Source organism: Manihot esculenta, chromosome 8, assembly GCF_001659605.2.
Source record: "Manihot esculenta cultivar AM560-2 chromosome 8, M.esculenta_v8, whole genome shotgun sequence".
NCBI classification, from domain to species: domain Eukaryota; kingdom Viridiplantae; phylum Streptophyta; class Magnoliopsida; order Malpighiales; family Euphorbiaceae; genus Manihot; species Manihot esculenta.
This window is the reverse complement of record NC_035168.2, coordinates 34,702,228-34,838,454: the sequence shown is the minus strand read 5'-3', so window position 1 is coordinate 34,838,454 and position 136,227 is coordinate 34,702,228. Positions and strand designations below refer to the sequence as shown.

Genomic DNA, 136,227 nt, shown 5'->3' with positions numbered 1-136,227 from the left:
TATACAAAACAGTATGACGAATCCTATTAATATAGGAAACTCGATCTGTCGCTTTATATTAGCTCTTTTGCTGCAGAAAATTTAAGACCTTGCCTTCTATTTTCTATTTACCCACAAAATCTTCCTCTTGCATACCGTAGAACCCCACCGACGATGGCAAAAGAAAACCCAAGATCACACATAAAACATTCAAAAGAAAAAGCCACCCCCTGCCCCAGGGCAGAGGGGGCAACAACACCTCTAAAACAAACTACAAAGCACCAAAGGATTGACCAAAATCACAAGGGATTGCACAAATTCGAACACAGAAGCTCATTTTCTCGCTGGTTCTCTTGGCAAATCTTTTGGCAAATTTCTTCTTCCTTTCAAACAAACAAACAAACTATACTAATCCCATCAAATCTTTTGGCAGTATCTTGCGATCTTAATTGAAAGGAAGGAGAAATTTGAGGGAACTTATTGCTTTATGATACCCAGTCACAGGGCAGTATCTGTCACAAACGATTGAAATGGACTAAATTTCAGCATCCCATTCACATATTACACGAAAGAATGCACTTTTTTTCACACCAAAGAAATCTCTCCACCCACTTGTAGAGAGGTTGGCGATTGAAGTTGACAACTTGAATGTCGTCAATAAATGTAGAGATATTAACAAGCCCATCCTAGCCCAATCAGTTAATCACTATGCTCAACATTTCTGAAATCAACAGCCCATGCGTCCACGAAATTATCGTCTGTCTTCATTCCTCTATTGTGTAGTAGATTTTTTCTAAAACAAATTAAGTCAGCTACCATGATTCCCTTTAGAAAGGACGCGGAAGAGGAAGGTAGCAGTGCCAGATGCCATGACAAACAAGATAGAGAAGGAAAAGTTACTTCTTTGACATATATAAAAAAAGTTGCTTCTTTCACTTTTTTTTGGGGTCAAATTTAGTTCACTGCTGGAAGAAGCCCCAGTTCTAGTACAAGAACATAAAAGTCCAAAAAACATTACACACCAAGGATTAAAAAGAGGGCTTAAAAGCTGCTCTAATCCATCTAAAAGGCTTTAAGCCCATAAAAAAAGAAAAACTTTTGCCGATTGCGTTGAACCAAGTCTATCCGAAGGAAGACGGAAACTCGCCAAAGAGTTTTAAAAAAAAAGGCAGTATTTTAATTTGTGTTGGATAGCAATGAGAATATCATATTAACCACTAGTTGTTAATGGAAGAATATGTAAGCTTAGCCAACTTGCCCCTGCTTCTGTCTCTGCATTTATGATGAGAATATTTATTCAAGCAGCTTGTGGGCATAAATCCAAAATTCAATTAACAAAATGCACACCATTATCGATCTGTGCTTATCTTACACAAAAGTAATCATACTTAAGATGATAATTAATCAAGTTCTTAGCAGTTAAGCAAAAACTAGCATTAACAGATAACAGCCAGCCTCAGACATTACTCTGAAAATGGGGTAAAAAAATCACCCACATACACCTCAAAAGCAACAGCAATGTGGGCTGGAAACAGAGAACTTTGCTTTGCTTCACTGTTTGTTCACTTAGTTTGCAGCGTGAGCAGCATTATTGCCATAGGAATTTGCAGGCAGCTGCAATTCAACGTCACCTTTCTCTCCCTTCCATGCTTCTATTTCTTCAAAAACCTTCACTTTCGTCTCCTTGTCTTTCCCCCACAGAACAGCATAAAGCCCAGCAACAATCAGCACAGATCCTACAGCACTGAATCAATCCCATAAAAAATTTTAGAATCTAAAGTGAAATTGTTTGATTTTTAAAGCTAAGACTAATGGTAGACACATTGTTTGCTTACGTTCCAACGTATAGTTTCTCACGCAGCAGTGCCCAGCTCAGAACAGCGACGATAACCAGTAACAGTGGGCTGAAAACTGAGACGTACAGTGCTCCTTTCTTCTGGATACTCCATGAAGTGAGGGAAAAAGCTAGAGCAGAACACACAACTCCCTGGAATTACATTACGATTTGTTTGTTAGCAAGTGAAAATCTTTCAAGAACTCGCAAATCAAAATGGTCTGTGAAACTGAAACATACTGCATAAAGAGCAGCAACGAGCCTGCCTGGAGATCGCAATGACCATTGGGACAATTCATGATTGGCACCAAGAGCAATGACCACGCATTCAATGCTGCCCATGAAGCACATCAAAAAGGTGCTTGTGTATGGAGCTGGAAACTTGTCGCTGACCTTCACTTGGAGTGTAAACCAGATTGCCCAGCAAATTGCACTTGCCATTATAAACAAAGAACCTAAAATGAAGTTTGATTTTGAAGCAGAACTGCTGCTTCCCATGTCATCTGCATATTTCCAGTGAATGCTGGATTCGCCTATGTTGATGATTGGCCCATGGTAAAACGACAACAACATAGCACCTGCTACGCATATTATTGTCCCGAACATCTTAGCTTGCCCTGATATCTTCCTGATTCCAACAGATTCTTGTCTGAAAAAAAAACATTACAGTTAAGAATCAAATTGCAACAAATAGCCAAAGGAACAGAGAAAAAAATTGAATCAAATTCACTACCTGAGGAGGACTGCCAGAATAAAAGTGACAGCAGGGAGAATATTAGTGAGTGCACATCCAATTGTTGGGGTAGAATTTTCTAGCCCAACAAAATAAAAAACTTGATTTCCAGTTACCCTGTATTTTTTTACATATATTAATTTGATTAAAACAATGATAATAAACTAACTTAATTAATTAATTAAGATAAAGTAAAGAGTAGGAATTAGTTACCCAGTAAGGGAACATAAAAAAATCTGCAACAGAAGAGTCTTAGTAATCTTGGGTCTTGTTTTCCTACACGAAGAGAAATTATTGAGAAAAGAGAGAGAGATAATCCATGAAAAAGGAATCGTTCCTTTTTGACTAGGTATAGCTGAGTTAGGGAGCTCTAGGTTACGTTCTCTAAAGTAATTAAAAGCAACAGCAGGTTGCACGCTACAAGCATTAACTTAGAGCAGAAAGGAATGGCCAACCGGCAGCCATGCATGGCTTCTTTGTATTATCTGTTTAAATGCCCCTTTCAAAAAAAATAATTTATGACCAAACATGGACTCTCCATCAGCTAGCACTTCAAAAAAAAAAAAAATCAGCTGGCAGACAACTGTACGAGGCACCGGATTTAAAGAAGTAATTTAATAATATAACAGTATGATTATGATATATTAAAAAATAATATAAACTTTATTACTTTTGTTTTAATAATTACATTACTTTTTAGATGGAATGATTAATTTTTTTAAAATAATATAATCCACTTAACATCCCAAAAAACTCCAAATTCATTACAGAAGTTTCATATAATTAATTTTGTCTCCTTTCATTTTGAGACACATGATAATTAATTAATTGATGCGGCTTCTTTTTTTTTTTCTTTTCTTTTCTTTTCTTTTCCTTATGTAAAATCACAAACTTAACTTTGAACAAAGAAAATAAAGAAGGGAACAAAAGATAAAAAATATAAGATTTTCTTTTTGATCAATTATATCGCACGCACTCAAAGGAAAATGACAAAGGATGAAGAAAGAAAAAAAAAAGGCAATCGCCATCTTTTTCTTTCTTCTTTTTTTTAGAAAGATTACGTGCATTTGTTTTCTTGTTTATTCAATAAACACTCCAACAAAACTGTTTGAAAAAAAGTTTAAATCAAAAAGTCTTCGAGACTGAGAGATATCGACTTTGAACCTCAATCGGGTGCTTATTATTCTGTGATAGCATGCAGCAGTGTGCATCAAGTATGTACAAAATATGGTGCATGCAAAACCTTTGTATGAAATCAAACAAGACAAGAACTCTTAAGACTGAGAATTGAAGAACTCATGACTTAAGCTGCCAGTTTTTTTCAAGGTATATGTATAAGTTTCCATGACTTACCACTCGAAGAAATAGGCAAAGGGAACCATCGCAATGGTGGCAAAGATTTGCCGGTAAGAGACAAGAACGAGTGGTTTCATGCCGGAGTCCATTGCAAGTTTTGACGTGATATTCATACCTGCAAAGCCAAACTGCACAATAACCATAGCTAAGAATGGCAAAAGATCACCAACCACATCCATTATTGCTCGCTCAATCTAAGTTTTTTGAAAGAAAAGAAGGGTTACTGAGAGAGAAAGATATGTGATTTTCGAGTTGTAAGGAAAAGGAGATGGAGTTGATGAGAAATCAAGAAGTGGAAAGCACATATATAGATACAGAAAGTGAAGGAAAATGAGAGCATTAAAAAAAAAAGAAAGAAACCGTTCAAGCATTGTAGTAAACACTTGTGCTTTTGCATGGACCAATTGGTTGCCATTTCAGCAGTATATGTATAAAGCTACTTTGAGTTTTGTCTCGCAAGTTCTTGCTACGAGTCACTGAGCTGCATTCTCGACACTGCATCTTGACATAAGCAAACCATTTTTTAAAAACAATGGTTGAATGTTAATCATTCACTATGGTGGATTTATATAATATTAACTATAATATCATTGGTCACATAGTCTTTTTTTTTTTAAATAATTACATATATTTCAATTCAACATTGACCAAATATTTTTTTTTTAATTCGATTTTACTATCGTCAAATCGGTTAAAATATTTTTAAAATTAAATTTAAATTTTAATAAAAAAAATATCAAATCATTTATCATAGTAGCTATGCTTTTCGTTTAGAATCAGCAATTTGATTCGATTATAAATTGAATCTAAATTATTCTAATTTGATTCAATTTTGATTTTTCTACAATTTCAGTATGGTTTTACAGTTATTATGGTTATATTTTTTTTATATTTTTTGTTCTAATTAAATTAAAATTTTAAATCGTTTTTAATTTTAAAAAATTTAAAAGTAAAATAATTAAGTAAAATGTGAAGAAAACAATGTAAATACTAAATATTATTGAATTGATAACTGAACGAATAAGTAAATTGAACAAAATGTATCTATTTACATAATATAAAAACAAAATAATATTATATTTAAATAGAAATAATATTTTTTATAAGTAAAAAATATTAAATTTAATTATTTAATAATTTAATTTATTTATATATAATTTTAGATAATATAATTTTATAAAATAATTTATTTTAAAAATTTAAAATCAAACTGAAATCAGATTAAATTGTCAGTTTCGATACCAATTTAATTTTAATTCTAATTTAGAAACATGTAAATAGCTTCTACTTTATAATTTAGTATAATTAAAGAATTGAAATTAATTAATTAATTTTTATTTTAAATTTAATCCGGTTCAATTTCGATTCGAACTGTAGATAAATTAATTGATTGAATCTAATACAAATATATAGAAGAGAGTTTAATATATAAAAACTTCAATAAATACATAAATTTAACAGAATAATAAAATCAAATAATTTATTTTAATTGTGATTTTAAAATTGAATAATATTATCTGTAATATTTAATTTTCTTTTAAAATGAGAACCCATTTCATAGAAGTTAATTAATTTAAGTTATTTATTTTGTTGGGAGGCTAGCTAATTTTAAGTTGAAGGTAATTTTGGGGGGGAAGGAATTGAGATTCGAATACGAAAGTGGAAGTCCTTGGGAGGAATGGGCAAAGCTATCAAGTAGTAAGGTAGACGTAATTGGGAAGCTAGGCTTTGGTGCTAACTGCTAAGTGGCCAATGAGACATTGCCCATTTCTTTCTTCTCTTTTGGAGCCTTCATTTAGTGGGGATGCCTTCTTTTTCCCCCTTGCACTAAAGTAGAGTGCGCTTCCAATGTGTGAAGTTTCCTGCTTCTGGAAAAAGCTACATCTCCATTTTAGTTTTCTCATTATTCATTTCCTTCATTTGAAAATACCCACATTTTTCACTTAACCTTCTATCACTAAAATACGAAATATTAAAACATTTCCTAAAAGTATACTCACTGTTTAAAAGCTATATCTTATTATAATTATCACGAAACTGGTGCAACTCGCTTTATAAATTATTCATAATTTAATTTTATCTAAATTTGATTTATGGGTTGGTCCACATTCTGATTCTTTTCATCGTTAACTTTTAATATTTAAGTTTTATAAAAATATAATTATTTAATCATACAAACACTTTAAATTTTAAGGAGTTAAATAATTATATTTTATAAAATTTAAGAATTAAGTAGTTATATTTTATAAAATTTTGAGAGATTTATTATTTAGTTTCTAAATATTATTATTATTAACAAATCAGTTCCTATATTTTCAGAAATCTATTAAAACGTTCTTACTTTTTATTTTCATCAATAAAATAATTTTTCTGTTCTCTTTTCTGTTAAAAATAGAAAATTTTTAAAACTCAATTTTACCTTCAAATAAAACCCCTTATTTAGTTTCTAGGTATTGTCATTATTAACGAGTCAGTCTCTACATTTTTAAAAATTTATTAAAACGTTCTTATGTTTTCTCAGATCTATTAAAATGTCCTTATTGTTTCTCCCCGTCAACAAAATAGTCCCTCCTCCTCCTCCTCAAAAAGGAAGAAGAAAAGAAAAAAGAAGAAGATGATGATGAAGAAAAAAAAAAGAAGAAGAAGAATCGTCTCCTTCTCCTTCTCCTCCTCCTTAAAGAAGAAAAAGAAAAACCGAAGAAGAATCGAAGAAGGAGGAGGAGGAGGAGAAGAGGGAGGATAATTTGGTCTTTTATTATATTTTATAAAATTTTGAGAGATTTATTATTTAATTCTTAAATATTATTATTCTTAACAAATCAGTCCCTATATTTTTAGAAATCTATTAAAACGTTCTTATTTTTTATTTTCGTCAATAAAATAATCTTTCCGTTCTCTTTTCCATTAAAAATAAAAAAATTTTAAAACTCAATTTTACTCTCAAGTAAAACCCCTTATTTAGTTTCTGGGTATTGTCATTATTAACGAGTCAATCTCTACATTTTCAAAATCTTATTAAAACGTTCTTATCTTTTCTCAGATCTATTGAAATGTTCTTATCGTTTCTTTCCGTCAACGAAATAGTCCATCCTCCTCCTCAAAAAAGAAGAAGAAAAAAAAAAGAAGAAGATGATGATAAAAAGAAAAAAAGAAGAAGATGATGATGAAGAAAAAAAAAGAAGAAAAAGGAGAAGAAGATGATGATAATGAAAAAGAAGAAGAAGAATCGTCTCCTTCTCCTCCTCCTTCTTCTCCTCCTCCTCCTCCTCCTTAAAGAAGAAAAAGAAAAACCGAAGAAGAATCGAAGAAGGAGGAGGAGAAGGAGAAGAGGGAGGATAATTTGGTCTTCTATTATATTTTCAACAGTCGAAACAAACGGAATAACTATTTTATTGACGAAAAGAAAAGATAAAAATATTTTAATAGATTTCTGAAAATATAATGACTAACATATTAATTATAGCAATATTAAGAGAATCTCTGTAAAATTTATATGTTAAATATATATTATACTTTTATAAAATTTAGATATTAAAAGTACACGATGAAAAAGTTAATTTTTTTATAAAATACGAACACTAAATAATATAATATATTGAATCTAATTTTCATGTGAATTTGATATTTTTTTGTTTTCCATCATTTGGTGTTGATAACTTTTTCTTTAAAAAAATGATTTTTCAAAAGACTACAATAATGTTGAGTGTATAATTGAAATTGAATTGAAAGAAATAATTGAGAAAACGGGCTTGATAAAAAAAGAAAAGAAAAGAAAAAAGAAAGTATGGGGGTATTAGAAGAGTCGGGCTATTGGGCAGGGCAAAAGGTGATGGCCAAAGAGCAAGAGTTACAAACAGTAACGACGACCAGTCCACTAAATGTTGCATGGATTAGTGGATGATGATGAAACCACCAAAAAAAAAAAATAAAACAAAAGTGAAAACGACATGCACGTAAGGACATTAAAGTTTAACCAATGATTTACTTTTAGTTAATTAAAAAATAAGTGCCTAAGAGGTTACTAAACCCAATAATTAAAACACCAACACTTTCTTTCCACGATTTTATTTATTAAATATTATAATTAGTGCATCAATAATAATTTTTTTTTTAAAAAAAATGACACGTTTTAAATCCACTTTCTTTTGGTCAAAGACATACGATTCTCCAAAAAAAACAAAGACAGACTATCACGTAGCCTGGGCTTTGCTCTTTTGTGTTGACGGCCAAGGCCCACAGCCCATATAAGACAGTCCAGCTATTCTTTTTGACGGTCGGTGCCAACTTTTCTTAACGTAATAATTTTAAATAAAACTAATGACTAATCCGAATTCACACCTTGTTAGAGAAAAGTTATTGAGAATTATTCATGGTATATGTATTATAGTTAGGTGTCTGAATTTTAATTTGGACAAGTGATAATAATTTTATTGTATAGTTGTGATTTAAGAAAGAGGAATTATGAGGATTGAGTGTGTTGCCCACCCAACAATGGTTTGTAAAATGGGTTCCTTTCTTGGACATACTTTTGCAAAGACGCTAAGAGGTTGGTACTTTCTACAAAGGGCATATTCAGTGATTGACTTCCCTTTTGAATCACCTTTCTCTCAAGCATTTGGCAACTGTTTTATGTCGGATAAATCTATTAATTTAGTAAAATATTTTTTTTTATTTTAAAATTATTTTATGTTAAGTGAAAATTTAAAATATTAATTAAGAAATAATAAATTTTTATCATTTCATTTTATATTTTTATAATAATTTAATTTTTTTATTATATATAACTCAAAACATAAAAAATTATGTTCTTTTCGTTATATAATTTTTACTAGAAATTCAAGCCGGAGATGTAAAAATTTTAAATTCAAAAGGGAAAATTACTTTTTAGTTTCTAAGGTTTAACGTAATTAACACTTCTGTCTCTCTATTTTGGCGGCCCAATACTTAAGTCCTTCACTTTTTCTTCCGTCCAAATTTGTAGTATTTCAAAATCATAAAACCCAAACCCAATGCACCTTAATCCTCATGTTTGTTATGTTAAATGAATATTGAAATAATAAAACAGGTGCAAACCTTAGAAGCAGTTTTGAGAATCAATCACAGGAAAGAAAAATAAGAAGCGGCGACTGTTGGAATCCAGAACATTGAGGAGGTCATAAAGCTACTCAAAGGAAATCAGTTGCAACAACAACAATAGTATTATCTTGGATTATTATCTTCTTCGGTCGTTAATAATCCTTCGGCAACGGATAATATTATGGCCGTTATAGATGCAACTGTTAACAATTTCAAAAATGTTATTTTTTTGCTGGGCCGCACCACAAGAACCAGCCATGCCGTAGAGCCCCCGTGTCTCCTGCTTCTGCTACTCAAGAACGGCCGCAACAACCATAACCATAACCGCAGTAGCAGCAGCAACAACAAGTTCAAGATCCAGGACCTACTGTTTGACCTATTAGTTCTCAGACAATAGAGCAAGGCTCTGCCTTTAGAGTTTACTAATCGACCCCAGTTCATCGGCTTCCTCCCTTGCCCCAAAAGACTCCTCTTTTAGTTGTAAAGAATGGGTTTTCAAAAAGGAATGAGATTCAACCTTCTATCAATTGCTTCATGCCTACTGAGCCAAAGTTTCATGCCCGACCTTGGATTTTGCAAACAGTAGGTAGACCAATTGAAGCAAGGACTAGTGAAGCAAAGACTAGCAGCGGATCTAGATCTGGAGCATCGGATATTTTTCACTCTGACTATGTAACCTGAATTGTGCCTATGAACTCATCCTGAGCTAAGGCAAAAGCGGATTCTCCGACTATGAGATTTATAACGGATTAAACCAGTGAATTGGAACAAATAAACTCGATTGATCGAGAAAAATAAATTCCAGAGACATCTTCCATTCATATCGATTTGGGTTTTTCCGCACCATATTTTGATTTGCCTCTTCTTCGATCCGGAATTCCTAAATCCTTGACTCTTCAAATACAATGGGATTTCATACTTGGCGAATCCTTTACCTCCTCTCATTAAGACTATAGAATGTTCCTACAAATTATGATATTTTTCTGGAATGTGAGCAAATATATCATGCTAAAAGAAAATAGTGAAGATATAATGGAGAAAAAAGATGGAAAAGAGAAAGAAAAAAAAATCAACAATTGGCAAAAGGAAATAGAGAGGATATAAAAGAGAAGAAAGATGGAGGAATTTTAGGTTTTGGGGGGTTTTAACAAGTTCATTAAGGGTATTTTTGGAAAAAATTCTCACCTCTCACTTTTGACTCTTTGACCAAACGACTATTTTTTACGGAAGGACTACGAATTTGGACAGAAGAGAAAGTGAGGGGTTTAAGTGTTGGGTCACCAAAATAGAGGGATAGAAGTGTTAATTACGTTAAACTTAAGGACTAAAAAGTAATTTTCTCAATTCAAAATCCACACAGTTGAGATCTCTTGAAGTAAGAAGGTGAGATGCAGCTAATTGGTGAAGTCCAAGTTTGCCAAAGATAGCGGTGAAGAGTACAGTGAGTGACAGCCCAGATGAAATAAATTATTTATCAAATATTAAATTATTTATAAAAATATAACTTTTTTACTTTAAATAAGTTGACAATAAAATAAAATAAAAATTAAAAACTTTAATTCAATAATTAAAGTTTAAAAAACTATATAGTCATAATCAATCATGAATAGTTTATTAAAAATAATAAAAAAATGTAACTTGAATTTGATGGAAGCACATATTGGGATTAAGTAATTAAAATTTTAAAATTAATGGACCAATTCATTATTAGTTTGAGGAAACTTGAACTTGATGGAAGCACAAATAGGGGATTAAGTAATTAAATTTTTAAAATTAATGGACCAATTCGTTATTAGCCGTAAATTTAAGATTGAAATTATCATATAAATTTATGAAACTAAAATTGTTTTATTATAATCAATTTCATAAAATTAAATACTCGTAACTAAATTTTAATATTTTAATTTTTTTTATTAAAATTAATCTCACGAAAATGGTTTACAAAAATTTGAGAATAGAATTTATCAAAAAAAAAAATTGAGAATTGAAATTCAGCCGTGTTGACCAAATAGCTGATACCTTTCGCCGGTATATTTCCCGCGCATTCCTTGTTAATTACGGGTCACTTTTGGCAGTCGGATATCTAATAAACTACAGAAAAAACGATAAACCATCAAAATCTCTAAATTTGGTGTTTTCATTGTAGTAAAGTCCTGTGCTTTTTCACCAATGCGGTTTCGGTTTATCTCACGTAGAACCTACCGCGCAACTTCATCTGCTTCATCCTCCAATTCCCAGATTTCCCATTTCGCACGTATTGGCCAAATTCGTAGAGCTCGAAGAATATTTGATGAATTGCCCCACAAAAACATTGTTTCTTGGAATGCTATCATAGCCGGATACTTTCAGAACAGGCAGCCACGCGAAGCCCAGAATTTGTTTGATATAATGTCTGAGAGAAATACGGTTTCTTGGAATGGATTGATTTCTGGGTACATTAAAAATGGGATGGTTGTTGATGCGAGAAAAGTGTTTGATAAAATGCCAGAAAGAAATGTTGTTTCGTGGACAGCTATGGTCAGGGGTTATGTGCAGGAGGGAATGACAAAAGAGGCTGAGTCACTGTTTTGGGAAATGCCTGAGAAGAATGTGGTTTCTTGGACTGTGATGTTGGGTGGTTTGATTGAAGATGGACGTGTTGATGAAGCTAGAAAGCTTTTTGATATGATGCCAATGAAGGATGTTGTTGCTAGGACTAATATGATTGGAGGGTTGTGCATGGAGGGAAGATTAAGTGAAGCAAGAGAAATTTTTGATGAGATGCCAAAAAGAAATGTCGTTGCTTGGACTGCTATGATTAGTGGGTATTCCATGAATAACAAGGTAGATGTGGCTAGGAAGTTGTTTGAAGTAATGCCGGGTAAGAATGAGGTGACGTGGACGGCAATGTTGATGGGATATACTCGGAGCGCTAGGATTAAGGAAGCTGCTGAACTTTTTGAGGTAATGCCAGTGAAGCCAGTTGCTGCATGTAATGAGATGATTATTGGATTTGGACAGAATGGGGAGGTAGGGAAAGCAAAGTGGGTATTTGATCAAACGAGGGAGAAGGATGACGGGACATGGAGTGCCATGATCAAGGTTTATGAGAGAAAAGGGTTTGAATTGGAAGCCCTCCATTTGTTTAGTTTGATGCAAAGGGAAGGAATTAGGCCAAATTTCCCATCTATGATAAGCATTCTTTCTGTCTGCGGTAGCCTGGCAAGTCTGGATCATGGTAGACAGGTCCATGCACAATTAGTGAGATCCCAGTTTGATTCTGATGTGTATATTTCCTCCGTTTTGATTACCATGTATATTAAGTGTGGTGACCTTTTAAAGGCAAGGAGCGTATTTGACAGGTTTTCTACAAAGGATACTATTATGTGGAATTCCATTATTACAGGTTACGCACAGCATGGTTTAGGAAATGAATCTATTCAAGTTTTTAATGAGATGATCTCTTCAGGCATTGCACCAGATGAAATTACCTTTATTGGAGTACTGACAGCATGTAGTTACAGTGGGAAGGTTAAAGAAGGGCTTGATATATTTGAGTCTATGAAATCTAGATATCTAGTAGATCCAAGAATTGAGCATTATGCTTGCGTGGTTGATCTGCTTGGCAGAGCAGGAAGGCTAAATGACGCGATGAGTTTAATTGGAAATATGCCTGTGAAAGCTGATGCTGTTGTTTGGGGTGCTTTATTAGGTGCATGTAGAACCCACAAGAAGTTGGATCTAGCTGAAGTTGCAGCAAGGAAACTTTCAGAGCTTGAGCCTGAAAATTCTGGGCCTCGCATTTTGCTGTCAAATATCTATGCATCACAAGGTAGATGGGAAAATGTAGCTGAATTGAGAAAATCCATGAGAGACAGAAATGCAAGCAAACCACCCGGTTGTAGTTGGATTGAAGTAGAGAAGAAAGTGCATATGTTCACTGGGGGGAATACCACAGGACATCCTGAAAATGCAGCAATATTGGAAATGTTGGAAAAACTAGGTGGGTTATTAAGAGAAATTGGCTATTGTCCTGATGGTAGCTTTGTGCTGCATGATGTGGACGAGGAAGAGAAGTTTCATAACCTACGTTATCACAGTGAGAAACTGGCTGTGGCATATGGGCTTTTGAAGGTGCCAGAAGGAATGCCCATTCGAGTCATGAAAAACCTTCGGGTTTGTGGTGACTGCCACTCTGCAATTAAATTAATAGCTAAAGTAACAAGAAGGGAGATTATTCTGAGGGATGCTAATAGATTCCATCATTTTAAGGATGGATTGTGTTCTTGTGGCGACTACTGGTGATTGCAAACTGCCCTATTAGCAGCCTAAGTCCTAAACCAAAGATTATAGATAGGTTTTGGTGCCAAAGAATGATGAGGCAAGGCAACACAATCATGAAGGCAGATGATCAGACTTGTATGTGATAATATGCATAATTATGCAACTTTAATATTACAAAATATCTAGATAATGAGTTTGATTTTATTTAAAACAGATTGATTTATTTAAATTTCATTATCTTGGTAGGATTGAAGGATAACAAGAAAAATTCAATTTGGAATCCACATTCTGAGATAAAAGGTGGTCACAATCAAATTCATAAAAGAATATTCTAGACGGGCACAAACATACTTGACAAAGCCAGCCTTAAATCTGAGAACCAAATAGATAACTCTTATCTGCCAAACTGTACTCAATTTTGATTTTAGATACTTGTATTTGGGTTAGAACTCTTAGCACTATAAAAAGAGGCATTGTGATATATCCGATATATCGTTTTATCTTTCATCTCTTATTTTTAGCCATGAATATGTGTGGCTAAATTCCTTCTTTTCAGTTAGAGAATAATTAAAGTTCCAGTTAAACGGGTTGTGAGATTGATGTAATTTTATAGTGTTCTCAATTATTGATATTTATATTATTCCTGTGTTTATTGCTTAATATCATTCTGTGGGTTGTTACATTAAGGTGCCATTGCTCAATTGATAGAATGGTAGACTGCTATTTAGGTTAGTTAAATCCGTAATTGTTTAACTAAATTGAAATAGGTAGTGAATTAGGTTGCGTAAGGCCTTCCTAATAAATAGTATAATCTAACTTAAATGAACCGAGCGTCTCGCGTTTGTTAGTTAGAATCAGGTCTTTTTAATTCTTAATGCAATAATTAGATTAAATTCTAGTAGCGTCTCCTACGGTTGTCCGAGAGTTAGAGCTCGTCCTACGGTTGTCCGAGAGTTAGAGCTCGTCCTACGGTTGTCCGAGAGTTAGAGCTCGTCCTACGGTTGTCCGAGAGTTAGAGCACGTCCTACGGTTGTCCGAGAGTTAGAGCACGTCCTACGGTTGTCCGAGAGTTAGAGCTAGTTAACGAGCGTCTCTTAATTAAATTGAGATTATTTTGTATATGTGATCAACCCATAAAAACTGGAACCAAAATTATTCTTTTAACTGAATGGGTCTCATCTTGATTCTCTCTTTTAAATTTAAATTGATTCTTCTTTTAAATTGATTTTATTTATTTCTCTATATTCAAAATCTCCATTTTATTTTATTTTATTTTAAAATTTTGCTTACCATTATTATAAATTTATTTCTCTGTGGAATCGATTCTGCATACCATTATTACAAATTTTATTTTAAAGCAGAAATTTATTTTTGGCAGTTTCGACGCCATCAGTATGCATCCAATGAATGATGAAGAAATAGCATTGGGCAGGGCCACATTTTGATTTTTGGTTGCTGCAATCTGTGGAGTGTGAAGGCTTGTCCCTACTTGGTTGTTTGCAGACTGTATTGGCATCTCAACTGGCATAGCGTTTCAGCTGGGATTTTGGAATAAGCGAAAGTTCTGCAATGAATTTATTTGGAGGATGTCTTTGCTCTTGGCTGCTCACAGTGCAGGGCTGAATATGGGGAAATGGGACCATTTACCGTTTGTTAAGAGGTGGAAAAAAATAAAGCTAAGGAAGAGGAAAAACAAAGATTAGATCGTTAGAGCTGCCAGTTGGAGTTTCAGTTGAACTTAAGTAAAAGAATATATATTCAATTGAACTGTGAAATATTTGATTGAATCAATGATATCAGTTAATTGCTATCAATTTTTAGTTATTTGTCTTTTCTTTTGGGTTAGTGAATCGATTTAATATTAATAAATTCATGCCTATATTTTTTAAAATTCACTAAAACCTCTGTAAAAAATTTTGATTTCATTAAATGTTTTTATATACTCATATATTTAGTTATTAATATATTTGAAGACATTTAATTAGAAAAATATTTTTTATTTTTTATGATATTTAAAAAAAATTTAGTCAATAAAAAAACATTTTTTCAATTAAAAAAAATCATTTTGAAAAAAATTACTTTCTCTTTTTCAACGAGAATCATTTTCCACTTTAAAATTTTGGCATTTATTTTCAACATGCAAATTGCAAAAGAAGTGGACATAATTACAAAGAAAGATTTAAATCTAATCCATTGTCTCCTTTTTCACCTTCTTTCTTCTGCTTTTCTTCTTCATCTTCTCCCACCTTGGAAGGACCAGCAGCTGCCTGATTGTCCTTGACAATGTCTTGTTCAAAATCTTCTGGTTGAAATGATGGATTCCAAGCAGCAGCTGCTTCAGTTTTCTTCTCCTGTTTCTCTTTGGAGTCACTGGAGCCCTTTCTCATAAGATCTATTGAGCTTTTTATCAGAGAAAAGAACTTCTCCATCTTCTCTTCATCATCTTCTTCCAACTCTCGCTCTTCTTTTCTTTTTGTTTGTTCTTCAACATTGTCGATCTTCCTCTTCCTTGTATCACTCTCCATGCCAACTTTTCTTCAAACAGAAACGAAGGAATTAAAGATTTAAAACACATAAACAAAAGTAGACTATGAGTGTAAAGTCTTTTCTTATTCACTGATACCTAACGAATCACAATCCATGCACAAGCTTACATGTAGTAGAGTACAAGCTCAGCAATGGCAAGCGACTCACCAACTGCAAAATCGTGTTACTTGCTCTATATAGAGCCATCACAGTGAGGTCGAATCACAATAAACAAATGAGAAATGAATTTACAGAAATGTCCATCAAGGGGGATATTGCAGAGGATGTACACATTAATTTCATACTGTTAGTAATGGGATCAGTCAATGGTGGGCATTTTGGAAAATTAGATGTGGGGAGTGGGTGGAGAGAATAATTGCCAGCGTCACACTGGGCCTGAAACGTAATTTATATGAAGTATGAGATAATAGAAGTGACGCACCACCCATGACATGGTGGTATGTGGCGGTTAGCGGAGGAGTTGCTTCACATGACGCCTGTCTGGGCCTACTCCTAACAATAGTCTTCTTCCTTCGTTTTATTTATTCTTCTTTCTTCACTTGGTGGATAGCAAATATCTTTCACAGTAGCCGTACATAATTTATACCCTTTTTGAGTTTTTTTTCTTCTTTTTATTGAATTTTCTTTGCAGAAGAAGAAGAAGCAAAATTGAACTCCCAACTCATTTAGGAGTCTCAGATCTTATTTAAGAAACCCACCTGTCTAATTTGATTGTCACTCAACTTCACAAACACAGTAATTAGCAAAAAGTCACAGCTTTACTCTATGTATTGTCCACTTACCGGAAAGCTACGGCTGCAAGCAAAGAATGTAGAACAAAATGGGATCGGCCTAATTACTGAAGAATCCGAGAAGGGCAGCGATAAGAATGAAGTAGACATCGACATCGATATCGTTTCAGCAGCTCAGCTATTAAACAGTGAAAGAGAGGGGTTCGAGGAGCGGAAGCTCGGAAGACGTGAGTGGGTCGCAATTTCACAAAATCTAAGTTGAATTAAAACTTATATTTTTACACTTTTTTCTTATTTTACTAATGATCTCTTGGACTATATAAAAAAATTTTATATAGAGAGAGTCAGACTAATACAAATTACAGAAAAATCAAACTAAATTAAATAAAATTAAATAAAATTAAAAAATTAAAAATTAAAAGATAATCGGATAACATTAAAATCATCTAAATATCATTTAATTATTATTCAATAATTAAATAGATATTTATCCATCACAAAATCAATAATAGAATCACAAAATTAATAATAGAATCAAAAAAACGATCATCATCATAAAATTATTATCCAATAATTAAATACATATCCATCCATCACAAAATCAATAATAGAACTCACAAATAAACATGATAACAATCATAAAAAAAGCAAAAAATAACATGCTTTACAAATAACACTCAGTCCTTTGATTTAATTCTACAAAAATGATGATAATCATAAAAGACAGTACATGTAAACGCAATCGATTTAAAAAATAATACTCGCGCTTTGATTATCCTAATAAAAAGAGACGCAGCAAAGTTGGTATCTAGCGTCCTAATAGAAAGAGGCACAGCAGAACTAGTATTTAGCAGCTAACAGAAATATAATTATCAAATGTAGCCGTCTCATCCTAATCATACAGTGCCGATCAATAATTCTTTTCGAAAGTCATTGTTGAACCTGAAAAAAAAGGAGTAAGAAAAAAAAGAGAACTAACAATCTCTATCTACAGTAAGAGGAAATTGAGGGTAGATGACTCAAACAAAAAAAAGCACCAAAGAAAAAATTCAGACAAAAAGGCAACACCAAGATTACAATTGAAACTCCTATCAAAGCTGCTCACATGCCTCACACGCGGATGATGCAAACAATCGACAAAACCATTCTCATGTCCTTAGTCTTCTTCTCGCGCACTCCTTTACTCTCGTTCTCAATAAGTTTTATTAGAGTTTTATATTATAATAATTTTATATTTTTACATAAAGTATCAAATAAGGATAATTTATTTTAATCAATTAAACTATATACTTTAAATAAACTCTCATATAATATAATATTATTTTTAATAATTTAAAATATTAAAAAATTAATATTTTATTATTAAAAAATTATATTATATAAAGATTTATTTGAATTTTGAATAAAAGTATAAAATTTAATTGGTTAAAAAAAAACAAATCATCCTTATTTAGTCTTTTTTAAGTAAAAGTAATGTGTTTAATTAAATTTATTTTCAAAATATATAAAATTACTTAAATTAAAAAATTAGTTTCATCAAAAAAATATACAAAGCAATATTCTTACACAGTTTCTTAAAATGTGTTAAATAAAACAAGAAAAGCTCTCTATTTTCCTCTTCCAGTAGATCTTCCAATCTAATTTCATCTCCCATTTTTATTCCTTTCCTCTTCCCTTCTTGCATCTTTTATAAATTCACACTTCACTCCATAATTTTCAGATTTAATTTGAAAGTCAAATGATTTTCATTGAGTACTTACAATAGACCCTTAACTTCTTTTTTTTTTTTCTATTTTTATAAATTCTTTATTTTGAAACTTTTTTAATGAAGTAAAAGAAGAAATCTTCATCAGCATGGATGGCTGAGTGATGGAGAGAAGTTTAGGCCCAACATCTATAGCTTGGATCTGGTGTTACAGTTCATGCATTGCTCCTCCTTCATTTAGAATATTATTGGATTTAAACTATGTTAACCTCTCATTTGTGTTTGAGTATGCTTCTTTACATTCCCTTCCAGTGGCAGGAACAGTGCTGCTAAGAAATGCATCCGGGTCTGATGGATACAGACATAAATTTATATTAAAATCTGAAACTTAAAACAGCAATTATGGATAACCATAGATGATGATGATTTTATTATTATTACCATGAAAGTGAACCTTCTACAGCTACATCTCTACATGATTACATCGAAGGCAGCATTTTTGTTCTCCTGCTGGAATACCCAATTCTGTATCTCTCTTTTTAATCTCATTGGAAACTTTACCAGTTTCTAGATTTAATTCTGTTGATAAGGAGTCTGTTTCCTTTTCTTTTGTTTTTCCTATCAGGTGAGAAAATCTTAAAGGCTCTTATCTTTTCTCTCTCAATTTGAATCACATGCTTTAATCTTGAATTTTGGTTTCAGGAGGATTAATAGCATTCATTTCTTTTTGGGTGTTTGTTTTGTCATGTCCTGTGGCTTTTGAAGGTGTTATCTGTTTTAGATTTGGATTGAATTTTAAGGTTTGTTTAATGTTCTCATGGTTTAGGTAATGGGTTATTTTCCTCAGATTTTCAATTTATTAGCTTGCTCTCAGTTCTACAGATTGACTTAGTCTCTTGTGTTTTATCTTCACTTTGAGGCTACTGCTGCTCTCACTTTGAATTGTCTTTCCATTTTTGTTATCCAACATGTTTGTTAGATTAGAGCTTAATCATTATTAAACCATAAATGGTTTATTCCAGAAGGGAATGCATGGAAGAGCATTCAGTTTGTTTAAGAACAAAAATGATCTAACTTGCTGATTTAACTGGAGATATTATGAAATTTGTCATGATTAATTGCTTCTAATACTGTGACAGTGACTAGTGACTGATGAACTTAATTTTGTTCTCTTCGTGCAGATCTTTGTATTTTATTTTTAGTTTTCATGCGGTAATCCCCAATCTAAATAGTAAATACTCGTGGTATTTATGGGTCTGAAGGGCCTCCAGCCGTAACAATCCACGTGACAGGTTTTAAGAAATTCCATAGAGTTTCAGAAAATCCAAGGAGTTTAACTGAGACTATTGTCAATAATCTTGAAGAGTATATGAAGAAGAAGGGTTTGCCAAAAGATGTGATCTTGGGAAGCTTTAGTGTTCTTGAAACTGCAGGACAAGGAGCACTTTTGCCCTTGTACCAGACATTTCAATCTGCCATAAACACAAAGGATTCTGGATCTTCAACTTCTCATAGAATTATCTGGGTGAGCTCTTAATCATTTCTTAACCTGGTGTAGAGATGGAAAGAACAGGGTATTTTCGGGTATCCGATCTGATAGATAGAGCGAGTTTGTATTTATAATGGGATTGAGATGGTTCGGATTTAAAAATAATAGTCGTGGTGGGTTTGGGGTCGGGTTCCAATTTTATTTATAAGTACCTGTAACAATAATCGTCTTGAGTTCGGGTCGAATTTAAGTTTTATTTATAGTTATGTGTTTATTAGTTTTATATACATAATTATTTTAATATAAAAATATATTTTATAATAATATTATAAATTTTTTTTATATATTTTTATTTAAAAATTAAAATTTAAATATTTTTTAAAAATATTAAATTTTTTAAATGAAAATTATTAATGAAAAATATTTTTTATATAAATTATTAATTAAAATATATAAAATTAAACGGGTTTGTATTTTATTGTGTAATAATAGTAAGGTTTGAGATGAGTTGGATAGTTTAAATTAGTTTAATCAGGGTTTGAGACAGATTCAGCTAATATAAATTAGGTTTGGATAGTTTAACTGTATCTGTTTACATCCCTAACCTGGTGCATGTTGCATGATAATACTTCATGAAGTTCTCAGTTTATTAAATTTTGCTTGATTACTTTTTTCCCTTCAGCTACATTTTGGGGTTAATAGTGGGACAACAAGATTTGCCATTGAGCATCAGGCCGTCAATGAAGCTACTTTTCGGTGTCCTAATGAGATGGGCTGGAAACCTCAGGTTAGATGTCTCCTTTGCTTTTTCTGTCATTTTGGTATAATTCTTTCTCTATTGTTCTAAATGAGGATTCCATTCATTGAATTTATATTATGTTGTGCAGAAAGTACCTATTATTCCTTAGATCATGAAATTTCACGAGTACGAGAGGTACATGGATTTCATTATACCTTTATTTGTTCCTTTATTCCTAGAAGTGGATCTTTAGTTTTAGTTTTCTGACAAACAGCAATCATCAATTGATGATCATGACTGCTGAATTCCAATGAACTTTAATCATGATATAGAAAGGTTTATCCAGTCCTTAAATTGTAGCTATGGTATTTCAGGAAACTTACTTTTCTAGCATGTCTTTTCTTTTCGATGGTAGCATAGTTACAAATATGCAGTTACAAATATGCAATGGCAAGTTCTCGTACAATGTTTTTATTTTAAAAGGAAATGCACTAAGCAGAATGAGGGGCTTGTGTACTTGGCAATGCAGTGGAAGCTGCCTGCATTTTTATTTTGGGATGATGTGCTGTGTTCAGCTCTAAAGTACTATGTAGTTCAATAGAAAGTGTTGTAGCTTGTCTTTCTTCTTCTTTTTTCTTTTGTCCTGCTTACCTATCATTTTACTTGCAGTATTGAATTTCCTGTCCTTCAATTGTTTCCTTGTGTGCCATTTTTCTGTGTCTGCAATCTCTTTTTCTTTTTTTGTTCCTATTATGGATTTTATCAGTTTTAACTTTCTCAATTTTCATATGTCGCCCAATTGAAAATGGAGGGCAATTAGTTGAGAACTTTCATGTCTTAGCAGTTAGGACCTGAATGGGTGATTTGCAATTTCTAAACATGATTCCTTTTGTCTTGCATGATTTTGAGAGATCAAAAAATTTTCTTTCAGCATTAACTTTTTTCCACTCGCATATGAAGATTCTCAAAACTTTGAAGTTTCTCGAGAATATCTATATATTTTAGAGAAAAATTCAAATACAATGATCATAGCAGGATCATTAATGTTTTTACTTACATTAGGAACTAGTGGCCTCACCTGGATTCTGTTCATTTCTATGTGGAGGCATATGGCAGCATCTGAAAGTGATAAGGAGCAATTTGTCCAGCTTTTGCCTTCACAAGACAATCTTATTGCTTAGTGTGGTGGAAAATTATGTTTGCTACTATATTCTTACCTCATTTTACTATTCTATTTGGATTTATTGTTCTGGCTTCCTACAGACAACTCTTCCTGTTGAGGAGATCACAAAGGCCCTGGTGAAAAAAGGTTATGAGGTGATAACCTCTGAAGATGCTGGCCGGTTTGTCTGCAATTATGTTTACTACCACTCTCTTTGCTTTGCAGAGCAAAATGGAAGCCAGTCACTCTTTGTGCATATACCTCTCTTCTCGATCATTGATGAGGAGACCCAAATGCAATTTGCTGCTTCCTTGTTGGAGGTGCTTGCTTCTTTATGTTAGTAAGTGATCTATTTGCATCTTATTGTCCAGGAGCTTGTTCATTAAAGTGGACGGGTGCCTGTATTCAAATGCTTCAATAAATAGATGAGCGTATTTGAATGAAAGATAATGATCTTGTGGTGGATATTGCTTGTTCTGAACTTCCCTTGGCCTTTTATCAAAAGATTTTTGGCCGATCATCAAAGATTCTTGACATATGTTAATATGTGAATAAGATGTTCGTTTGCTATATTATCTTTACTGCATACGATTCCATTGCTTCTGTTCATGTCTTCATTACTTCACTAAGCTTTCATAGAATTTACTCGTCTTGTTGAATTGACATATTGGTCTAAACTGTTTCCCATTAGAGAAATAACACCACAACACCGACAACCGAGAATGTGGAGTAGGGACCATGGTGGCGAGCTACTTGGCAGTTGTTAACAAGTTGGTCACCATCCCACCAAATAATAATACATGTTTGTTAGTTTTTTAAAATAATTTTGAAGTTAAAAAGAATTAAAGTCTCTCGTTTTTTATATAAGAATTTAAAAAGGTCAAATTAAATTGAATTCTCACAAATAGAAGGTGCCTATTATTGGGAGAAAGTGAGTTGTTTATCAGTTAGTTCCAAGGCAAGCAGTGGCGGAGGGAAGGTACGGCAAGGTACGGCAAGGGGCAAGGTACGGCAAGGGGCACGTGCCGTACCAGCGACCGAAAAATGCTTTGAAGGGGATGAAGGTGCCGCAGCGGCGCAGCCGGTGTCCTACCAAAGGGAAGCTCCTGGCTCCGCCACTGAAGGCAAGTGCCCGTTATATGTTTATAAATAGTTAAATACCCTTTATTTTGCTTACACTTGAAAAGTCTTGGCGAACTATTATCATTGTAGTGAACTTCTTGCCAGCCTAGGAATAATCTGGTGGTTAAAATTTAAAACTATAGCTTGAAGGTCTGGTATTGAAATTTTTCATGATGATACATAGCTCCATCTGCTTTACATGTGGGTTTAATTGATCCAAGTCTCTCAACACTGATCAACCATGGTCTGATCCACAAATCTTGGGATGCCTTCCGATAAGCAAAGTACTGGTGGGATGGTAACTGTCTGCGTAGCCCCAAAAGCATTCCAGCAGAAAGGATCTGCCATGAATTGCCCTTTAGCAGGAAGCAGCTCAATATCTGACAGTATAAGGTTAGAGCAAGGAACTGAGTCGCTGCAGGCCAAGTGCAAGGGTGGACTCCTAACATCGTATGTCCCCTTAATGTTTGTGTAGGAAATATCAGAAATATATACTGCAGTTGTTTGGTTAGTGCAGTTCTTGCTCAGACAGTAGAATTGATCTATAATAATCGGGTTCCGAACTGTGTCCATATGAATATTGTTGAATGTGACTTTAGATACACAGCCATAGCCTCCTTGCCATGTTTTGATTCTAACACCATTATCAGAATTCTTGATCACTGAATCAGTCACTGTAATGTTCGATACGCAGGCCCGTGTGTTGTGAACCCCAAGACTCCCAATGCTGCCACCAGGTATTAACTATTTTAGCCTATTCTTGACTAGAAGTTCACTGAAGCTAGGAGTAAAGTGAGATATCAAAAATGCATTATGCACTAAAAGTTCTGGTCCACCATAGATGAAGCTGCTGATAAGTTGAAAGTTAAACTTATCAGCAGCTTTCTAGAGCTGCCAAACTTAAAACTTTTTGTACCACTTGTAGCAAATTTAGAATCAGGAAGTGAATATTTACCTTATTCCATGGCTTGGACCACATGTTATATTCCTTATTTTTACATTATAGCAACCAGCCCCAATTGAGATACAATCATCCCCTGCAGGAAAACCAGGGAACATAAATGGCACCTGAGAGGAAATTTTATATTAGATAGGAAGGAGAAGAAAGAGATATAATCTATTAGAATTACCATTCGATACGATTGAATTATATATCTGAACGTTGTTCGTGCTCTCAATGTGAATTCCATCCGTGTTAGGACTTGAAGCTGGTGCTATAATGCTGAGCATTTCTACATGAACATTTTGACAATTATCAAACCTGAAATGGAATTGAGGACTGTTCTTTACTCTAAGTCCTTGGACTCTCAAATTGGAGCTCATGAAAAACCTTATGGCCTGCATTATAAACCCATTAGTGTAATTTTGAAGAAACATATTCTTTATATTGTAAATAATTTTTCTGAAAAATTTCAGTCGTGTATGCTTACAACTGGGCTGTCACAAGGACCAAGTGATGTTCCATGCGTCCCCTGTTTTTTTTATTAGCTTAGCATGTTAGTGGAGATATTTAAGAAATTTTCTGTGAAAAAAATTATCTGAGAAACAAAAATTGCCTGAAAGACCTACTTTGTGAGGCTTGCAGGGGAGATTCCACCATTTCTCTCCTTTCCCATCTATGACACCTCCCCCTTGCATTGACATTTCATTGATTCTGTAGAAGACCAGCCATTGTCGTTTGCTAGTCTTTGTTGGCCACGACTCAGGGCCATCAGGTGGCAATATGGTTCCATCAATCTTCACATTACAGCAGCAAAATAACGAAGTTATAAGTATGAGTTTGCTTTCCAAAGAAAAGGGTACTTGAATTATCAGGAAGATTCAGATTATAAAAAAGTTTACCATCCCACATTATTACCTGAAACACAAGGCCATTTTTGCAAGGTCCTGTGAAGATAGTTGGCAGTATCATGAAACTATAACCAACAGGAGCAAGAAGAACCGAAAATTCGGTCTGGCAGGCAGCGTCCCACGCCATCTTGAATGCTTGTGTATCATCTGAGGCACCATCACCAACAGCACCAAAAGATAACACATCAAAAACTCTAACAGAACTAGGTTCAGGACTAGGAGAACTTGCAATGTAACTTGGACTAGCAGCCTGCGGTGCAGGTGCAGGAACAGGAGCAAGAGCAGGAACTGGAGAAGGCGGTAGTGAAATTTTAGAGACTATATGCAAGTATTTTTGTTTTGTGAGGCCATGAAATCTTCCTTCAATGGAAGTAAAGAAGGAACACAAGGAGAGTGCAAAAACCAAAAGGAAAATTAAAGACAATGCCATGTTCAATGTAGCTCTTTAATTTTGACAGGGAGTAGGGTGAAAAATGAAAATGTTGGGTTATTTATGGAACAAAATGTTAGAGCTAATAAACTGTAGAGTAGGCCTCTTTGATCACTAGGCGTTAACCAAGTTCAAGATGACGCCTCCACCATCGACAGAACCCAAACAAAGCTTTGACAACCTTTTTTTCCAGAGGAGAGATCACGTTTACAAGGATATTAGAGAGAAGCAAGGCACCCACATTCAAGGAAGTTGAACTTGAAAACCACTTGAGGGTGTTGCAAACTCGTCGAGGACTTGGGATATGAGCCGGTGTGAATCATATATATATATTGGGAACGTGAAGTTAAAATTTAGGAAAAATTACTATTTGATCCTTGTATTATAGAAAAATTTATTAATTAGTATATTAATTTTAAAAAATACATTAAAATATCACTGAAATTAAAAAGTTTACTAACCGTTAAGTATCAATTAGTAGACACTTTCATAAAACTAAAGAACCGATTAATGAATTTTTTCATATCACAGAAACTAAATAGTAAAATATTTAACCGTTAAAACTAGTGGAATGACTTATTAATAGAATTTTTAAATTTTAAGAATGTTTTAATTTATTTTTCTATAATATAAAGATTAAATAATAGATTTTTTAAAAATTTTTTGGGGTAAAATCATATCATTATTATTTAAATAGAAGATAGAGTTGGTTTTTATTATTGGAATAATTAGTGGATGCTTTGTCTTGAGATATATTTTTTTAATGAAGGCATAAGACCGACCTCTTCAAATTAGAGATTGGCTTTACTTGTGAGAATGTGGAGTCCGCATATATGGGCATTTTTCTTTCTTTTTAATGGTCCAATCTCTTATCTCCCTAGTAATTCTTTATTGTTACAACCTTTACTTCTTTACTGCAGCACTCTTTACTCTTCATAGCAGACATATTGGCTTCATAGTTCTTGCAATTTGCTACAAATATTTCACTGTCTTAAGTGTAATTATGGAAAGTAATATAATTTCATGAATTAATTTAGTCGATCGATGGTAATTTACACTCTATTTTATAGATAATTGGTAAATCTATCGATTAATAAAATAGTAATATGTGGCTGATAAGAAGTTATTAAGTAATATGAATAAGAAGGATAGTGCTAAATGGATGTAATCAATGACCGGAGTAATAGCTAGGTTTTAAATATTTAAAATGTTTGGAGAGTTTAAGGTTTTAGAATTGCATCGAGAGTTATGAAGTTTAAGAAGACAAAATGAAAGTCATATTCTATGAAGTTTAAGAAGACAAAATGAAAGTCATATTCTCAATAAAGACAGAGATATTTATATTTCTATTCGTACAAAGTATATTCGGCACATGTCTCTTTAAAGTATATAATTATATTTTTAATAATTTTATAGTCTACTCATTAATAATGGATAATTGGCTAATTTAATTTTTAGTCGAACAGAAACATACATTTTTTAATATACGTTAAGTCTAGGCGGCTAAAGTATGTACATATAAAATATTGTATGAGTGTCTTATTGATATAAAATTTTTAATCTGCTAATTAATAATAGACAATTGAGCTCATTTAATTTTTAGTTGGTTAAGAACATATTTTTTCTGACATACATTAAGTCTAAATAGTTAAAGCAAGTGCATATAAAGTATTGTACGAGTGTTCAAAAAACTGAGAAATCAAATATCAAAAATTATGGCGCTAGAGAGTTCAGACTAGTCCAATCACTTTCAAACGCTGATAAGTCGTGTATATATGTCATAATTCTAAATTAGTTATCTTTTATATATTATCCTCTATCAATATATATAATTTTTCTATGAACAAGTTGATAATCATATTGTAAATTATTTTTTAAAAATAAATGAATATTAAATAAAAAGTGAATTATATTTACATCAACTTTTACTGGGGAAAATAATGCTTACAAATTTTGTGTGGCATTGGGGTATGGACAACCCATTAGAGATTTTTTAAATAATAATAATAATAATAAAAAACCTTTTTGGCAGAGTTTTATTGAATAATATCGGAGTCAATCAAATGTAAATTCTTTATAATTTGCAGAAACTCAACTGACCAATAGCTTAATAGATTTTGAGTTGGTCTAGTCATTCATTAGCTTCTAGCATTGACATTCATTAACTCATGCTGCTGCTGCTTTGTCTTAAGTGGTTGGTTTTGACAATTCTTTAATAAGAAAATTTAGTAACCACGGAAAATAAAGCTTTAAAAAAGGAGTTTTTTTTCTGCAGCATGTGAAATTTTGAGGTGAGTGGAGAAAGGAGTATGGTTTGTTTGGTGGAAGATGGACAATGTTTAATTTGGCCCAAATATGCTGGTCGGCTAAACAAGATTATATTTATTCTTATTGGAATCCAAACAAAGCATCAAATGCAAACGGTCTTCACATTTTTATATTAAAATTATCATATGAGATTCTTGATTTTATTATCCTCTTCGCCAAAGTTTTGAATGATCTCTTCTTACGCCTAATAGTGTCTCTCTCATATATGAAGATTTTATTCAAACGATAAACTGAAATGATGAAATTTCACAAAATTTTAGTTTCTGTTTCAGGTATGCCAGATGATTCTACGTGGGATAGACTGCCAGCAACAAGAAGCTTGAGCCATGACAGGGTTAATACTCACACACTCATGTAGTCTGCAATGTGTTTGATGTTTTGCCAGCCTTGCATTCATGTTCTGCAGTGTGCTAAAATCACAACTACTCACATCATTGGTGCTACATGAGAAAAACAGGAAATCTACAGTCTTGCTACAATCTGACAACAAATACAAGAGACAATTGAGGGTACACAAAATGATCTATTCTTTATAGTGATTGTGACAAACAAGCAAACAGCATGTATCCATGACGAGTTGACGATTGAGATCTTGAGACAATGTATTGACTATACAGGCAACAACTATATATAAGCATATTTATAGTGCAGGCATAACAAAACATGGGGTAACAGACCTAACCCCAATCCACAAATGGAAAAGGCGGATATCCACCCTCTGGAGGAGGCTGTAGTGATGGAGGCAGATTACCCCATGGCATTCCCATGCTATCTCTTAACATATCGCCTGTTAATCATGATGAGGATAAAGTTAATTATTAAAGTAGTTACCAAAAGCTTTAGTGATGAGGCATGACATAAAAATGTTCTAGTTGTCCAAATAATTCCATGACAATCATATCTAATATAATACAAGTGCATGCTTGCCTCATTGCAACTGATCTCAAAATATACAAGCCCAAGTTTTGTACAACATGAAAGGATCATATTGAGAAAAAAGAGTAGCAGTTTTGTTTGGTTTGAGGGAAATGGAGAGAAGAGAGGAAAAGAAAAGAAAATTCTCAAAATTCTCTTGTTTGGACATGAATTAAGGAGGAGAAATGAAGAGAAACAAGAGGAAAAGAAGGAAAATTGTATTTCCCAATTTGTTACAAATGCCTCAAAATATTTCCCTCCAAACTGGTGGAAATGGAGGGAGATAGGTATAAAACACAATTCTTTCCTCTAAACTACTCATTTATCCAAACAATCTAAAGTAAATTAAATTTCTTTTCTTCTTTCTCTGTTTAATTTCTCTCCAATTATCTAGCCCAATTTAGGATCCAAACATAGGGTTAAATCTCAGCAATGAATAAAATTGATTTACCAGGCAAAGAGATTCCTCCAACTAATTGATTTCCTAGAATAACTGGTGACTGAACATTATTCATGAGGCCTGTAGCTGAATATTAAGATTGCATTAGACATGAAAACAATTTAAAAAATACTTCTCAGTTAAGGAATTAAAATTTCAACTTTCATTGGCATATTACATATTAACCAGTCAGAAATCACGACAAAAAATTACCTTGAGAAAGACTACCATTAGTTTGAAGGTTGTTGCTGCTGGTGGGATGCAAGTACTTACAAGAATCCCCGTAAGGACAAAATCCCTTGAAAACAAACGAAGGAAATTCACAAATCGAATAACTACACGCAACAGATAAACGAAACCCAAAAAATCATACCAATAAATTAATAAAACCCATAAAAATTGGGAGGAAAAAGATACCGATTTGACGAACCGATTGCAGACTCCTTTAGCAAAGCCGGCGCCGCCGTCGATGTAAGCCTGGTTGGGGTCTGCAATCCCATATCAATAAAAGGAAAGAGTTATTTGCATAATATGCATTGAAGGTGAGCGTGTAGAAGCGTACCTGTGGATTTGAAGGAGTTGTACCAGAGGGATTTGGCTCGGTGGTGAGAAGAACTCTGGAGATGCCGTTTCCGGGCAACCGGAGTGTCTTGGAATTCCTTGCCGCAGTAATCACAGTAATACTTTCCCAACGGCATTTTCCGCTCTGCCTCCTCAGAGCAACATTTAGACGGATTATAACATATTTTAAGTAATTTAATAAAATTGTAGATAACTTACGCTCTTGATGTGTAAATATTAATACGCCCTACAACATTATTAATCTATTTTCTAAAATATAAATTATAATTTAATTATTTATATATTTTTAATATATAAAATAATATTATAATTAGTTTATAATATTTTTGTATTTATTTATTTATTTATTTATTTTTATTCAACTGAATGTGACTAGAAGTGAATTTGAGATATCTTAACTTTGACGATAATTTTATTATCAATAAATTAAAGCTCGTTAAAAATATTTTTGTATTTATTTATTATTTATTATAATTAAGTAATTTGTTAATGTAGAAAATCAATTAGAAGATTCAAAAGTTATATAATTATTAAATTTTGAAAAATATAATATAGTTTCAATAAAAAAAAATCTTTTTTTGTTTGAAGATGACAGATTGGCAATTAGTAGCTAATCCATCAAATTTATCAAACATATTAGGGATGGCTATTGGGTACAAGCCAGTTATCAGTCACCCCAACAAGTCAAAGCATGATAATTTTGTTTTAAAAAATTATAATAAATTAATTTAAGGGAACAAAAATTTTAAAAAAAATTAAACATTATAAAATATATTAAATTATTTTCATCATGGTTTCAAAAGAAAAATATATAATTGATATGAAAAAAGGTTCTACCTTTTAATTTTTCATTTGTTGTGCAGCAAACATTTTATTTTTAACATTTGAGGGTCTCAATAAAATTGATTAATACAAAATAATTTTTTAAAAATCAGGTGGGAAGTTTATTTAGATTCCACCACTTTCTTTATATATATGTAACAGGAGGGAAAATGTTAGCTTTTAAATTATTGTATATTTTTAAAAAATACAATTTTAAAGTGAAATGTGTTAAGCTTTTAAATTTATGCGTAAACACAAATAAAAACAGGGGAGTTCAAGGAAACTTGAGAGAGAAAAGACGGAGAACTTGATCATTGAAGGCTCAGATTGAAGAACACAAGTTCAATTTGCATTGCAGCTATTCAATCACCAGACTAGCACAAACGGGCAGTTAGTAGTTGCTAAATGACGCTCTTTTTTGAGTTTTGACAGATAAATAGAACGCCTGAGCCTGAGCTCCCTTCATGGCCAACACCTGCGCCTGCAACTGGGCCTGTGCCCCCCTCATGGCAAATGGCTTCATCATCAACATATCAATAACCAAAACACGAAAGAAAAAAAAAAAAAAAAAAAAGTCTTGCTGAAATTGAAATATAAATAAGCCACTTGATACTAGTCTGATTTTGTAATGTTACAATATATTGTGATACAGGAATAGACCACCCATGGAGGCTTGGGCAAACATCAAGAACCACGTCTCTAAATCTGCTTTTACATAATAACAAGGTACAACAAAATCAAGTGAAAATAAAGATAACCCAAATAGCATAAGATAGAGGAACAAACATCATACTTCCATATCAGGATAAGGCAGACATCACTTTGCCAAAGTTCCCTAAGTTTCATGTTCAGTTACAAGGCAAGAAACGCACATTGCTTTCTTGCATGTTCTGGTATCAATTTTGCCAGTGTCTCAGCTGCAACACCCTTCAGTTCTACATGATCAAGATCCAAGCAGTAGCAATGTCATTAAAAGACACCATAAAAATAAGGATACTAGCCTTGCTACAAATAGACTAATTCGCATACCATGAGATTTGAAGTTAAACAACGGTGGAAGGAAACGTCCATTTGGTAGGCGGGTGTTAGGGTCACGCAACTCATCAAAAAAGGGATGAGTCAAGGCATCCAACTGCATTGTAAGTACAGAAAAAGTACCATAATCATAGAGATCAAATCCTTGCAAAACAGTACAGCATTAAATCATACAAAGCATAATGTGAAAAGCCCAGGCCATTATCATTAGAGAACATCTAACATGTTCAATTTCTATACTCATAAATCAAATCATTTCATGGTCACAATTGACTAAGCTCTATATATTGATTCCAATACTCCTAGGTCTGCATTAAATGATTAATAAATAATCAAAAGACTTGCAAAATCAAACAGCAAAAAGCAACATCAATGGAGGAGACACATTCACTAATGTACTCTTCGAAACTAAACATAGAAAAGGAAAAAAGAGGGGAAAAGGAAAAGGAAAAGGTACACTCACAGCAGTACACCGTAGGTTAGGAGAGTATTGCAGAAGCCTTGAAACTAGATCAACAGCCTCTGGAGGCATGCGCTTGTGGAATATCTAGAAATGAGAAACAAAAGGGAGTTAATGAATAACTATGCTGTTTTAACATAAACGCAATCCATCCACCTCAAATGCTAAATACCTTATGCCATGGATGAGCTTTAATCTGAGGAAATTTGTACTCTGTATAATTTGGGTTCATGCATTTAATTTCCTCTCTTGTTGGAGTGCCCAAAACCTGCCCAAAAAAAAAAAATTTTGCTTAGAAGTAATAAATAAATGAAGAGAGTTACTTAAGAAGCAAAAATACATGTTACCCAAATCAGGAAGAGAGATTCCATATTGAATATCAAATTTAATCTAAAACACTTTTCACTCAATAATTAAAAGGAAAATTACCTTGATGATCTCGACAAGCTGGTCAACTCCACTTTCACCAGGAAATAGAGGCTGAGAGAAACGACATACTGATTTAAGATTTTAGGGTGGCTACATACACAAAAAGGAAGGCAATGAACACTGCATACAGAAACCTCCTACCTGTCCCAGCAGTAGTTCAGCAAGAACACAGCCAGCAGACCAGATGTCAATAGCTGTTGTGTACTCAGTTGCCCCAAATATTAGCTCTGGCGCTCTATAATATCTAGAACATATATAAGATATATTTGGCTCCCCTTTGACCTGTCAAAATAAATTATCAAACATCTCAATCCCAAATTGTCAAAAACAACTAAATGGCAGGAAATAACAATGAAAAAAGGAACATACCAAGACTTTTGCACTTCCAAAATCACACAATTTAACCTGGTGAGTATGAGGATTAACCTGCACCAAGAAAATACTTTTCAGCTAACTTGAAAAAGTGTTGAGTGAATTAGAATGGAAGAGCATATGCAGTCATTTCATGTAATTTTGGAGTTATATAGAACCTCACTCAGAATATAATACTATTTTGATCATATGATGAATGAGCACCAGTGGCTTCAGTACAAATACATATTTGTTTATAAGCTTTTTCACTTCAATTACACAGTTGTATATAAAACTTATACATGCCAAAGTCTCATACCAAAAGGTTTTGAGGTTTAATGTCCCGGTGACACACTCCAATTGCACGGTGGATGTATGATAATGCCCTGAAGATCTGCCCAATTATCAACAATATGTCAATAACTTGCCAATGTCAATTCTGATGAACTACTGTTTCAAGAAGAGACCATTTCGCATTAAGTGAAAAAAAGTAACTAGCGCCGCAGAGATGAAAATTACATGACAAAGAACTGGATAAAAGATGTAAAAAAAGAAAATGGCAAAGGCTGCAACCTAATAAAACACCACCCCAGTACCAAATTCAAGTGGCCCACTCCATACCTGGTATGCATAAAGTTTCACATATATCAGTGGCATTCTCTGATTCAACTTGTTGTAGTGTTTAATCACCCGGTGAACAGTTTCAGGGACATACTCAAGAACCAAATTAAGGTAAAGCTCATCCTTCTCAGTAGTTGAAAAGAAGCAATGCTTTAATGAGACAACATTTGGGTGGTCAAGAAGTCGCATGGTTTGCAGTTCACGGTTCTTGTACCTCTTATCTTGAAGAACTTTCTTTATAGCAACACTTTCACCAGTCTCCAAGCACTTTGCCTGAATTAAAATCCCAATTAAAGAATGAAATCCTTACAGGTTAGTTCAAACTTGGAAAATGCAAACCAATACTGCAATACATAACTGCCCAATAATTCAATCAAATGTAATAATTTCATACCTGGAAAACAACTCCAAAAGATCCATGTCCAACAACACGCTCAGCCATGTAGCTTATAGTCTGGAAGTAGAGTTGGAGAAGATTCAATAAAGAAAAATAGAAAAGAAAATAAAATTGAGCACTGTGACAAAAATCTGACGCAAAAAAAAAAAAAAAAACTCTTTTTTGGATCATCTCATCACATCTAATGAGGATTGGAATCAAATAAGATTCAATAGCTGAGACACCACAAATTTAAAGGGAAACAGAAACAAGGGTACCTGCTTTGGCTGACCATTTCTACCACCAATTGTTGTAACTATAATATGACCTGTCTCTGTACCATTGCCATCAACTACTGTTGCTTCCATTTCCTACAAAGTAAGGAAAATCAGTTAGGCTATATTCAAAAACCAGTAAAGCACAAGCGATGGAGGCAAAAACAATAGACGAGAATGCCCTACTTTATCATCCCTAATTTTCATATCATTCATCTCCTCAGGTAATTTATCAACACCAGCATTATTGCCACCAGCTTCTCTCACAACAGTAGGTGCCACACCCACAGAAGCCATTTGTCAGACAAGTTAAAAGTACTTCTTATCCTTGCAAGTGATAGAACTAAACATTTACCTGTGACAATCAGAAAATATAACTTAAACTATGTAACATAAAGTATATATTTCTCATCTCACACTCCATCAAAAACGCATTATAATTTATTAATGAACTAAAACACATACATGAGATAATCCAAAGTTCAAACCTAATTAGAACCAGAAAATCTTTATTTACATCTAAAGCACAAGCTACAAAGTTTATTGTGTAAATTCCAGCTGAACAGATTACTGAATGTTGCCAAATATTTTCAGGCTCTGCCTTACTGGTTAAAAAATAAGAAATCCAAACTTTTATCCGCTTTCTTCAACCAAACACAATAATATTGAAGAATCTATGTTTTTAACATGTTAAACTCGTAAATAAAATCTTCCAGGAAAATTTAGGCTCAGAATCACACAAAAGCTAACCATTAAACCAAGTAACCAACATATGTAATCGCACAAGGAAATCAAGAGAAAAATAACAAATGCACTCCATTTTTGTGAAGAGCCTGCTTAAATATTATGAATCCATTTCAACAGATTTGTATGCAATAAAATTCATGCAGTGCTCTTAATGACAAATAATTCCATATAAAAAGCTTGACCTCAAAAATCAAATTTTATACACACATTAAAACACATAAAAATCAAAACAAAGCCCAAAAGAGATTCTGAACGACCACAAATAGCAAAAATATATAAATTATCAAAAGCAATTAAGGGAAAATGAAAACAGTATAATATCAAAGATCCAACAACAAAAGAAACAAAAATAAAAAAATAAAAAAATTCAAGAAAAAAAAAACAAATAGGATCAACGAAATTCTAAAATACAAAATTAGCAAGGATATGTCAGAGAAAAATATATAAAGTCCCCGGATAACAGAACAAGCAAAACCAAGATGCCGAAATCGGAACTCCGACGAGATCCAACCCAATACAAACCGATCCAAACCCTCAAATACCATAAGCTAACAATCCAAAATTTATATAAAAAAAAGCATCAAGAAAAAAGAAAAACTACGAAACTTGAGCCAAAACATAGAATCAAAGGTAAAAAGCGTACCGATCGAACCAGAAAATTCTGGATATGAAGAAGAAGCTCTATCAAGACGATACCGTTTGGAGGAAGCAGGGGATCAGAAAATAGAGAGAGAAAGTGGCGACGGTAGATCCATTTTTGTAGGTTGTGTACAAGGGCCTTCGGCTTTCTCTTTTGGTTTTTTGTTGTGTGTGATACTTCTTTTCTTGCTTTTCGTTTTTTTTTTTTGGTTATTTGTTGCTATAATGCGCTGGTGACAGTCAAAGGTGAGGACTAAAAAAATGTGAAATAATTTATTTAAAAGAAAAAAAAAATTAGGTAAATTTGGAAAATAATTATAGAAAGTCTGTTTTTGGCTCTCCTCTTTGATCCACCGATCAAGTTTTTGTCTTTTTTTTTTTTTTTCTGAAGGTAAATTTTGATGAGGGATTCTCGGATACAATTAGAAACGATTTAAATACCAAGGAAAATTAATTTTTCATATTTTCGAGTATATAATTTTAACACATAATTTAAAATTAAAATAAATTTTATTTAAAATATAATAAAATTTATTTTTTAATTTAAAATTTTAATTTTTTATTTAATTAAATATAAAAATAAATTTTTAATCTCAATTAATATAGGAATATAATTATAATTTCAACTATTTTTTAAAAAAACTACATAGATCTTTTTTTTTAATTATAATAATACTTATTTATTTATATTTTAAATCAGTTGACTCTTTTAATTTATAAAATCAAAATGTTTATCTATCTATGAAATAAATTATTTTTCAACTTGCTTTATAATTTTTCAGATAGATTAAATGATATATTTTTTAAACATAATATATCTAATTTGAATTATATAAATTAAATAATATAAATATTTAAAATATTTAACAATTTATTTGAATTAAAAATTACAAAATTTCTTAATTTACATATCTTTTGATGGAGTAATTTGGATAAAGAATTTGTGAATTTTTTAAAAAATACAAAAATCTAATAACAAATTTAAAAAAAAATAATGAAATCAATAAAGACGTCCATTATATTTTAAAAATTACGTTAATTTATTTCTATAATTCTTAAACCAATTAAAAGGTCATTTTATTATTTTAAAAATAATTATTATAAAAAATTTTAATATTATAAATTTTTTTTTATCAAATGTGAAAAAATATATATATATATATTTTTGCCGGGCCAAAGATAAAGAGTACAAAAGAGCCGATTAAACAAATCTAGAAGTACAAATCAAACTCAATTCAAACCACAATCTAGAAAATCAAATCACAAAAAATCAAACCCAACAAACTAATTAAATTCATAGACACTGACAAGTGAAGCGGCACCGCCAAAAATTTAGAGATGACGAGCTAAAACCGTCATGGCAAAAACTAGCCGGCACACCTCTAACACAATCGGATCCTCACGTTCACCACAACCAATGTCAGTGGAGTGGCAGTTCTATTTCTAAATAAGTCTGCAAGATCCAAGCAAGGCGATTTAGTATAAATCCGGACTAACAACAACAACACCCACACCATCGGGAGGAGATGATGACAGAGCTCTCGATGATCTCACCTGGAGATGCATTGTTCACCGGAAGTGACGGTGGCAGCCCCAAGCTGCCATCGTCAATGCATGCAAGGCTTCCCATGGATAGAAAGCAGAAAGCAGATTCTCAGTTCCTATCACACAGGTTGCAAATCAAACTCCCTCAACAACAAGCACTGGCGATCCGTCTTCAACACACCAAAATAACCACACCGATAAAATAGGGAGAAGCCTCCATCGATAGCTGAAGGAAACCCAAAAACACACATCGCAGAAATTAAACAAAACTCAAAGGAATAAAACAAAACAGATGGAGATTCGCCGCCCAAAGTCAGCGGAACCATAGACAAATAGTCGCTCACGCGGTCACTCTCTTCTCGCTTCTCTCCCTTCTAATTAATATTTTATTATTATAAATTATTTAATTTATTATCTAACAAAATATTAAAAGAATGACTGATCTATTATTAAAAGAGTGACCGAATAGTTTATTTAAAATAATAAAAAAAATAAATTTAAAATAAAATTTGTAACATTTAATGAACGGTTAATGATCTCTATTAATATACAGTATAATAAATATTTTCTTTATTTCATAATTTTTACTTTTTTATTTTAAAATTATTGTTTTTTTATATTATATATATAAATTGATTATTATAAGTATATTTTATTTTATTTTATTTTTAAAATATCTCTTAATATTTAATAAAATTTAATTTTTAAAAAGTAGAGTAAAAAAATTATATTTAATATGTGTTAAAAAATAGAGTGAATAAATGACGAATGAAATAGAAAAACATGTTTTAATTCAACTTAGTAATTATGGAAATAATCTAATAAATTTCAGGAACCTAATTTTTCCAAAAATTACTTGAGATGCTGGTTCTTTATTATAGATTTATTTTAATTAATTAAACTAAAATTAGGGTTAATTTTACAACCATTGAAATTTGTTTTTTATTTTTATACTATTGTCACTTGTGTAGATTTTTTTTTAACCATATAAATATTTTACATTAAAAGTCTAAATGTGTATCAAATTACAAGGTCCGATTAGTTTTGAAGAAACCTAAAAATACACTATCCAACCCAAAAAAGATATTTCCTATAGCAACCATAGCCTTTTCTGCTTAAATAGCACTGACAAACAAGATCAAATGCAAAGAAACAATTTAACTATTGGCGACTATACATGCGAATACATGAAAAGCCAATCCCAAAGAGCAAGAATCAAATTAGCAATCCAACCGCAACCTAATAGACTAGGAGAAAGATAAAATATACCAAGCATATTCTATATACAGCTGAGCCAATCTTGTCAATTGGAAGTAAAGGCAAAAAACTAAAGTTATGGCATTTTCAATCTCGAATAGTTATAGAGCAATCCTATAGATGTGTTCTGCACTCTGGCGCTAAACTCACCGCTCAACCATCGTTCAGCTATAATGCAACTGCATAGAAAGTAACATGCAACTGGAATAAATACCATATACACGAGTATAAACGAAACTTCGATAAAAAAGTCGCAAAGTGAAACGAAACTTCCACCTTGTCCATGGTTAGGATTCCACCGCCCATAGCCGAGAAAAGCTCAATGCAAAAACAGCTTGATTTTGAAGATAAAATAAGCTTGACTCTAGGCCCTTAGTCCCACCCTTTACTTTATGTGAATCTCTTTTTTTTTTTAGAATTATAATATCTATTTTGAGAAATTTTTAATTATAATCTCTTTATTTAAAATTTTTTTCCTTTTTAAAGTGAAATTTTCACTTGATAATTAACTATCTTCAAATTTAAAACTAAAAAGCATAAAGTACAAATACAATAAACTAAAAATAAAGTAATTACATAAAATATTTTATTTTTATTGAATAACTAATAATTAAAATTCATTTAACTAGTAACCAGTAGTTAATATTCTATTTGTTATAAATTGATTCTTATTTTTATATGAAGTAATAAAATTTAGTTAGTATAGTTAAAAATTAAATAATTCATGTTATTAAAGTATTTTTAAAAATTAATAAAAATTACTTTTTCAGTCCATATTAAATAAGAATAAATTAAGAAATTAAAACAAAAATTACTGAAAAATGAATTTTCTTCATGAGAGGAAAATAGCATTTAATAACAATTTGCATTAATTGAATGAAATATGTCTTTAATTTTAAATAATTAAAAATTAAAGAATGACTTTCAAAGTAGGATAATATTTTAATTTCCTTAAAAAATATTGTCTTCATATAAAAGAGTGAAGTTGTTGAAAAAAAATCTATGGTGTTTAATTTGACCACTTCTAATTTTTTATATAAAAAGTATTTTTGATTTGTAAGTTAATTTAAAAATAAGCAAGTTAATTGTTTGATAAATTACCAAAATTAACTTTTAAAAAAGTTCAATAGTTTGGTTAAAAAGTTTAAAGTTAACTTAACTTTTAAAAAAATATTATGACAATACGTATTCGATTTAAATTGAAAAAATCGATTGAATTGAATTAATTTGAAAATTCGATTCAGTTTTTTATTTATTTTGGTTTGATTCGATTTTTAATTTTAAAAATTTTAATTATTTCAGTTCGATTCGGTTTTAATCAGAAAAAATTAAAAAAATTCAACTAAACTGATTAGTAATAATAATATATTATTTTCAATAATATAGAGAAATTAAATTATATTAAAATTAAAATATTTCAATTAAATTTTAAAATATTAAAAATAAAGTATAAAAAATAAAAAATTATTAAAAATTCAAATCGATTAAATCAAATCAAATCAAATCGATTCGATTCGATTTAATTTTTTATCAAAATCAATTCGATTTAATTTTTATACGTATTAAAATTTTAGTTTTTGATTTATTCGGTTCGATTTGATTTTGAACCGAACCAACCGAATGATCATCTTAAACAATATAGTATTTTAATTTATTAAATTATATTTTTAAAATAAATTAATAAATTATAAAGAAAATATATCTTACTTATTATTTATATTTTTTTTAGGTAATTCTTTTAACTTATAAGTGAATTTTAATTAATTACTTATAATTATTTATTTATAAATAGATTTGACGAGGTTATAAGTCAAATAAAACTCATCTAGTGAAGATATATCCAATGATAAATGTATAATTTGGTTTATAACATTTAAACAAAATATTAATTTACACTTTGATTCTTTATTGTTACCTTTTTACAGTTAACTTTTATAAAACTATAATTATTTAATTTATATGCATAAATGTTAATTATAAAGGTCTCAAATTATCAAGGTTAAATATTTAAAGTTTTATAAAATTTAAAAAAAAAAATTTATCAGCAACTAACTTGTATTCCTGTAAATACTAATTTTAAAATTTTTTTTTGTAAAAACAGCTAATAATTTACAACAAGCTAATTAAAGAAGAAAAATTATATAAAGTCTAATATAATTTTAATAATCCCTATAAATAAAGTTTTATCATAATATTTGTCTAAATATTAAATATTAAATTTTTGTGATGGATATCAATAAAATATTTATCGTAACTGTAAGCTAAGGAAAGCTGCCAGCTTGAGTTGTTTTAACAATAAAATTTAAAGATCTAATAAGATATACTTGTGAAGTTTATGAGCTAAATATTTATATTTTTATGAGATTTTTAAGTATGAAAAATTAATAAAGTAAAATAAAATGTTAAGTTGTTTGTAAACATTTAAAACTCAGTGGGCCAAAGGAAAAACAAGGCTAACAAGAGCTAGTCCAATCCATAAACTAAACCACAATCCACAAACTCAAAAAAAAAAGAAAAAACCAATAAAGCCTAATTACCCACAAACCATAATCCACAACCCCAAACCCATAGCAGTCTTATTGAAAGCACCGAAGAATTATCGGAAATTGCTTAGCACAAGCACCATCTTCACCAGAAACACAAAAGACAAGCACAACAAAGAAGATGAGCGTCATACATAAAAATAAAAAACAAAAAAAATTAATGACATGCAAGCCAGATACAAACTAGAGCTAGAGATAAGATACGAAAATAGGAAGCGTACGGCCAACAAAAGCTAATAGAATCAAACTAAACCAGCGCGAGACAGACTTGATTCATCGATAAAAAGACCACCATATGTGTAACGACCCGGAAATCCGACCCGTTACCGGCGCTAGGATCCAGATCGGCTTAAGGCCGCCGGGACCCGTAGCAAGCCTACATACCTCCTGTAAACCTGTGGAATCCCATACATAACAACATATACATGATTTGTAAAAATTTTTCTTTTCTCTTATCCAAGCAAAACCTGTGCATGCACAAAATCATACATAAACCCCACACTGGAGTCCTCATCAAATACTCCAATGGGGTATCATCATCATACATATCAGCTTGGATAATCATGGTCATTAACATCATTACTCATTAAACACTCTGTACATAATGGGGATTCACACACCTCTAGGTCAAGTACTACTATAATCCTCAATACATCATCAAATCATTCATTACATTACATGGTCATAAATACTCATTACATCATGTTCATGTCCGCTACTATCTATTACAACATACATGACTTAACTTCACTCTAGCCGACTTCCTGATCTATCCTGTACCTGCAACTCTGGGGATAAAGGGAGTGGGGTGAGCTACTAGAGCCCAGTGAGCAGAATAATAAAACATCAATTTAAATCATGCTTTCATGTATGCGCCATAACACAAACATTTCACAACAAGGATGAACTTGTCACCATTTAGCCCCTATCTTTCTTACTTATACATGCCGGGGGCGTAGAGCCGTAGCAGGCACACCCGGACTTCCATAATCTGTCATAGTGCCAGGGGCGTAGAGCCGTAGCAGGCACACCTGGACTCACATAGGCTATCATAACATACAAGGGCTAATGGATCATTCAACATTCATCCACATCAACAACAAAGTATGCAATGCAACATATTCGTGAATTCTAATGCAAACAACCTAATATATCTCATGGCATTCATGATGCGTGAATCATGCTAAAACATTTCATTAATTTGCTTTAAAACTTAAAGTTTATTCCACTCACCTCTGGCTAGCTCTGAAGAGACTCTGAAGCAGCTGGCTCACTGCTGGGGGTCTCGGTTCCTCGGGTCCGAACCTACACAGGTGGACTCAAATGAGGGACCAAACATACATGAATATGACTCTAAAATACTCCCCAAAAACCCCCTAAAACATCCTGAAAACATCACATGAAAACATGCAAGAAATGGCTGAACAGGGCACTTTCGGCGGCAGGTTCGGCGGCCGAAAGTCCCTCTGCAGCCAAAAGTCATGCAGGTTCGGCGGCACTTTCGGCGGCCGAACCTCCCAGACAGAGACGAAACTTGAGTTTCGGGGGCAGGCTTCGGCAGCCAAAACTGCCTCCACAAGGGGGTTCGGCGGCCGAAAGTCACTTCGGCGGCCGAACCTGAGTTTCTGCCGAAGGGCAGAAACTTGGCTCCCTTGTGTCCACAGCCTCCAAAACGCCTCAAAACATGCATAAACTTGTTTCTACACATGCATACACATCATACATCACACCTAGGGGTCTCAAACCATAATATACCCCAACTACAACACTTCAAACAACACATTTCCAACATACATTGTTCAAATCACAACATAAACCCATAAACCTAACAACGAGCCTAAACATGCATTCTACCCCATCAACTTGCATAAAACTTTCATAAAACATAAAAGAAGCATAGATCGAAGCTTACCTCTTGAAGATCGAGAGGAAGAACGACCCTAGCTCGGAAAATGGAGGGATTTAGCTCCAAGACTTCCAAGCTCCAAACTTGCTTAAAAACACTCAAAAACTTTTGTGGAACCTTAAAACTCAAAGAAAATGGTGGGGATTGAAGGAAAAACACAAGATTTGGGAGAGGGAGGTCGGAAGCTTGCTGTGGCTGAAAATGGGAGAAAACTCTCCCATTTCGGCTAAGTGCCCCTTTTTTAGGTGGCTGGCCAGGCCACGTTCGGGGGCCGAAAGTGCCTCCGCATGCATGCAAGGTTCGGCGGCCGAACTTCGGAGTTCGGCGGCCGAACCTGGGTTTTCCTCCAAAGATTTTTCATGCAAAAACTCATTTAATTTCTTACTTAAAAACATGAAATACATGAAAACATTTCATAAAATCATAGTTTTACCCTTCTAGAGGTTTCCGACATCCGAGGTCCCACCGGACGGTAGGGATTCCGATACCGGAGTCTAGCCGGGTATTACATTCTCCCCCCCTTAAGAACATTCGTCCCCGAATGTTCCTCAACTAACATACAAAGCATGGCATCAATCATAACATACAACATAGCATACAATATATCATACATGCAACACATAGAACAACTAACACTCACCTCAAAACAGATGGGGGTATTGCTGGAGCATGGACTCCCGTGTCTCCCAGGTGCATTCTTCAATATTGTGGTGGTTCCAAAGGACTTTCACCATCGGGATTTCCTTGTTCCTCAGCTTTCTGATCTGAGTGTCTAGGATCCGCACTGGCTGTTCTACATAGGTGAGATCCTCATGGATCTCCATATCAGGCTCACTAAGAACCTTTCCAGGATCCGACACGAACTTCCGTAACAGAGAAACATGGAAAACCGGATGGATTCTCTCCATCGAAGCAGGCAAGTCTAGCTTGTACGACACATTACCGACCCTCTGAAGCACCTCGAAAGGACCGATGTACCGTGGAGCTAACTTACCCTTCTTCCCGAACCAAACCACTCCTTTCATAGGAGACACCTTGAGCAAAACCAAATCCCCCTCCTGAAACTCTAGCTGTCTTCTGCGGATATCTGCATAACTCTTCTGCCGACTAGCAGCAGTCTTGATCCTCTCTCTGATTATGGGTACCACCCTGCTGGTAAGCTCTACTAACTCCGGACCCGCAAGAGTCCTCTCTCCTACTTCCTCCCAGCAGATAGGTGATCTGCACTTCCTCCCATACAAAGCTTCATATGGAGCCATCCCTATGCTAGCATGATAGCTGTTATTGTAGGCAAACTCCACCAAAGGTAGATGCTGCCTCCAAGAACCGCCAAAATCTAGCACACACATTCTGAGCATATCCTCTATTGTTTGGATGGTCCTCTCTGACTGTCCGTCTGTCTGTGGGTGGAAGGCAGTACTGAAGTCTAATCTGGTACCCATAGCGTTCTGCAGACTCCGCCAAAACCTGGAGGTGAACTGGGGCCCTCTATCTGACACTATAGATACCGGGACCCCATGCAGTCTGACAATCTCATCTACGTACACCTGCGCCAACTTGTCCACAGAGTAACCACTCCTGACAGGGATGAAGTGAGCAGATTTGGTGAGTCTGTCCACAATCACCCATATGGAGTCCAATCTGTTGGACGTCGCCGGTAACCCCACTACGAAGTCCATAGCTATATTCTCCCATTTCCACTCTGGAATCGGTAGTGGATTCAACATTCCAGCCGGCTTCTGATGCTCTAGTTTCACCCTCTGACACACATCGCAGGCTGACACGAACAGTGCCACGTCCTTCTTCATAGCTGGCCACCAATACACTCTCTTCAGATCCTGATACATCTTGGTGGCTCCAAGGTGAACACTATACCTGGTATTATGGGCTTCCCCCATAATATCTCCCTTTAGACCAATGTCATCTGGCACACATAATCTGTTCCCGTAGCGGAGGATCCCCTTATCATCAAACTTGAACTCATTACTCTGGCCTGACTGAACCATTCTGGCTATCCTGACCAACTCTGGGTCCTCATGCTGTTTCTGAGCTACCTGCTCCAGAAACACGGGTGTCACTCTCATCTGAGCCACTAAGGCACCTGTGCCAGACAACTCTAACTGTAATCCCTCACTCATAAGTCTGTGGAACTCCTTCACCACCGGCCTCCTCTCTGCTGAAATGTGGGATAGACTGCCGAGTGATTTCCGGCTTAGGGCGTCTGCCACAACATTCGCCTTACCCGGATGGTACTGAATCTTGCAATCATAGTCACTCAACAGCTCTACCCATCTCCTCTGCCTCAAGTTCAGTTCTCTCTGACTCAGGATGTACTGCAGGCTCTTATGATTTGTGAAGATCTCACACTTTACCCCATAAAGGTAATGCCTCCACATCTTGAGTGCAAAGATCACTGCTGCCATCTCTAGGTCATGTGTGGGGTAATTCAGCTCATGCTTCTTCAGCTGCCTAGAAGCATAAGCGATCACCCTCTCATTTTGCATTAGCACACAACCCAGTCCCACACGGGACGCATCACAATATACTGAGAAGTCATCATCACTTTTTGGCAGAGCTAACACCGGTGCTGAAGTCAACCTCCTCTTAAGCTCCTCAAAGCTTTCCTCACACTGATCGGTCCATATGAACTTCTGATTCTTCTTTGTCAATTTGGTCATAGGAGCAGCAATCTTTGAGAAGTCCTGAACGAACCTCCTGTAGTAACCTGCTAAACCCAGAAAACTCTTGATCTCGGTCACTGTGGTGGGTCTAGGCCAGTTAGCTACAGCCTCTACCTTCTTGGGGTCTACTTCAATACCCTGTTCTGACACAATGTGCCCCAAGAACGAAATGCTCCTAAGCCAAAACTCACACTTGGAGAACTTGGCATACAAGCCATGCTCTCTCAAGGTCTGCAAAACTGTCCTCAGGTGATGGGCATGCTCCTCTGCATTTCTGGAATACACTAAGGTATCATCTATGAAGACAATAACGAAGTGATCCAGATACTGACTGAATACTCTGTTCATGAGGTCCATGAATGCTGCAGGGGCGTTGGTCAACCCAAACGGCATCACAAGGAACTCATAGTGCCCATACCTGGTCCTGAAAGCTGTCTTCGGTACATCTTCATTCCTTATCCTCAACTGATGGTACCCTGATCTCAGATCTATTTTGGAGAAACAACCTGCTCTTGCTAGCTGGTCGAATAGATCGTCGATCCTCGGCAAAGGGTACTTGTTCTTGGTAGTGACCTTGTTCAACTGTCTGTAGTCGATACAAAGTCTGAGGGATCCATCCTTCTTCCTCACAAACAAAACCGGAGCACCCCAAGGTGAAGTACTCGGTCGGATGAAACCCTTATCTACCAGCTCTTGCAACTGTTCCTTCAGTTCTTTCAATTCAGCTGGTGCCATCCTGTAGGGAGGGATAGAGATCGGTCTGGTACCAGGCATTAACTCAATCTCGAACTCTATCTCCCTAGCAGGTGGTAACCCTGGCAGCTCGTCTGGGAAAACATCTAAGAACTCACTCACCACAGGCACTGAGGCGGGCTCTCTGACATGACTATCTAACTCCCTCACATGAGCTAGAAACCCCTGACATCCCCTCCTAAGCAACCTACGAGCCTGAAGAGCTGAGATCAGACCTCTAGGTGTACCCCTCTTGTCTCCTCTGAAGACGACCTCTGACCCATCCTGATCTCTGAATCTGACTACCTTGTCTCTACAGTCCAAGGTAGCACCATGGGTCGATAACCAATCCATCCCTAGAATGACGTCAAAATCTGTCAAATCTAGAACCACGAGGTCGGCGGAAAGGCATCTTCCCTCTATGAAAACTGGACTACATTGGCAGACTGCATCTGCCACTGACGGGTCACACTTGGGTCCACTGACCCATAGGGGACACTCTAACCCAGAGACCATCAATCCTACCCTCTCCACGACTCTCGGAGCAATAAAAGAATGAGATGCACCCGGGTCCATTAAGGCATACACATCAGAACAACCAATGATGAGATTACCTGCCACCACAGTGTTGGATGTGTTGGCCTCCTGCTGAGTCATAGTGAAGATCCGTGCCGGAGCTGATGGACCTTCACCTCTGTATCCTGCTGATGAAGAGGCTGACCCTCTCCCTCTGCCTCTGCCACTGGCCTGTGTTGCGGCTGGAGCTACTGGCTGCACCACACTGCCGGAGGCTGTCTGCTGAGACGGTGCTGCAAAGGCTGCTCTAGGACAATCTCGAGCCAAATGACCCGCCTGTCCGCATCTGAAACATGTGTTTGTCCCTGCCAGACATACTCCCTTGTGTGGTCTCCCACATCTCATACATGCTGTAACCTCTGCGCCAGAGCTTGAGCCACTGCCTAAACCCAGACCTGACTTGATCTTGTTCCAGAACTTATTCTTCTTAGATTTTCTGTGGCCTCTGTCCCACTTCTTACTGCCTGCAACTGCTGCACTCAGAGAAGAAGAGTCTAACCTTTCCCCTTACTGATCTGCTTCTACCCAGATCCAAAGACCCTCTAGGGTCTCTAGCTACTCTGTCTCTATTGGACCTACTGGACATTGCCCTAGGTAATGCTGGAGGACGGGCATCAGCGCCCTCGTCCTGAGGTGGCACTCCAGTCAATCGTGCAGATCGACGAGTTCCTCTCATTCTATTTTCTGAAAAACAGTACATAGTATAAGCAATCATTAGCATCATATGGTTCATGTGGAAACACATGAACCCTCATCACATACATAGCATCACATCATAGCATTTATGCACATGCATATCATCATGGCATATCATATCATCATATAGACAGGACTCTACATCCTATCCTAGTGGACATGATTTTCCTAGTGTGCTTGACCTTCTAGAACATCTATGAGCCCGACACACTAGGTTCGACCATATGAACCTAGGGCTCTGATACCACTCTGTAACGACCCGGAAATCCGACCCGTTACCGGCGCTAGGATCCAGATCGGCTTAAGGCCGCTGGGACCCGTAGCAAGCCTACATACCTCCTGTAAACCTGTGGAATCCCATACATAACAACATATACATGATCTGTAAAAATTTTTCTTTTCTCTTATCCAAGCAAAACCTGTGCATGCACAAAATCATACATAAACCCCACACTGGAGTCCTCATCAAATACTCCAATGGGGTATCATCATCATACATATCAGCTTGGATAATCATGGTCATTAACATCATTACTCATTAAACACTCTGTACATAATGGGGATTCACACACCTCTAGGTCAAGCACTACTATAATCCTCAATACATCATCAAATCATTCATTACATTACATGGTCATAAATACTCATTACATCATGTTCATGTCCGCTACTATCTATTACAACATACATGACTTAACTTCACTCTAGCCGACTTCCTGATCTATCTTGTACCTGCAACTCTGGGGATAAAGGGAGTGGGGTGAGCTACTAGAGCCCAGTGAGCAGAATAATAAAACATCAATTTAAATCATGCTTTCATGTATGCGCCATAACACAAACATTTCACAACAAGGATGAACTTGTCACCATTTAGCCCCTATCTTTCTTACTTATACATGCCGGGGGCGTAGAGCCGTAGCAGGCACACCCGGACTTCCATAATCTGTCATAGTGCCAGGGGCGTAGAGCCGTAGCAGGCACACCTGGACTCACATAGGCTATCATAACATACAAGGGCTAATGGATCATTCAACATTCATCCACATCAACAACAAAGTATGCAATGCAACATATTCGTGAATTCTAATGCAAACAACCTAATATATCTCATGGCATTCATGATGCGTGAATCATGCTAAAACATTTCATTAATTTACTTTAAAACTTAAAGTTTATTCCACTCACCTCTGGCTAGCTCTGAAGAGACTCTGAAGCAGCTGGCTCACTGCTGGGGGTCTCGGTTCCTCGGGTCCGAACCTACACAGGTGGACTCAAATGAGGGACCAAACATACATGAATATGACTCTAAAATACTCCCCAAAAACCCCCTAAAACATCCTGAAAACATCACATGAAAACATGCAAGAAATGGCTGAACAGGGCACTTTCGGCGGCAGGTTCGGCGGCCGAAAGTCCCTCTGCAGCCGAAAGTCATGCAGGTTCGGCGGCACTTTCGGCGGCCGAACCTCCCAGACAGAGACGAAACTTGAGTTTCGGGGGCAGGCTTCGGCAGCCGAAACTGCCTCCACAAGGGGGTTCGGCGGCCGAAAGTCACTTCGGCGGCCGAACCTGAGTTTCTGCCGAAGGGCAGAAACTTGGCTCCCTTGTGTCCACAGCCTCCAAAACGCCTCAAAACATGCATAAACTTGTTTCTACACATGCATACACATCATACATCACACCTAGGGGTCTCAAACCATAATATACCCCAACTACAACACTTCAAACAACACATTTCCAACATACATTGTTCAAATCACAACATAAACCCATAAACCTAACAACGAGCCTAAACATGCATTCTACCCCATCAACTTGCATAAAACTTTCATAAAACATAAAAGAAGCATAGATCGAAGCTTACCTCTTGAAGATCGAGAGGAAGAACGACCCTAGCTCGGAAAATGGAGGGATTTAGCTCCAAGACTTCCAAGCTCCAAACTTGCTTAAAAACACTCAAAAACTTTTGTGGAACCTTAAAACTCAAAGAAAATGGTGGGGATTGAAGGAAAAACACAAGATTTGGGAGAGGGAGGTCGGAAGCTTGCTGTGGCTGAAAATGGGAGAAAACTCTCCCATTTCGGCTAAGTGCCCCTTTTTTAGGTGGCTGGCCAGGCCACGTTCGGGGGCCGAAAGTGCCTCCGCATGCATGCAAGGTTCGGCGGCCGAACTTCGGAGTTCGGCGGCCGAACCTGGGTTTTCCTCCAAAGATTTTTCATGCAAAAACTCATTTAATTTCTTACTTAAAAATATGAAATACATGAAAACATTTCATAAAATCATAGTTTTACCCTTCTAGAGGTTTTCGACATCCGAGGTCCCACCGGACGGTAGGGATTCCGATACCGGAGTCTAGCCGGGTATTACAATATGAGAGAAGGCGACACGATATAGCCGAAGGAAGCAGTAATCACCAGACGCAGCGGCACGATTTCGGTTATCATTGTACCCAATATGTCTGTTTACTGTACATTTATGTCATAATTGATATTATATGACTTTTTTAAAAAAAAAATAAAAGCTAACATATTAGAATCAGATTACAATTTGGTTAGTTGGTTCTAAACTCTAAAATAAGAAAAAAGGAGTTCTAGAGAGAGAACAGAACGGGATATTATTTGGGTTTATGATTTTGGGTTCTTGCCCTTATGGGCAGGGATTGTACAAGTCATGTTGTTTTGTTTTGGTCAAATTTTCTTTCGATCTTATGGTTGTTTAAGTTTTTATGTGAAAATTTTGGATCTGGTATGAAGTTTCTCTGGTTGCATGGATACGGTCTTTCTCTCCAGTCTTCTTTAGTCGATTGAAGTTTGGGTGGTTTGGTTTGATGGATTATCAACACCGGAGGCCCTCTGAATGGTTACTCTAGGACTATATAGACCGGAAAAGCCATGACATCTCTCCTTGCCTCTATTTTCATTCGGGTGGTTGTGCTCAGCAACGTCAGGGTGAGTTTATTTCGTAATTTGTCATTGATTCCTTCCTTTCTTAAGCCTTACTTTTGAGTTCGGTTTATGATTTGTGGTTGTTTTGCTGTTGGGATGTTTCATGGAATACCCGGCTAAACTCCGATGTCGGAATTCTAACTTCTCGATGGAATTTCCATTGAAATCTGGAATCTTGGAATCGAAAACTTTAGAAGGGTAAAATGAATTTTTTATAAAATGAGTTTGAAGCATTTTATGATGTATTTAAAAAAAAAAAAAACAGTTTTAGAAAATTTTTAAGATTCAGCCACCAAACCTTCAAGCTAGACCGCTGAATGTGGTTTTTCCAGTCACCTATAAAAGGGGCTCTGCCCAAAAAGGAGAAAATTTTTACTCCATTTCGAGTAGAGGTAAGTCTTCTGCTCTTCTTTTTTACAAATTCTTTTTTTTTTCACAGTTTTCTCATGAGTTTTACCTTTTGTTTTGAAGAAATCAAGCTCAGTGTTTCAAAGTTTTAACTTTTGAGATCTTCAGAGCTCATTTCTTCTTCCTTTCCGAATTTCTCCTTATTGCTGTGTTGGTACTTCTTCCTAGGGATAAGTTTAATCATTGCCTCTCTTCTGTTGTTGGGATTTTAAAAGAGGCATTAGTTGTTTCTATGGTTGGTGATGCAAGCAAGATCTTTTATATGTGTTGGAGCTTAAGTTTCTAGTTTTCTTATAATGGATAATACTTCTTGTGTTGTTGATGCTGATGAAGTTTAGGTGTTCCTTTTGTGTATAGTTGTTTATGAGCTGTTGCATGTGGGTTTTATCACGTTTTGGTGGCTATGGACTGAGGCAGAATCGGGTTTTGCATTGCAGAAGAATCCAGGTTCGGCTTAACTGGTGATGCCCCTTATCAAGTAGTCAGCCACATCATCATCGAATTCACAGGAAATGTTATGTCTATCTGTGAAGGCTGCCTTTTGGCCATCTAACATGCCTTCGAAAATTTGACCTTCGATTCTATAAGGGGACTTTAAGTGTAATACTCGGCTAGACTTTGGTGTCGGAATTCCAATCTTCCGACGGAATCTCTATTGGAATCCGGAATCTCGAATGCTGGGACCTCTAGAAGGGTAAAATATATTTTTACAAAATGCTTTTTATGGTTTTAATGCTAAGTTTTTGGATTAAAGTTTTTAAAAGAAGAAAAATGTTTTTGAGGGATAAGCCCAGGTTCGGCCGCCGAACATGGTGCTGCCGCGGAAGCTCTTTCGGCCCCCGAAGGTGGTCTGGCCAGCCACCTATAAGAGGCCCCCAGTCCAAAAACGGGAGAGTTTTTCTTCCCATTTTCGGGCAAAGGTGAGTTCTTGCCCTCCCTTTGTTGATTTTTTGATTTTCTTTCAAATCCTTCAATGTTTTTACGAGTTTTCTCTTGTCTTTGAAGATCTAAGCTTAAACCCGAGTTTTTGAAGCCTTGGAGACCGTTTGACTCATCTCCACGTTGGGGTTGCTGTCACTCCTAGATCTCCAAGAGGTAAGCCTAGATCCTTGCCTCTCTTCTGTTTTGAATTGAGTTTTATGAAGGTTTAAAGGGAAAAGATGCATGTTGAGGTTAAATATAGAGCTATAGGGTTTGAGTTGGGTCTTTAATGAATGTATGCTCCCTCTTATGTTTTGTAATTGTTTGTTGGGGTTTAGACTAGTTTTTATACCCCTTATGCATGTTTTGAGGAAAAGATGTGAGAGTTTGAGAAGTTTTGGAGGCTGAAATGCTTAGGGCAATATCGGGTTCTGCCATTCTGGAGAACCCAGGTTCGGCCGCCGAAGCAAGGTTCGGCCGCCGAAGCAAGGTTCGGCCGCCGAACCTGCCACCGGAGGCAGCCTTTGGCCGCCTAAACTGCCCCCGAAAGCATGGACTTTCGGATCTAGAAGGGACTTTCGGCCGCCGAACCTTGCCCCCGAAAGTGCCTGACTTTCGGATCTGTAGGGACCTTCGGCCGCTGACCTGCCGCCGAAAGTCCCCTGCCCAGCCTTCCTTCGCTTGTTTTGTATGCATGTTTTATGATATTTTAGGGGGTTTTTGGGGAGATGTTTAGAGTCTTGCTAGAGTTATGTTTGGTCCCTCACTTGAGTCCATCAATGTAGGATCGGACCTGAGAGACCGAAGAGACCAGCAGTGAGTCAGCTGCTTCAGTGTCAGTCAAGCGTCAGCCAGAGGTGAGTAGAATTGAACTATGTTTTTAAGTAACTAAATTTTAAGTATGTTCATGCATCATGAATACCATGTTATGTAATAGTTGTTGCATTAGAATTCACGAATATGATGCATTGCATAATTTACTGTTGTTGTGGATGGATATTGGATGACCCACTAGCCCTCGATATGATACGATACGATATGATATGACATGATATGGAAGTCCAGGGCTTGCCCATTCTACTCCCCTGACACGATGTAAGGAAAAGACCAGGGCTTGCCCATTCTACGCCCCTGGCACAGTTGGATATGCTATGTTATGTTTAAGCGAAAGTCCTGAGGAGCTCAGTCGAGGGCCAGGCACATTGGATATGTAGAGGGTTACTGGCGACAAGTCCATCCTTGATGTGTATTGTTTGTGTTGTGATACATTTCATGAGAGCATATATTTATTAAATTGTTTTTATGGTTCTGCTCACTAGGCTCTTGTAGCTTATCCCTTTCCCCTAACCCCAAGTTTGCAGGATCAGAGATAGAGCGGGAAGTCGGCTAGAGGTTGGTATAAGCTTATGTAATAGATTAGTAGTGGACATGTAATATGTAATGGATAGATTTGTGCTTTGCCCTAGTTTATGTTTCTGTAAATCCCTTTGAACATGATTATTATGTAAAAGTTAAATGATGAGTTATGTTAATCCAAACTTGATGTATATGATGTTGACCATACTAGAGCATTTGATGAGGGCTCTAGTGTGGGTTTTATGTTTACAGTTCATGAGGAATGTACAGGTCAAGCTTGGTATATGAAAAGTTTAAAATTTTTATGAAAATGTATGATCATGTATGGGATTTTATCAGGTACACAGGATGTATAGTAGGCTTGCTACGGATTCCGGCGACCTTAAGTCAATCTAAATCCTAGCGCCGGTAGCGGTCCGGTTTCCGGGTCGTTACATTAAGCCACTGAACCTGCCGCCGAAAGTCCCTGTTTAGTCTTTTTCAGCTTATTTTTTACATGTTTTCTTATATATTTTTAGGGGCCTCTTAGATAGTTTTTGGAGTTGTAAAAGTTATGTTTGGTCCCTCATTTAAGTCCATCTGTGTAGGATCGAACTTGGGAGACTGTAGAAACTTGCAGTGAGATAACTGTTTTAGAGTTAGGCACACGTAAGCCAGAAATTAGTAGAATTAAACTGAACTACTACTTTAAAAAAATAAAACGTTTTAAGCATGTTCATGCATAACGAATTCCATGTATATATGATTAGGTTGTTTTGTATTAAAATTTACGAATATGATGTATTGCATAATTTGTTGTTATTATGGATGAATATTGGACGACCCACCAATCCTCAAGCATGTTATGATATATTATGATGGATACGGAAGTTCAGGTCGAGACTAATTTTATGCCCCTGGTATTATAGATATGTTATGTTATATTTAAGAGGAAGTCATGAGTAATACTTGTTGTGGGCCGGAAACTATTGGAATTTATAGAGGGTTACTAGTGATAAGTCCATCTTGATGTGAATTGTCTGTGTTGTGACGCATCTATACGATCATATATTTTATTGAATTGCTTTTGTTTATGTTTCTCCTCACTATGCTCTGGCAATTTATCCCTTTCTCCTAATCTCAGGTTTGCAAAACCGGAGTTAACTCGGGAGGTCAGCAGAGTTATTTAGTATAGTTCTGTTGTAATTGTATAGCTGTGGACATGTAATTTCATATTATGGATTAGAATTGTATTTTGCCTGAATTTTCTTTTATAATCTTTTATTTATGATCTTTTTATGTAAAAATTTTAAAATATAAGTTATGTTTGAACCAAACTTTAGGCATGTAATATTGACCATACTAAAGTATTTGATGAGGACTCTAGCATGAGTTTTATGTTTTTTAGTCATGATGTATGCACATGTCAAGTTTTTGTTAATGAAATGGAAATATTTTATATACTTGTGTGATTATGTATAAGATTACATGAGGTGTAATATGATGTATAGTAGGCTTACGATGGGCTCCGACGATTTTAAGTCGATCTGAATTCTAACGCTAATAGCCATTTGATGTATAGGTCATTACATTCCATCTCTGGCATGCAAGATGTGTTCTGTAAATCATTGTATTCTTTGTCTTTTCTTCAGTGCTCGTCGGTGTTGTTAGTTTGGAATAAACTGTTTTGAGATTTGGTATTGTCGATGAGGCTAGTTTGGACAGACTAACTCTGGCAAGTGATATTATAAAAGGTTGTGCTAATGGACTGTAATTAGTATGAGAAGGTTTTAACTGTTATTTCCATTGTTTGGCAAAATCAACTAGCAATTGAATATAAAAACATTCAAATGTTAAATTATGGGAGTTGTATTGTAACATCCTCAAACCCATAGCTAGAGTAGTGCCATCATTAGGTATGAGTTTGTCTAGCCCATAAGGTTATCTCTGTATCTTCTTTTTGTGCTTCTTTAATTTGTTGCAGTAGGCTGGGTTTAACTTTCAATTCTGCTATGATAGCTCCATCATCTGCTATAGTCAACTGCGATCTCTTCGATTGTGCATTGATTACAGACAGTTGAATAAAGTAACTATCAAGAATAAATATCCACTGCCCAGAATAGATGATTTGTTTGATCAGTTGAAAGGGGCCAACATTTTCTCTAAAATAGATTTGAGATCGGGTTACCATCAGTTAAGAGTTAAAGGGATAGATGTGCCTAAGACTGCATTCAGGACACGATATGGACATTATGAGTTTCTGGTTATGCCATTCGGGTTAATAAATGCACCTGCATCATTCATGGATCTGATGAATCGTATCTTCCATCCATATTTAGACCAGTTTGTTGTAGTCTCTAGTAATGAAATAGCCTAACTCATACCTAATTATGGCACTACTCTAGCTATGGGTTTGAGGATGTTACATGTATCATCATCCAGTGCCTATCTCAGTTGTCAATTTTTGTCTTTTAAATGTTTGGATAAATATAACATCTAAATTATTTTTTAAAAGTTTTTTATAATAAATTTTAAAAGTTAATAATTAATTATTTACTTTAATTTTATTTATAATTTCAAGTTATTCACTAAAAATATAATATATTTATGTGAAACTTAATTAGTGATGTGGTCGAAATGAAAATATGCCGTAATTGATTAAGCTGTAAAAAAGATAATATGAGGTGATTAGTTATAACTCTCCTTTTGATATTCAAATTAATAAATTGATTGAAAAAATAAATATAAGAAGTTGTTCAGAATTCAAAAGTAGTTGTATAAGAATTATATATTTTTATAATCTTTAGCTCTCATACTAAAAGAAAATAAAGTTATTTATAGTATTTTTTAAAAATTCAGCAGTTATTGACTAATTGATAAGTAATTTTATCAGTTAATTGATCGAAATTTCTATTATAGATATAATAAAGATATACTAAATCGTGCTTGATAATGGTAATTTTATGGGAAGATTTAAACTTTTTATGAGATAAATATTAATGTAAAAACGAATGCTATAATATTTGAAATTATTTATTTTACAAGTAAAACTGTCAATTTGACTTATTACACAAATATCACATAATTTTATTTTTTAATTATAATTTATTTTAAACTATGATCGTATTACATCGATTAAAATCTAAAATTTGTACAAAACTGACTATATTATATTAGTGAGAAAAGATTTAGATCGAAATATTAGTATAATGTCCTTATTATCCTACAATTACCACATGTTCACATCTAAAGATATTTATAATTTTTTACATTAAATAATATAAACATAAAAAATTTGTATTTTCATAAAAAAGTCCATACTTTATATTTGCTATGAAAATATTTTAATTATTTTACAAGTTATAAAATTTAATAATTCTGAGGAGATATTATAACTTACAATGCGGATGATAGAGAAGAAAATTACAAGATATTTATTTTTTTTAAGAAAAAAAAATGAAAAACCGGAGCAAGAGAAAAACCGGAGGAGAAGCGACTGGAGGGAAGTGGCAGGACCCCCTCACATATAAATAGCCATTTCAATTCCTACTTGATTGACGACCCATCTGGATTTTTTACGCTTAGAGCCTCTGCTTTTCATCTTTCTTCAACTTTTCCTCATTGTAAGTGTGAACCCAGAAAAATTAATCGTAGTTTTTATTGTATGCATCCTCATCCTTCTCAATTTGGTCCATTTGCATCTCAAATTTCACAAATCTCTTACTATTCGAAAGCCTTCCATCTCATCCTCAATGACCCAACCTTCTAATTTTGCATATATAGTCATCTTCAATCAAAATCGAATGATCGCGTTCCTATAGTTCGTAATCTTGGATTTCAATTTCTTTTTTGCCTGGGTTTTGTTTGTTTCCTTGTATTTGAAGGATTCAAGCACTAAATAATGTAACTTCGAGCTTTTTTCTTTCTGGGTCTTTGCAGCTCGGGCTTGAGATCGAGGGTGTTTAACTGCAGAGCTGAAAAATCTATTTGTGATTCGTTAATTCTTTATTAGATTCATGCTTGCTCGGTAGGGAAGTGAGATTTTGATGCGATTTCCCTTTTCACATAGGTAAAGGATCTCACTTTTTCTTAAAATAAAAAAAAAATTCCAGTATCACTTTTAGAATTTTTGGGTCTTCGTGGATTGGTAGTCCACGATGAGCTGTTTATGATAATTCATTTATGGTGCAGGGATGCAGTGCATTTGCTACAGGGGAGACGGGAAATCGTAAGTTTATTTACTTCTCTGTGGTTTCTGAGCAAAGGAATGGAAGTAAAAGCAAACTCAGTTCATCCTTAGATTTCAGGTAGCTCTTTAATGTTATGATCAAAGATGGAAAGAACTAAGTTAATTGTTTGATAAACCTGAGAAGCAAGAACCTTCATCAATTTCTTGGTCACATTTACTTAGTCCTAATTGTGTGAAGTATTCATCATGGACTATCCCTTTCTTTTTTTATTTGTAGAATATATATATATATATATAAACCGTGAAGTCCATTAAGGTCAGTTTTTTGTCAAATAGAGAGAGAGAGAGAGAGAATTAAACTGATATTTGGTTGTATTTTATCAGTCTGCAGGTGGCATGCTTACCTAGTTAAGTTGTTGAGAAATTAAAATCTGTATTTGCACACTTCCGTCAATGGGTGATCACAATGCTAATGCACGGCCTCCTAACGGCAAGCCTGCAGGAGCCACCAATGCTTATTCTATAAATTTGGAAAACTTCACTAAGCGATTGAAACTTCTATATTCACATTGGAGAGAACACAACAGTGACCTGTGGGGTGCTTCTGATGCTCTTGCAGTCGCAACACCTCCACCATCAGAGGATCTGCGATACCTGAAGTCATCCGCACTGAATATTTGGTTGGTTGGTTATGAGTTTCCAGAGACCATTATGGTCTTCATGAAGAAGCAGGTCCATTTCTTATGTAGTCAGAAGAAGGCTTCTTTGCTTGATGTCGTGAAGAAGTCTGCCAGGGATTCTGTTGGTGTTGAAGTTATTATGCATGTGAAAGCCAAAAGTGATGATGGAAGTGGCTTGATGGATAACATTTTTCGCGCTGTGCATGCTCAATCAAACTCTAATGGTCATGACACTCCTGTCATTGGACACATAGCAAGAGAAAGTCCTGAAGGGAAGCTTTTGGATTTATGGGATGTAAAGTTAAAGAATGCAAATTGCGAGTTAAGTGATGTAACAAATGGGTTCTCAGACTTGTTTGCTGTCAAAGACAACATTGAGCTTACTAATGTGAGGAAAGCAGCATTCTTGACTTCATCAGTCATGAAGCAGTTTGTGGTACCGAAGCTTGAAAAGGTGATTGATGAGGAGAAGAAGGTCTCTCATTCTTCATTCATGGATGACACAGAGAAGGCAATTTTAGAACCTGCTAGAATTAAGGTGAAGCTAAAGGCAGAGAATATTGACATATGTTACCCTCCAATTTTTCAGAGTGGAGGAGAATTTGATCTGAAACCGAGTGCCGCTAGCAATGATGAGAATCTTCACTATGACTCCACTAGTGTGATCATATGTGCAATTGGGTCCCGATACAATAGCTACTGCTCAAATGTTGCAAGAACTTTTCTGATTGATGCCAATTCCGTGCAGAGCAAGGCATATGAAGTCCTGCTTAAAGCCCAAGAAGCAGCAATCAGTGCATTGAAATCTGGGAACAAAGTCAGTGCTGTTTATCAAGCAGCACTTGCTGTAGTTGAGAAGGATGCACCTGAATTAGCTGGAAGCTTGACTAAATCTGCAGGAACTGGAATTGGCCTTGAGTTTCGTGAATCAGGACTCAGTCTTAACTCTAAAAATGATCGAATTTTGAAACCTGGAATGGTTTTCAATGTGTCACTTGGCTTTCAGAATTTGCAGACAGAGACGAAAAACCCGAAGACTCAGAAATTTTCTTTGTTACTTGCAGATACAGTGATTGTTGGTGAAAAGCTCCCAGATGTAGTAACTTCAAAGAGTTCCAAGGCTGTCAAGGATGTGGCATATTCATTCAATGAGGATGATGATGAAGAAGAGGAGCAGCCCAAAGCCAGACCTCAAGGTAAAGGGGTTGAGGCCACTTTGTCTAAGGCAACACTTAGGTCAGACAACCAGGAAATATCAAAGGAAGAGCTACGAAGGCAGCACCAGGCTGAACTTGCCCGCCAGAAGAATGAAGAGACAGCCAGGAGGCTTGCTGGTGGGGGTTCTGCTGCTTCAGATAGTCGAGGTTCTGTGAGGACTATTGGTGATTTGATTGCATATAAGAATGTCAATGACCTACCCCCTCCAAGAGACTTCATGATTCAGATTGACCAGAGGAATGAGGCTATCTTATTGCCAATTCATGGAACCATGGTCCCTTTCCATGTTGCTACTGTCAAGAGTGTGTCCAGCCAGCAGGATAGTAATCGAACCTGCTACATACGGATAATATTTAATGTTCCTGGCACCCCTTTCAGTCCTCATGATGCAAACACTCTCAAGTTTCAAGGGTCAATATATTTGAAGGAAGTTTCATTTCGCTCCAAGGATTCTAGACATATAAGTGAAGTGGTACAACAGATTAAAACCCTGCGTCGCCAGGTCACTTCCAGAGAGTCTGAGAGGGCAGAAAGGGCAACCTTAGTTACCCAGGAAAAGCTTCAACTTGCATCTGCCAAGTTCAAGCCTATAAAATTGCTAGATCTTTGGATTCGCCCTGTTTTTGGTGGTCGTGGAAGAAAGCTGACTGGTTCACTTGAAGCCCATGCAAATGGGTTTCGCTATTCAACTTCAAGGCCTGATGAACGTGTTGATGTTATGTATGGTAACATCAAACATGCATTCTTCCAACCAGCAGATAAGGAAATGATCACTCTTCTGCATTTTCATTTGCATAATCACATAATGGTGGGGAACAAAAAGACCAAAGATGTTCAATTTTATATTGAGGTGATGGATGTGGTCCAGACAGTTGGAGGTGGAAAGAGATCTGCCTATGACCCAGATGAGATTGAGGAAGAACAACGGGAGAGGGATCGAAAGAATAAAATAAACATGGACTTCCAGAACTTTGTAAACCGGGTGAATGATGTTTGGGGCCAACCTCAATTCAAAGGACTTGACCTTGAGTTTGATCAACCTTTGAGAGAGCTTGGGTTCCATGGGGTGCCCCATAAAGCCTCAGCTTTTATTGTCCCTACATCAAGCTGCCTGGTTGAACTGGTAGAGACACCTTTTGTTGTGATCACCCTGAGCGAGATTGAGATAGTTAATCTGGAGAGAGTTGGTCTTGGGCAGAAGAATTTTGATATGACTATTGTATTTAAAGACTTCAAGAGGGATGTCCTTCGGATAGACTCTATTCCATCCACATCACTAGATAATATCAAGGAGTGGCTTAACACAACTGATCTCAAGTACTATGAGAGCAGATTAAATCTGAACTGGCGGCCTATACTGAAAACTATTACTGATGATCCAGAAAAGTTCATAGAGGATGGTGGTTGGGAATTTTTAAACATGGAAGTTAGTGATTCAGATTCTGAGAACTCAGCAGACTCAGACCAAGGGTACGAGCCTTCAGATGTGCAATCTGACTCAGGATCTGAAGATGAGGGTGATGACAGTGAGTCACTGGTGGAATCTGAGGATGATGAGGAGGACGACTCTGAGGAAGACTCAGATGAGGATGAAGGAAAGACATGGGAAGAGTTGGAGAGAGAAGCAAGCTATGCAGACAGGGAGAAGGGGGATGACTCGGACAGTGAAGAGGAGAGAAAAAGAAGGAAGATGAAGGCCTTTGGCAAGGCACGAGCGCCAGCTCGAGCACCTGATAGAAGGAATGCTGGCAGCAGTCTTCCTAAAAGGCCCAAGTTAAGGTGAATGAAGGCGTCTGTCTTGTTTTATCAACTTAATGAAGCTAATCTAGCCATTATATCTTATGAGAGAGCATATGTTGAAAATACTTTTGTTGCGGTGCTGTTCAGTTTGGATCTGGATCAAACTTTGTTGAATTATTAGTCTGTGCTTGTAAAATAGTGGGTTAACACGAGCATCATAATCTTTAGCACAGATCAGTTGCTTGTAAAATATTGAAAATCAAAGTTTTCAGAGAGGTCTGCATGTTCTTCATTGGTTGTCTTCTATTTTGTATTGGAGAAATCAGCAGTTAGAGCATTCTCTTTTCATGAAGCGGGGCAAATGCTGCTTGAAATGTGTGGTTCCGCTCATTCTTACAATGCTTTTCGTATGATAAGTAACAGCCCACCTTTTCAATCTCCAACCTACGAATAAAGGAGTAATCTAGAGTTTCATATTTCAATAAATTCTGTCGAGATTTTTTCCTTTCTTGCTCCTCTTACTGCACAACTCATGGGTTCTTTTTCTTTTCCCCTCAAATTTTCTCCCTATCCACTGGGTTAGTTTTCTATCTCCTTCTACCCTTTCTTGGCTCCTCCCCTGCATCTTCTTGAAAATTTTCCTCTGTCTCAATTCAGTTCAGAAGAGAGGAATGAAGGTGAATCTTTATCTATAATTATTCTCCTTGGTAATTAGAGAGAGACGTATGGAGATATTGAGAGAGACATTGACGAGACAAATTGTGTTTTAAGAAAATAATCAACCGAAATGGATCAGCAGAAAATGATAAACTGAAGATTAGTTTTCCTCTATCTCAAGATTAGTTTTGTTAATGTTTTTGAAATGTGAGGAATATATCCAAGCCAAAAAGAAGCACACAATTTATGGATTATCGTCGACAAAGGTTATTTTAGTAATTTTCATTTTATGCTAAATTTACGTCAATAACTGTTTATTTCTATTTTCTTGTCAATTGATTATCTAATACGGAGAAAGTATGTTAGCACATTGGTTTTTGTTATATAAATCAAACCAGTTGGGAAGCTTCATTGATGAATGTATTATTTTGCCCTTTGATTTTAATAAAAAAAAGGTTAATTGATATTATTGTTAATATTTAATTAAAAGTGTAATATTTTAATTTTTCTTTATGGCACGAGTTACAAACGCTTTGATAAAAATTAAATAATTATATTTATAAAATATATGTTTTAATACTTATATATTTTTTTAAAAAAACATAACATTAAGTGTCAAATATTAATTATAAAAAGATTAAGTTGTTGGTAAAGTTTGAAAATGCAACTTCATAATTAAAGGATGTCACAATCCTTATCTTAGCTTGAGAGGATCTAAAATAATCTGCTATCGAAAAGGTTCCATATGAAAATTTTTTAATGCTTAAGTTAGATTAAAAAAAAAAAAAAAAAAACACAGCGTAACTCATTTTTTCTTTATCTGACACTTAAATATGAAGAAAAAGGAAAATGATAATAATGGTCCCGGCGGGGCTCGAACCCGCGACCTTCGGCTCATAAGACCAACGCTCTAACCAACTGAGCTACGGGACCTCATTGTTATTGTTTCGACTATGTTTTTTGATGTAGATATGAGATTTATAAAATTCTTGTTTATAAGAAGGAAAAATAATCGCCGCTGCCGGGGATCGAACCCGGGTCACCCGCGTGACAGGCGGGTATACTCACCACTATACTACAACGACAAATTGTTAATGATCGTTGATGGTTAATTATAGTAAGAACTGAGTGCAACTTGAAAATTGGACAAACTGCAGTTGGGCGATGCTAGCTTTACATTAATAGTCGAAGCTGTTGAGGAAAGTGGTAATAAGATGGAGAGAACTGCTAAGCTGCTGTTGATCCTGATCACGTTTCTGGTGGTCCTTGTCGTAGATATTGAAGGAGGAAGGAGACTCGAATACAAAGTTGACCACCCACAAAGCTACTTTGGAATATGTTTTTATCAAATTTTGAAAATGTGATAATTTAATATCCTATTTTTTAGTACATTTTTTAAACTTTAAAATAATTAATATCTTAAAAATAAATGTTTACCGCGCTAAAATAAAGCAATAAACTAGAAAACAAAGGCTCCTACCGCAGTTTTGAGAATATAGCAACGAATGAATCAGAATTCCATTATCAAACAAACGGCATCATATCAATGCTGCTCTGCAGCTGACACTTTTTGCAAATCTTAATTTCTTTCCTAGCAATTGCATATGGCATGAAGACAGCTACTTTCAACATGCTTTCTTCTAGACTCGACACCATAAATTTATATATGGAGGAAAAATTATAAAATAAAAAAAGAAAAATGGAAAAAACAAAAACAAGAACAGGCAAACAACAGGAAAGATTTTTTGAGTTTCAGAGGCTGCATAGGCCAAGCAATTATTGATTTCCGGCGATGGCAAGAGTTTTACGCTTGAGGTTTCTCCCATTTGAGGGGCTTCACTACCTCCCATGTGAAGTCTGGATCATCTCTTCCAAAGTGACCATAGGCAGCTGTCTTCAAGAACCTACCACTGCCACCCCTCTTGAGATCCAGGTTAATTGAAATCATACCAGGCCTGAAATCAAAGTTCTCCTTCACAATCTTCAGAATCTCTTTGTCTGGGATTTTTCCAGTTCCATAGGTATCAACAAACACTGACAATGGTTCTGGCACACCAATAGCATATGAGACCTGAACAATGCATCTGCGAGCAAGCCCATTGGCAACAATACTCTTGGCAGCCTGCCTAACAATGTAAGCGCCACTTCTGTCTACCTTGGTGGGATCCTTTCCAGAGAAGGCACCACCACCGTGGGCTCCCCAACCACCATAAGTATCAATGATGATTTTGCGACCAGTGAGTCCAGCATCACCATGTGGACCACCAATGACAAACCTGCCTGATGGGTTAAGGTGGAAGATGGTCTTCTCATCAAGGTACTTCTCAGGGATCACAGGCTTAATAACATGCTCTTTGAGGTCAGCAGCAATCTCATCATTGGTTACAGTTTCATCATGTTGGGTAGAAATGAGAACAGTGTGTACACGTACTGGAACCATTGCCCCATTGTCATTGTAGTACTCAACAGTGACTTGGGTTTTGCCATCAGGTCTCAACCAAGGGCAGGTGCCATTCTTGCGGACTTCGGTGAGACGAGCACCAAGCTTGGTTGCAAGAACATGGCTGAGGGGCATAAGCTCAGGTGTTTCATCAGTGGCATAGCCAAACATGTGACCCTGGTCACCAGCACCAATCTCCTCTGGGCGCTTGGTAAGATGGCCATGGACACCCTGAGCAATATCAGGGCTCTGCTGCTCAATGTAAACCAGGACCTTGCACTTGTCAGCATCAAGACCCACATCATCAGACACGAATCCAATTGAACGGCAGGTATCACGAACAATCTTCTCATAGTCTACATTGGCTTGGGTTGTGATTTCACCAAAGACCATGACCATGTTGGTCTTGGTGCAAGTCTCACACGCAACCTTGCTGTCAGGATCTTGCTCAAGGCACGCATCCAAGATGGCATCTGAAACCTGATCACAGAGCTTGTCGGGGTGGCCCTCGTTCACAGATTCAGATGTGAATAGGAAGGTTTCCATTCTGACAACTGCAAAGCACAAACCACAGTCAAAATTTCAGCACAAATATGTTATTCCAGGATTAAAAAAAGCTAAACTTGACCAGCTAAAACCATCTTTCAGGACAAGCCATGAGAGGGGTGTGACCCATCCAATGGTTAGCACGCAAATTCAAATTTCATGATCTGATAATAAATGCCCAAAAATACCACCAGATCTGAAAATTCATCAGAAAACTTCTTGAAACTATATCCATTCTAAAATCCTCCCAGAAATGGGATCTTAAGATTACTAGCTAAAATACCATTTTCAGTTCAAATTCTGCCAATAACTACAAATGGATCCATGAAATCCAAATTCCAAGCATAAAAATGACCCAAAATCCAAGAGCCAGCAGTTACAGCTAATAGAAATGACTTGAGCAATATATACCAAAACAAAAAAAAGAAAAAGATAGATTATTACCACAAATCCCATTAAACAACAACCCATTATCCTAAATACTCAGATCTATTAGAAAAACACAAACACAAGAAGTTTCAAAAGCAAAAATCCAAAATTGGAGCAGCGCTCACAGCTTGTGCTCTGTTTTCAAGTACAAGATAAATCGAAGGAGCTACCAAAAACAAGAATTGAACAAAATCTAAGCATGAAAAGGTACCTGTAAATGAAAAACCCTTGGAGAGTTGAGAGAGCAGATCTGGGGAAATCGAATTACAGCAGAAGCTGACCTCTCAATAAGTCCTTAAGCTAAGAACTCTTGGCGACTCTTACAGGAACGCCTTGCCACCGTATTTATAGACGAATGGTCTTGCTGTAATAGTAATTATTTTTCGGTCTTTTCCCAAAAAATATAAACATTTAGCACAATATTGCATGTTCATTGGGCCCACATTTGATTGAAGGTCAGAGATGTGAATGGAAAAGATCTCAGCCGTTGGATGTGAAAAGCGGAGGGTAAGGATTTATTAGAGTCGGTGGCGGAAAAAGACAGGAAGTAGCCTACTGGATAATCGGAACAGCCAGTTCCCGGTGGCTTCAGCGCTTTCACCAACCCCAACCTCACCAACCTCGGGTGTGACCAACTCTCGCTTTTTTATTTTTTATATTTTAATAATGGAAATTGGAATTTAATATTTTATTTAATGCAAAATTTTGTACAATTATTTCAAAAAACTGTATTTTTTTAACCCATAAGTTATAACAAAGTATTTTTAATATTTAAATTAAATTTTCTTAATTAGGTACTAATTTATCAGTAGTATGAATTATTATTTATTCTAAAAAAGAATGGTTTTCTAATGAATGCAATTTGCGTTATTAAGACTTATTAAATTAGATTAAGCAACTTGCCTTATCAGGACTTACTAAATTAGGTTACTTATTTAAGCTCATACGTTACTTATTACCGATAATGTTTTTTATAATGAGTATAATATTTATTTATTAGAAAAAATATTTTTATCAATATTAAATATGTAATAAATAATGCATTAAATAAACTTTAAATAAGAAAAACTATATTATTTATGTAAAATTGTATTTTTCTCAAAAAAAAATTAATTATATTAATTAACTTACAATTGTAACATTGCATCTTTTTTTTTATTAATGTTAAAGGACATGCTCTATTGCTCCGCTGCTCATAAAAGAATATTTAAATATTTTTAAAAAGTTGAATGGAGCATTTTTTTTTTATAAAATTTTTTGAAAAATAGGAAAATAATGTTTTATTTGATAAAAATGTGAAAAGAAAATGTACAGTAATGATAGAAAAAGAAATTTTTTAAAATATTTTTTAGTATTTAATAAAATTTAATATATTTAAAATAAATATAATTAAATAGTTAATAAAAATTATTTTTTATATAAAAAAGAAAATAAATAAAAAAAATATTTAATATATTTTTAAATTAAATAGTTAGAGGATTAAATAATAATTTTACCCTAAAGACCGTAGTAAATAATTAATAGTGCTGTGGCTCCGCCGACAGTCATACGACGTGTGAAGAGGAAGGGATGACGAAGGGATTCCAGCCAAAAAACGCGTAGAAGCACGTGGAAATTGGAAAAGCAAAAGCCCAAAAATCACAAAACTAATTTACATCTTAGGGAGTTTAGTTAAACTCATAAAAATCGAATTATAAACACTTAGATATTTTAATTTCAAATTTATAAATTTTTAAAAGTTTAAATAATTATGTATTTAATTAAAATATTTATAATTAATAATAAATAATTTATAAATATATTTATTATTAAATTATTAAAAAGATATTAAATAAAATATAAAATAAAATTTTAAAATTAAATAAAGACAAACTAATAATTTATTCGATCAAATCAACTTATAAATTTAATTTTTATAAATAAAAATAAAAAGTTTATTATTTTTTCAATTTATAAATTAAACCCATAAATATATAAAAATTAAAAAATAAAAACATCAATTAATTTTTAAAATTTATAAATTAATTTAATCCGCAACACATACCTTAAATGCTTTTAGTACGCCTAACAATACAGTTATATTGATTTTAAAGCCAACATGACACGTATGCAAAATTTACAAATGGCATAATATCTATGACCTAATTTAAAAAGTAAAAACAGATGTCCAAAGTATCAGATGAAACGTATAATAAATTTCAATTTTATATATTGATTTCAAACTTAAATTACTATTATACCCAATTATTTTATTTCGTTTGCTAAATGTTAATTTGATGATGATAACAATTTGATCCTTCCAAGAGGGTCAACATTCAATCAGACCTTAGTTTTTTAAGAATTTTTGTATATTAACAAAAATGATAAAATATTACTAATTAATCGATTTAATTTTTATAGTTAAAATTAAATTAAATCAAACAATTAAAATTTTTAAAAATTAAAACCCAATCGAATTATCAATTATTTCAATTTCAATCGAATAAGAACTCACCCAACTTCCGGAGGCCGAAAAGGAATCAATTTGATTCAATGTTTCACCAAGCCATATAATAAAAAGGTGAGAAGATTTTGATACCATGTTTATAGTTTATGGCCTAAGTGGCTCCATGGTTCAAAAGATCCAGAGCTACTATGGCAGATAACTAAACTTTGTAGCATTCTCACCTCCTGGCCCAAACACCAAACCATCTCGAAAAAGCTAACCCATTTCTGTACACACACCCACATGGGTTCTACAACATAAATCCCAGACAAACAAATCATTTCTCCATCTACATGAAAACCAGAGAAAAAAAAAAGAGCAATAACGGGGAAGAAACAAAAATTGGAAAGAAAACCAACAAAGGGAAAAAAGAAAAAGGAATCTCTTGCTATCCTGTTCCATGTCCTAGATATATAAACAGCTTATATGGAGGCAACCCAAGAATTTATGGAGTCTGGAAAAAAATTGTAAGAATTATCCTCCCAGAGTTCACAAGTCCCTCACATCCTACTAAACAGCCATGTCTCATTACTTCCGCCTGCTCTCTGATCTAGAACCTGGATGCTCACTGTGATCAGTGTCGGAGTTCTCTTTCTGGGATTCAATCTCCATGCTATCTCCTTGAGTTCTTCGATGTCTGCGATCCTGAAAAATTAAACTCCATTCAGAATTCAAAGGTATTTTATGTATAGTGAAAATCTTTTGTAAATCACAGTTGAGTAATTGACAAGAATAAACTCAATGCCGGCTAGAGAAAGAAAACCATCTTGGTTATATGAAACAGCTCAATTTGATGCTCTAATGGGGTAGTGGAGAGTTCATAGCATCATCAACAATCATATTTTGACCACGAGCAAAAAAGATGAAGGAAGGTAGCAAGTCATGTATCAAATTCTGTCAATGCATCTTTGTACTACAAACAAGACTGAAAGACAAAAACTAACCTCTCTTGGAATTGGATACTCTTCGGATTCAAGCATCCGTACAACTTGGCCCATCTTAGGTCTTTTTTCATAATCAGGATCAACACATCTCAAAGCAGTCAAGAGTGCTCGCTTGAGAGCTCGTGTCGATGGCCTTGCCTCAATGTTTGGATCTACAACCTCTTCAGACCGTCTGCTTCCAACCATCAGTTTCAGCCAATCAACAAGATTTACCTGCGAATAGGATGATTTTTTTAATAATACGATTCTGGAACCTGCTTATGGGAAAATAAGAAAGCCATAGATTGATCGAATGCATGATTTCAGCCAACGAAGTTATTGAGACTTTCATAATTATATGAGAAATATGGTAGCACAGAACTGCAATGTTAACAGAGACTATAACTAAATTCAAAAAGAACTGATTGGAATTGAAGTGAATAGCTAACTTGGAAACCTAGTGAACTACTATACTCTTGAAATTCTTGGATAATCAAATTATTCACATTTGATGGAACTAGTCAATTCCTCATGATCTTGTTACCCCAACCCTGAAGAGAGATATCATAGACAACTCAGCAAATGCCAAAATAAACTCATCTTCAAACTACAATATGCTGTTTTGATACATAAGCGATACAAATACAATATTCTTGTCTCACTGTGTCTAATTGCACAAATAGGAAATGGGAACAGCAGAATGATGCAGAGCCTGGGGAGAAAAATCAACCAGACTAGAATAAGGAATGGATTTGTAAAAATCAAATGCATTCATGTTAATGGAAAGGGCACACTCCGCTAACACGATATTAAGAAAGAAGATAAAAGAAATGAGAAGAAATCAACTCTTTGATTTCTAAAACAGGAGAAAAAAATAATGTCAATGTACTGGCAATTTTACAAATTATTACAAAAGTGCACCAGAAATTACAAACCAGCCGTAGGAATTTGGATTCCAGTTATTACAAATTATTACAAGGTGGACTGATACGAGCCCAGGCCAAACAGCGGGCCAGAGGAAACAAAGGCCTGGTTCTCTCCAGGTTTATTCTAGAAGAGGGAAGAAGACAACAAAATAGGATGAGGTGGCAAATGCATTTGGAATGAAGATGGATGTTGTGATATTGAGTGGGGACCAACAAGAATCAATTAAGAAAATGGCAGAAGAGAAGCTGGATGGCGTGAGCAGTAATTTCTATAAGAAGGAAGAAAAAGAATGAGGAAGGCATGAAAAGAACTTGGTAGAAACATCAGGCTGACAGCTGGGCCAAGGGTTATTTATTACCCAATTCAAAAACCAACCTAGTAACCCTTTAGATCCAATGCAATCGACTCTAGAACCACTAATTATTTATTATATCCACACCACGGTAACATGCAGTAGCTTATTGATGATTGTTAATGCCTGCAAGTTAGTAATTGCAGTTTCAACAATTCATCAAGCTTCAAGCAATAATAGTCTTGCATACCTCATGGGCAGGACGACCATAGTCTACAGGATCTCTTCCAGTAATAGCTTCCAGGAGCAAAACACCAAAGCTATAAACATCACTCTTTTCATTCAGAAGACCAGTATTTGCATATTCAGGAGCCACATATCTGCAAGATATCATTTGTGAGAGGGAAGAATAAGATGATTTACAAAGTGATTATTCTTCTACTGTCAAATAATAAGAAATAAAATAAACAGTCAACATTGACAATGTTACAATATTGACCAAAAAAAAAGTGCTTACCCGAAAGTTCCCATAACTCGAGTAGTGACATGGCTTTTGCCAGCTCCAAGCAACTTGGCAAGGCCAAAATCAGAAACCTTGGCATTAAAGTCGTCATCAATTAATATATTGCTCGATTTAATGTCTCGATGCACCACTTTTGGCTCAATGGCCTCGTGCAAATAAGCAAGAATGCAAGAAACACACCAATTATCAAGTCAAAATTGGAGCCAGACTTCTGAAAAGATATGCGAGTATATTGACTTACGCTTTAGCTGTGCCAAGGAGAACCTTCATGCGGGCTTCCCAAGTAAGATATCCATGCTGACGCATAGCTCCATGAAGCCATTGTTCCAAATTTCCATTGTTGACATATTCATAGACCAATATTCTGTAATCATTATCACAGATAAAACATGGTTAGAACAGTAGAAACATATGCACTATGATGAAGCAACGTAACATCCTGTTTGTGTTAACCTCAATTCAGTTTTGCAGGCAAGCACTCTCAAATTAATCCAGATCCCAAAAAGTGTGTGTTTGGGAAGGGGTGGTACCTGTGAGTTCCTTCAATGCAATATCCCAGAAGGCGAACCAAATTCTTGTGGCGCACATGACCAATGGCTTCAACTTCTGCTCTAAACTCCTTTTCTGCTTGTCCCCTAAAGATAGGAATAAAAAAGTTAATTGAATAAGAACTTGATAGATCAAGAATACCAGATCAAATTTCACACGGAAACCAAAAAGGAAACAAGGAAATTGACCAAGCTAATCTCAAACTCACACGTTATTCAGGATCTTTTTCACTGCCACGGGTGTGCCATTGATCAAATGTCCCTGATAAACAACTCCATAACCACCCTCCCCAAGGACATTTTCTTTTGAAAACCGGTTTGTTGCCAGCTCAAGATCCCTCAAAGTGAACCAATGACCCCAGCCCAAGTGAGAGAATTCAGGGAGGCCAGTTAGAGGAGAAGGAGCAGTAATATGATATGATGAAGAAGAAGAAGGCTTGTATACTGTTACTGTGCCTGAACTCCCTTCTTCACCTGATTGTGATCCACAGTCTTTCTCTAAGTGATGAAAAGACCCTGATTGACTACTGTTGTCTCCATTATTTGTTTTCCCCATACCCAAATGGACCATGACCTTGTCTGATTCTTTGTCACTGGTCTTATCATGAATTGTGAGGAGAATCCCATCACGAGGCGCAAATTCATTTGCTGATACTTGCTCCACTCGAACTTCCTTAATTTCCTTTGAAACAGTTGGTATTTGGCTATGGGAAAGCTTTTTCCCATCTCTTCTTGACTTCTTCCGCGAGGTTAAACAAAATGACAACAAGGAGAGAATAATAATGATAAATAATGCCACAGAAATACCAATTAGTTCCCAAACCTTCAGACCAAAAATGTCAGTTTTCTTGGAGAGTTCTGTGTTAAGATCATTGGCCATTTTTGGTTTTTCAGACGTCCACAGCCTGCATGATTGACATAAGAGAGAAAAAATTTTCGATTTTATTTAATGTAGAATCAAGCATTAGAACTTCTATCATGTAGATGAACAAAAATTAAATCCTTCCGATCCTTCAGGACACTCAAAAACTTCCAGTTTCCTCAGAAAACTAAATTTGCCAAAGAACATGCTAAAAACTGAATTTACTGTATGAATTGTATAAATCAGAATGAACAATATATGCAGAGATGGAGAATATTATTAGAAACTTCAGAAGCATATCAATGGACAAATAACAGCAGATCAGATAACACAACATAATTAGCACATCCAAAAACTGAGAAACTAAACTGCCACTTATGATAAAATTATATTTTGCCCATGAGAGCCAATGCCTCTGCTCGAATAAAATCACAAACAAGAAATAATTGAGTGCGAAAAAGAAGGAACGACTACAAGAAAGAAAGAAAACTGAGCAAATGAATCATTCTCTTACCTCTCTACAGTGAACTTCACCAGACCAGCCTTCAAAGTCCAGATCTTTGAGGCCTCTCAACCATAACCAGTCCTGAGAATCCAGATCTCAGATTAGAAAAACCGAATGTCAGAAGCGACCCATGTCGGAGAAGCCCAAATCAACCGAGCTGTCAAAAAAGTGAATCTATATGCCCAAAAAGAGTAGATTTCTTTTCCAGTGGGCGGAAATGTGAGTGTAAATCTAAGATGGGGTGGAGCTTTCTGTGTACCCAAAGCCAAAAATGACAAGAATAAAAGGGTTTTGTTGCTGTTGAGGTAATTGTCCCTGTTGATGTTGGTTGTGGCAGAGAGAAGAAGATGATGGACATGGAAATTGGGAAGAAATATAGGTGTTTGTTTTTTTTTTTTTTTTTTTGGGCTTGTGGAGTGGTGGGGAAGAGATAATAAGGGATGGAGTTATCAGTGGTAGGTGATGAGATTAGATGGCTTACATTACACATCCATTACCATTTTCATACGGTAAAAGAGAAGGCAAAAGCCATGGAAATCTGTAAGGTTTCCTTGGGATTTTCTTCATTTGCTTACTGCTGCCTTGCTGGCTGTTTGAACACGACTGATTATCAGTTTATATTAACTCTTTTCTCCAACTTTTAATTTTCCTTTTTTTTTTTAAAAAATTCAATAATCAAATATATCCTTTCTATATAAAAAATTAAAATTAAAATTAAACCAAATATTTTGAATTACTATTTAATTGTAGAGAGTTGTTGGTCAAGCATCCCAATTAAGATAGAGAAGCGATTGCGGATAATTATGATGTGAAAAAGACAAAGGAAGCAACCGTATTGTGATTGATGTGTTAATGAGGGTAAAATTAAGAAAAACGTGTATTTATATAAATATTAATATTTTATTTATTAATTATATATAAAAATAAGTGGAGGTATTTTTTTCAAAAATATAAATTTATTGAAAAATTTTAAAAAAACCCATAAAAAATTCATCCAATAAAAAGTATTACATCTAAATGATAAGTCATGCATGAACTTTTTAAATAGAAGGTGAAATATCTCTGGTGGTTTGAAATCCAAAAAATAGGGTTTTATCATAGATTTTATAAAATTAAAAAAAATTTAGACCTTAAAGAGAGTATTTCTCCTTTTATATGTTTCATTTTGTCTGATAATGACATGTTAACAAAACGTGTTAACAGAACGTGTATCATTGGACCACCTGTCCCTGCTGCATTGATACGGGCGTACGAGGGAATCAGATCTCTGTCCTATGCATAACGGCCCCTAATTCTCCCTGAGCGCGCATGCGAATGGTTTCACAAGGCGAAGGGGCTGAACTCCTTCCTAGTTCTGGGCTGGACCGGAGGATGAGGTTAAGACTAGGCTCAGAGGGAATCTATCCATCAGGCCGGGAGAGCTAGACCGGCCTGTTTGAAGAATCGGAGTGGTGCTCAGTCTTTAAACTGAATGGACTGATCCTGACTCTTGGAGGAGGCTTAATAGCCTTCAAGCTGTGAGTTGCCCTAACGGGCCTAGTCCTAAACGAGGGTGAAGAAATTCAGCGGTCATGAACCTCTATTAAGATTTCTTTATAATCCATGACAAAGAAACAAATTGAAGAGAGAATTAGCAATCCTCATGTAATCCGATAATGGTTGAATTCATTAAGAAAAGTAATAAGACCCACAAAATATAATTACTAGATGCAAAGCCTTCAAATAGTACTATTAAAATGGATTTAAATTCGCGGATAATTCATAATTATTTATATTTATTTTAAATTTAAATAAGAGATTTAACTTTTATTTTCAAAATGAATTTTTTTTATTTGGTCTATTTTAAAAGTAAGTCTATATAGATCAAACTGAATGGGCCTGTGATCGTTCGGTTTTACTGAAATGATATCATTTTAAGAATTTTAATTAAAAATAAAAAATTTAATACACTTAATTTAATTATATGTTAAGTTATTTATTTTTTATTTGAATATTTTAAATTGTGAAAGTGGTTAAAAGTTATAATTTTTTTATTATTTTTTATATTAGTTTCTATTTATGTAATGCATAGTAATTAATTACAGTATCTAATTGGATTAGAAAAAAAAATATGGATTTGAAGAATATATTTCTTTATTTGTCAATTATGGTTGGTATAATATAAAATTATTGTAGTAGTTAAAAAGGTAAGTTTAATAGTTTTTTTAGTGAAAATCGAACCGAATTTAAATATTAAAAATTTATTTTTTAATAAACTTTTTTTTAACTCATTTTGAGATTAAATTCGAGTCGATCGAGTGGTACCAAACTCGCACCCTATTTTGAAAAGACTACCTTCAAACACCATGAAAAAAAAAATTTAGAACTCAAAATAAAAAATATAAAAACATGATACTATAAAAAAACTCTAAGACCCAATTATAAAAACTTAACCCAAACCTTAACATGACTTAAACCATTGAATCAATCCTCTCCCAAACTATGACTTATAGCTCTTTTTATCGATTAAAATTAATCTAACATACACTATCAAATCGAACAACACGCAATCAAAGACATGTAACTTTCATTGAAGCTCAGTGCTATAAACAGGAGAATGCAAGTGCAAACACAAAGTGAAGGTGAATGAAGAAAGCCGGATGATAACAATAGAGGAGCAACTTAATTTTTCAATCAACTCCAGCTCTTCATCGCCCAAATCAAGATGGAAGACTTTTAACTCAAGGACAATCCACAAACGAGAATGGAAGGAGAACCTTTGGTGAGTATAGACCTAAGGATTTTCAAATGTGAAAACAATAAAAACAAAGCAAAAATAATAAATACAAAACAAGCAAACAAGGATCTCCCTTATAATCAACCATAACATGCCATAAGCAAAAATAAAAGAAAACGAAGTACACCCTTAACTAAAAGAAAAACCCATCTCAAATTAGGCAAGGGAGAAACTCTTACTGAATAAAAGGCAAGGGTGGCTAGAGAGATCGGCAAAATAAAAGCCTTATACCTCACAAGAACATACCCGACAAACAAAGGTTGCCTGCCTTTGCTTCCATCCATCACTTGCACATTCAATAGATAGAAACCTAACATTCATAGGAATAGGTATTTTCCTTCACTTTACTCCTATTTTAAAATTGTTCCTCCCTCCCTAATTCATTTTTGAAAATTGTTCCTTCACTTTAACTCTTAAATTATTATACACATAAAATTCATTTTTTTTTCAAATATAATATTTAAATTCATTTTTTCCTTCTAATATATATTTTTTTAAATACTATTGTTAATATATTAATTAAATAGACTATTTAAAAAATTAAAAATGACAACAAAGTTTCAAGATTAGTTTATTTCTAATGTATTCTCATGTATTATGAAATATTAAAATTTTAATTAAATCAATTATATTTGTATGTAAAATTATTAATAATTTTTAGATTTATTTTCTAGATGAATCCAAATTATGTAATAATATTTATTAACTATTTATAAACTCATGAATTTTTCTATAAATAATTTACATGTAACATTTTAGTTTCCCACTCAATTTTGCGACGTTTTGATTTGGCCGTAGTTCACTAGTACGTACAATTTTTATTGATCCATAAAGACTCTCATATCAATTATAACAGTTCGATTTAAGTTAATTCAAATAATTTTTTAATTTATTTTTCATTTGACCTAAAATAATTAATTCAAATTATTTAATAATTTTTACTAACTATTTATAGTCTCACATGGATTGTTTATCGAAAAATTGATGGACTTATAAATAACTAGCAAAAACTATTAACCATCTTGAGTCAAGCAGTAAGTGGTTCAAAAGTTCTTTAGATTAATTTAGACTGAAACTATCATTGATATTAAAAATACGCTCGATTAGAAAAATTATGTAAAGTTAATGGATCTGCAAAATAAGGTGTAGTTGTTCCAATTTCAAATATTATATCGCAAATTCCACCTTGAATAAATAAATTAAAATTCAATATTAAAAAAAATCTTTTGAGGTTGAAATAGTGTGATAAGGGAAAATAAAAATTAATTATGGTAGTTCAGTGATATGTCAATTCATATGCTAAAATTAAAACCTAGTTTCCTAAATCTAAGTAGCATAGGGTTTAAGATATCTCATAAAAGAAAACGTTTGTGTAGAAGTAAATATAGATTATAAATCTAATTCTCCATGCCACTATGGGAACTAATTTCCCCTTTATTATTTCCAATGAATCTCATATGAGTTTGCAAGAAAACTCAAGCAAACACAAAAGTGGGATCAGAATTTCTTGCACCCAATAATAAACTATCATTTTCACATATATAGGAAAAGTATAATATATATATATATTGTTTTATTTATTCATATTTAATTCAATTTCTGTGAAAATAATATTTTATAATATCGCCTTATTAATAAATAATATTAATTTAAATATATTATAAAAAATATTAACATAATAAATAAAAGGTAATTATTAATTAATATTTTATAAATATTTAAATTAAAAAATATAAAAAATTATTTTATAATTTCATCAAATTTTTACTTTTAAGTATGTAATTTAAATTGTATGAAAATAATACTGAGTGATAAAATTTTATATCAGCATGGCATTTGTGATTATCAAGGTTTGTTAACGTTGCAATATTATAAATTATTATTTTAATATAAATTGAATTATAAATCAAAATTACATAATATTTTTTTTGTTTTTTTTATTATTATGAAATCCGCATCTATATATAAAAGTTCTATTTTTTATGAAAAATAAATATTTTTAATTAAAATTTCAAATTCATTTAATTTTAAATATTTAAAAATAGAAAAAAACATATAAAAATTGCAAAACTTTTGAAATGATAATGTTAAGAGAGTTTTGTTATTAACAAGTGGAGCAAATTTTATCTCATATACATATATATACCTTCCTCTTTAACTCTTAAATTATTATACACATAAAATTCATTTTTTTTTCCAAATATAATATTTAAATTCATCTTTTCCTTCTAATATAATTTTTTTTTTGAAATACTACTGTTAATATATTAATTAAATAGACTATATAAAAAATTAAAAATGACAACAAAGTTTCAAGATTAGTTGATTTTTAATGCATTCTCATATATTTTGAAATATTAAAATTTTAATTAAATGAATTATATTTGTATGTAAAATTATTAATAATTTTTAAATTCATTTTTCATTTCGACTCGGTCAATTCAAATTATATAATAGTATTTACTAGCTATTTATAAATTCATAAATTTTTATAAACAATTTACTTGAAATACTAAAATATTTTTTATTCAATTTTGAGATGTTCTCGTCCTAAACTAAATTGCCTCTTAAATATCATGGTTCGCTAATACGACTCCACTTCATTTCGCACCGATAGCCTATTATGGTAGTTTCGTACAATTTTTTCTGATCTATGCCCGCTAACAGTTCAGACCAAACTAATTTAAATAACTTTTTTTATCTAATTTTTAACTTGTTGATTTATTTTTTAATTGATTTAAAATGATTAACCCAAATTATTTAATAATTTTTGCTAACTATTTATAGTGTTTTACATGAATTATTTATAAGAAAATTAATGAGTTTATAAATAACTAATAAGAACTATTAACCATATTAAGCCGAGTAAAAAGTGAGTTTAAAAGTTATTTAAGTTAGTTTGGAATTACAATTAGTATCAAAAACCCTCTCGAAAAATTATGCAGAGTTAATGGGTCTGCAAGACGATGTGGAGCCGCTTGATACACTAGCAAACCACAATATTCAATGCTCGATTCTAATTTAGCAATTATGTTGATTTAACTTGCGACCAGAATATCACAAATTATTTAAATCAGTTTGAACCAAATTGTTACACTAATTTTTATATAAATAATCGATATGAACACTATATTTAATAATAAATTTAATAATTATTAAATTAAATATTTTTAATTTTAAAAGAAATAATTATTTTTAATCCAAATCTATATAAATAATTGTATGATAAGATTCAAAGGGCGAAATGCAAGAGATAGAATAAGAATGAAGTTAAAAAATATATACATACAAGTCCAATTCAAAGGACGCATATAAATCAAACCAATTAGCCCAATTCAAATCCAAAAAAATAAATCTCAAGTGACGCAATGCAAAACAATTCCTCATTACTGGAAAACTATACCAGCAAATTCCACGTGTTTGAATAAAAAATGCCGCATCTCAGAAAAGCTCTTAGATCTCTTACCAACAAGAACATGCTCCGAAAGGTAATATTCAACGCTCGACAAATTCTTATAGCCTTGGAAAATTAAAGCTAAAAAGGCTAAGCCCTCAACTCGATCTCTGGAGATTCCGCCACCGATTTCTCATTAAAAAAAGTAAATTAAACGGTGAGTTCTGTCCAATTTCAAATATTATATTATAAATTACTCTTATATTTTTATGTTTAAGTTGAGTAAATAAATTAAAATCAATATTAAAAAAAATCTTTTAGTTTGGAATATTGTGATAAGGGAAAATAAAAATTAATTATAGTAGTTTAGTGATATGTCAATTCATGTGCTAAAATTAAAGCCTAATTTTCTAAATCTAAGTAGCATAGGGTTTAAGATATCTCATAAAAGGCAACGTTTGTGTAGAAGTAGATATAGCTTATAAATCTAATTTCCCCTTTATTATTTCCAAGGAATCTCATATGAGTTTGCAAGAAAACTCAAGCAGACACAAAAGTGGGATCAGAATTTCTTGCACCCAATAATAAACTATCATTTTCATATAGGAAAAGTATATTTATTCATACTTAATTCAATTCTTGTAACAATAATATTTTATAATATTGCGCTGTTAATAAATAATATTAATTTAAATATATTATAAAAAATATTAATAGGATAAGTAAAATATAATTATTGATTAATATTTTATAAATATTTAAAATAATTTTTTTTTTTATAATTTCATTAAATTTTTACTTTGAGGATGTAATTCAAATTGTATGAAAATAATATCGAGTGATAAAATTTTACATCAGCTTTTTTTATGGCATTTGTGATTATCTATATTTGTTAATGTTGCGATATTACGAGTTATTATTTTAATATAAATTAAAATTATATGGTAATTTTTTTATATTTTTTAGTATTATAAAATTCGTATGTACATATAAAAGTTTTATTTTTTTTATGAAAAATAAATATTTTTAATTAAAATTTTAAATTTATTTAATTTTAAATATTTAAAAATAAAAAATTATAAAATTTTTGAAATGATAAAGTTAAGGGAGTTTTATTATTTAGTTTTTAGTGTATTATTATTATTGATAAACTGATATTTTGATAAATTTATTAAAATTTTTTTATTTTTTTATTTTTTTTATCGTAAAAAATATAATAAAATATTAAATTATTCCCCTTCTCCGCCTTTATTTTTTTTCTTCATTGATTTTTTTTAAAGAGGAAGTGGCAGTTTTTTTTGAATAATATTATTAAATATATACATTTATAAATTTAAATATAAAATGAACCCTACATTTCATTGGACTTGTGTCTAGATATTAAAATTTATAAAATTATTATATTATTTTGATAATATCAGTAATTATTTATAAATATTGAAAATATAAAACTTTATTAATTTTTAACATAATTCTATTAAAAGTGTAATCTTGACTTATATTTTTACATTTATTAATAAAGTCAATTAATTATTTCACAAATGGATCCAATTTCATATTAGATTTAATTTTATAATATAATCTTGCCTTTTTATGCTTTTCAAGTGGATCCAACAAACTCATTTTTTAAAATTCAATTCCTAACATTTTTAGCAAAAAATTGTAATAATTTTTTAAAAAATATTTTCCATGTTTTTTTAGGCTTTAAATACTAGAAAATCCATTAATATTAAATATTTTATTGATAAAAAATTGAATCAGAAAAAAAGCTTTTTTTTTAAAGAAAATCATCCACTGAGTTTTAAAATTTTTATTAACAAACTAAATTTTATATACATAAATATTAGATTTATTTGAAAAAAATCCAAACATTTATATTTTTTATATTTATATTGTAATTTAAAAATTTTAGACAATAAAACTAATTTTTATAATATAATTCCTAAAATTTTATTTAACTAATAAAATAATCTTTAAAATATATTTTTTTATTTTAAAAATATCATTTTTTATTAATTTCATTATTTACTTTTCATTCTATTTTTATAAGTTTAATAAAAATCTAAAATGTAAAAAAATATAACATAAAATATAAAATATTTTATTTTATTTAACATTATTAATATAAAATATAACTTTTTTATTGAATTAGTTAATAAATTAATATGTATTATAAATTTACTTACTATATAAATAAATAAAATAAAAATATTAAATATCTCAAATAAATTACAATAAACATGATTAATATATTTAAATTTTTATAAAAATTATAAAGAGATAACTTTACATACTAAAAAAATTATAATATTTTATTTTATTTAATATTATTAATATAAAATATAATATTTTATATATTAAAAATATATGTATAATCTATAATAGTAAATATAAATCTTCAATCTTTAATATATAATATTTATATGTGATATTTTACATAGTAAAAATTTATTTGTAATAATTATTTATTTAATATTATATATTATAAGTATAAAATAAATATATTTTTAATATAAAATTTAAATTAAAGTACTATATATTTATTAATATAAAAATTATATTATATTTTATCATTAACTTTTTAAATTTAATTTAGTATTCTTGATTATATAATTGTGAGAAATTAAAAAAAAAATATTTTATTATCTAAAATTTAATTTTTGATCAATTCCCATTTCAAAAAAAAATTAATTTTTGATATTATATATTTAAATCATTTTGATGGTATAAAATGTTGATTTCAAATATCAATCAAGGTAATTTATTTCTACAGTTACTTAATTTTGACAATTTTTTACATTTTAGAAATAATGTATAAAATTAAATAATTATTGAAAAGGGTACCCTAAAAAATATTTTTTAAAAAATTAAATAAAAATAATATTTATTTTATTTTATTTATTCTATAATTTTATTTATATATATATATATATTAATAAAAAATAATTTTTATTAATTTTTAATTATATTTATTTTAAAAATATTAAATTTTATTAAATATTAAGAAATATTTTAAAAGGTTATTAAAATATAATAAAATTAAATATAACTATAATAATTAATTTATATATTATTATATTAAAAAAGATATAATAATTTTAAAATAATTAAAAAATATATAAATAAAAGTGACAAGTCGGTGACCGGGAAACTATTCATTAATTGAAAATCAAATCATAAACTTTTAAGGAGATTAGTGATTAATCAACCAATCCGGAAGTGGACCGTTATCTACATCTTATTCTTCTACAGCACACTTGCTTCCAGGCATTTATGTAGGCTTTAGTCCTAATTTAACGCTTATTTTTTCTATTTATTGCGGAAAATTTTTATAAAAAAAAAATTATTATTTTTTTAATCAGTTTGAATTAATTTAATTATTTTCTTTAATCGTTCAGTTTTAACAATTTTAATAAATTCAGTTTTATTTTTATTTTTATTTTTTATTTATTAAATCCGATTTTAAATTATATTATTTAAATATTCATTTTTAAATATAAAAAAATTAATTAATACTTTTTTTAAAATTTAAGAACTAATTAATAAATTTTTTTATATATCATATATACTAAATAATACTCTTTCATTTCATAATTTTTATCCATTTTATTTTTTACATATATTAATAAAAAAATTATTAACTTTTTAAATATATCTATTTTAAAAATATTAAATATATTATATACTAAAATACATTTTAAATATTTATTTTAAAAATAAAATAAAATATATAATATTATAATAGTTAATTTATATGTTAATGCCGAAGGTCCTCCACAGATTCAAAAGTCAGATACTTTCAGGGGCAGGTTCGACGGCCTAAACTCCACACAGATCAGAAAATCAGGCATTTTCGGGGGCGAGTTTGGCGGCCGAAATCCCATCACAAATCCGAAAGTCATATTTTCGGGAGTAGGTTAGGCCGACAAAAGGCTGCCTCCACAAGCAGGTTCGGCGGTCAAACCTTTCTTCGGCGGTCAAACCTGGATTCTCCAACAAGGCAGAACCCTATTCTGCCCTATGTACACTTGGTCATGAGAAAATTATGGGCTCAAAACCCATCAAACCACGTGCAGACAGATCGGCCCAACATCGCGTGGCCAGTTCTATGATGAGAGTTGGACTGGACAAACCATGTATGCAGATTTATCTATGAAAAGTCTAGTCCGATGATGTGATATAAAGTAAGGAAAGTGAGTCCAATCACTTCGCAGCTCTGCCAGCATGCGCAATGGAAAAAATTAAATAGTCACCTAACATGAAGATGGGCTCTGACGTATCTGTACATATGAATTTAAGTGACAAAAAGGTACTATAACAAAAAAGTGGTTAGACGTCATTAGTATATAAAAAAAAGTGATAAAAGACAAAAAATGTTTCTTTCCTAACCAAACTTATACACCTATTATAAACTCTATGGTCTGAATTTCAGATCAGCAATATCTATTTTAAATATATAAAATTTTATTAAATATTAAAAAATATTTTAAAAAATTTATTAAAAATAAAATAAAATTAAATAGAATTATAATAGTCGGTTTATATATTAAAATAATCTAAAAAAAATAGATAATATTTTTTAAAAAATTAAAAAAATAAATAAAAATTATAAAATAAAAGAATTAATAATTTTAATTTTTCAAAAAATTTATAATAATTTATTTAAACAATCCTTTAAATAGGCAAAAACCAAACTCTCATCTTAGGCTGAAAATCATAGAATTTTTTACATGTTAATATTAAATAATTTAAAATTAATAAAGATATATATAAAAAAAATTAATACTATTTTAAAATTTTGAAAGTATAAAAATAATTTCAGATAAAAAAATTTTGTAAAAACCACCTTCATTGTTAGATGGAGGTACTAATTCCCTTTCATTCTATTCTAGTGGTGTTTGATTAACTTTTATTATTTAAATTAGAAAAAAAAACTCAACCTTTTGTATGAAACAAAATTAATAATTATTAAATTAAATAGAGAAAAATTTGGCTGTCATCAGATATAATTAAAAAAATTAATAAAATAATTATAATTTTTAATTAATATATAAAAAAGATAAATAATATTATAAGACAGAAAAAATAAATTAATTTATTTATATAAATGGATAATTACGAGTGGAAGGTAATACAAAGAAAGCCTATCTTAAAAGATGGCTTACATCTTCAAGACGCATCTAGCAGATTTTTTTCCCACTGAAACATGAGCGGAATAGACAATACACAAACTAAACATATGATAAACGGTTTACTTGTGTGGACAAAAGAGTAGATTTACATCCACGTAGGTGCAGCAAATCAAGCAAAATAATTTTTCACACGCAACAAATTAATAAATGCAATTAAATATAAAATTTATTATAATTTTAATTTATATATATTATTTATTTATTGATAAAAATATATATATTTAGTTAGGTATAAAAATTTTTAAATAAAAATAATTTAAAATCCATGATCGTATCCAATCAAAGTGTCACATTGAAGTGAAAATGATTAGTGTCGTAATTAAATTGGGCTAATGCTTCAAATGACTAAACCAATTTGGACTGTACGTGGGCTGGCCAGAATAGAGAGATTTGGGCTGGGCGTTTTGTTTCGTAATGGGTTAGAAGGGTATAGGATTGGACCTCTCTTTTTCTCTGATTAAATTTCTCCGATACAATAAATCGAATATTTTTGAATAATCGATTTAACTAAACACTATTAATATATACTTAAATAATATATGGTGTTTACAATAGTTACGATTTTATAATAAGGCACCATCTATAGGCTTGTTGAAATGTAATATCAATGTAGTATCTCTAAGGCCCATAATAAGGCTATTTTTGGGGCCACTATTAGAAATGCTTCTGAATAGTCTATGACTAAATATTTTGGGTATATAGAAGGAGTTTATTCGCAGGTTTAGTGAAAGCATTAGGGGTTATAAGAGGTTCTTAGTTGGTTTAAGGTATCTCATATGATAAATATGACAGTGGAAATGGACTGTCGAGAGGTTATTTGTGCCATTCACTCAATTGAAGATATGATCTCAAAATTCAGACAAGTTATGTCGAGAGGTTATTTGTGCCATTCACTCAATTGAAGATATGATCTCAAAATTCAGACAAGTTATTTAGGATAGTAGACATTTGGTTTTATGAGGATTTTCTTGTTCTATTATGTGGTCTAGGAGACAAACTAATTTATCAGCTCATGTTTTGGTTAAGACGGCTACTTTATATGCTAATTTTCGGGTGTGGAGTGCTTCTCCTTCTGTTATAGTTATATTTTATCTTAAAAGGTTGTTCTAGACTTTTTCGCTGAGTCTTAAGTTGGGATTACAAAGAGATCTATTGGTTTCGGGTTAATTTAGACCTAATTTGTTAAGTTTTTTAAATTATAATAAAAAATTTAAATTTAAAAAAAAACATACTTTTCTCTATTTACTTTTTAAAAAATTATTAAAATATCATTATTAGAATAAGGTTATTTGATATTGTTTTTCTTAAATATTAAGAGCTAAGAAACGAAACTTTCTTTAGTGTCAACAAACACTTCACTGGATCATGGGCCTGCTGGATGTGTTCTTCAAATAGTTCATTGTTCCCATAATCTGATTATTTTCTTTAATTTCTTAAAAAAAACCTTTTCTTTTGGGAAGCTTTTACTAATACGTACTCAATCTTGCAAGGGTTGCCCAAAATACAGTAATAATTTGGTTAAAATTTGATTTTTTTTATTTATTAAATTATTTAATCAAAATTATTTAATAGTTTTGAACCGAAATTATACAAATTTTATACTTCTAATACAGAGTATCTCCCACTAAATTTTAAAACACCATTATACAACTTTATTATATTATATTATATTATATCGAATATAACTAGTAAATTAGAACCAAACTTTTGAATATTATAATTCATTGCTTGCTTGTTGATCTTGTGGACGAAAAAGAAAGAAGAGTTGGCACTTAGGTAAAGAAAACAGCTTTGTTTCTTTTACAGTTCCAGCGCTTAGATTAGACAATTATTCAAAGAAAGAATAATAATAATAAAAAATTTCATCACACCTTTGTGATACAGACCATTGACTGTGTGTTCATATGAATTCACGTCAAGACGAATCAACCTTCAGGATTGGATTCACACAGGTTCAATCTTAAAATCATTAGAATCCTAAAATCCAAGTACAGTGTGATTCTGTAAATCTCCTTTTCATCCTGGATTGCATTGTTTTTTATTAAATTGGTTACATGTATACACTAACATGAACATGCAGCTAGAAAAATAAGCAAAAGTTGCTTTAAAAAAGTTTCTGTTTATATTCATAGAATTTATTCATTTTCTTCCTTTACCATCAGAAAATACGTTTGCTGAGTGATGGAAGCCACACGTAGGGCTTCAGAGAAAAAAAAAGAAAAATTAAGAATCAGCAGAAGACTATCTCCTGCCCAGAGATCAGCATTTATGTTCCAAAAGATGTGGACATGGGTTAAATGATGATTGTTATTTGCAACTTTTCTTGCTTGCTTTCTTATAGATTCTGACTTGACTCAAAGAAAACAAATATTCTACAATGTCTTTGATTCCCTTGTAAGCAAGGGACTTTGTAGCAGTCCATCTGCCAAATAACTTTATCCATGAGAACCCATTAAAGGAAAGATTGTTCTGAGCTCTTGGAATGATAAATGTTAGAATAATTGACTTAGTTTGCAAATTTAAAAATATGGTTGTGAGATTAAATCACATGATTAAGTTTTAAAATTATATCATTAAGATTTTAAGTTCAAATTTAGATTGTTTATGATTTTAAAATTATATCATTAAGATTAAGTCTTATAGATTCTGAGCTCTCGACGTTACAGTTAGTAGGAATGATGGTCACTGAGTGAAGCTATGTAGTCTCGAGATATCGGCGTCCCTGGAGGCAAAGATCAACCCATTGAAATTACGAAACAAACAAGCAGAAGGAGAAGCTGCAAAGGAAAGCAAGCCTTATCATCGGATATTGAAACAAACCACAAGCAAAATTAACAATATAGATCCATGTGAGGTTGTGGTTTGTTTCAGTGAAAAAAGTATTGTTAATTTTGCTTGTGGTTTGTTTCAGTAGCCAATGATAAGGCTCACTTTCCTTTGCAGCTTCTCCTTCTGATTGTTTTTTTCATAGTTTCAATGGGTTGATCTTTGCCTCCAGAGAGGGCTTTGCATGTTTAGATGCCAATACCTCCAGACTGCACGGCTTCGCTCAATAACCACTATTCCTACTAGCTATAACGTCGAGAGCTTTGTTGCATACCCTCCTATGACTTCGTCTTCTGTCTATGCAAGGCTTAGAGTTTCTTGTTGCCGTGGAATTGCTTGTCCTCCTTCCCATAAAAAAAATTGTACAAATAAAAAAAAAATTACAGCAGGAGAAAGTTGTCGAGGTGAAGCGACATTCTCAGCAAAAAACGAAAAACCTCTCTCTCTCTGGAGGCTCTTCCCATGTCCTTGTTAAGGTTATTTTTATCCCTTTTGAAGAATCAATCTTATCATCATCAACGGTATGAGTATGACAAATGAGCAATTGAGCATCCATCCTCTCTCTCTCTCTTTCTCTAATGGGCCTGGTTACTTTCGGCTATGACCTAGTCAGACAAGCTGCTTTTTAACATCAAGTTGAAGGAAGAGAAGCACAATACATTATTCCACATGGGGGGCCATCTCTACTCTACAGAATTTATATTATATCCAGAGAAAGAAACTGTCCCTTAATAATAATTCAGGTATAAAGTTTACATCACCTTGTAAATCTCTACTTACAATTTCTTTTACAAATTTATTCATTTTTTTATTTAGCAGATGCTTGCTTATCTGTGTCTTGCAGGTTTTGGAGTCTGATTGGTAAATTTAACATGTGAATCCAGCAGAAGCTTGCTTGTTAGCTACTTGCCTACCTACAACTTTAGATGACATAATTAGACATAATCCTAATCCAAAGCCTCCTTTTTTCTTGCTCTTTTAATTAACACGAGTTGAATTTTGTTATGGCCTTTTGTTGATGTAAGCTAATCTGACTACAATATCTTCTTTTAGAATAATTATCCAACCAGCTTAAAATCCTTAATGGCTAAACTTGAGATGGCTTAGTGGATGCTGAAATAAGCTTTGCTTTTGGGTATAGTCTTTAGTTAAAATTTAGGCAGTCTATTGAATCCCCTTAATGCTTCCACTTTCTACTTTTCTTCTTGGATCTTTGCAAGTTGCAAATATCATTTTTTTTTTTATCATATCCAATGAAAATATCAAAATCAGTTCTAAATCCCTGTGAGTTCTTGTTTTTTCATAATTTGTGAGTTTAATTAATATGATTTTTTATTAAAGTATAAATAAAAAAAACAAAGTGCTTACGGGAGTACTAACTTTTCAACTATTGATTACAAATGAATGTGTATTTAATAAAAAATATATTTATACATATCTCTATACATAATCAACTGTAAATAAATTAGTGTTGATATGAGTATGCGCATTTTATTCTAATTTAGATTGAAATTGAAACCATACAGTATTAACACCATTAAAAATTTAAAATAAAATATATTAATTAGCAATTTATCCTTTTTAATGCCTTTTATTTTTATTCTTCATTTATATTAAATTATAGGTATTTTTTATGAGGTCACTATATTGCTTATCTCAAACTAGATGGCTTTATTTGTTTTTGACATAAACCATTAAGTTTCAAAAATTAATTTACTGATTCAACTAATCCGAATTTGCTCTGGGTAAATTCATTAAGGGGGCAAAGTACTCCCTCCCAAGTAGCATACTAAAATTTGTATGTTTGTACACCACACTTAATATATTTTATTTTTAAGTTATATTTTTATATTTAATAATGCTACAAATTAAGGATTGCTGGGCTCCTGGAGCTCGTGCCTAATTTTCATGAGTGCCCAATATGCGGCTTTAAGCTCCCCACGAGTTCAGAGTCTATCTAGGCAAACTGGGCTGGACTCGAATCTATTAGTGGGATCCTAACTCTGAATGCTCATAGTTTCCTGGGAAAGCAGACCCTGTGATGTCCGTGATCACATCCAGGTGGCACCAGATGGAATTAAATGGTTGTCTAATAAGGAAAAATGACATAGTATAGTATATTCATACGTATTGCCAGCAGGAATGTGGTAGAGGGGTATGGGTACAGAACGACGGTTACACATAACTAAAAGACAAAAGAGAAAGAGAATGAAAAGAAACGAGTGAGAAATGAAAATCAAGCTTACCAAAATATACCCTGAGCCCAGACCCATTCTTGGATCTCAGTCATTAATTGGCGCCGCCTGTGAGAATTGAAGGAGATCTTATCGTAATTGGAGTTCTTATTTTCATCTACCCATTGAGATCTACATGACCAACCACGGTGAAAACCATACAGGAATCACCTCGAACGACCTGAACTCAACTCAAGAAGGTCCGCTGTTCTCATTTTCTAGTCCAACAGCACCAGTAAACCAGCCACCCGCATTACTAAACCCCTCACCAAATTCAACCGGAACTATACCCCGAACCTCTCTATCTGACTAAAAACTTTAAAACATGACTATCCAGCTACAAAACACTATCCATTGGCTAAGCCAAACGTTATAGCAAAGAGGGCTCAATACCCCATTGAACAGACCACCCACAATAGAAGGTCTCCACCTCAACGAGTCCCAACCCATATTGAACTATCAAATCCCCCAACAAAGCAGCATGAGGATATAAGAAGGAGATGGGGAGGCAAGCCGGAGAAACAAACCAGCAACTCGGATAAGGGGTAGGATAGCAAGGGAGCTCATTGAGAATGACAAATCAGAGAGCTACTCTTTTGAACCCGCAGAGAGATCAAGAAGTAAAGAGTTAGAAAGAAGTTACCGCCTAGAAACAAGGCCTAGAAGGGAAGACACTAAAGTAGATCAGAAGCCGAAAAGATTGAAAGAGCAGTTGTTGATGGAGTTGGGGGCCCGAGACAATAGTAGTCTCCTGTTGCCAACCTCATCACCATTTGTAAAACGGATTCAATAGGAGACAATACCGAAAAAATTCATGATGCCAATCTTGGTAGCATATGATGGGACGAGGAACCCTCGATAGCATGTGTTGAACTACAAGACTTTCATGGAGTTGCAGACTCATTCTAATACCTTGATGTGTAAGGTTTTCCCAACTACCCTAATGGGACTAGCTTTGGGGCTTGGTTCAATAGCTTAGAATCAGAAAGCGTCAGAAATTTTGTAGACCTGGCCAATGTATTTATTAGTATATTCATCGCTGGAGTCCTTGCAGAGAGAAAGACGAGCTACTTGGAGACCATCAGATAAAGGGCAAATGAGTCTCTGAGAGAATATGTCACCAAGTTCAACTTAGAAGTTTTGTAGATACCCGAGTTAGATGAAGGAAGGGCAGTAGAGGCTATGCAAAAAGGGATGACCTTTCAAGAATTCTTCGGGTCGCTCTGCAGGAAGCCCCTATCACCTTGTCAGAGTTAATGAAGAAAGCTGAAAAGTACATAAGGCAGGATAACGCCTTAACCACTAGCCGGTTCGCCCGGGATGATAGAGAAAGGGGAAGAGCTAGGGAGGACAGAAGGCAGGACAAATTAGAGAGAAGGCAGGACCGGGGCATGGAGGTGCTGAATAAACACCAATGGGAGAGAAAGGAATAGAGACCTTATCAGTCTCGAGTTCCCATCGAAGTCACACCTCTGAATGTATCTAGAGTTGAGGTGCTCATAGCAGTCCAGGATAAGGACTACGTGTAGTGGCCCAAGCCTCTGAGAACTGACGTAAATAAAAGGGACCCAGACAAATACTGTCAGTATCATAGGATGTATGGCCACGACACAAATGACTGATCAACTAATAAATGAGATAGAGAGGCTGATTAAGAGGAGCCACCTTAGAAATTTCGTGAAGAAGTCGAAAGGGCAAAGGCCACAGCAAGGAGCAACCGGTGAAAGGCCTAGGAGGCAGATCGGAGCGTCGGTAAATGACGGCTCCAGTGGAACAATCAATATAATTGTAGGAGGAATAGGGGGTCATATGAGCAGGGGGAGAAGGAAGAGAGGAAGAACTGAGAATGAAAGCGGCGTAGAGGTGATGCAAGTCGCCGAGCATACTCTTATGACTATCTCCTTGCATTACAGATGCCTCACGATGATGCCTTGGGCGGTTATCCACAATTTTAGGGTCCATAATGTACTGGTTGATGATGGTAGTAAGGTGAATCTATTGCCTTACTAGATCTTTCAGCAAAAGAGGATACATGAAGAGCAACTCGTGAGGGACTAAGCCCCGGTTAAAGGAATAGAGGGCGCTCTGATAGCCGTGAAAGGTAAGGTGAAAGTAGCTCTCACCTCAGGAGTCTCCTCTGTTGCAAACCCTCTATGCTTTATTCTTAATTGTTCGAGGAAGGCAATAAGAAGATAGAGCAGTGTACTTGGCCACGGCAGAGGAACAATACGCTTAGAGGAAGTTATTAATACTTTTATATATAAATTTATTAATAAAATTTATTTTTTAAATTAAAATTAAGCGATGAAAATAAATTATTTTATTAAATAAATTTTTTTATAGAGAATATTTTTCACATAAAATATAAAAAATATTTTTTAAATATATTTTTTTCAAATAAATAGAGTTTTAGTTAGATTTTTTTTATTAACTTTTTTTTAAATAACATTTCAATTACAAAATTCGATTTTACTGGATTATAATATTGTTTCCATGACGTTACCGTTACACCGTAAAATTTCGGCCCCTTCAATCAACGATTTTTTTGTTTAAATAATGCAGAAAAGCAATTCTGAAAAATTCTCAATCAACTATAAGTTTGCCCCAAGACAAATGGCGAACAGTAGCTGTGATCATGCAGAATTTTTCAGAGCACTATAAGCCAAAAATGTACAAAACCAACGCATAAATCAAAGCAAAATATGAGGGCTTACTGTTTAGCTTTGTTGGTAAATGGTAATAACCACCATATTAATCTGCCAAAACATGTCTTTATCATCACTGCAATTCTGCAAATCCTTTAGAAATCTGCGCTTTAAGCAGCCCATTATCTGCAAATATGCGTTGCATGTGAACTAGCAGTTTTGCAGCAGTGAGACTGCTTTGCTTTATAAAGCAATGGATGATTCTTTGTACTGTAAAGGAGAAGAAGAACATCTTCACCACCATTCTTCATGGCAAAGTAAACTTCTTTTCTTTATCATTACATGTAATACAATCATCTTTCTTTTGCTTTTTGTTTCCTTTCCTTTTTTTTTCCCTTCCCCACCTTTTTATCTTTAAGACTCTCTCTCTCTCTTTCTCATGTCTTTTTAAGCAGCACCACCGTATGAATCTCATTAAAAATCCCATTTGGGTTCTCTTCCTAAAACCCAGAAAACAAACCCCATTAAAAATGGCCGAAGTAGCCTCTAACTGCCTCTTCTTATTCTTCTTGCAGCTTCTCACTCTGTGCGCTTCTGGTAAGCAACTAGTCTCTACTCTTTCTTGATCATGTTTCTTTTCTATTTTTTTTACCAGATTGAAAGGGGAAAAAATGGAACCCAGTTAGGAAAAAAACAGAAAGATTTCATTTTTGTTTATATCTTCATATTTTGATGCAATTCTAGTGATGAAGAAGTGTTGGTTGCTTAAATTCATGAATGAACTACTGTTCTTTGCAGGAACTCAGTTGGGTTTCTCCTATAATGCTAGAGGGAGCATTCCAGCTTCATCACTTAGCAGAACACTATCATTCCTTGAGCAAAACAATGTCTCTGGATCTCACATTCGAGTTTTGATTGCAGATCATAGGGTTTTAAGGACACTTTCAAATTCCGGTGTGTCTGTTGATCTTTACTTAAATGAAACTATAGTTGAGAATTTTACAAATTCTAGATCATCTGCTGTTTTGTGGCTGAAAACCCATGTAATAACCTTTGTGCCTCATGTTAACATGAAAAGTATCATTTTGAAAGGCAGTAATGACTTGTCCAAGCTTTCATCTTCCTTGAAATTGATCCATTCAGTTCTCAGTAGCTTTCAATTTAATAATGAAGTTAAGGTCTCAGTAGAATTTTCATTGTCATTCTTGGAGAATTTGAATGGAAAACAAGAAAATGACCTGCTTGGGGTTTTAGGGTTTATCAAGAAAACTAGCTCCTTTATCATTGTAGAAGGAAGCACTGATAATGGTGTAGAATTGAGGATGGGAGATCTTTTTCTCAAATCAATTATTCAGAAATCAACACTAGCCATTTCTTTGCTTCCTTGTAATGATGTTGCTGTAGTCATGAAAGTCAAGAGCCTTATAGATCCTAGCTTAGAGGAAGTAGCTGAATTTGCAGCCAAGTTCTTGAAGTCATTAGAGAATACTCAGATTGCAGGGCAGATAACCGAGTTATATGCAGAAGTATCTTCTGCTGAAGATTTTTCAGAAAAAGAGCTTGAGAGAGAACATGAACAAATCTTTCCTTCGTCTCGCCGAGAACTCTTGAAAACTACTTCACATGATACAATCAATCCACCAGGAACTGTTCCACAAGATAATCCCACACCAACAATTGTCACTGTCCCTGCAACTAATCCTGTCACTATAACACCAACAAATCCTGCATCCACTCCTATACCAATCCCCTCCATCACACCTGTTGTGGTCCCCCCTATGAATCCTTCTGTTAATCCACCAGCACCAATCACTAATCCAGTCACAACACCCGCACCCATCACAGTTCCTGGGATGCAACCAATAACTAATCCGGTGACAACATATCCTACCCCACCAGTAAACGTTCCTGTTACAGCTCCAGTAACTAATCCTATATCACCTCCTGCAACAACAAATGCTCCAGCAATTCCAGGACAGAGCTGGTGTGTGGCTAAGTCTGGAGTATCAGAAACTGCACTTCAATTAGCTCTGGATTATGCATGTGGAATGGGAGGTGCTGATTGTTCAGAGATTCAGCAAGGAGGGAGCTGCTATAATCCAAACACTCTTCAAAACCATGCCTCCTTTGCATTCAACAGTTATTATCAGAAGAATCCTGTGGCAACCAGCTGTGATTTTGGAGGGACAGCCACTGTCATCAATACTAATCCAAGTAAGAAATCTTGTTAATTGAGTGAGTGATGCTTTCTTGTGACTAAAATTTCTATGTTCTAAATATACATAACTGTTTCTAAGACCGTTGCAAAACTTTAACAGGCACTGGTTCCTGTGTTTTTCCATTATCATCGTCATCATCATCGACGTCATCATTGCCAACACCAACACCGTCAACTATAAATCCAGTAACAACACCATCATCTCCAGGAGATGGAACTTCAGGGTAAGATATCCAGTCACCTACCTTTTTTTTTTGTCAAATAGTATTAATTCCATAGCTTAATGGCACGGCTCTATGTGCGCCTTCTGCAGAACTGTTACTCCACCATCAGTGTTAAACTCAAGCAGCCCTGTGCCAGGTACGACAACAGGGTTCGGGTCGGATACTCCTCCTGGTTTCAACACTTCCACATCCAAGTCAACTACTATGCAACCATCTATTGGTTGCATCAGTCTGATCACATTCTTCATAGTCAGAATTGTCTTTTTAGACATGTAGAATGAAGCATTTCTGAGTGTACATTCCTTGATTGGAAGTTCATTCTTCCAGAGCAGAGCAGAGTTGCAGTCACCACCATGTTTAAAGGAAAAGAAACAGAAGATTGAGATTCACAAGGCCAATTATAATACCTAGATCCTGCTATAGATTACCCAGCTGCTTCAGCCTGCACCAGATGTAAAGATTGCTCAAAGGTACAATTTAATCTTCCCCACGAGACGTAATTTTTACATGTTTAATCCTAGGCTGCTAGTATTAGTAAAAGTAATGAGGTTGGATAGTAGTAGTAAGAGCAATTTTGTTCCCGTAAACCTTTGAAAGGTGGCAGAGTTGTCTAGTTTAGCATATGTATTGCTTTGCATAAGCCAGTTTCATGAACTTGCTGTAGCCTGTAGAAACTTATGTGATGATGAATGGAAAATGCATAAAAGGAAGATGCTACAGTTTTTTAATTGCAATTGCATATGACCATTACAGTATCATGGTTCTGATAGTGAAGTAGTCTTCTGCAGAGGTCACCATGGGCTAGTTCAATCAGAATTCAGTACTCGAAATCATAAGTGTTACCTAGTTCTTACTTTCAATTGTGAATATTTTATTGGATACTACAATTTTTTCTTTTCTCATGTGAAACCGGCCGTTTAACTTGCCCAATTTACAATGCAAAATTGCGAACTTGTTTGTCAAGATGCTCTAATCATTTGGAGTAGGAAATGCTTGCCTAGCGAGCATATTAGTCAAAAGCAAATCCCATATTTCCAAGAAAAAGAGCTGGACACCACAACGATAATGGCACCGGCCGACAAGACAACCTACAAATTTGTGCATGCTGCCTGTAAATTGCCCTTGTGCATCGGATGCCAACTGTACTAGAGAATCATCGAGCTCAAATTATGCACCGTTACACCAAACATTTGACCATTAACTACGAAATAGCAAATCTGCATACTTTAGCATTCTCTCATTACAATAATATTCACCTAATGGAACCATTAAAATTGAATCTTACTATTTTTTATATCTACTCCCAGGTTTCTTTTTGTAACCCTCTTTTTTTTTTTTCAAATTACTTAAAATATTGTAAAAAAATTGCCATCACTTTTTGGATTCTAGGGGCAAGAGCACAACAAAGGGGCACTTTTGACAATGGCTACATATGATAGAGAGTCTACTGTGCGCATTTCTAATAGCATAACGGCCCCTCTACAGCTCTCCTAGAATCAAGGTATTAGGACATTTATACAAGGCAAGGCAAGGAAAGGACACTGTAGTCACTTCATCGCTTTGAGAATACCACCAAGACCAACATTGACATGGAAGCTATAATCTTGAAGCTGGAAGATTCCCAGAAATTTTGCTTTTCATTATTACCCACAGCTACCGGCTGTTGTTTATTGGCTAACTGTTCTCTGAGTTCTTTGAGAGCTTTGTCCCTTCGCTCTCCCATCTGTTGCAAGAAATAGAGAACATCAAAGAAAATAACTTCTGAACAGTTTAATGAACTCCACCCCCGCAAAAACAGCACTGAAATATGTTCCCTCAAATTCAGGTTTTGAACTAGAACTAAGTGGCATATGAGAAGCCACCAACAACCAGTATAATGATGTGGACCATTTAGTTGATTATAGCTGCACTGGCTCAGTTAGCCAAAATGTGGCCAGTTGCACACCACAACTATGTGGTCCACCTAATCAATTATAGCTAATTGTGGTTAAGGTAGGTGTCTTCATAATTGGCATGTATGATGCTCTTATAGGTAAAATAGTGCACAGGTGGAAAACTTATCCATGGTAGTCAATGCCAAACATCTGTTCTTGAAAACTTACCCTTTGCAGCTTCCGTGTCTGAGTACGAGCTTCCTGTAGACAGAATTCCAACTTCAACACTCTCTTCTTCAGCTCCTGATCAGCCCGTCGCTGCTTTTCCAACTGTCAATAAACAGATTAAATCTCATAAATAAGCAGGTCCATGCACCTTTAAAAAAAATTGACGCTGAAATGAAGATACAAATATGAGAGTAGGTTATAAAAGTAGGAATATGGAAGCACCTGTGTTTCCAATTCCTTGGTTTTGAGCTTCCAGTGGGCAGACATGATTCTTATTTCATCTTTCAACTTGGCTATCTCTTCATCTTTAACAACCAAAAGTTTATTGATCTTCTCAAAGTTTTTTGGAGATACCTCATCTAATAATTTCCTAAGTTCACAATCTTTTCCAGCTCCCGTCTTGGCAATCGCTTGCATAATGTCTTGCTCAACTCTAAGAACTTCATCTTTCAGTTGCTTTTGGGATGATTCTCTTGCCTTTAGATCCTTTTGTAAATTGTCTAATTGTACTTCTAGCCTTTTCACACTTTCCTCATGCTCTTTTAACGAGTTATTCTTCATATCTAATTCCTTTAACAAAGCTAAACACTGAAGCTGAGCCGATTGAGCTGAAGAAGTGCTTGCATCTGCAGTTGCTTGAGTGGCTGCAAGCTGTGATCTAAGACCATCCAACTCCTTAAGGTACTGTTTGCCATTAAAGAATTTGAATCAGAATAACTTGAGTGGCAGTGAGAAACTTGCAAATGAAATATTATAGCTCAAGTAATCTAAAGAACAGTACAGTGCAATACAGGTATATTCTTAAGCAAGGAACTTATGAATAAAAGCCCTTGGCAGGCCAGAGGTGATGGGTATAAAGTATCAACAGCCTTATTCATTATATATTTCTTAAACTTCCTCAACAACTCCCCAAGTCAATAAAAATCTCTTCTTTGTTATAACTTACAAAAAAATAAAAAATAATAAATTCTGACAGGAGTTACCTCAGAGCACACAAGTGTGCAAAACTATTAATTATAGATGCCAAAGGATTACATAGATATTGAAACTTCTTCTGGCCAATGAATTATCCATTGAAAAAGAAACACCTAAAGAAAAATGTATTGCACATGCCACACTGATATGTTAATATACGTATTTGAGTGTAAAAACCATGCGGAAAAGCTACAATGCTTAAATTTATTCCATAAACTGCAGTAAGAAACTTTCACTTTGCATCTTCCTATCCATTTCATGGTGATAACCTACCTTTAATTTCCACTAGATATGAAAGGCAAAATGAAAATCCTACTTAAAGGCATTTGCTCTTACAACATATATAGAAGCATTAGTGGGAGATTTGTCTTCATGAGAAATATATAATGTTTCAATGGCAAAAACTTCAAATCAATTTAATTAACATCTATTCATAAAAAACCAAACTATTTGCTCCAATTTGTACTTGGTTTGTCTCTAAACTTTGTTTTCAACCGTTGTTATTGTTGCCCAAGAGAAATTTTAGTTTCTTAGGAGAAGAGAGGTGATACCAAAATATTTAATATTAACTCACTATCAATATTCATATTCATTCAACTATCTTAATATGGAATCATGGTCACTAAAATAATTGTTCATATTTATTAGGGAAATTAACTTCATCCATGCAATAGTATAATTATTCCACATGTGTATTATACGCATCATTGGTTCTACAAACAAGAAAAGTTAATGTCCAAACATACCTCCAATAACTCAAAGGTGAACATGTTTTAATGATTCCAAAAGTGCATCATATCACATGTCAATTTTGAGAACAAGAAAAAATTGATTACTATCCAATTATATTTCAAACAACCATAGAACATCTACACCAACAATGTGAAAGCAGCAAATATAGATAGGAAATCATACTTTTTTTGTTAAAACAGAAGAGTATAAAGAGAATTGGCTATGAATCCGTACAGCCAAATTTAACTAAAAAGTAAAAAGTACCAAAGGAAATTTTATTTAAAGATGGGTTCTTCTTTATGTGCAAGGACAAGACTTTCTTGAACCATCGACGAAAACAAACAAAGGGAAACAGTGATATACAAAAAAATAAAATAAAAATTAGAAACCTCAGGTAACCCTCGCTCCTACGGACTCCACCAAAGAAAGAACAAAGAATAAAAGCCAAAAGATCAGAGACATCCTAAAGGATGGACATGAAGATCATTAGATCAGATGCACACAAAAAAATAAAATAAAATGCCAGATCAACCATTCATTTAATGGGGGGAGAAACTCCAAAACAGAACAATGTTTTAATTCAAAATTATAATTAACAGCATGATTTAAATCACGAAATCGTAAAGGCAAACGAAACGTAAAGTCTAAGAGGTAAGATGTGAGTGGGACCTTCTCAGCAGTGGAAGATGAAGCCTGAAGCTGGCCATTCCTCTCCTCCAATCGCTTCTGCAATGTACAAATCTCTGCTTCCATGGTTTTTACCTTACTCTCTGCTTCCTATAAAAATCAAAACAAACAAAACCTCAATTCAAATAAACTAAACCCAGAAGACCCCACGGTCAAAAGGACACAAAAAGAGAGAAGAGCGAGAGAGAACAACACGAAGGACAAAATCCAAGAGCTCAAAACAACACAAAAAGAGCTCAATCCCAAAAGTCACATGCCTGTCTTGTTATTGTCTCCTTAACAAATGACTGCTCTTGAGATGCAAGCCGGCTCCTAACTTCTTTCAGCTCTGCAGCCAACGAAACAACGTTCCGCCTAAAACTCTGTTTCTTCTCATTCAAATCCTTCAACAATGGATCAATCTCCCCAACTGAAATAGACGGTGAAGAAATTGATGAACTTGATGATGGTTTGTCCAAAACCGACATCAGAGCTTGATGATTTTTGTCAACTGGTAACTATAAGCAGTCCTTGAAGATCTAACACAGATTCATAGTATGAACCAATCCTCAGAAGTAGAAATCCTTTTGGTCTACACAGTGCTTACAGTGAAAGCTATGGTCTTTGATATCTGCATGTGAAAACGGTAGCTGTGCATTTAATTAAAAAACGGCATCCAAGAAGTAGAATTCTAAAAATACTGACAAAAACTACGGTAACTTTAAAACTACCGAATGAAGGAGGGTCTTCACAATTTGAAAATTGAGGGATTCGAATCCAAGTCAATTTTTAAGCAATCTGTCATTGAAAAAAAAATTCATGGAAAATTTAATCCGAAGAAAAAACTACAATTATTTTATATGGCACAAAACGCACCTTCCCTCAACCTCAAGCATTATAAAGAGAGAGAGAGAGAAAGGGTGACACGCAAAGGGTCTGTCATTTTCAACCAATGAATAAATGAGACGAATATAGGGAGAGAAATACTATTAGTTTTAGAGAGAGAAACATTCAATAATCCATGGGTCTGCTTTAGGAGGAAAAAAAAAAAATCAAACTTCAACCTGCAGAAGAAAAATTTTCAGAGAAGAAGTTTTTAAATTTCCATAAGAAACACCAAAAGCATAAGATTCATGGAAGAGAAAAAATTTAAAATCACTATACAGAAAAATACACTCAAAACTCAAAAGGGCCTGCAAAAGGGAGCTTAAAAGGCAAATCCAACCGAAATCGCAGCCGTTTCAGCTCTACATGGCAACCTCACCACCAAGAAAACGCATAAAACAAGCTCCTCAGCAAAACCAAACAGCTTTTTATTAGCAGAAATGTCCAAGCCAAAAGAGAGACGGAGAGAGAGAGAGAGAGAGAGAGAGAGAGAGAGACGTCACCTTGTTATGTGCAGACATGTCCAAGCTCAACCTAAGCATATATGAAGAAACTACAACTCACAGCGTATCAACCTGTTGATAGAAGGCGGTGATTTGGCCACCGACGAGATCAGTCGCCTGGAAATGGAAATGGGAGGAACACCGGAAGGCGCAAATTTAGGGCTTTATTTGGATTATTATTGGAGTTTTTTTTGTCTTATATGGAACAATGAGTAGTGAGCAGGGAATGGTGAGAGATGAGAGAGAAAATCATTCAGGTTCGAAGTTGAGGTTTATGAAGTATGACCTCGGTTCGGAATATCCGAGCCTCGGGTTCGTGAACTGACAAAATCCGAGGCTAGAGTTCAGATTCTGCGTTTGACTTGCAGCGCGGCAAATCCGAATTTTTGAGCTGGATCACTAAGATTCGAACACGTGGAATCGTGGACTCCGTAGGATGTGAATGTCGACGCACACGGTTCGTTGATGATGGCCTGATCCTTCGCTCTTTATGTTTATGGGCTTTTTTTTGCCCATGATGAACTTTTTCATGTGCTTCATGTTTTCTAATTGGTCATAATTAAAAATTTTGATCCAATTTTAGCAATTTAATCTCTAAAATGTTCTCTTTGAGCGGCTACAACTGGGTGATCTTTCGATACATTCGGATTAAAATCAAATTAAATTAAATAAATTAAAAATAAAAATTTTAATATTTATAAAAATTAAATTAATTTTAATTAAAAATTAAATTATATTAAATTGATTCGATTTAATTTAAATTTTTAATATATTTTTTATTTTTTATTTTATTTTTAATATTTTAAATTTTAATTTAAATATTTTAATTTTAATATAATTTAATTTTTCTATATTATTATTACTGATTAGTTTAATTTGATTATTTTTTATCAAAATCGAATTAAAATAAAATAATTAAAAATTTTAAAATTAAAAATTAAATTAAATAAAAAAAATAAAAAATTAAACTAAAATTTTAAATTAATTCAATTTGATATTTTTTTATTCACAACTAATTATAATTGAGTTTCTAACTTAAATTATTAGTGATTTTTTTATATATATATTTTATGTTTATTTTAAATAAATATAATATCTATTATAAATCTAATTCATATCCCTAATATTAAATTTAAATTCTCTCTTTTTTGGAGTTATTTCTCTCATTTGTGGATTTTATCCCTTTTATTGGGGTTAGGTATTTTTGTCACTTCTTGCTAATTAGATAATTTTTAATATTATAAAATATAATATATATATATATATTTTAGACTTTAAATCTATATTTATCAAGTGAGTCAGTTATGGTAATAGTTATCATACCATTTATACTTGATAATATATTTTTTTTAGCTATTAAGGTAAATATTTCTCAAAATGGTAATATTTTGATTTATTTTTTTAATCATCCAAAAAAGATAAGTCAATTATTACCAAAAAAAAATATTACTTTCCATATTTGTGTATTTTGTTAATTGAGAAAAATGGTGTTGTGCATATTTTATACTATTTTTTAATAAACTAATAATTTTCCAAAAAAATCAAAATTAAATAAAAGAGCCTTTTTGATTAGATTCTAAAATCAAACCAAAGTATTTAAGTTAGAACAATGGTATTAAGTTGGTTAAACTGAAGTTTGGTTTGGTTTAAATGACTTATCAACCCGGTTTGATTAATTAATTTTTGTGTAATATTGTCATTTAATATTAATTAGTAAATTTATTGTTATTTTATTAGATAAAAGTTAAAGTGCCCTCTTAATTTGTATTATATAAAGTTTTAAATTATTTTTTAAGTTTCAATGAAAATTCAAACTTTGTTTATAATAAATAAAAATTTAAATTTCAAATATCACAATTTTAAAATTAATTTATATATTATTATAGTAAAAAAATAAAATTAATTTTAAAATAACTATAAAAATAAATAAAAATTATAAGAAATCTTCAAATAAATTTTAAAAAATTGCTAAAATAATCTTTTTTCTATTTAATTTTCACTATTGCATAAATAATTAATTACATATTAAAAGCATAATCTTATTATTATTTTTTAATATATTTATAAGGTTATATTTGATTTAATTTATAAAAAATTATTTTATAAGTAGTTGACATATTTAATAATAATTCGTTTATAAATATATTTATTATTAATATTTTTAAAAATGATATTAAATAATATATATAATAAAATTTTTAAATTACAAGAAAGCAATATATTATAAATGTCAAAAATAAAAAAATTAGTCCCTTAATTTTTTTTTCTTAAAACTTTAAATTGTACTTATAATTCAAAAAAAATTTATAAACAAATGGATGGATTTATTTTTAAATATTTATGCTTTAGTTATTTCATGGGGAAAAAACAATTTTATTTAAGAAAATGGATATCCGCTTTAAAAAATTATTTATAAATCTTATTTTAGAGAAATCATTTTGATGAGAATAACTATTATATATAAGAAAACACCAAAATCAAGATAGTAAGAGGAATAAAATTTGATAAATTAATTCAAAAAAAAGAAAGAATATATAATTGTAATTTATAATTAATTTTCATAATAATAAAATATTTATTATTATAAAAATAGTTGTATCAATAAGAATATTAGACTGACCTAGTTAATGCCTATTTTAATTCTTAAGTCTATAAATAGTCTCTTCCTCATACCGCTAGAGATACAATGTCTATGAAAATTGCATTCCGATCTTTTATCTCAGTTATTATCGTTATTTCTATTTTCTTTTGCTTTTTTATGTTTTATCATTATCACCGGTTACTGATTTCTTCACCGTATCAAATCTATTTCTATTTTCTTTTGCCTTGTTATATTTTATCATCATCGCCGGTTATTATTTTCTTCACCGTATCAAACCAACAATTGTTTACTTATATAAAGCTCTTATTTTTCATATTTGAAGTTTTTATGGGAGGAAATCTATTGTAGATTTATGCTAAAATATGTTTGGATCTATAGGGTTATTTCTTTCGGAGGGATTTATGCATGATAGGTTGATCTAATACAATATCAAAAGGAAATCTCTCAATTCTTTCATAATTTTTTTTATAGCCGTCTCTTATTTTCTCTTTTTCTCTCATGGTTTTTCAATCCACAAAATTTATCTCTAAATTTTGAAATTTTACCTCCTATTCAAATTTTTATTCTCTTTTAGATCTCTAAAATAAGTTATTCATTCATAATTTAATTTATTTCAATACGTCATTAATTTTTTTTTGTTGTTTTTATATATTATTTTTATTTATTATGTTTAATTATTAATTTATTATATGATTAAAATTTTATGTCAAACTATTTAAATTTGAAAAATAAATCTTTAATTATTAGAAAAAAAGTTTTACCAACGATGTTTAGATTATTTAATTTGTTTTATGAACAATCTAATTTTAAAATATAATCTTTAAATCTATAAAATATGAGTTTAATAGGTTATATTATTTTTTAAAAATCTTAATCACAAATAAATAAATAAAAAACACTTAATAATTGATGGGTTAATACAATTTTATTTTTATATATTGCATGTATTGTTTCTAAAAACACATTTTGGATATTTGATAGGAGCAAATTGCTTTGTGAATTTTCTCGAATTGTTACAAGAAAGTATATTATTTTTTTAGTGTATTTGTTAGTTAAATTATCTTTATTTTTACCAAATATAAGGCATACTATTAAAAACTTTATAGTAAATTGTGAAATGAGCTATTGTTATTTATATTGAAAAGCTATATATTTGTAAATAATAATAAATTTATTAAAAATAAATTTTAAGAAAAAAAAAATAGCGATAGTAATTATAATTTAGTGGTAGGTTTTTCATATAGTCTAAAGATTAGATGTGCAATATTAGTAGCCGTCGTTTCGATACTCAAATCAGCAGAAAAAAAATAAAGGAGTGAAATGATATTTGAGAGCTTATACTAGAGAGATGTATATATAATACATGTCAAAGTTTTATTTATATATTATAGAGAGATGATCGTCGTAACAATCTTGAAATAACAGATATTATCATTAATGCAAAACTGATAAGTTACGGATTGTCAAAAAGTCAACACACAGAGGATAGTAACCAAGGTGTTACACTCAAATGTTGCCTTCTTGACCATCTTCAATTAATTGTTGAATAGTCAGATTTGTATTCATGAAAATATCTGTTTTTTTCCAGATTTGTTGTACGTTCATCTCTTCAAATTATATAAGTATAGATATGATATATCTCATACATGCATCTTTAAAATACCAAACAAACTATTTACATATTGATTTAAAGTTAGAGTAGTTATCGTTAGATTTATCTCATGTTTTTTTATAAATCGATTACTCGTAGCCATGTGTACATCTAATTTGAGATTTTTTAAATTTTTTTTATATTTAATCCGCCATTTTGATGACTCTTTAATATATATGTTTATCCTTTGATAAAAAAAAAAAAAGTCTAGAGTTGTAAATGTTACAGAATTTATGAGATTTGTTTGTTTTCAATTAATCCAGAAGCCGCTTGATTGATATCCTTTCACATTTAAAATATACGATCAAGTGTGAATGATCTTAATTTTAATTATTTCCATTTACTTATTTATTAATATTCACTTTTGTGATAGGAAAGGAAAAACACACTAATTATATTCTTTTCTTTTCTTTTTTCCTAATTAAGAAAACTATATTCTAGTTTTTCATTTATTTATTTTTGAGACCGAGATTGAGAGAAGAAAAAGACAGGTGAGACACCAGATCAGACCAGATCAGACCAGACCAGACCAGATCATCAGATATTAGTCCAATTACACGCATCACCAACCCAGGAAATCACCGCGCACGTTAGCAACTACCCGTGTAAAGTCGCCATTACGCCAAACAGCATCTTCTTACCAAATTTCGTGTTAAATTAACCTTTAGGTCTTTTCTTACTTCAGTAGAGGCCGGCCGGAGCGATCCTCTCTTTACCTCCGCTGGTATTATCACTTGCTGAGTTTTTTCATTTTCAATTATTGGATTCATCGGAGAAAACTATGGGCGGCGAAGGAGTAGCAGAGGCGCAGTACGTCACGGCTAAGACCTCGGTGTGGTGGGATATAGAGAACTGCCAGGTCCCCAGAGAATGCGACCCACATGCCATAGCCCAGAACATCAGCTCCGCCTTGGTCAAGATGAACTATTGTGGGCCAGTCTCCATAACTGCTTATGGAGATACCAACCGGATTCACTCAGCTGTACAACAGGCCCTCTCCAGTACCGGCATCGCACTCAATCACGTCCCTGCTGGTACTTTCTTTGTGTTCCTTCCTCTCTTGTGTTGATGATCTATAGTTTGGGTTGTTGGATTTTGATGTTTTCTTGTTATTTAACTTTAACTGTCGGATCTTAACTTTCTGGATTTAGAAACTGTATTGACATTAGGGGTTTGTGATTACTGATTTGTGCCTATTTTTATTCAGAGAGAGAGAGAGAGAGAGAGAGAGAGAGATTAGGGATGAATAGCCTAGTTATGTTTCAGAACTACAGACATTACGGATGAATAGCCAAGTTATGTTTCACCACTACTTGTATTTTTGCAGTGTAAATTTGGTATACTAAACCAATCTCAGTTCCTGGACTATGCAATTGATTCTTGGGCACAAACAGAGAGAGATAGACTGATATGTGCCTCTTTCTTCTTTATGGGTTTTGGGATTACAGTGATAAGCTTTAGATCCAACAGGTCCTGGATGGGAGATGCGTTTACAGGCTTAATTTAGAACCAAAGGGATCAGAAGACTTTTAGGTTAATAAGGTCATGGTCTCAAAGTTTGTAATGATCCTTTAGAACATTGAAGTCAGTCATATATGTAAGAATCAATTTTTTGTGGTCAGCTGGGCATTTAATCTTTAGCCAGCTGAAGAGATTTGCTAAGGTATTACCGTCAGTCTTGGTGGCGTAATTGGATAATGGAGTGTTTTAGCCAGAGATCATTTAATGATCCTGTAATTTTCTGTCACGGGATGACTGGATCCATTATCATATATCCTGTTTAGGGCCCTTTACTGCTCTGGTAGATCTGTTTAAAATCTGTCCCATCTTTAAAGTATCCACCAGTTTGGACAAGTGTCACAATCCCAGAGTTGGTGAGTATTATATTGTATCATATAGTATGACATTGTTTACTAGATTATGGAGGAGTAGCGTAGTTATTTTCCACCAGTACTTGTACTTTTGCATTGTCAGTTTGGTATTTTAGAATTTAGGGTGAGCTCAGTTTCTGGACTATGCAATTGGTTCCTGGGCACACATACAGGGAGGGTGATAGAAAGATATTGGGGTGGATAGTTTCCCTCTCTCAATAGCAAAATTGTTTGCTTATGTATTAAAATAGGGGGGGGGGGGTAGCGGGGTGATCTTTCCCCCTTTGTAACAGAGTTCCCTAAATGTCTTATTTTTTAACAATAACTAAACATTACTGTGATTTCTTTACCACATTTCCTGCACATCTGCTTTGCCACCTAAACCATGTAACATATTTAGTAAATTTTGTATACTACTGTCTTGTAATCCTACTTGGCAACGGTTCTTTCTGTTTATACTGGTCACTTTGTGTGTTTCCCGAGTTTGTTGAAGAACTTGAGCTTTAGATAGTGGTATCTGTTGGTTGATAATTTTTATGCAAACAGGTGTTAAAGATGCAAGTGACAAGAAGATTCTTGTAGATATGTTATTTTGGGCAGTGGACAATCCTGCACCTGCTAATTATTTGTTAATCTCTGGTGATCGTGACTTTTCTAACGCACTCCATCAGTTGCGGATGAGGAGATACAATATTCTTCTAGCACAGCCACAAAGAGCATCGGCACCCCTCATTGCAGCTGCTAGGAGTGTATGGCTTTGGACAAGTCTTCTCGCTGGAGGACCGCCACTATCAGATGGTGAATCACAACAGCTTGGTAATAATAGTTTTACATCCAGTTTAGACACTTTACAGATTCCTGTTTCTGATGCCATTCACATAAAGCAACCAGTTGATTCCTACCTTGATAATTTCAATACGGGTAGTCAAAGAAACCCTTCCTTAACTAAACAGAAAGGAAAAACCAACCGAAGAAATTTGAGCCAAACAAATGGATCAAGAACATCGAATGTGCCAAATATGCCTGTATGGACCCAAGAAGATCCGCATAATTCAAACTCTTACCAGCCTAGTCCTTATGTTCCAAAAGGTCCCTTGAATGGGCCTGCTCCAGATTTTCTTCCTGGAAATCCTAACTTTACTTGGAGTGAGATCACTCATGCTCATGGCAACCATCAAAATCACTACCCACAGTCAGTAAGGCCAAATACTCCGGCTATGCAACATGATTTTGCAGCAGGTAGTTTGTATCCACCTAATATTCAAACCGAGACTTCTCCTCTAATGCCTGCTAGGCCCAATGGGGCTACCTTTACCTCAGCACCATTTACCAATGTGCCTGATATTGGTAACTTGAACATTTCTGGATACCCAACCAGCTTTCACAACCCTCCAGCTGCTCAAAGACGAGGTGGAGAACAAAAGCATGATATGAAGAAAAAGGCTTCAAAGTCTGTTAACTTAAATAACTCACAAAATGGATATGTCTCACAAAACATGCCATCAGGATACCATGAGACACCGGACAATAGATATCCCAGTTGTCCAGAATATCTACAATCTTCATCATCAGTAAGAGCTACCAATGTTGCTCATGTTGATGTTATATGGGGAACTCCAGGATGCCCCAAACCTTCAGAATACGTTCAAGGCCTTACAGGAGTTATCTTACTTGCCTTGAACACCCTTAAAAGTGAAAAGATAATGCCGATTGAAGCAAATATAGCTGATTGCATTCGATATGGAGATCCCAAACATCGGAATATTGACGTTAAAAAGGCCCTTGAGAGTGCTATTGAGCATCAGATGGTTGTCAAACAGAACTTAGGAGCTGTGCAGTTGTTTGTTGGTACGAATGAGAAACTGTGGAAATGTGTGAACCCTATTGGTGGTAATCCTAAGGAATATCCAAAAGCAGTATGGGATGAAATTCAAAAATATCTGACATCTCCTGCTGGACGATCTGCAATTCTATCTTCTCAGTGCAGGTAAGGCCCATTACCGTTTATTTGAGTCAGTTTGACTCTTTATTTCTCCTCTGATTGTGAAATGCTCTATATTCCCTCTCATTTGTTATGCAGGTATGAAGCTGCTACTATTTTAAAGAGCATGTGCCTGAAAGAACTTGCTTTGGGCAATATACTTAAGATCTTAAACATGGTAATTGCCATAAAGAAATGGATGATTGTACACCCTCAATCTGGTTGGCAACCGCTTACCATTACTCTTGCAGAGGCGAAGACAGAGTTAGGATCTGCATCTTCTCCATAAGTTAAACCGATGTTATAGTGAGGAAAAGGACCTTGTAGATAGGTTTGAGGATCTAAATTTGGTGATAATTGGTTAGAAGTGATGACAGCAGAGACTAGAGAATGCTCTTTTTCCATTGAGAATCAGGAAGTTGATGGTAATGGTGGGAGTACGATTTCTGGTGAAAGAATGAGTGTAGGATTAGTTATTTTAATTTCCCATTCCTGAGAAAGTTCTTTAGCTTTTACTTGAGGATGATATTTAAAGAAGTGCTAGGACAATCTTAAGTGGGTGAATATGCCACACAATTGTCAGAGATAGCACATTGCTGGTTGGAATTTACTTGTGTAGGTATTGCAACAGTGGGCTTAGTTTAAATTTGGCATGTGGGGGTTTGGACGCACAAACTCCTGGGTCCTGAAATGCAGCTGGGGAGCTGGGAGCTGGTGCAAGGAGCTGTCTGTAGTGCAATACAGGGCCTTAGGGACATTCTGTAGCTCCTCTTGCATCTTTAGTGGTTTTGCTGGGGTTTGCTTTATTATAATGGATTTGTTGCATGCTTTCAAAGTAAGCCATCCAAACATCAAGAAATATTTATTATCTGCTGCATGTGGAGTTTTTAGCTAGATATTTGACCACCCGCTATGCCTTCTAGTGTTGCATTGACAGGGATTGATGTATCAATTTCTACCTCAAACCAGCAATGGATTATTCGACGCACAAAAGGAATCCACCTGTATATGACGGAAAGTTTGACCGAAATTTGTTTATAAGGTATGGCTGCAGAGAGTTCTTGCTTATATGAGAATGAATTTAACAACCATTAGATTAAATGTTTATATCTAGATTTGTGCATAATTAATTTCGCACAAATTTATATATAAATATTTAATCTAATGCTTATTAAGCTCTTCTCGTATGAAATCAAGCTTATATAGATGTATCCTTGTTTATATCCTTAAAGATGAGTTGGGAAGCTTAAATGCTTGATGGAAACAGAAGATGCAAGTGATTCATGGAAAAGCATCAAGGAACTACATATGTAATACAAGAAATCGCGTGTAGTTGGGAACTGTTTGCTGAAAAACATATACGTCACCGACCATCATGGTCATGTCAAATGAAAGAAGTAAAGGAAAACCAAACGGCAAATGATGGTTTGGGCTGTGGAGATAATATGCTGTAAACATCTTTTGCCAAATGTGTACTTAGGTCGTTGAGTAGGTGATGTTCCTGTAACTTGTTTGGTATCAGACCTTTTAATTTGGGATTTAGTTATATGTAAAATACTATTGCATGAGCCAAGCATGTGGGTTGAGTTGAACAAAAATTTGGTGCATCTGCACACTACTAGTAGTGTATGCTTTTGCTTGAATAAAAGCATAGATGAGGTTGTTTACTTCAAGAGTTATTTTACTTGCAACTTTTTGCTTGGGATCACTCCAACTTTTATAAATCGTCAAATTCAATATGCAATGTTATGCTTGCAGATTTACATGCAAAAAAGTTTTATGGGATACTAACGGAAGGGCCTTGGAAAGAGGCAGCTGAAGTGATGTTATTTATGGGCGTCTCAATTCTCATTGCAGCATTTGCTATCATATAACAGAAGGCAGGACGGATTATGTAGTTTTCAACAGGTCTTGTCCTTGAACTGCTTCTATTCTGGAATGAATATTTTATCATTAAAATGCAAATCTCTTTTAATTGAAAATGAATCTGGCCTTTATTCTAAATTTTAGAATCAATAAAAAAGAAAAATCTTCTTATTATTATTTAATTCTAAACTGCGGAAGGTTTTCATTTGTGCTGGCATTCACACCCCATGAGAGCATTATAATAAACTCATGGAAAGCGATATAAATTTTATCAGAAGAAAGTGCTAATAAATGAAAATAGAAAATTAGTGTTGATCTGGTAGAGAGAGCTATTTGCAATCATAGTTGATTAAATGAATAGAAAAATAGAGCATTGGACTTAAAATCCCGTTTTATTTAGTTATTTTTTTCATGTTCAAATTTCACTGTTAATTTTTTTAATAATATATTATATTATAAAGGTTAAATGACAAGAAAGACCAAAGTTTTTTCAGTTTGTGTTAAATTATTTTTATTTTATCAATTTGATTATTAATTTCATATATTTCTAATATAAGTGACAAATTTAAAGGACAACTATCATTAGGTTCTTGAAATTTTATGAAATTTATTTATTTTTTCTTATTTCAAATCACTCGATATATATATATATATATTTTATAAATTTAAAATTTTTAGTTTTTCTCAAAGAAATTGTTAAGGAAATTATTATAACTTTCGATCTAAAGACTTAATAATATAAATATTTAAAATTGTAGAGATTGAATAATAGAAATAATCAAAAAAATAACATAGATTAAACAATGTAAAAATTTAAGGGGCTAATGGTATTTTCGACAGAAAGTTTAAAAAATATAATTTTATAAAATATAAAAATGTATATTACGTTTTTTAAAAATAGATGGACAAATGAATTTTTTAAAAATTGAAGAATTTAAACGTAATTTTCCTTAAATTTAATTTAAACAATTGAGTTCATTAGTTTAAAAAAATATTTTTTTTTCAGTCATTATCCATCTTTAAGCAATTATTTTAATATGTTCACTAATTTTAACAAGGTTCATACATTAGATTTTTCAAAAAAAAAAAAAAAAATCATATATTTTCGTAAAATTTTCCTCTCGTTATATTTGAATTAAAAATTTTCTCATATGAAACTACGGAATTGTTTATGAGAAAACACACGCTTATTACTGGTTTTAATAATGGATTAACATTTACATTTTTTATAATAATCATTCATTTGGTTAATTTTATATACTTTTTAGGTATAAGATAAACTAAACCAAATATATACTTGGTAATAGCTTGATTAAAATTAATTTAAATAATTTTTAAATTTATATTTATTTAATTAAATTGATTAATCTAAATTATGCAATAATTTTGATTTGGCTATTATATATAACTTCCAATTCCTCTATAATATCAATGTGGGATTTTGCGAGGTTCATATCAAATATACTTTTAAATTCATATTTACCTAACCAAAAATGATTACTCTAAATTAATTATATATTCGATGATTTATTAAGAAAAAAAAAGTGCATGATAAAGTTCATAATGAGCAATTTTATCACTTTATGAAAATTTCACAATAAGTGAAACTATTTTATATATTTTTTTACAAGTTACTTATAATTTTAATTTAATAAATTTAAATTAAAAAGTGTAAAAATATATTCAAGGATAAAATATATTAAGAAATATGTTATACTTGATATGTTGGAATTGTTTGAGTGTTAGGTTGAGAAACCTGTATTCTGGATTTGTTCAAAGAAGTCTATTCAATTTTTAATTCTAAGGAGTCGATATTTTACTCAATTTATTGGATGTATCAAATGTATTGTTGGAACGAATATGGATTAAAAGGGAATTTTGGTATGGAGAAAAGACTATACAATTAACAATATCAATAAAACTCTAAATTTAGCATTAAAGTTCAGTCTTTAATGATGTAACCATAAAGTTGTCACAATGGAGAGAGATGGGATCATTCCATCCATATTCCTATTATTGAGCAGCAATTGATTCGTCGCCAAAAACAGCAATAGATCTATGAAGTATTTGTGGTATTCTCTTCCATAAAAAAGAAAGGCCAAAGGAAAGGAGATATACGCAAGATTCAAAGAAAAACATGGATCCTGTAATTAATAGAGAACTGGAATTCCCAATAGAAGATGAGTGGCTTCATATTGAAGGGCAGAGTCAAGTGGGCAACCCTTGATTCTGTGGCTTTGCATGAGGTTAATCAGCAATCATGGTAGAAAAACCATGTCTCCAGATGATAGACTAAAACAGATGAAAATAGGGTGTATGACTTTGAACCTCTGAATGATCATGTTACTCATGAGATGTTCCAAAGACCAGAGACAAATGGTCATGTTACTCAATACATTTCCAATCCCAGCATTAATCCCTAGTTTAGGAAGAACTTCAAAAAGTTTCAATCAATGTTGTCACCTGGATTAGTTATTGCTTGTCAACTTTAGGAAGAATTTCAGGTAACTTACCAAGATAGCAATTTCTAAAATTCCAATTCTATATGCATGATCCATGATGTTCAAACATCAATATAATAAGAAAAAATTTCCACCTATAAAACCCTATATAGTTGACAGCTAAACTCGTTTACCAATAAACAGAAAATCCAATTATGCAATTGAACAGAGTTAATGCTGCTACTACTATGCAATAAAACTAGATAAAGATACCAACTCAGCAATATCAAAATTAAAGTAAAATAACAAAAAATTGATGGGCTCACCAGAAAAAGTATGCAAAGGAAAAAAATGGAAGTTCCAATAATTTCTACTACCACTGATGTGAATGCACAATAGGTTGTAAAATGGTACAAGAAATTGGCAGTAAAGAATTAAACTTGGCCAGCCAGAATCTAATCAAACTACATGAACAAGTTCCCTAATCAATTGTACATAACAACAACCATTATATATGTGTATAAACAATGTAATGCGCTGGGAGAAAATTAGTACTTCTTTTGGCATGGACATGTCACACAAGATTTACTTGTATCAGAGAGAATTCCAGTAATTTAGCGACCTATGCATCTGCAAAATCAAGCAGTATGATCAGGATGAGCGTTTTATAAACACAAAGTAAAGGGGAAAGTTCATCTTGATCATTGAATATCAGCAGTGAAAGCTGTACCTAGGGTATCAGCTTTTGGCTATTGGCTGGAGCAGTGAAGAATCCTCATGAGTTATTATGAACAAGTGACTTGACAGCCTCTTCTTTAACGTTAACATTACCAGGATTATTGGTCAAGCTCTGCTTCTTCTCTGCATTACTTCCATTATCAAGACCCTTTTCCAATTGGCTTGAATTTTTGTTGGCATTTCCATTGCTCTTTGCAATTCCAGCAGAAGCAATCCGCTCCACATTCTTGGGTGATCCGATGACGGTTACATCGACGCTCCCTCTTTCCCGTTTCCCCAAGTTCCCGGATCCAGAAACCTCCACGGACTCCACCTCTTTTCTCTTTGCCACCAAAGCCACGTGTTCCAACGCCTCTCTCGCTTTCTTCCTACAAACAGCCGCCTCCTTAACCCTCCTTTCAGCCTCCGTCCTTGCCACGATCACCGCCTTGGCCATGGAGGAAGCCGCAATCTTCGCTGCGCAAAGAAGGACCGTGGCCATTTTCTTATCAATGCTTCGATTATTAGTTTTATCGAGGTGGAAGAAAGAGAAATTGGGGTCGGCGCAAGGCGGGCAGAGGAAGGGGAAAGGTGAAGGAGGGTGGGAGGGGACGCAGTGGGAGTGGGTGAGGGAGGGGCAAGTAGAGCAGGATTGGCGCTTGGAGGGAGGAGGAGGGGAAGAATCGTAGAATGTGAAGCAGGAAGGGCAGAAAGAGGAAGGATGGAGACGGAGGATGCAGGAGGTGCAGAGACGGCGATAGATGCCTCGGAGGCGAACGTGGTGGAGGAGGCAGGTGTCTTTGGAGCCGCAGTTGCCGCATTGTCCAGCAGATGTATTGGCATCGCTGTTGATGCTAGGGGTTGTATTGGGTTTTGATGCTATTGGGATATTCATTTCGATACACTTAGGAAGAGCGAATTTAGGGTTTCACTCGTTGGTGGCGGTGGTAGCGGTGGCAGTGCTGTTCACCGGCGCTGGTCACCGGTCGGGGGAAGGGCGAGGGTTTATGAGAGAATTTTCACCTTGCAGCGGTCACAGAATTTTGAGAGAACGAACTCAGAAAGAGAAATGCGCAATGATAAATCAGGTAAATTACTATATAGTTTTATTTTTTTAAATAGAAAATTAATATTAGGAAAATAAAATATGAGACTTGGTTGTTTTACTCAGATATATTTGTAAATTAAATATGTGAGTATAATTATTATATAATTAATAAATTATTATTTTTTCTTTATATTTTGTTAATTACATTAGAAAAAATATTTTTCAATTATTCTGTAAGTTTTATAACTAATGACCATTTTTTTTTTGGAAATTAAACTACAAGAGCATTGATTATACTTCCACAGCAATCTTAATTCATTTTATTTATTTTTTCTTTTATCATGCAGTATTGCATTAAAAGCCAACGGACAACAAAGTATTGGATGTAAGCAAACTCAAGAGAGAAACCCAACACAAAGAAATCCAATCCAATTCAATCAATCAACCCATTTCATTCTGCCCACTTCACAATATCTAAACCCAAATCACCAGAACTATTGACAAGAAAAGAAATCCTCCATGTTCACCACCATAGAAACAACTAATCGAGTATGCTTAGAAAAAAAAAAAAGTATAAGCTAAATATAATTCTTAAGATATAAAGAATATGTAAATTATTATTTAGACCTTTAATTATTGTCATTATTAATATTGGAATCCATTTATTTTAAAATTAAACCATTTTAGTCCTCCAATTTTATTTTCATCATACATTTAGATACTTACATCTAGTTTTTGTTAGTATATGAAGATATAGTTTATCCCTCATTGTAACTAGCTATAGTTTCAATCCTCAATTTTAATTTTTCCCCTCCTGCTCTCTTTATCTCTCTCCCTCTCTTCTCTATATTTTCGATTTCCAAAGTTTAGTTCGTTTAGAGCAAAAAAAGAAAAGTGTGGCTGCACAGTAACAACAAATTCCATAGGATTCCTCAATTTCATATACCACAAGCAGAAATAAAAAGTTTGAAAGGCAAATATTCAAAGGGCTCATGTTTACTGACCATCCGTCCGCGGCCCAAAAATTACTGACCATCCGTCCGCGGCCCAAAGATTGGGCTTGATATAGGTATTATTTACTAAATTTGAATATACACCAAATACAGTGGTGTAAACGAATCGAGTCGAATATTAAAAAATTCAATCTTGTCTCGTTTAACAAACGAGTTTAGACGAATCGAATTTTTATCGAACTGAATTGAGTTTTTATCGAACTTAATCTCGAATAATTTACAAATAGTTTAATTTACTTACATGTATAATGAGATTTAATTTAAAACTAATAAGTTTAAAACTAAAATAATTTTAGTTACATAAGTATATTTATAAATTAGTTTGTAAACTTATAAAGATAAATTTTTAAATCTTAATAATCTAAATATAATCAAGTTTAAAAGTGTAACTAAACTTTATAGAGCTGAATTTTAGAAAATTTAGTTTTGACTTATGAAAATATACGAAGAGTTTGAGTTTATTTTTCTTATGATTCAATTTCAATTTCCTTAACGAGACCGTTCACGAGTCTATTTGCAAGTCTGCTCATGAACTCAAAAACGAGCCGAACTCACGAGTCTTAACGAGTCAAATACTATGGAGCTCAAGGTTGGCTCGTTTACCAAACGAGTTTAAAAATTAAGTTCGAGCTTGATTGGTTTAGAAATCAAGTTGAGTGCAGTCGAACTTTAATCGAACCGAACCTCGAGTAGCTCACGAACGGTTTGGTTCATTTACACCCCTAACCAAATATAACTGTATACTGTCAAACATATCCTAATTTACCAAATTAAACACCCGCAAAATTTGACTCCAATATAAGTAAACATCTTCAAATGGGTATAGGCATGGTGTTAGTTTTGGATAATATCACCGAAATATGTAAGCTTGTAGCTTTTTAGGTCAATTAACCTAATTTGTATAGTTATGTTTTTGTCTGCTATTACAAATTGCTTATTTTTCGGTAGTGGTTAGAAGGATGATTTTATTTGAAAAGGATAGGCTGATATGAGCTGAGCTGCTAAGCAAAGCTTTTGCTCTTGCCCTGTAGCAATGGATGGTGGTTGCCTTGTCATACCACTCAATGATGCCAGCTTTATGTTGGTATATCAGTCATCGGAGCATATTCCATGGAATATTTCAGGATTCCGACGCTCTTAATTAATAGATTATTTTCTTACTGGACACTTAATCAAAAAGGTCACAAGATTTCTTAAGATTTTTTAAGAATTCTTTTTTTTTTTTTCCTTTGATCATTTCAAACTAAGTATGAATATGAAAATAGCAACTCAAGCTTTCTGAAACAGAACATCACTACCCTGTGTTCATATGGGACTGTTTAGTTAACTACTGCAGGCCAGAGAAGCTCAAAAATCATTGATGTGAATCAGGAGTTTTAATTTCACCCAAGGAAGTTGATTTTAACCCCAAGCAATCAAAGATACAACTTGGTTTAGATCCTCAACCTTGGTCAATAGGACATAAATGCAAACTCATATTTATGAACGATTGTCCAGTCTATATTTAAATCATACAAATGCTAAATTGTCATCAAAACATTTATTTACAGAGATCTTTTATGATGACAACTGATTTGATGAGTTCACAACAAACAAATGCTGCAGCTTTGTGCACTCATCCACGTTTTTTGGGGAGGGAGGTTGGGGATTCATGGTACCGAAACCATGACCACTGGCCAAGTACAATGGCTGTTATTCATTGGAAAACTTCTAGTATGCCTCATCTAACTAGAAACAAACAGAAAAGGACAGGTTAGACAAAGAAAGTCATGAATTGGCAAACCAAATTCAGGTATTATCACATAGTTTTCATCACCCCCAGAAAAACTCAAAGTTGTAGATCCTAATTCACAGAGATGGTTGACTAGTTTTTTGCAAGCACTAACTGAAACTGAAAGCATGCCTGGGATGTTTTAGGGTAATCTTTACAGTCACAGTGCCTCATATATAATAACATGTGGAAATCTTGTGACAAATTGATTGGTGCTATACTACCTTCTTTCATGAAGTTCAAGTGCGCAGGAAAATATTGTCAACTAATGCTGCTGCACTCTAATAACATATATTTTTAATATCAAAGCAAGAAATTCTACCTCACTATAATTAGGCCTTATGTGATTCTTTTTCTGTTCTCACTGGACCATTTAAATGGAACCCCATGAATAATCAACGTTAGTGAGACAAGGGTGCCTAAAAAGAGGTGGGAAGGATTATAAGGCGATGCCGCAGTGGCAAAGAAATAGGAGCAGTAAAAACACAAATTTATGATGCATTAATGAATAAAGGAATAAACAAGCATACAAGATGGATTGCAAGGTAAAGAAGGGAAAAAAGCTATCAAATTATTAAAAAAACAGTAACATAAATATTTTCACGAGATAAACGGCATAACAGAAAAAGGGGGAAGGCAGCATGTGATAGATAACCAATCCCATTGAACTCTAGGTGATGCTCTCCTGTCTTAATTACTTAAAATATTAGTAATGGTAAACAGCACCGGTGTTGTTTCTTCTTTTTTCCCCCTTTCATAAGCAGGGGGGAACTTGCGAGGGCAGTTTAGTTGTATCATTGTGTTGCTAAGAAAATTTTGAAAATGATATGCAATGCAATCTATTGGAAACCAGGCCAACTGGTTGAGGATATGAATTGATGATATGAAAAATTGTTTTTCACAAAGGTTTAGTACTTGACTGCAGATCTATAAGATTGCATGATACCATAAATTAAAGGGTTCTTCAACTAAACAGGAATATAGAAAATATAAATATTGATTTTCCATAACACTCCCCCTATAATGGAATCTCATAAATTCCAACAACATCAATATAAACACCACTGAAAAGAAACGAGCAAGAAAATCATTTGAATTTCAATAAACAGGTGAAACTTTTTGCATCAACATTTTAGGAAAAATGCTCCTAAGCTCACTTGTGGGTAAATGCTTGCCTAGTTGTTATAGTCAGACCATAAAATAACGAAGGGTCCATCAAAATGGATTCCTTTTTAAGCGACAAATTTAATTATCTCATTTCTAATTCTATAAGAGCATCTATTAGGGTGCCACCACTCGCGCTAACTACACTCTTGCCACAAAGTTCTAAAAGTTGGCCACTTTTCAAGAATAATATGCCATGACAGACAAATTTGCATAAGAGACATGCTCGGCATATTCATTGTTCTGAATCATTTAGATTAAAGCACACAAATTCGAATCAGCTCCAAGATCAATCTCAGTTTATCTACTTCCCCCTGTTTCATAATTAACATATACCACTTTGGAAGATAGATTATACAAGTATTAGATTACTGATTCAAAACTGAACATAATAGATAGAATAACGGAGCATTAACAAGCATGAAAAAGACAAACTGAATTCATGATCAAACAGCTAAGAGACAATCATGACTCATGAGTGAAAGAAAGGCGTACCTCTTCAATTAGGGAGACATGCACAAGTGATGCCATCACTAACAATTTTGTTGATGGCATCCCTAAATTTGTGGTAATCCTCAACTTTGTTGTACACTTGATGAGAAATCCGAGCATACCCAGTAATAGGATCAATCTCTCCATCTTTTGGAGGCCTAAAATATATTGGAACTTCAACCCCAAAGCTGTTCCTCAAATGAGTTCTCAACTTCAAAGCATCTGAATCACTGGAAATCCCCAAAGCAACTGGTAATCCAACCATGATCATGCTCCCACACATCTCTGGCGGGCACCCAAGATGAGTCCCCCATGCCTTAACCAACATCTTCCCCATCTCCACAACGGACTCATGATTCTTCTTCTTGATTCCTTCAATCCCACCTGGAAATCTATTGATAAATTCGAAAACTGAAGGAACTACTAATTGAGCACTGTAGTCTCTAGTTCCAATCCAAGCACTCTCAACAGCCAACCCATTTCCATACTCGTGGGAAACCACAGGGTGATGCAAATCATCGTTGCCTTTATCTTTCGACTTTCTTGAATACAAAAACGCAACAGAAGGCGGGGAAAAAAACCACTTATGCAAATTACTGGTATAGAAATCAGCCCCAATTTCTTTCATGTCAACATCAACACATCCAATTCCATGAGCTGCATCAACAAAAATCTGGTCGACACCTTCCTCTCTGCAAAGCTTAACCAATTCTTTTACAGGAATCAGTACGCTAGGCATGGAAGTAACATGATCAATCACAGCGAGTCTCACTTTCTTCCCGTTCTCTTTCCCTTTATCCAGAGCCTTCCGGAATTCGGTAATGATTTCCTCATTCGATTTCACCGGAAACGGCAACTGAACTTCGATTATATGTCCACCAGCACGCGTGATGTAAGCTTCAACGGACTTCTTCACAGCTCCGTACGCATAATGAAGCATTACAGCAACATCCCCTTTGCTGAATCTACCTTCGGAGAAGGACCAAGCGGATTTCTGCAAGACGATAGCGGCAGCGGTGGTGGCGTTGTCGACGAGGGAGACCTCATCAACGTGGTCAGCATTAATTAAGGATTTGAGAATGGATCGGGAGTGGAGGATACCAGGCTTGAGCTGGTTGAAGTAGAAGTGGTCAGGCTGGCGGAGGAACTGGATCTGCCAGTGCTGCTGGGCGGAGAGAACAGATTGAGGACAGCTTCCGAAGCTTCCGTTGTTGATGCGAGCGACGGAGAGGTCGTGATGGGAAAATTCAAATTGGATTTGTGAGCGTGTAATAATGGAGGTGGGGAAAGGGGAAGAAAGTTTGGGTTTTTTGGTAATGGGTGTGGTGGAGTCCCAGTGTTCGCCATTGAGGGTATGGTTTAGGTGGTTATGGGTGGCCATTGAAGTGGAAATTAGAGTTAGGAAAGGAGAGGAGAGAGCATGTAGGAAGGCTGTGGTGGTGATGGTGGTGGCGCTGGTGGAGGAGTAGGAGGAGGAGACGGATGTTGAAGATAATGCTTTCGTGACATATGGACAAATGGACCATCGTTCAATATGCTTCCACTGTATTGCCACTCCCGCCATTGTTATTATTTTATTATTATTATTTTTATGAAGCTTGTGTAATTGTATGAAACTTGTTGTATACAATTCAAAGAAGGCAAAATTTATATTTGTAACAAGGCAACACTTTGAAATTATAAAAATAATAATAATTTAATACAAATTAATTATATTATTTATGATTAAAAAATTTTTAATTTATTAATTTTAATTAAAATTTTATTAATCAATTTTTTAATTTTTTTTAAAATAAAAATTATGAATTGTGTGAGTAAACCTTTATCTTATTTTTGATTGGAGAATTTTAAGATAAAATATATATTTTTTAATTCCTTAGAGTAACAAATGTACATTAAACTTTATAAACGTAGAAAAAATCATAACTAAATATGAATTTAAAAGTATTTATAGAATAATAATATTTTAAATTTAATTTAAAAACCTCATAGTAACTAAAATTATACAGTCTAGTTTGATTTAGTCCAATACTTAAAAAGCACGTCACTCACCTAAAGGATTTAGATTAAGTTCACATATCTCCAATTCCTTACTTGAACAACTAAAATTATATAATTTATTAAAAATCTGAATTAAACACAAATACTAAATTTCAAAGATACGTATCCAAACATATCATTATATTATTTGCATTAATTTATTAAAACTTAAATAAAATAATAACTTATTAATTTTATAATTTTTTAAGACCCATTAAAATTAAAAAATTTGTCACGTCTTGAAAAAAAAATAATAAATGATTGTAGTTATTGTTGTTTATATTCTAATTTTACATATTATAGTCAAAATTTTTTATAAAATAATTAATATTACATAATAATCGCCTAACAAGATAATATGCACGCAGTGAAAATCTGATTAGATGATGTTTGGTTTTGCCGAGAAAAAAAAAGACCGAACATTTCAAGTCGATTTCAGTTCAGTTCAGTTCGTCAGAACTCGTTCTCTCAACTATAGGGTGAGACTCCATAAAAAGTATTCATTAACAACTATAATCTAGCAGATTTTTTTCACACTTATAATCACGGGATTTTTAATCAATCAAGTCTGCGAATTAGCTGGTCACATCCTTACCGAATTTTCAAAAAATACTATAATTAATCTCATCTCTTATAATATAAAAGCTAACGATAACAAAGATAAAGGTACACAATTCTTGTACAATTATTTTTAAGTTCTAAGCAATACCTTATACTCGCTCTATTCTTCAGTTTACTGACTTGAACGTCAGTGTAATTGCCATAGGCACCAACTACCTCACATTCTCTTTTTTGCAGGTTTAACCAATCGCAACACAGTTTTATTTTTCGGATACATCATTTGATTTTGTTGCTAGAAAATCCATTGAATTCTCTCTGTTTATTTGGATTAAAACCGGTCTCGTATACCATTTCTCTTAAAAAGAATATTTCTTTTCTCTCTCTCTAAATGGCCGACGATTCATGAGCTGCTGCTGCTAAGGTTACTACCAATAAGAGTAACTGCGAACTTCACTAGGTGGCTAGAGGTGATAACGAAAAGGCCGATTTTCCGACCAAAATGGCAGGGATAGAGAAAGGAGAATCTTGGATGATACCTGTGTATAAGTTTTTGACATAGGATGATCTGCCTACCAATGAATGGTTGGCTCGATAGGTAATAAAAAAATTCTCTAAACATGTACTAATTGATGGTCGGTTGTACATGAGATCCTAAACTCAACTATGGCTACGATGCATAATGGAAGATGAGGGCCAAGAAATCCTAAAAAACATTCATGAAGGTAATTGTAGAAACCATGAAGGAGTTTGGACGATCAACCTGGAAGTATTTAGATAAAGATACTAGTGGCCAATGATAATGAAAGATGCGAGAGAGCTTGTCTAGAGGTGTCATTAATGTCAAGCATATGCAATCACCCTGAGATTTCAGAAAGTCCTAAAGAAATGCAATTCAATTTGAATCAAGTCGAGTGTTTACGAGAAAAGGTTGGAATCAGAATGGCAGTTCACAGAAGTAAAATGTCCTCAATGTTCAATAGTAAGGTCAAATCACGTGCTTTTAATGTGGGGGACTTAATCCTTAAAAGAACATATGCAACAGAAGCTGAGTTTGGTAAGTTGAAAAAAAAAACTGGAAAAGACCATTTAGAGTCTTGGAGGTTAGTCGTCCAGAGTAATATAAGTTAGTCGAGTTAGATGGTCGAGTCATTCCCCACTCTTGGAGTATTTGTAATCTGAGAAAATTTTACCAATAGCAGTTAATAATGTATTTTTAATGTGTTGTATTATTCAGTTTCAAGGAACGACATGGTTGCCTTCCTCAAAAAGATTAAAGAGCATTTATTAAATGCCACAAGACGGATTCCACCAGGCCATCTGAGTGTCATTCTCGCATTATAAGGCATCTTATGCCAGGCCACAAGGCGGGTTTCGCTAGGCCACAATCTGGGCATTAGTACCACTAATCAAGACAACTCATGTCAGACCACAAGGCGGTTCTGCCAGGCCATCCGAGTGTTAGTCCCGCATCACAAAATATCTTATGCCAGTCCACAAGGCGAGTTCTACCAGGCCACAACCTAGGCATCGATTCCACTAATTAAGGCAACTCATGCCAGGCTACAAGGTAGATTCCGCTAAGCCATCCGAGTATCAGTCCCTCATCACAAGGCATCTTATGCCAGGTAGGGGTGAGCATTCGGTCGGTTCAGTTCAAAACCGAAACGAACTGAATAAACCGAAAACAGAAATTTTTGTGTTTATGAAAATCGAACCGAACTGATTTTGGTCAGAAACTGAATCGAATTGAACCGGTTTGATTTGGTTCGATTCAGTTCGGTTTGATCAGTTTCGATTTTTAATAATTTTTTTTTATTTTTTACACTTTATTTTTAATATTTTAAAATTTAATTAAAATATTTTAATCTTAATATGATTTAATTTCTCTATATTATTGAAAAAACATATTATTATCACTAATCGGTTTGGTTCGATTTTTTCTGATCAAAACCGAACCGAACCGAAATAACATAAATTTCTAAAATTAAAAACCGAACCGAACCGAACCGAAATGTATAAAAAACCAAACTAAATTTTCAAATCGGTTCGGTTCGATCGATTTTTTCGGTTTGAACCGAATACTGCTCACCCCTAATGCCAGGATACAAAGCGAGTTTCGCTAGACCACAAGGCAGGTTCTGTCAGGCCATCCGGGTATCAGTCCCGAATCACAATGCATCTTATATCAGGCCATATGATGTGTTTCGCCAGGCCATAATCTGGGCGTCGATCCCACTAATCAAGGCAACTCATACCAGGCCACAAGGCAGATTCTGCCAGGTCATCCAGGTGTCAGTCTCACATTATAAGGTATCTTATGCCAAGCCATAAGATGGGTTTCGCTAGGCCACAATCCAGGCGTTGGTCCCACTAATCAAGACAACTCATGTCAGGCTACAAGGCATATTCCGCCAGGCCATCCGGATGTCAATCCCGCATCAGAAGACATCTTATGCCAGGCCACAATTCGAACGTCGGTCCTATTAATCAAGGCAACTAATGCCAGGCCACAAGGTAGGTTTCGCCAAGCCATCCGGGTGTTAGTCCAACATCACAAGATATCTTATGCCAGGTCACAATGTGGGTTTCGCCAGGCCACAATCCGAGCATCGGTCCCACTAATCAAGGCAACTCATGCCAGGCCATAAGGCTGGTTTCACTAGGCCATTCGGGTGTTAGTCCCGTTTCATAAAAAATTTCTAAGGCAATTGATGCCAGGCCACAAGGCGGATATATGCCAGACCGATGAACCAGGTGTTAGTCTCATTTCACAAGAAGTTTCTAAGGCATTTCATGTCAGACCACAAGGCGAATATACGCTAGGCCGACCAACCGGGTGTTAATCCCATTTTATAAAAAGTTTCTAAGGCATTTAATGTCAGACCACAAAGCGGGTATACACCAGGCTGACCAACCGGGTGTTAGTCCCATTTCACAAAAAGTTGTAAGGCATTTCATACCCAGGCTACAAGTTGGGTATGAGCTAGGCCATGCGACCGAGCATTGGTCCCATTCCACAGAAAGTCTTTAAGGCATTTATCACTACTTGATCGAACGTAAATTAGGCGCATTTTTTCTATTATTATTTATGCAAAACTATACATTTTCTATTTAATTTTGTGCTTTTGATTATATTTTACAGAAAATGATGGAAAATGAAAATTTGGTGAAAAATGGCCTAAAAATATTGAAAAGTTGATTTGGCCGAAGTGATTTGGCCAAATTAACCTCAAAGAATGACCAAAGAGGCTGCACAAGTGGATGGAAGAAGAAGCCAAAACTCAAGTTTTGATATGCCAAAATCGATTTGCCCAAAGCACTAGCCAAATCGCCAGAAGCTAGTGACAACTGAAACCCGAAAGTGTCTTGCATAAATGATAGGGGCAAGTGATTTGCCCAAATTATTGCCCAAATCGATTACCGCAGAAACTGAGAAGGATAATATAGCACAGAAACGATTGGGGCAAGCGATTTACCCAAATCGCTGCCCAAATCGACTGTCACCAGCAGAAAAGTGCAGAAACACAGGAATTATAGAAATTCAAATTTTAAGAGTTCTATCCTATCTCAAATACATCAAGACACATCTGAAGTATATCAAACACTCTGCAAAAAGAATTCATTCACCCAAGAAAGTCCATTTATGAAAAAATACAAGCAAAGAAAGAATTAAAGACCAAGTCAAATAGGAATTTCAGCTCATAAAGGACTGATCTAGGATTTCTCATCTATAAAAAGGTAGAAACCAACATCATTGTAAAATCATCCAATTTTTAGCAAAAAGCTTCAGCAGTGCCTCATCTTCTTCTTTTCTTCTTTCTTTTCTCTTTATATATTTTTTGCCCATTATGAGTGGCTAAACACATCTTCCTCTAGTTGGAGTAGGAGAAGTTTCAGTTTTGTTATGAATTGAGAGATCTGAAATTCCATTGTTAAACTTCTATTTTTTCAATATTTATGCAACTTGTTTTTTATATTATTATTGCCTTGCTATTAAAATCAATAAGGGTCCGTTGCTTTTAATTGCATAAGTAATATATTGTTAGTTTGAATGATTTAGGTCTGTAATTGTTTAGATTATTTGAACACAAGTAACAATTGGTTACATGATCTAACTTAACCACGCGGTTGGCAATGTTAGAATTAGGTTTCTCTATTTCTTAAAGCAATTAACAGTTGAACAGTGAAGAACCCCAAGGACGTTCCTTGGCAACTTGTTAACTAGTGTTTGGTTAGTAAACGTTTCCTAATCAAACTAAACTTGAGGATGAATTTGGTTGTGTGGAGCATCTTCCACAACCTAAACTAATTTATTGAAATAAATAGAAGAATCAAAGTATCAATGATCAATTACAAACTGAAATGGATCCTATGCTTCAACTAGAGTCTTGTTATTATTGATTTACTCATCTTTTAATTATTGCTCTCTTTTACTACTTTAGTTTTAATTTTAGTTCACTATCATAAAAAACAACCACCTAATTTTACTTTTATTGTTAACTTGTCCAAGTCATTATTAGGAAAGTCACTATTAGAAAAGTCCTTAATATCAAATCCCTGTGGATTCAACCCTATTGCCACTATCTACAATTTTAATTGTTGATTACTAATAGGTTTATTTTTGACGGCTTCGACAACCACTATCATTGCTCTTACAACCACCTCTTAGAAATCCAAAACTTTTTAAAGGAAGAAGGCCTATTAACGATTGGTGAAGGTAGGACGAGCTACTAAGCGAGCGAATGAGGTTCACAAGGAGGACAAAGACTGGAAGCTCATCAAGGCTGATCAGGATTGAAAAGTGCCCGGAAACACACCAGGAATGGAAAATGGCTGGAAGCTCGCCAGGGCTAGAAAATGCTTGAATGTTTGTTAGGGCTAAAGAATGCCTGGAAGTGCGCTAGGTTGGCAAAAGCACGAAAAACGCTCTAGGGCTAAAAAAATATCCGAAAGCTCGCTAGGGCTGGAGAGTGCTTGGAAGCACACCAGGGCTGGAGAATGCCCGGAAGAGCACCAAAGCTAAAGAATACCTGAAACATGCCAGGGCTAGATAATGCCTAGAAGCTCACTAGGGTTATAGAATGTCCATAAGCTTGCTAGGGCTAGTTGGGGCACGAGAAAGCTTGAAAACTTGCCAAGGCACTATATCGCTCGGATCAATTTTAGCTAGGCATTGGACAAAATCTTAGATCGAGCTGGTCGATAAGGTGAGTAAGAAGAAAGCAAGGACATTGCATGCCCAACCTAGATAGAAGCTGACCTAGTTCGACGAACTAAACTAAGGCTGCACGATTTCACATAGGTTTGGGACAATTGCTATGATTTACACTCAAGGACTGTGTCACATGTCACGACCAGGCCACTAGGAGAGTATTCACCAGGCCAACGACCGGAGGTCAGCCCTGATTAACAAAATTTTCAAGTCGTTATCATGACCGAGTGTTAAGTTCGATTTATTATTTTTAATCTTCATAGCTACAAAGCAATTGTCATTTATGGGCAAGAGCAAGTAAAGCAATGCGAATAGGGAAAGGACACTCTAAGCAAGCTATGTGACCCATATCGAGAAAATAATTGTCACATTCGAATCTAAAGAATCAAAGACCAATAGGGGACTTTTAATATTACACAATAATCGCCCAAAGAAAGTCATGTGCTGGTATTCGAAGACAGAACTACGTGGCAAGGGTCTGATCAGATGATGCTTGATCCCACCGAGGGAAAAGAAGATTCGAACGCTTCAAGTCGGTCTCAATTCAGTTCAGTTCGTCAGGACTCGCCCTCTCAACTATAAGGCGAGACTCCATAGGAAGTATTTATTAACGACTGCGATCCAGCAGATCCCATTTGCATTTGTAATCACGGAATTTTCGACCAATCAAGCCGGTGAAATCCCCTTATCAATTAGCCCTAGCGAGCTTCCAGACAGAGATTATAATTAACCCACCTCTTATAATGTAAAAGCCAACGATCACAAAAATAAAGGTATTGATCCTTACACAACTACTCTTGAGTTCTACTTATACTCGCCCTATTTTTCAGTTTATTAACTTAAGTGTCGGAGTGGTTGCTGTAAACCTCAACTAACTCACATTTTATTTCTTGCGGATTTAATCAATCGCAGTTCCAATTATATCAATAATAAAGTTTTATTTAATAAAACCAACATAATTTTATTATGTTATAAAAATTTTAACCATAAAAAGTTTTAGAATAAAGTTAATAAAGTTTAGAGTATATATATATATAATTTAATTACTAAATTTTATAAATTTTAATTTTATATTAAGTGTTCAATAAATTAATTATAAATAACACGGATAATTTTTTTTTTGAGTTAATTTTACGTGTAATTTTGCAAATTGGGATTATTTGGCAATACACATCATATTATGCCGTGCATTGTGGAAGGTGAGAAGGCAATAACAATGGTGGAGGAGGTCCCACTTGGCATTATATTATTATAAAAAAATAAAAATAAAACATTCAGCACTTGATGTAAATTTTGATTTATAAAATTAAAGCCCCAACTTTTTGTTTATGTCTTATCTGCCACCCTGCCATCATCTCAATTTTGCATTTGCATAGTGTTCTAATACTTTTATAATTTCAATGTTGTCTATATTTTATATTTTGTTTTCATTTAGGTCCACTATGACTCTTTATGTCTTATTTGCCACGTAGCATCATCATAATTTTGCATTTTGCATTGTGCTCTAATGACTAATACTTTTATAATTTCAATGTTGCCTATATTTTATATTTTATTTTTATTTTTTTATTTAATTTGTGTTTAATAATTTTCAATTGAAAGTTCTTATCTAGTGCACGAAGTGCTATTCACACATATTATTTAATTTTTATAATATATAACAACTCATTGATGAATCCTTTAATTTTAAAAAATATATTAAAATATTACAAACATTTTAAAAAATTTATTATTTAATCTTTTCATTAATTTTATTACTAAATATTTTATTATTTAGTTTCTCATAATTTTAAAAAATTTATTAGTTGGTCTTTTAAATTTTTTAAAAAATTATTAATTAATCTCTTTATGTCAGAGATATTTTAAACTTTTTTTATAATATTTAACGGTTAAAATTAATTGAAAGACTAACTAGTAGATTTTTTAAAATGTCATAAATATTTTAATATAAATTTTACAAGTAAATTTTTTATATTATAGAGATTAAATAATATATTTTTTTAACTATTTGATTTAAATATAGTTTATATTATTAATTATTTTAGTAATTATTAACCGTTTTAAGACTATAGTTTGATATACTAACTCCTCTAATTACATTTAGTTGTTTTAATAGTAGTCCATGTGAGTCATTAAATATTAAATGTTAATGGTTAGAGAAAATATTTTTTCTATTTTTAAGTGTTTGGACACAAAAAAAAATAAAAAAATCTAGTTGATGAAAAATATTTTTTTAATTAAAAAATAAATTATTTTTAAAAATTTGACTTTCTCTTTTAGAAGAGAAAATTTTTTTCAAAAATCTTGACATATTTATTAAAATCTTTATATATAAATTTTTTAATAAAATTTTATTTTTTATATTAAAATTAAATAATAAAAAATAAATTATTTTATTAAAATTTTTTTAAATATAAATTATTTTCTGTAAATAAATAGAGATTTAAATACTAAATATTATTATTAAACACTATTACCGAACACAATTTAATAATTATTAATTATTAATTGTTTTAGTGGTAATTACAATATTAATTAATTAAAATTAAAATGTTGAATCTTTAAATACTAATATTTTGATAAAGTAAAATCACTAAAACTATATCTTAAAAATAGTTTCTCTTGCACTTGTATCTACAACTTTGTTATCGTTTAAGATTCCTATTTCCTTATTGCCATGAAAGCAACCTCGTTGGAGATAGAAATTGCTTGGTCTTAGACGAGAAGTGTGCCTTTGAAGGAGTTTCTCAATTCTCATAGCTAATGGCATCTACCCAAATGGCAATATGGCATCACCCATTAATCTAAACTATATGAAACGTAATTTTCACCATTCAAACCACTAGGACATCAGCCAGACATCCTATGATCTTGAGACAATCTCAACCAATTTCTCTAAGAGTACAGAGGCAAAAGTGGAGCTCTCTTGTGCCGTTTCTGTTGATTAGAATCAAAATAATCTCATTAGTCATATATAACAATGCACTTACAAAACGGTATTTGGTTTAAATTGAAAATCAATAAAATCAAATTCATTTAAAAATTTTATTTGATTTTTTATTTTTTTATTCAGTTTGATTTTTATTTTAAAAAATTTTAATTATTTCGATTCAGTTAAATTTTGATAGAAAATCGAACTAAATCGATTAATAATTAATGCTATGTTATTTTTGTTAATAAGGAGATCCTATCATACTTAAAATTAAAATATTTCAATTGAATTTTAGAACACTAAATTAAGATGTAAAAAAATTTATTAAAATGTCTAACGGATCAAATTAAATTAAAACGAATCAGATCAATTCAAATTAATTTTCTCATAACAGCTAATATCAACTTGCAAGGCAATTTCTTTTTATTCGACAGTTTAATTATTAATTCTCTGGATAGGAGATGGAATGGTTGTGCAGCCTAATATTAATTTTTATGATTTTTTACTGCAGGTTCTCATGTCTCAAAATAAAGACTTTATGGCCCTTGCTATGACTTGTGTATGGAAAATATGGATATCCATGAACAATTTATTGTCGAACCAAAGGATTTCTTCAGCGAGGCAAATATAGGAGGAGGCCAAACTCTCCGTTTCGGACTAGGCAGCGGCACAGCAGATTGAGTGTAGCTCCGGCGCGGTGGCTGTACCAAGGCATCAGTCGAGAGAGGTGGTCTACACGTCTCATACATCCTTTGATCCTGATTATGGTTTCTCTCAGGTCCATTCTGCTGCTATTAGTTTAGGCCATTTTGTATGGCTCTGTCAAGTGGATGGAGCTCTGTTTCAAGCTCAAGACTTCGTTGAATATGGTTTTGTGGTTGAAAATTCTGAAGGTATCTTCTAGTAAGCTGTTTCTGACTTCTCAAAAGGTGGTGGCTCGCCGACTCTTGTGAAAGCTCTTGCTTTGCGTCAGTATTTGCTTTATGCTACGGAATACTTACCCTTTAATAGTTGTATTCTGTTACACTCTCTTCATGTGGTTCAAACTCTTCATTTATCTGCTTTTGATTTTTTTGATTTGGGTGTCATATTATAGGATTATAAATTTTTATTAAATTTTAGAACTGATATTTTTATTCGTTGGATTCGTCGGCAGATAACTCTAACTGCTTAAATCTTAGCTAGAAACTTTGCTGGTCATGCTCAATTGTCGATTTAAAATACTATCCCAAATTGTTTACTGTGATTTTATTAATATAAGAGAAAAAAATTCTCTGGTCCATTCAAGTCATGCAATTAAGTAAATTATATGCAGCATTTGTTAAGGACTTGTTTGGCTGGGTAAGTAAATTGAGAAAGTAAAACTCTTTAAAAAATGTAAAACGTTTCATTGTTTGATTTGGAATACTATTTTTTAATAGCAAATCTTATATTAAATTATTACATTATTTTAACAATATTATTTTTTATGGATTTACATAAAGTTAAAAATTTTTTTTATAATAAATATTATTAAAAGTTAATTTCATAATAGAATGTGAGATGGATATTAAACAGTTGATTAGTAATTTATATTGAAAGATATATTTATAACATTAATAATAAAATTATTATTATTATATTTTAATTAATAAAAATAGATAAATTATAATTTAATTATAATATTTTATTAACTTTTTGTAAAAAATCTTTTTTGAATATGTATTTATTTCATGCAATTTTTTTTTTATCATTTATTTAAATTGTACCCCTCTGAGTTAAGTTTTCTTTGCATTGTGAGAATAAGTTTGCAGAAGCGTCCTCTAGATATTGATAGCATTAACGCTGCCAGACTTGCAAGGCAGGAAGGGAAATTAGGAGTTGGTGCATACATCAGTACTTCACATAGGATATTGTTGTTTTCGCAATTAGTACTTCACATAGGTCTGAGAACTTAAAGTTTGATAAACTCTGGGAAGTTGTCATGAGCGAGAGCCTTCGCAAAAGGAAAATTGGGGATTCACTCAGTGTTGAGGGTAGGGGCATGAGTAAGTCAAAGGGGCAGAAGAAATCTCAGGGTGGAAACAAGATTGTTTGTTGGGGTTATGGTGAAAATAGACACTTTAAGAAGGACTGCCTTAAATCTAAGAAGAAGAAAGGCTAAAAGAACAAGTCTTATGAAGACGACGATTATGTATGTTCTATAAATGATATTGGTAATACTTTAATTCTTAATTGTGGATAGTCTGATTGACTCATAGATACTTGATTCGAGTGTTGATAATCGGTTGTCGAAGCCATAAAAAATAAACATATTATCAATCAACAAATAAATTTGCAGATAGTGGCAATAGGGTCGAACCACAGGGATTTGACACTACGAATTTTCCTATTAATGACTTGGACAAGTAAATAACAAGTAATTAAAAGAGGGGGGTTTGATTTGATGAGTTAATATTAAATAGCAAGAGAAAGCAATAATTTAAAAAGATGAGAATTTCAATGGGAGAAGGATTCTAGTTAAAGCATGGATCTATTTCAGCTTGTTTAGAATTGATCATTGATCTTTTTGATACTCTTATCTATTTCAATAAGTTAGTTTAAGAGGTGGAAAACGCTTCTCACAATCCAAATTCCTCTTTAGTTTTAGTTTGATTAGGAAACGTTCGCTACTCAAACTCTAGTTAACAAGTTGCCAAGGAACGTCCTTGGGCCTTTTAGCATCGAACAACTGTTAACTGCATTAGGACTTAGAGGAACCCAACTCTAACCTTGCCAACCGCATGGTCAAGTTTAGATTTTGTAACCGATTATATTTGTGTTTAAATAATCTAAGCAATTACGGACCTAAATTATTCAAACAATATATTATTCAAGCAATTTAAAAGCAACATGCCTTAATTGATTCTAAAAGTAAAGTAGTAATTATAGAAAGATCAAGTTGCATAAATATTGAAGGTAAATAAGAGTTTAATAATGGAGATTTAAATCTCCCAATTCATCACAAATCTGAAATTCACCAACTTCAACTAGAAAAAAATGGAATTTAACCACTCATGGTGGACTAAATCACAAAAGAAAGGAGAAAAGAAAGGTTGCTGCGATTCTGGAGAATTTATGAAGCTGAGAGATGATCCTTTGCTGGTTTGGATGCTGCCCTTTTATAGCTGGAGAATCCCAACTCTAATTTGATTAGGGTTTTGAAGTCTTAATTTGATTTGGTCTTCTTTGTAGACTTTGATTCCTCTTTAGATTTTGTATTTGATTGAGAATGGAACTCTCTAAGTGAAGGGCGTGGCTCTTGGGACTGATCTTGTGGTGTTTGAAATGGATTTGGACTTCTCCACCTTTGAATTTCTGTTTTCTGCACTTTTCCCGCTTCTGCTGTATTTTCTGCTGTTAATGTGATTGGGCAGATCGCTGCCCCAATCGCTTTCTGTGAGTCAGTCCAGTTTTTAGCTTTCTGTCTCTGCTTCCTCCGCTTGATTTGAGCAGTGATTTGGGCAAGTTACTGACCCAATCACTTTTCTGTGTGTTGCCTCTGGGCTTCTGTTTCTGCGGGTGACTTGGCCAATTCATTGACCCAATCAGTCTCCTGTGAGATAGTTCAGGTTTCTGCTTTAGCTTGATCTGGGCAGTGATTTGGCCAAGTTACTGACCCAATCACTTTTCTGTCATTTTCTGCACTTTTTCTCCAGTTTTTCAATTTCTTCCTTTTCTGTAAAAACAAGGTAAAAACCATAAATTAAGCTAAAAAATGTGTAAATAAACAATAATAAAGATAATAAAAATGTGGCTAATTTATGTTTGATCAAGTGTATCATTGCATTCTTCTCTTAGTAGACTGTTATTCAATAATTTCAAGTCTGAAAATTATAGGAAGGTGTATCCTAGTCTGGAAATTATAGGAAGGTGTATATTGCTGATAATAAAGTATTGGAGATTTCTGGAAAAGGGATGTGTGTACCCAAACCTTAATTGGGGTAAGTGGAAGCTGCAGAATGTCAGGTATATTCCTGACTTGAAGCAGAATCTTATCTCTATTGGCTGACTGGACAACACGGGTTACAAAACAGTATTCAAAGAAAATTCCTGAAAAATTGTAAAAGGAGTTATGGGGATAGCATGGGGTACGAAATCTAGAACTTTATATACTATTGCAAGGTGTTCGGACATGGTTGCTGCGGTTGACAGTAGGAGCTCAAATTTATGGCACAACAAGCTTTGACATATGAGTGAGAAGGAGATGAAAATGCTAGCTTCAAAGGGGTATCCACAAGTATTGAAATCTGTTAATATGGGTCTATGTGAGAGTTGTGTTTTGGAAAAGCAGAAACGTGTCAGTTTCACAAAGGCTACCAGATAACCAAAGGCAGAACAGTTAGAACTAGTATATACAGACGTGTGGGGGGCCATCCTCAGTTTTCTCTCTTAGTGGTTCGAGAAATTATATTATCTTCATTGATAACTTCAGTAGGAAGATATGAGTTTACTTTCTGAAACACAAATGAGATGTGTTTGCCACTCTTAAAAGGTGGAAGACTGAAATTAAAAATCTGGGTTGAAGATCAAATGCCTAAGGCCTGATAACGTAGGAGAGTATAATTCTATAGAATTTAAGAAGTTCTATGCTGATGAGAAAATTAGGTGCACCAGGACAATTCCTAGCAAGGCAAGACAGAATGAGATTGCTGAAAGGATGAATAGAACATTGAATGAGCGAACAAGAAGTATAAGGCTATATGCCTCATATATGCTGAGCTGCCAAAAATATTTTGGGTAGATGCAGTGAGCACAACATATTTGATAAATAAAAGACCTTCAATTCCTTTAGGTTTTAAGATTTCAGAAGAAGTTTGGTTGGGTAAGGAGGTCAAGTTCACTCACCTACAGACTTTTAAGTGTGTTGCCTATGTTCACATTGATCCAGAAAAGAGAGACAAACTTGATGTAAAGGTTTTGAAGTGTTACTTCTTTGGATATTGTTCGGATTAGTTTGGATACAGATTTTGGGATGACAAGAATAGGAACTTCTTGAGACAGTGTAATGTAACATTTGATAAGAATATTCTGTATAAGGACAAGTTTGGGTGCGATCTAAAGATGCAGAAAAGTGAAAGCTAAGGTTAAGTTGCAGAAAATTTTACCTAGTGATGTCACGGTAAGACCATAGGAGAATTCAAAAAATACAGTTATAGAACTAGAACAGTAGCCAATTACACCTGCACTAGTGTTGAGAAGATCTACCATGCTACTAAATCACCAAAAAGGTATTCACTTTCCTTGTATTATTTGTTGTTGACTAATGGAGGGGAACTAGAATCCTTTGACGAGGCTTTGTAAGTGAAGGATTAAATCAAGTGGAAGCAAATTATGGATAATAAGATATGGTCACTTGAGAAGAATGACAATTGAGAATTAACTGAGTTGCTTGCAGGAAGAAAACTTTGTTGAACAAGTGGGTTTATAGAATCAAAAATGAAACTGATGGTAAAGTTAGGTTCAAGGTTCGATTGATGGTCAATAAGTATTCACAAAGAAAATGTATTAACTACACTGAAATATTCTCTTCTATTGATGTTGGCAAGCGGGGCTGTATAAGATTTTAATTGATCTTTTACAGTAATATGGAAGATTTTTTATTGGATACATTAGTATGAAAAAATGGAGATGGTTGGATTGACCATATTAGTTTTCAAGTGGGAGACTTGTTAAAATATAAATCATAATTTTTTTAAAATTATTTTATCTTTTTGTATTTTCTTTAAACATATAAATATGTAATATTTTACTATTATATCTCATTTTAAGAACTCACAAAAAATAAGAAAACTTTAACGGCCTTTAACATAAGCAATTAATAAACCACATTAAATTCTGTGGACGGAGCTAAATTAATGAACCGCTCTAAATGTTAAATCCGTGTTTATGTCTTTTTGTTTTTTTTTTTTTTTTTGAATTGTGTGTCCATTCTTAACGGCCTCCACAGAAGTTCACTGTCATATTTGATACTGACAGTTCTAATCTCTGGATTCCATCATCAAAATGCTATTTTTCTGTGAGTTCTACTGATTGACATTGGTTTTCATATTGTCTGAAAATCAAAATCAACATCAGCTTTTGACTCATAACTCCTTGCAGCTTGCCTGCTATTTCCATTCCAGGTACAAGTCAAGACGGTCCAGTAAATATACCACGAATGGTAATAACAGATATTAATCTCTATAATTTTGTTGTCATGGATTTCCTGATAGATATTTCGCTGCACAATTAGAACTAGAAATTAATATTTTCCAAATGTGATTCAGGAACAACTTGTGAAATAGGGTATGGGTCTGGATCAATTGCTGGTTTCTTCAGTAGAGATGATGTTGAAGTTGGAAACCTTGTTGTCAAGGATCAAGCAGGCTTTCGCTCCATGTGTGTATATTATAAAATTTTTGTTTCTTCTGCGAGCGACAGTGTAGATGCAACTGTTTTTAATCCAGGATTTTATTGAGGCTACGCGAGAAGGTAGTCTAACATTTGTCTTGGCGAATTTTGATGGAATACTTGGACTTGGATTTCAGGAAATCTCAGTTGGGAATGCTGTTCCACTGTGGTATTATACTTTCCATACTTTAGCTACAAGAAAAGTTAAAAAACAACGACCAAATTATGAAAAAGGTGGACTATCTCGATTGTAGCCGATGATGTCTTCTCTTTCTGGCTCAACAAGGATCCGGAGGCCGCAGAGGGTGGTGAGATTGTTTTAGGTGGTGTTGATGAAAAGCACTATAAGGGGAAGCATACCTATGTTCCAATCACCAGAAAAGGTTATTGGCAGGTCAGAAAATATGCTCTTCAAATCAATTTCATTTCTATGCTTTGATGCCATTCTGTGTGAAAACTAAGGGTAGAAAATTGACTCTTATTGATCTTTTCATTTCCCAGTTTAGCATGGGAGATTTTCTGATTGGAGACCATTCAGCAGGTCATTCATGCAAACTGAACATCTGCATTCTTATGCTATTTATAGTTTCTCATCAACATAAATCTTCATATCTGTAAAGTCTACTGATATTTCAAGAAAATTATTGATTTCCCAGGAGTCTGCCTGGAGGGTTGTGCTGCAATTGTGGATTCAGGAACATCCTTGCTTTCTGGTCCAACAGTAAGTTATTTCATCTTTTCATCATTCATGTATTTATTATGTTAATGATCGTCATTAATTAGCTGTGATCATTTAGACTATTGTGACTGAAATTAATCATGCCATTGGAGCTGAGGGGATTGTGAATGCCGAGTGCAAGGAAGTGATTACACAGTATGGAGAATTGATATGGGATCTTCTAATATCAGTGGTGAGGCTGACATTTAATTTACTAATGTATCTTTTGCCTTTCGATCTTCATTCGCATTTCCAGTTGCAGATGAACTGAAATTTTATACTGTTATGATCAGTTACAACCTGGTAAGTATGTTCACAGCTCGGTTTATGCATGTTCAATGGAGCTCAATATGTGAGGTGAGAGGTTTTCATGTCTGAAGTCAATTTGTTTGGCTGAAAAACCTTATTGTCCATGTCAAACATGATGTGTGCGGCAATGGGATTGAATCAGTGGTTGAGAAGGAAGAAGATCTTGTATGCACAGCCTGTGAGATGCTTGTCATTTGGGTCCAGAATCAACTGACGCAAAAGAAGACAAAGGAGGCAGCTTTCAACTATGTGAATAAGATGACATTACTGGAAACTCCACCTCTATTCAGAAGGCATTTACTGTGCGTGATGTTTAATTTCTGGGTACGATCTTTGACATTTATGCGAGAGCCTACCGAGTCCAATGGGCGAGTCAGGAATTGATTGTGACAACATTTTAAGCATGCCAAACATCACTTTTACCATAGGAGATAAAACTTTCAATCTCACTCCACACCAGGTTTGTTTCATCACATGATGCCTTCTCACTCCACACCAGGTTTGTTTCAT

At 33.6% G+C, this 136,227-nt stretch overlaps 14 protein-coding genes, 2 non-coding genes and 1 pseudogene across 34 annotated transcripts; 5 read left to right on the top strand and 12 right to left on the bottom strand.

Moving 5' to 3' along the window:
• Positions 1 to 1,289: 1,289 nt before the first annotated feature.
• Positions 1,290 to 4,378, bottom strand: LOC110620534 (WAT1-related protein At1g09380). The gene is made up of 6 exons (XM_021764316.2): positions 3,900 to 4,378; positions 2,760 to 2,822; positions 2,547 to 2,663; positions 2,054 to 2,462; positions 1,815 to 1,966; positions 1,290 to 1,723 (listed from the first exon to the last, which is right to left on the bottom strand). Exons 1-6 carry the CDS (start codon positions 4,079 to 4,081, stop codon positions 1,546 to 1,548), a joined length of 1,101 nt encoding a protein of 366 aa, XP_021620008.1. The 5' UTR covers positions 4,082 to 4,378; the 3' UTR covers positions 1,290 to 1,545.
• Positions 4,379 to 10,962: 6,584 nt separating this feature from the next.
• Positions 10,963 to 13,879, top strand: LOC110620337 (pentatricopeptide repeat-containing protein At1g56690, mitochondrial). The gene is made up of 2 exons (XM_021764033.2): positions 10,963 to 13,376; positions 13,488 to 13,879. Exon 1 carries the CDS (start codon positions 11,148 to 11,150, stop codon positions 13,260 to 13,262), a length of 2,115 nt encoding a protein of 704 aa, XP_021619725.1. The 5' UTR covers positions 10,963 to 11,147; the 3' UTR covers positions 13,263 to 13,376; positions 13,488 to 13,879.
• Positions 13,880 to 15,350: 1,471 nt separating this feature from the next.
• LOC110621381 (protein NIM1-INTERACTING 3) lies at positions 15,351 to 16,691 on the bottom strand. 6 transcript variants are annotated; one of them, XM_021765654.2, is made up of 2 exons: positions 15,896 to 16,691; positions 15,351 to 15,771 (listed from the first exon to the last, which is right to left on the bottom strand). In XM_021765654.2, exons 1-2 carry the CDS (start codon positions 15,972 to 15,974, stop codon positions 15,407 to 15,409), a joined length of 444 nt encoding a protein of 147 aa, XP_021621346.1. In that variant the 5' UTR covers positions 15,975 to 16,691; the 3' UTR covers positions 15,351 to 15,406. The 6 variants fall into 6 exon arrangements, with proteins under 6 accessions (XP_021621346.1, XP_021621350.1, XP_043814842.1 ...); XM_021765658.2 differs by having other exon boundaries at positions 15,936 to 16,685; XM_043958907.1 differs by having other exon boundaries at positions 15,351 to 15,776; positions 15,936 to 16,055.
• On the top strand, positions 16,554 to 22,518 carry LOC110621556 (annotated as a pseudogene).
• A 443-nt stretch (positions 22,519 to 22,961) lies between these two features.
• Positions 22,962 to 25,297, bottom strand: LOC110621657 (polygalacturonase At1g48100). The gene is made up of 6 exons (XM_021765927.2): positions 24,595 to 25,297; positions 24,306 to 24,473; positions 24,167 to 24,208; positions 23,867 to 24,074; positions 23,692 to 23,773; positions 22,962 to 23,463 (listed from the first exon to the last, which is right to left on the bottom strand). Exons 1-6 carry the CDS (start codon positions 25,015 to 25,017, stop codon positions 22,962 to 22,964), a joined length of 1,425 nt encoding a protein of 474 aa, XP_021621619.1. The 5' UTR covers positions 25,018 to 25,297.
• Positions 25,298 to 27,790: 2,493 nt separating this feature from the next.
• On the bottom strand, positions 27,791 to 29,460 carry LOC110620424 (zinc finger CCCH domain-containing protein 3). Of its 3 annotated transcripts, none has more exons than XM_021764151.2 (5): positions 29,262 to 29,459; positions 29,117 to 29,187; positions 28,913 to 28,997; positions 28,712 to 28,780; positions 27,791 to 28,132 (listed from the first exon to the last, which is right to left on the bottom strand). In XM_021764151.2, the coding sequence occupies exons 1-5, from the start codon at positions 29,395 to 29,397 to the stop codon at positions 28,023 to 28,025; spliced, it is 471 nt and encodes a 156-aa protein (XP_021619843.1). In that variant the 5' UTR covers positions 29,398 to 29,459; the 3' UTR covers positions 27,791 to 28,022. The 3 variants fall into 3 exon arrangements, with proteins under 3 accessions (XP_021619843.1, XP_021619842.1, XP_021619844.1); XM_021764150.2 differs by having other exon boundaries at positions 28,712 to 28,786; positions 29,262 to 29,457; XM_021764152.2 differs by lacking the exon at positions 28,712 to 28,780 and having other exon boundaries at positions 29,262 to 29,460.
• Positions 29,461 to 30,689: 1,229 nt separating this feature from the next.
• LOC110621182 (shaggy-related protein kinase alpha) lies at positions 30,690 to 35,279 on the bottom strand. Of its 2 annotated transcripts, XM_021765330.2 has the most exons (13): positions 35,041 to 35,279; positions 33,837 to 34,005; positions 33,654 to 33,746; positions 33,394 to 33,453; positions 33,000 to 33,272; positions 32,698 to 32,772; positions 32,397 to 32,453; positions 32,169 to 32,309; positions 32,028 to 32,078; positions 31,771 to 31,866; positions 31,602 to 31,685; positions 31,133 to 31,235; positions 30,690 to 31,038 (listed from the first exon to the last, which is right to left on the bottom strand). In XM_021765330.2, exons 2-13 carry the CDS (start codon positions 33,945 to 33,947, stop codon positions 30,956 to 30,958), a joined length of 1,227 nt encoding a protein of 408 aa, XP_021621022.1. In that variant the 5' UTR covers positions 33,948 to 34,005; positions 35,041 to 35,279; the 3' UTR covers positions 30,690 to 30,955. The 2 variants fall into 2 exon arrangements, with proteins under 2 accessions (XP_021621022.1, XP_021621023.1); XM_021765331.2 differs by lacking the exon at positions 33,837 to 34,005 and having other exon boundaries at positions 35,041 to 35,249.
• A 20,810-nt stretch (positions 35,280 to 56,089) lies between these two features.
• On the top strand, positions 56,090 to 60,700 carry LOC110621262 (FACT complex subunit SPT16). 3 transcript variants are annotated; one of them, XM_021765465.2, is made up of 4 exons: positions 56,090 to 56,204; positions 56,521 to 56,650; positions 56,773 to 56,888; positions 57,155 to 60,700. In XM_021765465.2, exon 4 carries the CDS (start codon positions 57,224 to 57,226, stop codon positions 60,449 to 60,451), a length of 3,228 nt encoding a protein of 1,075 aa, XP_021621157.1. In that variant the 5' UTR covers positions 56,090 to 56,204; positions 56,521 to 56,650; positions 56,773 to 56,888; positions 57,155 to 57,223; the 3' UTR covers positions 60,452 to 60,700. The 3 variants fall into 3 exon arrangements, with proteins under 3 accessions (XP_021621157.1, XP_021621158.1, XP_021621156.1); XM_021765466.2 differs by having other exon boundaries at positions 56,134 to 56,401; XM_021765464.2 differs by having other exon boundaries at positions 56,134 to 56,650.
• A 1,224-nt stretch (positions 60,701 to 61,924) lies between these two features.
• Positions 61,925 to 61,998, bottom strand: TRNAI-UAU. Its single transcript has one exon. It is a non-coding gene; the product is annotated as a tRNA-Ile (tRNA).
• An 80-nt stretch (positions 61,999 to 62,078) lies between these two features.
• TRNAD-GUC lies at positions 62,079 to 62,150 on the bottom strand. Its single transcript has one exon. It is a non-coding gene; the product is annotated as a tRNA-Asp (tRNA).
• A 411-nt stretch (positions 62,151 to 62,561) lies between these two features.
• On the bottom strand, positions 62,562 to 64,848 carry LOC110621264 (S-adenosylmethionine synthase 2). Its single transcript, XM_021765469.2, has 2 exons — positions 64,692 to 64,848; positions 62,562 to 64,059 (listed from the first exon to the last, which is right to left on the bottom strand). The coding sequence occupies exon 2, from the start codon at positions 64,049 to 64,051 to the stop codon at positions 62,870 to 62,872; it is 1,182 nt and encodes a 393-aa protein (XP_021621161.1). The 5' UTR covers positions 64,052 to 64,059; positions 64,692 to 64,848; the 3' UTR covers positions 62,562 to 62,869.
• A 2,324-nt stretch (positions 64,849 to 67,172) lies between these two features.
• On the bottom strand, positions 67,173 to 72,147 carry LOC110621263 (probable receptor-like protein kinase At2g42960). The gene is made up of 8 exons (XM_021765467.2): positions 71,555 to 72,147; positions 70,388 to 71,083; positions 70,161 to 70,265; positions 69,872 to 69,994; positions 69,625 to 69,795; positions 69,358 to 69,487; positions 67,910 to 68,122; positions 67,173 to 67,610 (listed from the first exon to the last, which is right to left on the bottom strand). Exons 2-8 carry the CDS (start codon positions 71,056 to 71,058, stop codon positions 67,494 to 67,496), a joined length of 1,530 nt encoding a protein of 509 aa, XP_021621159.1. The 5' UTR covers positions 71,059 to 71,083; positions 71,555 to 72,147; the 3' UTR covers positions 67,173 to 67,493.
• Positions 72,148 to 90,669: 18,522 nt separating this feature from the next.
• On the top strand, positions 90,670 to 93,782 carry LOC110620538 (glucan endo-1,3-beta-glucosidase 12). Of its 2 annotated transcripts, XM_021764321.2 has the most exons (5): positions 90,670 to 90,929; positions 91,188 to 91,209; positions 91,411 to 92,826; positions 92,931 to 93,054; positions 93,144 to 93,782. In XM_021764321.2, the coding sequence occupies exons 1-5, from the start codon at positions 90,870 to 90,872 to the stop codon at positions 93,328 to 93,330; spliced, it is 1,809 nt and encodes a 602-aa protein (XP_021620013.1). In that variant the 5' UTR covers positions 90,670 to 90,869; the 3' UTR covers positions 93,331 to 93,782. The 2 variants fall into 2 exon arrangements, with proteins under 2 accessions (XP_021620013.1, XP_021620012.1); XM_021764320.2 differs by lacking the exon at positions 90,670 to 90,929 and having other exon boundaries at positions 90,964 to 91,209.
• A 430-nt stretch (positions 93,783 to 94,212) lies between these two features.
• LOC110620539 (nuclear envelope-associated protein 2) lies at positions 94,213 to 98,901 on the bottom strand. 2 transcript variants are annotated; one of them, XM_043958929.1, is made up of 6 exons: positions 98,261 to 98,901; positions 97,808 to 98,160; positions 97,533 to 97,640; positions 95,379 to 95,840; positions 95,157 to 95,258; positions 94,213 to 94,777 (listed from the first exon to the last, which is right to left on the bottom strand). In XM_043958929.1, exons 2-6 carry the CDS (start codon positions 98,015 to 98,017, stop codon positions 94,607 to 94,609), a joined length of 1,053 nt encoding a protein of 350 aa, XP_043814864.1. In that variant the 5' UTR covers positions 98,018 to 98,160; positions 98,261 to 98,901; the 3' UTR covers positions 94,213 to 94,606. The 2 variants fall into 2 exon arrangements, with proteins under 2 accessions (XP_043814864.1, XP_043814865.1); XM_043958930.1 differs by lacking the exons at positions 97,533 to 97,640; positions 97,808 to 98,160; positions 98,261 to 98,901 and adding an exon at positions 96,140 to 96,244.
• A 4,854-nt stretch (positions 98,902 to 103,755) lies between these two features.
• Positions 103,756 to 109,006, top strand: LOC110620827. 5 transcript variants are annotated; one of them, XR_006351719.1, is made up of 5 exons: positions 103,756 to 104,204; positions 105,588 to 107,028; positions 107,122 to 107,857; positions 107,946 to 108,064; positions 108,781 to 109,006. XR_006351719.1 is itself a non-coding variant. In XM_043959096.1 (3 exons), exons 1-3 carry the CDS (start codon positions 103,952 to 103,954, stop codon positions 107,309 to 107,311), a joined length of 1,884 nt encoding a protein of 627 aa, XP_043815031.1. In that variant the 5' UTR covers positions 103,756 to 103,951; the 3' UTR covers positions 107,312 to 108,695. The 5 variants fall into 5 exon arrangements, 1 of the variants encoding a protein (XP_043815031.1); XR_006351718.1 differs by lacking the exon at positions 108,781 to 109,006 and adding an exon at positions 108,290 to 108,695; XR_006351717.1 differs by lacking the exon at positions 108,781 to 109,006 and adding an exon at positions 108,255 to 108,695.
• A 2,660-nt stretch (positions 109,007 to 111,666) lies between these two features.
• On the bottom strand, positions 111,667 to 113,126 carry LOC110620255. Its single transcript, XM_021763907.2, has 2 exons — positions 112,060 to 113,126; positions 111,667 to 111,959 (listed from the first exon to the last, which is right to left on the bottom strand). Exon 1 carries the CDS (start codon positions 112,939 to 112,941, stop codon positions 112,105 to 112,107), a length of 837 nt encoding a protein of 278 aa, XP_021619599.1. The 5' UTR covers positions 112,942 to 113,126; the 3' UTR covers positions 111,667 to 111,959; positions 112,060 to 112,104.
• A 2,325-nt stretch (positions 113,127 to 115,451) lies between these two features.
• LOC110621785 (probable L-cysteine desulfhydrase, chloroplastic) lies at positions 115,452 to 119,113 on the bottom strand. 3 transcript variants are annotated; one of them, XR_002489022.2, is made up of 3 exons: positions 117,538 to 119,113; positions 116,201 to 116,297; positions 115,452 to 115,835 (listed from the first exon to the last, which is right to left on the bottom strand). XR_002489022.2 is itself a non-coding variant. In XM_021766087.2 (2 exons), exon 1 carries the CDS (start codon positions 119,096 to 119,098, stop codon positions 117,542 to 117,544), a length of 1,557 nt encoding a protein of 518 aa, XP_021621779.1. In that variant the 5' UTR covers positions 119,099 to 119,113; the 3' UTR covers positions 115,452 to 115,835; positions 117,538 to 117,541. The 3 variants fall into 3 exon arrangements, 2 of the variants coding, with proteins under 2 accessions (XP_021621779.1, XP_021621780.1); XM_021766087.2 differs by lacking the exon at positions 116,201 to 116,297; XM_021766088.2 differs by lacking the exon at positions 116,201 to 116,297 and having other exon boundaries at positions 115,452 to 115,831.
• Positions 119,114 to 136,227: the final 17,114 nt, after the last annotated feature.

What these genes read in the sequence shown, in the direction of transcription:
- LOC110620534 (XM_021764316.2), bottom strand. Translation starts at nt 4,081, where the DNA reads ATGGATGTGGTTGGTGATCTTTTGCCATTCTTAGCTATGGTTATTGTG. An exon ending in ATTCTGGCAGTCCTCCTCAG is followed by an intron (nt 2,463 to 2,546) that starts GTAGTGAATTTG and finishes TTTTTTTTTCAG; the next exon opens with ACAAGAATCTGTTGGAATCA. An exon ending in TCGTTGCTGCTCTTTATGCA is followed by an intron (nt 1,967 to 2,053) that starts GTATGTTTCAGT and finishes ATGTAATTCCAG; the next exon opens with GGAGTTGTGTGTTCTGCTCT.
- LOC110620337 (XM_021764033.2), top strand. Translation starts at nt 11,148, where the DNA reads ATGCGGTTTCGGTTTATCTCACGTAGAACCTACCGCGCAACTTCATCT.
- LOC110621381 (XM_021765654.2), bottom strand. Translation starts at nt 15,974, where the DNA reads ATGGCTCTATATAGAGCAAGTAACACGATTTTGCAGTTGGTGAGTCGC. An exon ending in GAGCTTGTACTCTACTACAT is followed by an intron (nt 15,772 to 15,895) that starts GTAAGCTTGTGC and finishes TTTGAAGAAAAG; the next exon opens with TTGGCATGGAGAGTGATACA.
- LOC110621657 (XM_021765927.2), bottom strand. Translation starts at nt 25,017, where the DNA reads ATGGCATTGTCTTTAATTTTCCTTTTGGTTTTTGCACTCTCCTTGTGT. An exon ending in TCCCCTGCAAGCCTCACAAA is followed by an intron (nt 24,209 to 24,305) that starts GTAGGTCTTTCA and finishes TAAAAAAAACAG; the next exon opens with GGGACGCATGGAACATCACT. An exon ending in GTCCTTGTGACAGCCCAGTT is followed by an intron (nt 24,075 to 24,166) that starts GTAAGCATACAC and finishes TTTATAATGCAG; the next exon opens with GCCATAAGGTTTTTCATGAG.
- LOC110620424 (XM_021764150.2), bottom strand. Translation starts at nt 29,397, where the DNA reads ATGCCGTTGGGAAAGTATTACTGTGATTACTGCGGCAAGGAATTCCAA. An exon ending in CAACTCCTTCAAATCCACAG is followed by an intron (nt 29,188 to 29,261) that starts GTACGCTTCTAC and finishes ATGGGATTGCAG; the next exon opens with ACCCCAACCAGGCTTACATC. An exon ending in TAATGGTAGTCTTTCTCAAG is followed by an intron (nt 28,787 to 28,912) that starts GTAATTTTTTGT and finishes CTTAATATTCAG; the next exon opens with CTACAGGCCTCATGAATAAT.
- LOC110621182 (XM_021765330.2), bottom strand. Translation starts at nt 33,947, where the DNA reads ATGGCTTCTGTGGGTGTGGCACCTACTGTTGTGAGAGAAGCTGGTGGC. An exon ending in TGAAAATTAGGGATGATAAA is followed by an intron (nt 33,747 to 33,836) that starts GTAGGGCATTCT and finishes CTTACTTTGTAG; the next exon opens with GAAATGGAAGCAACAGTAGT. An exon ending in AAGCTCATCCATGGCATAAG is followed by an intron (nt 31,686 to 31,770) that starts GTATTTAGCATT and finishes TCTCATTTCTAG; the next exon opens with ATATTCCACAAGCGCATGCC.
- LOC110621262 (XM_021765465.2), top strand. Translation starts at nt 57,224, where the DNA reads ATGGGTGATCACAATGCTAATGCACGGCCTCCTAACGGCAAGCCTGCA.
- LOC110621264 (XM_021765469.2), bottom strand. Translation starts at nt 64,051, where the DNA reads ATGGAAACCTTCCTATTCACATCTGAATCTGTGAACGAGGGCCACCCC.
- LOC110621263 (XM_021765467.2), bottom strand. Translation starts at nt 71,058, where the DNA reads ATGGCCAATGATCTTAACACAGAACTCTCCAAGAAAACTGACATTTTT. An exon ending in AAAAAGATCCTGAATAACGT is followed by an intron (nt 70,266 to 70,387) that starts GTGAGTTTGAGA and finishes TCCTATCTTTAG; the next exon opens with GGGACAAGCAGAAAAGGAGT. An exon ending in TGCATTGAAGGAACTCACAG is followed by an intron (nt 69,995 to 70,160) that starts GTACCACCCCTT and finishes TAATGATTACAG; the next exon opens with AATATTGGTCTATGAATATG.
- LOC110620538 (XM_021764320.2), top strand. Translation starts at nt 91,077, where the DNA reads ATGAATCTCATTAAAAATCCCATTTGGGTTCTCTTCCTAAAACCCAGA. An exon ending in TCTCACTCTGTGCGCTTCTG is followed by an intron (nt 91,210 to 91,410) that starts GTAAGCAACTAG and finishes TGTTCTTTGCAG; the next exon opens with GAACTCAGTTGGGTTTCTCC. An exon ending in CCAGGAGATGGAACTTCAGG is followed by an intron (nt 93,055 to 93,143) that starts GTAAGATATCCA and finishes CGCCTTCTGCAG; the next exon opens with AACTGTTACTCCACCATCAG.
- LOC110620539 (XM_043958929.1), bottom strand. Translation starts at nt 98,017, where the DNA reads ATGTCGGTTTTGGACAAACCATCATCAAGTTCATCAATTTCTTCACCG. An exon ending in CATCTTCCACTGCTGAGAAG is followed by an intron (nt 95,841 to 97,532) that starts GTCCCACTCACA and finishes AATGGCAAACAG; the next exon opens with TACCTTAAGGAGTTGGATGG. An exon ending in CCAAGGAATTGGAAACACAG is followed by an intron (nt 95,259 to 95,378) that starts GTGCTTCCATAT and finishes GTTTATTGACAG; the next exon opens with TTGGAAAAGCAGCGACGGGC.
- LOC110620827 (XM_043959096.1), top strand. Translation starts at nt 103,952, where the DNA reads ATGGGCGGCGAAGGAGTAGCAGAGGCGCAGTACGTCACGGCTAAGACC. An exon ending in ACTCAATCACGTCCCTGCTG is followed by an intron (nt 104,205 to 105,587) that starts GTACTTTCTTTG and finishes TTATGCAAACAG; the next exon opens with GTGTTAAAGATGCAAGTGAC. An exon ending in ATTCTATCTTCTCAGTGCAG is followed by an intron (nt 107,029 to 107,121) that starts GTAAGGCCCATT and finishes TTTGTTATGCAG; the next exon opens with GTATGAAGCTGCTACTATTT.
- LOC110620255 (XM_021763907.2), bottom strand. Translation starts at nt 112,941, where the DNA reads ATGAATATCCCAATAGCATCAAAACCCAATACAACCCCTAGCATCAAC.
- LOC110621785 (XM_021766087.2), bottom strand. Translation starts at nt 119,098, where the DNA reads ATGGCGGGAGTGGCAATACAGTGGAAGCATATTGAACGATGGTCCATT.